The sequence below is a fragment of the Ylistrum balloti genome, unplaced genomic scaffold, assembly GCF_031769215.1.
Source record: "Ylistrum balloti isolate Yb309-2 unplaced genomic scaffold, AGI_CSIRO_Ybal_v1 Utg370034, whole genome shotgun sequence".
In the NCBI taxonomy this organism is placed as follows: domain Eukaryota; kingdom Metazoa; phylum Mollusca; class Bivalvia; order Pectinida; family Pectinidae; genus Ylistrum; species Ylistrum balloti.
The window spans coordinates 1-117,622 of NW_026782095.1; the positions used below are offsets into that span (position 1 = coordinate 1).

General features: G+C 34.9%; 3 protein-coding genes across 3 annotated transcripts; all 3 read right to left on the reverse strand.

Annotated features, from left to right (window-relative positions):
- Window positions 1–6,621: 6,621 nt before the first annotated feature.
- LOC132548913 (poly [ADP-ribose] polymerase tankyrase-like) lies at window positions 6,622–75,993 on the reverse strand. Its single transcript, XM_060212814.1, has 50 exons — window positions 75,913–75,993; window positions 75,200–75,389; window positions 73,521–73,850; window positions 73,112–73,216; window positions 71,151–71,198; window positions 70,596–70,719; window positions 70,154–70,271; window positions 68,212–68,390; window positions 64,423–64,510; window positions 63,843–63,962; window positions 63,226–63,348; window positions 62,652–62,729; window positions 61,990–62,153; window positions 61,565–61,796; window positions 61,247–61,403; window positions 59,607–59,818; window positions 58,750–58,849; window positions 57,804–57,925; window positions 57,491–57,541; window positions 54,203–54,334; window positions 53,246–53,395; window positions 52,735–52,962; window positions 51,358–51,535; window positions 50,602–50,783; window positions 43,945–44,024; window positions 42,562–42,671; window positions 42,024–42,258; window positions 41,668–41,827; window positions 40,580–40,656; window positions 39,939–40,101; window positions 38,512–38,589; window positions 37,269–37,427; window positions 34,729–34,804; window positions 26,591–26,699; window positions 23,266–23,530; window positions 21,154–21,388; window positions 19,797–19,973; window positions 19,071–19,339; window positions 18,115–18,344; window positions 17,581–17,686; window positions 16,914–17,083; window positions 16,187–16,325; window positions 15,526–15,647; window positions 15,243–15,330; window positions 14,728–14,905; window positions 14,380–14,487; window positions 13,848–14,038; window positions 13,466–13,558; window positions 12,333–12,477; window positions 6,622–11,422 (listed from the first exon to the last, which is right to left on the reverse strand). The coding sequence occupies exons 1-50, from the start codon at window positions 75,991–75,993 to the stop codon at window positions 11,268–11,270; spliced, it is 7,410 nt and encodes a 2,469-aa protein (XP_060068797.1). The 3' UTR covers window positions 6,622–11,267.
- Window positions 75,994–80,528: 4,535 nt separating this feature from the next.
- LOC132548910 (zinc finger MYM-type protein 1-like) lies at window positions 80,529–84,188 on the reverse strand. The gene is made up of 2 exons (XM_060212811.1): window positions 83,950–84,188; window positions 80,529–82,575 (listed from the first exon to the last, which is right to left on the reverse strand). The coding sequence occupies exons 1-2, from the start codon at window positions 84,186–84,188 to the stop codon at window positions 80,529–80,531; spliced, it is 2,286 nt and encodes a 761-aa protein (XP_060068794.1).
- Window positions 84,189–93,350: 9,162 nt separating this feature from the next.
- On the reverse strand, window positions 93,351–94,565 carry LOC132548908 (uncharacterized). Its single transcript, XM_060212807.1, has 2 exons — window positions 94,208–94,565; window positions 93,351–94,159 (listed from the first exon to the last, which is right to left on the reverse strand). Exons 1-2 carry the CDS (start codon window positions 94,563–94,565, stop codon window positions 93,351–93,353), a joined length of 1,167 nt encoding a protein of 388 aa, XP_060068790.1.
- Between the last annotated feature and the right edge of the window lie 23,057 nt (window positions 94,566–117,622).

Sequence of the window (117,622 nt, forward strand, 5' to 3'; positions counted from 1 at the left end):
ACCGATCACAAGCATGTATATATACCAATCACAAGCATGTATACCAGTCACAAGCATGTATATACCAGTCACAAGCATGTATATACCAGTCACAAGCATGTATATACCAGTCACACTCTTGTATATACACAAGTCGCAATCATGTATATACACCGATCACAAGCATGTATATACCAGTCACAAGCATGTATATACCCAAGTCACAATCATGTATATACACAAGTCACAATCATGTCAATACCAGTAGCTTGTATATACACCAGTCACAAGCATGTATACACCAGTCACAAGCATTTATATACCAGTCACTAGCATGTATATACCAGTCACAAGCATGTATATACACAGTCACAAGCATATATACACCAGTCACAAGCATGTATATACACGATCACAAACATGTATATATACCAGTCACAAGCATGTATATACACCGATCACAAGCAGGTATATACACCAGTCACAAGCATGTATACACCAGTCACAAGCATGTATATTCACCAGTCATGAGCATGTATATATACAAGTCACAATCATGTATACACCAGTCACAAGCATGTATATACACCAGTCACAAGCATCACAAGCATATATATACCAGTCACAAGCATGTATATATAGTCACCATATATCACAAGCATGTATATACACCAGTCACAAGCATGTATACACCAGTCACAAGCATGTATATACACCAGTCACAAGCATGTATATACACCAGTCACAAGCATGTATACACCAGTCACAAGCATGTATATACACCAGTCACAAGCATGTATATACACCAGTCACAAGCATGTATACACCAGTCACAAGCATGTATATACACCAGTCACAAGCATGTATATACACCAGTCACAAGCATGTATATACACCGGTCATGAGCATGTATATACACCAGTCACAATCTTGTATATATACCAGTCACAAGCATGTATATATACCAGTCACAAATTTATATATACCAGTCACAAGCACGTATATACACAAGTCATAAGCATATATATACACCAGTCACAAGCATGTATATACACCAGTCACAATCTGGTATATACACCAGACACAAGCATGTAGCATGTATATACACCAGTCACAAGCATGTATATACACCAGTCACAAGCATGTATATACACCAGTATATCACAAGCATGTATGTATATACACCAGTCACAAGCATGTATATGTATATACACCATCACAAGCATGTATATACACTGATCACAAGCATGTATACACCAGTCACAAGCATGTATATACACCAGTCACAAGCATGTATATACACCAAGCATGTCACAAGCATGTATATACACCAGTCACAAGCATGTATATACACCAGTCACAAGCATGTATATATACCAGTCACAAGCATGTATATACACCAGTCACAATGTATATACATCACAAGTATATACACCAGTCACAAGCATATATATATACCAGTCACAAGCATGTATATATACCCATCACAAGGATGTATATATACCAGTCACAAGCATGTATATACACCAGTAACAAGCATGTATATACCAGTCACAAGCATGTATTTACACTGATCACAAGCATGTATACACCAGTCACAAGCATATATACACACCGATCAGAAGCATGTATATACACCAGTCACAAGCATGTATATACACCAGTCACAAGCATGTATATACATCAGTCACAATCTTGTATATACACCAGACACAAGCATGTATATACACCAGTCTCAAGCATGCATATACGCCATTCACAATCTTGTATATATACCAGTCACAAGCATGTATACACCAGTCACAAGCATGTATACACCAGTCACAAGCATGTATATATACCAGTCACAATATATATATATACCAGTCACAAGCATGTATATATACCAGTCACAAATTTATATATACAGCAGTCACAAGCATCTATATACACAAGTCATAAGCATATATATACACCAGTCACAAGCATGTATATACACACAGTCACAAGCATGTATATAAAGGAGTCACACGCATGTATATACACCTGTCACTAGCATATATATACCAGTCACAAGCATGTATATACACCAGTCACAAGCATGTATATACACCATCACAAGCATGAATATACACCAGTCACAAGAATGTATATACACCAATCACAAGCATGTATATACCAGTCACAAGAATGTATATACACCAGTCACAAGCATGTATATACACCGATCACAAGCATGTATATACACCAGTCACAAGCATGTATATACCAGTCACAAGCATGTATATACACCAGTCACAATCATCTATATATACCAGTCACAAGCATGTATACACCAGTCACAAGAATGTATACACCAGTCACAAGAATGTATATACACTAGTCACAAGCATATATATACCAGTCACAAGCATGTATATACCAGTCACAAGCATGTATATACCCGTGTCACAAGCCTGTATATACACCAGTCACAAGCATGTATATACACCAGTCACAAGCATGTATATACACCAGCCACAAGCATGTATATACACCAGTCACAGTCATATATATATACCGATCACAAGCATGTATATATACAAGTCACAAGCATGTATATACACCAGTCACAGGCATATATATATACCGATCACAAGCATATATACACACCGATCAGAAGCATGTATATACACCGATCACAAGCATGTATATACACCAGTCACAAGCATGTATATACACCATGTATATATCACAAGCATATATATATACACATGGGTCACAAGCATGTATATACACCAGTCACAAGCATATATATAAGCATGTATATACACCTGTCACAAGCATGTATATACCAGGCACAATCTTGTATATACACCTGTCACAAGCATGTATATATATACACTGATCACAAGCATGTATACACCAGTCACAAGCATGTATATACACCAGTAACAAGCATGTATATACCAGTCACAAGCATGTATATACAGAAGTCACAATCATCTATATATACCAGTCACAAGCATGTATACACCAGTCACAAGCATGTATATATACCAGTCACAAGTTTATATATACCAGTCACAAGCATGTATATACACCAGTCACATGTATATATATATACCAATCACAAGAATGTATACACTGATCACAAGCATGTATACACCAGTCGAAAGCATGTATTTACACTGATCACAAGCATGTATACACCTGTCACAAACATATATATACACCGATCACAAGCATGTATACACCAGTCACAAGCATGTATATACACCAGACACAAGCATGTATATACACCAGTCACAAGCATGTTTATATACCAGTCAGAAGCATGTATATACCCAAGTCACAAGCCTGTATATACACCAGTCACAAGCATATATACACTCCGATCAGAAGCATGTATAAGCATGTATATACACCGATCACAAGTATATACACCAGTCACAAGCATGTATATACACCAGTCATAATCTTGTGTATACACCAGACACAAGCAACACCAGTCCAAGCATGTATTAACAACAGACACAAACATGTATATACCCCAATCACAAGAATGTATATATACAAGTCACAAGCATGTATATACACCAGTCACAGGCATATATATATACCGATCACAAGCATGTATATACACCGATAACAAGCATGTATATACACCAGTCACAAGCATATATATACCAGTCAAAAGCTTGTATATACACCAGTCACATGCATGTATATACACCAGTCACAACCATGTATATACCAATCACAAGCTTGTATATACCAGTCACAAGGATGTATATACCAGTCACAAGCATGTATATACCCAAGTCACAAGCATATATACACACCGATCAGAAGCATGTATATACACCGATCACAAGCATGTATATACACCAGTCACAAGCATGTATATACACCAGTCACAAGCATGTATATACACCAGTCACAATCTTGTAAATACACCAGACACAAGCAACACCAGTCCAAGCATGTATTAACAACAGACACAAGCATGTATATACACCAATCACAAGAATGTATATACACCAGTCACAAGCATGTATATACATCAGTAACAGGCATGTACATATACCAGTCACAAGCATGTATATACACCGGTCATGAGCATGTATATACACCAGTCACAATCTTGTATATATACCAGTTACAAGCATGTATATATACCAGTCACAAATTTATATATACCAGTCACAAGCATGTATATACACCAGTCACAGGCATATATAAATACCGATCACAAGTATGTATACACTGATCACAAGCATGTATGCACCGATCACAAGCATGTATGCACCGATCACAAGCATGTATATACACTGATCACAAGCATGTATACACCTGTCACAAGCATGTATATACACCGATCACAAGCATGTATATACACTGATCACAAGCATGTATACACCTGTCACAAGCATGGATATACACCGATCACAAGCATGTATATACACCAGTCACAAGCATGTATATACCAGTCACAAGCATGTATATACACCAGTCACAAGCATGTATACACCTGTCATAAGCATGTATACACTGATCACAAGCATGTATGCACCGATCACAAGCATTTGTATACACCGATAACAAGTACGAATATACACAAGTGACAAGCATGTATATACACCGATCACAAGCATGTATATACACCAGTCACAATCTTGTATATACACAAGTCGCAATCATGTATATACACCAGTTACAAGCCTGTATATACACCAGTCACAAGCATATATACACACCGATCAGAAGCATGTATATATACCGATCACAAGCATGTATATATACCAATCACAAGCATGTATACACCAGTCACAAGCATGTATATACACCAGTCACAAGCATGTATATACCAGTCACAAGCATGTATATACACCAGTCACAATCATCTATATATACCAGTCACAAGCATGTATACACCAGTCACAAGAAGGTATTTACACTGATCACAAGCATGTATACACCTGTCATAAGCATGTATACACTGATCACAAGCATGTATGCACCGATCACAAGCATTTGTATACACCTGTCACAAGTATGTATATACACCGATCACAAGCATAATAGGAGAAATAAAGGAGTAGTTTTATAATGCATTTTCCATTGAGATGAAGCTAATTGGAACCAATTTGGTCAGAAGCATCCATTGGTGAAGGGGATCCAATTTTTTATTGACTGAGGGTTTGACCCATTGGCGGCAGAGAGGTGGGGCCCAGAAGGGGATATAGAGGTAAAGGTTTAATTCTTTTGTTTTTCTTTTTTGCAAATTTTGTCAGTCTTCATCCTGGAAACATATCAGCCAAATATCATGCCTCTAGAACTTTTAGTTCATGAGAAGAATTTGACAGAAGATGCCGGACAAGGGACAGAAGATTGATGCCGAGCCAAGGCATAAGCTCACTCAGGTGAGCTAATAAAGGGTTGGTCCAACACTCCGGAGGCACAGGTGCAGGGACAAAGAGGAGAAATAGAGGAATATCTTTAAAGTCATTCTTTTTGTTTGGATTAAGGTATATAAAATTTTGATCATATGCATCCTTTTTGGAAGGAATATCTTTCTGAGGAAAGGGAACCAGTGTCGTATAAATGCTGGGTCTGGTTCCACAGGTACTAAGGGGGCATGCCCAAAAGAGGAAATATGAAACTCTTTCTTTGGTAGACAGGATTTTCTCCTAATTTGTTTTGAAGCCTCCTAAGGTGAATGGAACTTTTGTATGAACTAGGCATGACTCCACTAGAAGTAGAGTGGAGAGGCTCAATTGGAAACAAATCTTTATTTTCATTTTCCTTTTCCTTTGGGCCGCTTTTAAATGGAAGCCATTAGCAAAGCCTTTCATATCTGTTTATTCCAACAAGAGGTCCACGGCATTAACAGTCACGTAATATAAACAATCCTGAATATAAAGGTTGAAACTTTTAAGTGTCATACAAAAAAACAGTGATCTTGATAATAGTTAGCCAGTGTCACTAAATGCACACCATCAAAACTGTCATCCTATACTAATAATTCTTACAAAGTTATTTCCAATGGAAAATAAATGTTATGCTCAAAAATGCAAATTTTCCATCAAAAGATAGTAAAGCTAAACTCCTCTCCAGGGTAAAATATCAGACCCTTTTTGGTAAAGCACCTTCAGATGCTTCCATCCTTGAAGAGCATTTGATTTTTCCATATCTGAATGTTCAGAAAATTTTTGAAATCCGAGTCAATTTTATCCAATATGGCATCACCCATCAGCCCCTAAAGGTCAGTGAGGATCAATATGGGCATACCATCAAGCTGTCATTGTTCACTCATAATTCTAACCAAGTTCACAACTAAAGACACTTGCATCCATAAAGAGCATTTGATACTAACATATCTGAGTGTTGAGAAGCTTTTTGAAATTGAGTCAATTTAACTCATTTGACCTCCCAACATTCAGGCCCCTGTGGGGTGGGGATGGTATAATTCTCTTGTTTTGTTCATCTTAGGCCAGGGAAGGTTTATGCAAAATTTCATTGAAATTGGTTCCAGGTTTTTGAGAAGTTGATAAATGTGAAAATTCAGACGAAAATAGTCCAGGCATGCCGTTTGAAAATATGGTACACTCGTATCCTCCCTGGCCACTGATATGTGTTGACGCAGGCCATGTGACCTCAAAAAATGATAACACAACTGTAGTATAGTGACAAGTTTAATTATACCATTATTACAAAATACATATCTGATAGATTCTTACTTACAATGTTCAGTTACAGATCCTACTACTTGTAATGTGTATGTTAAATGTTTCCAGAATAAATACCTGGTAGATATGGTAATTAACTGAATTGGACAGGGAAGGAGATGGACTAGATCTAGAGCAAGTTGTCCTTTGATACATAAAGTTACATCAAGCTAGAAGAATCATTGCATTCTCATTTTTCTATCAGGTATTAAAAATTTCTTTTTAATCATTTGCAAAAAAAAATGCAAAGTTTAACCAATACCTTAAAACATGAAGGGAAGATTAGCATGAACACTGCAGTTTCTATACCAGTTTATGTTGACATTTACCTAAGCAATCATCGTAATATACTGCTGATACACATAAGCTAAAGCTACTACAAAATATTCAAACAAAATCTATGCTCAGGCATCATCTACAGCACAGCATGATGGCATTACAGTGGATGGTATCTACAAGGTCAAGGTCATATATGGGGGGATGGGGGCATGATCGTGATCGATTTGTAACTTCTGTTCCTGAGTACAAACTTTGTTATAAATGCTTCATGCTCCATGTCAATAAAACTGCCCTCTTCTTCACATCAAACATTCACATCTTGTCATTCTCTGATTTTATTAATCATATGTGATGTAAATAGAGATCAAAGTTTCTATGATTAAATGTTGACATAGCACTAACACAGTTGAAATATCATGGGTACACAACCAGTCCTTTAAGTTCTCATTAAAAATGGCTGTTTTATGTATATATGATCCTTATGTTACTGCAAAATGATTTTCGTAGGTTTAATGACTAATGTAGATTTGGCAGTTAGGTTCGTACAGAGTTTCTGTGTAAAAAGTACACATGTATCACCAATTCTAGATGTAGAACCAACATTATGCTTTCTATTTTTACTTTCATTTCTCTGAAATACATGATTTCAATGCAGTACTTTTACCTTAATTTGACTGTAATTGAAGCTATCATACATGAATAAATGACAACAGAAATTACAAAAGAAGTAAAAATTAATGTTCATCATGTTTACTTACAAGTTTTGGAGCCATATTGATATAAGAATTCCATTAAGTATGCATAGTTGAGTGTCTGCATTATATGTATTTTTATTTCAAGTTATTCAAAAGAGAGACACTTTCTTCTGATAATGTTGAAACCATGGCTTAATCTTTTCCTACAATGAAACCAACATGGACAGCTTCCCATCAATCACCCTATTGTGAATTTTCCATTTCTAGAAAGTAACAGTCCCGCATCCCCATACCTTTGGTGTTAACATGTTGCAATTATTCAATATTTAAGGGCCTGTTCCCATGATCATGATTTTCATGTAAGAAATCATCAACTGACAGACTAACTTGTTACAGAGTTTCAAAAGATGCATTTTGATGAAAATTATGAGGAAGTTTTACAATCATCACAGTGATCTCATTGAAAATTTTCTATTTCTTATTGCAAAAAGGATGTATTTGCCTGTTGGTTCCATTCTTGTACATGCTGTTTCCATTTGAGAATGTGTTATTACTTATTTGGATTGACCAAGATTTTACATGGCGGGTGTCATCAAAGCAGAAGACACTCTTCAAGGGCACCTGGTCTTACAATTGTACTTTTTCAGGTGTCTTTTGTTCACATTTTAACCCAATTTTATTCACTTTGAGTTTGGGTTATGACTATGTTGACATTTTGATATTTCATTGTTGTTCTTGCAGAAGAATGTATGTTACAAGTTTCAAATGATACAGTAGCAGTTCAAAACACAGAGTGTAAATATTCATGTCTGTTCAGATTTGAATTTACTGAAAATGAACACAATATGTCAACCTAAACACTGTTCAGTTTCAATGCCTATTGAAAAGACAAAATATGAACTCATTATCCTTCAAAATTGAAAAAAAAATGCTATTACTAGGAAGAACCACATATTGTTGACAGATTTTTAAATGGATGTGAGATTTCCTAGTCTCACCTTAGGCTTGGGACAAGGTGATTCCACTTTTATACCTATTGCATCATGGCAATGATGCAAAGCATTTGGATAACAAAAACAAATACCTAAGGCTAAGAGAAAAATGATCCTTCAGCCCTTGTTGGTGAGATTGGGGATCTTTGGGAAAGCTCCTGTTTGGTAACTTTATCAACAATACCCATCAGGTTTAGGTATCCTTTTCTCACCTATTAATCCATCAGAAACTGTCTATAAAGAATTAAGCATGAGTGGACATATGTGGCCAAATGAGTTGATGTTGTACAAAAAATACAATAGTAGTAAGTTAATAGTCATTTCTGTAAGGTAGCACTGTAAGGAGACTTTGAGAATGCCTAACCAAAGGGAGTTATTGTGTGGAAATAGATTTCATATCAGGAGTCACTGTGACCTTGAACTTTGACTTTCAGGTAAAACTCTTTCCACTAGGATGTACTAAAATTATAATTTGGTGTTACAGCAGCTAAACTAAATATACCAAATTGGTTCCAAAATAATAAAACTGTTCACTACCACCCTCATAACTGAAATTAACCTGTTCAGTGCTATTCAAAGTTACGGTTAAAGTATAAGATGTTAACAGACAACTGTACAACAGTCATTGAAGGATAGAAATAGCTGACACAATTTGTATACAGCTAAACACTACAACTAACATCAGATTTCAAAAAATTCCATTAAACACACATTTGTCTATATCTACTGAATTCTCACAGCACTCTAGGAGCTAAACCAAGAAAGTTTATGCAGCACATATTGTGGAGCTCATAACAAGAGGGCAAAAAAATATCAACAAACTCAAATAAATCTGTATCTTAACTACTGTTAGTGGCAGCTGTTAGTTGGACACCTTCACCCTCATAGAATATCCTGCAATCTCAAAATTTCTGACAGGAAATCATACATCTCTAATTGATCTATTCAGAGTAATACACAAGTTTAATTGGAGCCTTGAACTATTTTAGGTAAGAATGATGTTCAATCAGGTACTTTTTCCTTCAAAAATTTTTTTTTTTAACAAAATGTGGAGATCCTTACATAAAGACTATACACATTTGGTATGAACATCATAGGAATTGCACAGCTTGAAAGATATCTTCAACTAATTGATTGCAACTTTAGAAATAATCATTTAAAGTAAGTTGTAAAAAATAGAATACATTTGCTTAACAACAAGAAAAAATGGTCTAGCCAGTAAACCCATCGTATACAGTACAATATAACTATTGCATTGAACATACTCTAGTCAAAATACAGCAATCTGACATTACAACATTAACACCATGCAAACTCATATGTCAGAAAAGTTTGGCTTTTAAACTTATAACATTAAATCAATATATAGAAATGAAAATTTAGTCAATGTTTTCAAAAAAAATTTCAAATTTTACCATTCCAAAAAAGTGAAGTATTCAAAGAGTAATAGAGTTCATGCAGGTTAACAACATAAATGTGTTAGTTACTGTCTTCAAATCTCACACATATGAAATGTGAGTGTTAGATACGGTCTTCAAACCTATAACTTAGACAATAGAAGTAATGAAACACACATGAAATGTGCATATCAAGAATCTTTGTTAGTATTTCTACTAGTCATGTCTATTTAACACAAGAAGTTGTTAAATTAAAACATATCAAACTTTCTATCTTAAATAATTAAGATTTTTTCTTTGGTGATTAGTGATTAAAAGAATGTTTTCTGTATATTTCTTATCATTATTTTTGAAAATATCTGGGTAAGAAATATTCTTTCTTACAGATCTATTCAACAATAAATATTTCTTATAATTATGTATAAGTATATGTATGTTACAATGAATTTAATTCTTGTTTGCATTCGCCATTAAAACATGCACTGAACCACTGCCAATACAGAGACAAGTATACCATGGCTTTGGACCCTTACAAACACTTTACAACCTACATACAATATTCAAATCATTCCTCGTCAATACCAACAATATGTGGAAGCTGCACATCTGAAAATTCATAAACAATTATCTGCATACATTAAAACATGTTTATTTCATACCAAAATATTTGTCCTCTTCCAAACCTACACTACTTAACTGTATAATCACACTTTCAAAGCAGTGAAAAACAGGTTTTCGTAGTATCATGTAAACATATTTTATTGTACTTGAATCAAACCGTCACTGACCGTTTATAACAGACTATTCCAGATATGAGTATATGATTGGCAGGGAGGCACTTATAATTAGTAATATGTGGGTGGGGGGTCTTAATCATTGTTTATATTTGTACAGTGACCACAGGAAAAATAATGATGGGTAGTAAAAAATGGTCACAAAAGAGTACCCCCCTGCACTCCCACCCTAAATATCTAATTACGGAATAGCCTTACGGTTAATAACAGGTTGTTCTACCTAGTTAATTAATCACTAAATATTCCAACAGCAAACCGTCAGGTTAAGTACATATTTCTTGATGAAGAGGAGACGTACTGGACATAGTCTCATGTGCAACACCACTTCTAATGTTTCTGACACTTTCTCCAAGTCTGTGATGATGATATGAGATATAATTCTTGCCTCACCTCTGTGTGAGAAGCTAATGGAGCTCTATGTGTATGTACAACAGGTGGAGTTTTATGATCTTGGCTTAGCCTTTGTGAACTGTATCAGATAACGCAGGCAGATTTGTGAGGGGTCTTGAATGACATATTCACTGTTGAAACAACAACGCCAACGTCTTGGTGAATCATTAGGGATGTCTTGTTCCATGCCAAGTGGGATTGTAGGTCCTACAACACAAGGTGTACATTTTCTTAAAAATAAATGAGGGAAAAAACCTGTCTGAAGCATTTTTTTTTAAAATACAAATGGAAAAAAGGTCCCATAAATATCCTACATGTGGCACTCCAGCAAAATGTATGTTAAGGATGAGGTGTTTTGTGCAACATACAAAATAATATTTCAAATTAATGTGCCTTAACAAAAAGGTGATAGTTTCAGAAAAATTAGCAGTTTTACTTCTTAGAGTTGGTAACCTTTGACCCACCCAAAGACCTTAAGACTTAGAAAACAAAATCTTTGCATCTTTTTTCTACAACTCTGAAATGCATATGCCCTAAACTTGACCTACACCCTGAAGACTAAATGGTATGTCTAACATCACACCTTTTGCAATTTTGCTAGAATTACCCTTTGTTATTACGACCACATTAAACATATACTTCATTAATATCTTCCTAATAAGGAGATTTTTTAAAACACAATTTTTTTTTTTTGCAGTTTTGGCCCACAAGTTTTTCATGTTTGATGCTACTTCAGGTATTGATTCTAGTGATCACATATGGTTTGAATTGGCCAAGGTTTCCTGACAATTAGCTGAAAATGTTGACAGCAATATGTTACTATAAGCTTTGGCACAGGTGACCTAAAAAATGCATACATTATTTACATTCAAGCCACTATATATTACACAATGGTTTTAGAAATTGTAAAATTGATGGTCATTAAATAAATATATTGGTTCTGATTAGTACCTAAGTAATTCATTGGTATTAAAAGGAGTATAACATGCATCCAGTTTATGTAAGACAAATTTACCTACCAAACAGATATTCCTATTTCCGTATACCTGTCTATTTACTTGTGGATCATTTACAAATTTACTGAATATTTTATCAGAGGAATCATTATAAGACTTACCATATGGCAAAGCAACGTCATAGACAGGGTTGGGACCTTTACTTCCGATGATATACTTGCTATTGAAATCAGTATCTTTCAGATCTTGGATGGATAGAGGTGTGTAACCATTCTCTTGCACACTGGTGACCTTACCTAGGGCAACCTACAAATCAAGAAGTACACATGTTAACAACCAAGCTACCATGTACTGACATCCTGTTATGCCAGACACAAAAAAGACCAGTTCCCTGTAGTTATAAATGTTAACTAGACTGACTTAGTCTCCTAATCTCTTATTATTGTTGATATTGTAGCTATGCCAGTGTTAAGACAATGTTCTGATGATGATGTTTATATGTTAAATTTGAAACAAATTTCCGGTTCCACATGAAATAATCCATAACTAGGTAGAGGATTTCTGTAATTATTTCTATATGAAAACTTGAAATGGGGAAATCAACTTCCAATTTCATAAATCGAAAGTTCAAAATCCAATTCTTTATTTTTTAATTGACTTTTCACCTGGATGTGTGACTGTAATTTTTGAAGGTCAAACATTTATGGCTTATCATACTTTGACTCTAAAATCTCTCTAAATTTTTATGATTTTCATCTTCTAGTGTTTTTTAAACCTCGACATGTTACCTTGAATTACATGAGGGTTATATGATTTTTACTATTTTCATATAAAAGATCATCAATAAATTTCAAACAGACCCTTGACCTTGAACTTTTGGATGGTCAATATCTACATGTTATCTCCGACATTACTACAGAAAGACAGACAAAATAAGAACATTATGAATAACATCAAAAGGGAAGAAATATCAAAATGGTTTCATGCTAAAGTTTCCACCTAGACATCTCCGTCAATAATTTCAATGTTAAACTTGTAAAATGAGCTATCTCGTGTAAGTCTACCTCTGTGTTTCAACTAGGGCACCCTTGTAAATTATTTGCTATCTGAGCAGTAACGTCTACTTAAATCATAATTCAATTCAGCATTGGGCTTTTTTTCTTTTATTTCATAAACAGGCAAACTATATCAAACTTGGACTTGGTGAAACATCGTTTTGATATGAATTATTTTTTCAAATTATCAGCTTTCATAGACCTATGTTCAATCAAAGGTGAAATCAGTAATAACCTACCTCACATACTAAACAAAGTTTCGTGTCTGATTCAGGATTAGTGTTGTAACAATAGTCTTTGCTCTTGTTGAAAGCATCTGCGAAATACACTCCCTGTAATGAAAAAAAAACAATTTCCTATTTCGACAATTGTTAAACTTTGTATATTTCTACCATTGAATACTAATTCATCTGCTTCTTAATTGAATGACAATGAAAATAGACAGAAAGCCTGGAATTTCTAAATCAAATATAACTCTTCCACTACATCAAACTTTTCTGAAGTGACCATTATACAACTGTAATCTTCTGATACTGTAGGTACATTTTTGTGAAATTTTTTCTGGCAAGCATGGATGACAGTGGTAGTTTACTGGGTATTATTCAATAGAAAATGACTTACCTCCCCAAACAGGTTACCAGTGAATGGGACCTCTGGTGGGGACACCTGGAGTCCCCTATGTAGTATGCTGAGGAAGTTTGCTGTTGAGCTGCCATGGAACAACAGTTTGTGGTTGTCTAGGTTTGTACCAGCTAATCGCTCTTCCTCACCAGGTCTACTCAGCTTGTACACTGCCTGTACTTTAGTCTCACCTGTGATATTGTCAATAGCATTGTTTTTTTATATAAACATATTTTATTGCACATAAGTAGCAATAGGATTGGGCACAAGTTTTACAACTTATATAAAGCCCAAACATATTAATACACACACTTTATATTTACAAGCATACAGTATGATAACAAACAACAATAGCATTGTTCAACATTCCAGTGATCAACAAAACACAGAAAAAAAGGAAAAAAATCATTTAATGGTTGTTATTTTTCTGTTTTCAGTAATGCCATCTACTTTAATTCAGTTGAAAGTGATACATACCACTCCTTCAGTGTTAGTGGTTCATCAATATGTATAGAATTCCATATAAACTTACAGGATCCCAACATATATTTGAGTATGTACTGTGCTTCTGGACTGTCTTCTGTCAGAGGTTCTATATTACATCCAACTGCCTGGTGTATGTAATCCAGTGGATTAACTTCTGTAATAATGAACAAGTGAAATATGTTACTACCTAATTGTCAATGAGAGCTAACAAGTTTGACTATAGCAGACATAATGAGATCTCAAAGATGGTATGGAGAACATAGATTCACCCAATGCCGAAAGTGACATGTGATGAATATATGTATTTCAGCAAATATTTTTACCCCACAATCTAACTACAGTACCAATATTCCTATCTTAGGTAGCCCTGATATTAAACTTTCCTGATACTTACGAGACAATTTTGACTGAGCTGCCAACAGCATTTTACTGGCACATTCCAGGTCCAAGAGATCAGACAGTACCTTCATGTGTTGTTTGAGGGATTGATACTTGTCTATTGGTTGAATTTTCTCAAATGTGAAACCATGATGTGGTATGAGATGATAATATTCATTTGTCAGTTTAGAGATCTGAAATATAACCACAAAACATTTGGAGAAGATTAAGTTTTTGTTTGTATATAATTTTAAATTTACAGTTAACAAGATTTATAGAATCAATTATTTGTATTTACTCTCAGTCAAGATATTCTGTAACAAAATCTCATACAAGGCTAGGCCAAGAATTAGATATTACTAAATGTCAGTCAATGTAGATACTTGATTCTTTTTTACATTCACAAATGTGTTATAAGTGAGTAAAGCTATATCAACCATTTTTCTTTTCAAATTTTTGACTTCACTTTGTATCAAACGCGCTGTAAAGGTACAAGACAAGTTGTAGATTTCACTCATTTCATATATATACCTTTTCACAATTGCTTTGGTATGACTGTGTGTCTTCTGCAGTCATCATTCCTGACTTCAGCTGATCCTGTACTGCTTTGATCAAATCCCTGCATTCATAAACTCATCATTAGCATACAATTTATAATTTCCAATTTCTATTTCAAACCGAACTATGAACATTCATCAGTTTTTATGTAATTCGTTTTTGAAACAGTTGGCTCTTCCACTTAATTGTTTATTACTTAAATCTGATCTATAAAACCAACAGGGTATGACAACATAATGCTCAAGAAAAGTCTTACCCAAGTTGTGTTAATAATTTTCTGCCTTCTATGAGAGCTTCTCGTTTTATTTTGCCAAATGGCATGTAATCAGAGTAGATACCAGTCTTGTTCACAGCTGCCAACATCATGTTAACACTGGTCTGTGGAGAAAGCAATGTCTGAATATAATGACAACAATGACATATTAATCAAGACCTAAGTTACTTTGTGTTATTCAGTATAAATTATACAGAAGGAACCTACATATTTCTAAGGAATTAGGACTACATTATTGTTCTTTGAAATGTCTTATTTCCTTTATTTTCATTTATCAAAAGTGTATCACTAAGGTCTTTACTAATTCATAATTGTTACAGACATAGGCTCCCTTGTTAGAACAATCTAATTTTAACTACATAATTTACTTAAATAATGGTTTATTTCATGAGCAATACTTCTCTTCACGCTACTCATACAAGTACATGTTAATGATGTTTAGTTATGTTTTTCAGCAACTTGTTAAATGAAAATAATCGATGATCACATTTGTGTATATCTCACAGTGGGCTATTAAATTGATAAAGAAGATTTATGTCAATAAAATATAAGTTTGTTCAAATTATCAAAGGATTGACACTCAAAATAAGATAACAATCAGAAAAACAGATACTGACTGGGCACGTTCATCCTTATCACTTACCATTTCCTTAAACAGCTGTTGAACTGGTTCAGGTAGCTTGGAGGGAATGTCTGATTTGAGACTGAAGTCAATCTTGCGTTCTTTCTGTCTCTTGTCATCCCGCTGGACAAGTCTGTATTTCTTTGGATGATTTTCAAACCTACATGGTCAAATGATCATCATTCAGGTAGATATCAGAGAAACCATCCAGTATATAATCATAATACAAAGTATACAGCTACCTCCTCTCCATGGAGACTTGAGTCTGTCAAGCTAAATAGCAGTACAAATCAAGCCAGCATCATCATAACTCTATGAAAAACCACTTCGCTATACACAATCTAGTTTATTCAGTAATTCATGGAGATCAACAAAACATCAATTCTAACAGCTAAGTTAAATCACAGAGATTTCCCATTAAACTACAGCATATCATGATCAACATGAAGTTCACAATCCCACAGCATTGATGGGCGTGTCATATTTTAATAACTGATAACACAGTATTGATGGGCATGTCATGTTTTAATAACTGATAACACAGCATTGATTGGCGTGTCATGTTTTAATAACTGATAACACAGCATTGCTGGGTGTGTCATGTTTTAATAACTGATAACACAGCATTGATGGGCGTGTCATGTTTTAATAACTGATAACACAGTAATTGGTAGATGGCTAACATGTATGTGACAGGACTATCATTTTGAAGTTACACAAAAATTGGTAAAACCAGACATATACTTACGAGTTGATATTTGACCAAGAATTTCCAGTTTTGGATCTGAAGATTTTTCCAAACTCTGCTATAGCTTCAGCTTTCTTCTGGAATGGTGTGTGCTGGAACTGACCCTGGGATCCTATCCTTCCCCACCTGGTGAATAGCACATAGACATCCACACCCTTCTGCCAGACAATCTAAAGTTGAAGCAATGTGTATGCCATGAATACAATTATACACATTTACCAACCACTTTTACAAGACTAGTATGTAAATAAATATCAATTTGGATGTTGTCATCTCTCCTCTCCCTATGTTTACTAATTGTTTTCCTATCTTTCTTCAGAATTTCAGTTGTGTAAAAAGAAGGTATCAATATTAAAAACAGTACACAATTCAACTATTCATTGCACATTTAAGATTGGAAATTGCTATCAATGTAATAATCACTGCAAAGATGTTCAATTAAAAGCTTATTATGGGCAACTGGTTACGCAAAGAATTCACTCTAACATACTCTTGTCATAAAGAAAACATACAGAATGATTTACAATATACAAAGGTGTGCTCCCAATTAAAGGATTACTATGCAATCCCCAAACGCATGATCAGCAAATTTCTACGTCCAACATGACTTTTACAAGCATAACTTAACTTTATATTTTAGAATTATTACAAAATATAACTTTCTCACCTGCATCTTGTAAAAGTTGTACATGCCCCAGGTTCCACAGGATACATCCACCTTAGACAACAGAACATCATAGGGGATCCCTTGGGAGTCATCCATGGTTAATTCTCTGCAATTACCATTCCATTACAGTAACATTTTCACAAGTAACTAGTTTTTCTGACTCATTCATACTGATTAGATGTTACTTCTCACAATTCTAAATTCAGTTCATCAAATGACCATTAACAGCAACCAATGGGAAGAGATTTAAGAAATCATGACCATTAACTAAGAGAAGGAGATTGATTATCAACCAATGGGAAGAGATTTAAGAAATCATGACCATTAACTAACTAAGGGGGATTAAAACCAGTAACTATGGGGAGACTTTAACAAAGATTACAGCTGTTAACCAAGGATTATTTTTAATGAAGGAATATGACCACTGACTAAATGCTGCTTGAATGTTATACACTCTGAATCAATTTGAAGAGTGCTTGTGAATATTAAACAAGTCTTCTGAAATGATAGCCACTTTCATACCTCTATACCTACCCAATATCTTTCATCTGACAATTAGGGTCTGGTTTTGCAATAAAATCGTTGTCATCATTCTCAGAGTCATCATCAATGTCATCTCCTTTGACTTTGGACACCTCCATTGACTGAGAAGCCTGGCTGTCCAGAATTTTGAGCATTTCTTCAGCATCTGTCTGATAATTAACTGTCGATCCCCCTGATAATAGACTATCTTTGACTTCTTGTGTCACTAACGTAGGCTTCTCCTGCAATTATTCGTTTCATTTCAATCAGCACTGTTTCACTTTTTGTTACAAACTTTTTTGAGGAGATACTGAGATTGAAAAACCTAATAACAAAAGCTATTTTTGAAATTTATCCAACACTTATCTTCCATTATCACCACTGAAATAGGAAGCACAGCCATCATATTGGACTTATTTGATTTGGAGGTTATATAAGTTATATAATCGTATTTTATTACATATAAGAACTTTTAATCAGCAAGTACAACCTTCAAATTTGACCACTTGTAATCGGCCTATCTGATGTAACTATTTCTCTTTCTATGTGACCATTTTGAAACTTAACTTTTAATCCATCAAGTTTCTAATGCTACCAAACTACTGTTTTCAGACCTTGACCCTACTGTTAAGTAAATACATGTGATGGAAGTTAAGACATCCCAAATAAGGTAAAATGTTGGCCTATTGTTTGCTATCCTCTTGTAACACAGTATCAGATCTTGCCTTAGCATTTGTATTGTAACCACTAATCTTTATAAATCAACAAAACTATTTGACAAAAAAGCATGTTCCATGGTATGAATAGGTATTTGGTGAGGTAAGCGTCTTGCTACCTCATGTAATTTATCTGTAATGAACAAGTGTGATGAACGACTATATATTCATAACAATTACTATTAATGACTCAAGTGTTAGGACAGATTGTCATTTCCTTAACTGGATCGATTTAACCTGTGTCAAACTTACCATCTTGCTTTCCTCCACACCAGCTATCATCTGCAGCCGTTTAGAAAGTTTAGAAGCACTATGTATTAATGAATGTTGGAGAGGGGATAGCCCTGCATTGTCCTTTTTTAACACATCAGCACCAGCCTTCCACAACACATACAGAATCTCCTCCGCATCATAAGTACCATAGTCCAATGGGCACACAAGATGATGGATCACAGTCCATCCCTGACAGTCTGTTGCATTTAGATCTACAGGACTAGTCTTTTCTACTGTGGGGAATTCCTCTGTAAACATATATCTACAGTGATAATACTGTTAAGAAATTTTTAAACAAAATGCCAACAACAGCATATAATCCTTTTTTTTTTGGCATTTTTGCTATTTTATGGTACATTAATTTAACTGTGAAAATGAAGTCCATAATACAATGTGACCTGTGTATTTGATGTTTTTTTACATCCAAAGTATGAAATTTTTATTTGTTAAAATATAATTCAAACATTTTGTAAGAAAATCCCAAAATTTGACCTGCAAAAATTACCAGCTATGAGACAAAATCTATCAAACAGCCAATCCTGGCCAAGGATTGAAAAACTTAACCATAATTTATGTAGATGGTCATGTTGATAACTAGAAAACTGAACCATCAATTCTGTGAAAGAGAGCTCAAACTTTTGAATTTTCATTTAGACTTATCAATATCATTTTTAATTAGACATTTCATAAAAATGAGCAATATACCTTTGTTAACACTGCTGCCTTGACTAAGAAGAGAGACCTTTTTCGATCCCATGCGCGTAAGTGAAGGAAGTTTTTCTGGGGCATCATCCTCGTCTGAATCCACTATATCTGTGTCATGGTCATCATCGTCATCATCTTGATCATTATTATCTTCCTCTTCATGATCCCCTTCATCATCTGTACAAAAAGGATAACTTTATATGAAAGACTTCTTTAAACAAAGAGATTCCAGAGGGATCTTGGCGCCCATCATTTGAGGATCTGTTTTCAGTTCTTGAAGATTTGTTTATTTTTTGTTTGTTTGTTACAGGTGTTGTAAATGTTCATGAACTGGTCTTCATTGAATGTACTCAATGATGGCACAAGATATTTTTATTAAGCACCTATTAGCAAATATCGTTTAAAAAAGATCCCAAAGTATTATTAGATAGCAGTCAGTTACAGATGGATAATGGACAATATGCTTGTGCTGTATTACTGTCGACATCCAAGATGGCTGCCTGTGGGCCACCTTGATTTCAAATCAGTCCAAAAAAGGTACAACGCACAACTAGGGACCAAGGGAAACCAATATCGATGAAATGTCAGAAGGATAGATCCAGTACTTCCTCAGATATAGCAGTAACAAGATTTTACTCTCAAAATCCAAGATGGTTGCCTGTCAGCCATCTTGATTTCGGATCAGTCCAAAAAGGTATAATGCACAACTAGGGACCAAGGGGAAACTGCATATGGAATTTGAGAAACATCCATCCAGTACTTTCCAAGAAATAGCAGTAACAAACTTTTACATTCAAAAACCAAGATGGCCACCTGTCGGCCATCTTGAATTCGAATCAGTCAAAAAAGGTACAATGCACAACTAGGGACCAAGGGGAAACTGCATATGGAATTTGAGAAACATCCATCCAGTACTTTTCCAGAAATAGCGGTAACAAACTTTTATTTCCAAAATCCAAGATGGCCACCTGTCGGCCATCTTGAATGCGAATCAGTTCAAAAAAGGTACAATGCACAACTAGGGACCAAGGGGAACCTGCATATGAAATTTGAGAAAGATCCATCCAGTACTTTTCCAGAAATAGCGGTAACAAGAATTGTTTACAGACGGACGGACCACGGACGGCAGGGCGATTTAAATACCCCACCATCTGATGATGGTGGGCTAAAAAGTGGGCATATCAATAACATGACTGAGAAACTTTCTTTATATTGAAAAATATCCCATAACTAAAATACAGTTCCAAATGGGTTTGAATTGTTTCAAAGTCCTAAATCATCTGTCAACAAATATTTCCAGACCTGACAAAAAGGATGCTCATACAGTATTTGAAGGCTATTGTCCTACTGCTCCTACCTCCATCCTGCTCTTCCTCATTAACCTCATCTTCACCTTCATCTTCTCCATCTTGGTCCTCCTCCTCTTCCTCATCCCCCTGGTCCTCCTCCTCAGCCACACTGGTTAGAGAACTGAAGGGTTTGATTGTGAACACCTGTCTAGAAGCTTTCCTCACCAGAGCAGGTTTTTTGCTAGGAGTGTCACAAGACTCAAAGGAGTAATTGAGTAATAATTTGACCAAGGAAAGATCATTCTGCAAGTAAAAATTTTATAACTTAATAATTTCATGTCAGTTGGAACATATAAGATTTTTTTGTTAAGCCCAAAGACAAAAGCAAGTTACTAAATCATAATTTGGCCATGTAAAGATCCTTTTAAATAATTAAGATTTCATATAATTATGAACAAGTGCAAGTCTTTACAGACCCCTATGATCATGCATACTAAATGACAATAACTGTCACAGAAGCCGGTTTCTTATCAAATCATAATGTCAGGTTTGTTTTGAAAAAGTGCTAATCTGAAGCTTGAGGTACCCCTTTATTTCAATTACATGCCTGTGACATCGACCAACAAATTCCAAATGTTGAAGTATGCTAAACACAGCTCAGCACATAAAGTATAAAGGGGACTAAAATAAGTTCACATCTGAAATGTGTATGTTTTAATATGACAGTATTACTGACACTATTCTGGGGTTTGTCATGAAATATTCAAGCCTGGCACTACAATGTAATTAACAAGAGGCCCATGGGCCTTAACGGTCATCTGACAAAAAGCAAGCCAAACCTAGAAAGTGGGTTGAGGTCATTCATTTGAACAAACTTGGTAGCCTCTCCTCCAAGCATCTTACAGGCCCAATATCAGCACTCATGGACTTTTGCTTGTTGAGAAGAAGTCGTTTGTATATTTTAACATATTTGACCCCTGTGACCTTGAAAGTGGGTTGAGGTCATTCATTTGAATAAACTTGGTAGCCTTTCCTCCCAGCATGCTACAGACCCAATATCGGCACTCATAGACTTTTGCTTATTGAGATGAAGTCCTTTGTATATTTTAACATATTTGACCCCTGTGACCTTGAAAGTGGGCCAAGGTCATTCATTTGAACAAACTTTGTAGGGCTCCATGCCAGCATGCTATGGGCCAAGTATTAGCCCCCTAGGCCTTCTAGTATTTGAGAAGAAGTTATTTAAAGATTTTGACATATTTGACCCCTGCGACCTTGAAAGTTGTTCAAGGTCATTCATTTAAATAAACTTGGTAGCCTTTCCTCCCAGCATGCTACAGACCCAATATCGGCACTCATAGACTTTTGCTTATTGAGATGAAGTCCTTTGTATATTTTAACATATTTGACCCCTGTGACCTTGAAAGTTGTTCAAGGTCATTCATTTAAACAAACTTGATAGCCCTTCATCCCAGCATGCCACAGGCACAATATCAGCAATCTGAGCCTTTTGGTTATTGAGAAGAAGTCGTTTGTATATTTTAACATATTTGACCCCTGTGACCTTTAAAGTGGGTCAAGGTCATTCATTTGAATAAACTTGGTAGTCCTTCATCCCAGCATGCTACAGGCCTTATTTTAGTTGCCTGGGCCTTTTGATTACTGAGAAGAAGTCCTTTGAAGATTTAAAGACATTTGACCCCTGTGACCTTGAATGAAGGTCAAGGTCATTCATTTGAACAAACTTGGTAGGGTTTCATCAAAGCAAGCTACAGGCTAAATATTAGTTGCCTGGGCCCTCCAGTTATTGAGAAGAAGTCGTTTGAAGATTTTAAGACATTTGACCCCTGTGACCTTGAATGAAGGTCAAGGTCATTCTTTTTAACAAACTTCGTAGGGCTTCATCAAAGCAAGCTACAGGCCAAATATTAGTTGCCTGGTCCTTCCAATTATTGAGAAGTCGTTTGAATGAAAAGTTTACGGACGGCGCACGGCGGACGGCGCACGGCGGACGATGACGGACGAAGCATGATGACTATAGGTCATCGGACCCTTCGGGTCAGATGACCTAAAAATGTCAATTACTTCAAAGAAGTTTTTACATTTCAGTATAAGTCTTACTGATCTCCAAAGGTTTCTCAATTCCACATAACAAATAAATGTTCTACTATGTAGCTTACCGACTTTACAGCATGCATAAGAGGAGTTACACCCTGACTATCAGGAAAATTGGGTGATGCACCCTGATCAAGAAGAAATTTGGCTGTCCCAAAATCAGCAAAGTGGATGCAAAAAATGACTGGCGATATTCTTCTCTCGCTGGCAGAGGTAAGATAGTCTGGATTTACATTCTGCACAACATCAAATGTAGGCACATCTGACAAAGGGTAGTCATACAGAAAGTTGAAATTACCACCCTTTGACAAGAACATCTTCAACCATTTTCTGAAAAGAAAACAGCGATACAAAATATCAACATCCACATGATAACAAAAATAACTTTATCTGTTAAGCAATGAATTCATTCCAAAAATGTCATTAATATTGAGTCACAACAAAAAGTACACTAAAAAGATGTAAAATCAAAATCAAAAACAGATTTCCAAAATGTCTAAAAGAGGATATCTCAGATTCCAGATAAATTCTGGAAAAAAATAAGAAAAAGAATTCACAGACGAATTTGGTCTCTTATTTTTTTATGTTTTTTGAATGGAAGGCAATAAGTTTGTCTTAACACTCTATCAATGGCCTGGGCCAAGGTCATTTTGAGGTGGGATCTCCATGTGCTAGCTGGTGGTTACCTCACTGAACAACATGTAGAGGTCTGTCACATGATCCCGAAAAAATGGGTAGATTTACTTGCTCATGAAATTAACTACTACAGCTTAGGATGTTTACTTTCTAAACTTCTTTAGAAACACAAACCCCAATCCTCACCTGAGATAGCAAAGTCTGACATTCTACCAACTACGACATTGTAGCCCCAATTAGGTGTTTTGAGGATGTTTGCCACAGCATTACAAACAAGAGATCCCAGAGGGATCTTGGCGCCCACCATTTGAGGATCTGTTTTCAGTTCTTGAAGACTTGTTTATTTTTTTTTTGTTTGTTACAGGTGTTGTAAATGTTCATGAACTGGTCTTCATTGAATGTACTCAATGATGGCACAAGATATTTTTATTAAGCACCTATTAGCAAATTTCATTTGAAAAAGATCCCAAAGTATTATTAGATAGCAGTCAGTTACAGGTGGATAATGGACAATATGCTTGTGCTGTATTACTGTCGACATCCAAGATGGCTGCCTGTCAGCCATCTTGATTTCGGATCAGTCCAAAAAGGTATAATGCACAACTTGGAACCAAAGGGAACCTGCAGATGAAATTTGAGAAACATCCATCCAGTACTTTCCAAGAAATAGCAGTAACAAACTTTTACATTCAAAATCCAAGATGGCCACCTGTCTGCCATCTTGAATTCGAATCAGTCCAAAAAAGGTACAATGCACAACTAGGGACCAAGGGGAAACTGCATATGAAATTTGAGAAAGATCCATCCAGTACTTTCCAAGAAATAGCAGTAACAAACTTTTACTTCCAAAATCCAAGATGGCTGCCTGTCGGCCATCTTGAATTTGAATCAGTCCAAAAAAGGTACAATGCACAACTAGGGACAGAGAGGAACCTGCATATGAAATTTGAGAAAGATCCATCCAGTACTTTCCAAGAAATAGCAGTAACAAACTTTTACATTCAAAATCCAAGATGGCCACCTGTCGGCCATCTTGAATGCAAATCAGTCCAAAAAAGGTACAATGCACAACTAGGGACCAAAGAGAAACTGCATATGAAATTTGAGAAAGATCCATCCAGTACTTTTCCAGAAATAGCGGTAACAAACTTTTACTTCCAAAATCCAAGATGGCCACCTGTCGGCCATCTTGAATGCGAATCAGTTCAAAAAAGGTACAATGCACAACTAGGGACCAAGGGGAACCTGCATATGAAATTTGAGAAAGATCCATCCAGTACTTTTCCAGAAATAGCGATAACAAGAATTGTTTACGGACGGACGGACGGACCACGGACCACGGACGCAAGGCGATTTGAATAACCCACCATCTATTAGATGGTGGGCTAACAAAAAGACTATGGAGTCTTTGAAATATGTAAACTGGCATCAATTTTTTTTCTAATACAAGGAAACCTGCTTAACATCATGTTCCATTTATCAGGAGGAAATGTGAAAATAAGTGGAATGTGACGTTAACAGCCGACATATTTTTTCTGGAGTCTAAACCCGCAAGTTGATTTTCAGATGTGTCAAACTGACTTGTTAATAAAAGAAATTGTTTGAAGACAATAAATTGTAATTTGATATTTTTCCCATAAGAACAGTGACTTTCCTTCACTTTTGTTTATTCTTTGAAATATCTAAAATGCTATCATAAATTATCCTGGACGATCAACACAATTCATGTCATATTTAGTTTACACATGGTCAGATTCGTATGTGACACTACGTATCATCAGCTGATGTTTTATTGTATAATTCATTCATCATTTACTGTATAGGCTTCATAATGGTGCATCATCGCAAGGATGATATATATCATCAGTGTATATCGCTGCATCTTCAATAAAATGTGTTCTGAAGATCGCAACTCGGGCAAGGCCAACATACATAGCCCACAGAGTGTGCTCTGTTCTCCTTTGAAACGCCATGTTTCATTGGCCGTTAAATTAGTCGTTATTCTTAATTGCTAATCAGATGTTGAGAAACACAGCATAGGGAAAATATAGCGATTTTATTGTCACCTAACCAGTGTTCACAATATTTTAAGGAATAGATGATTTTAAGAAATATTAAAACATTGACATTCTAATATTATGACCAATTGGGTTTCTAATCTTCATTTCATATGATATGTTTTTTACCCTGAATGAATCATCGGAGAAAAATGATTACCAGGTTTTGGTGTCCCAAGGGTCATTGTAAGAAGAAACAAAATACAATTATCATATATAACCATTCATGGTTGATTATTTTCTGAAATATTTTCTGAAATGTCTTTTGCAAAATAACCTTTTTCGTTTTGAAATTGAACTCGGTATGCATACTAAAGACTTATTTTTCAAGAAGTGACGACAGCACATCAGACACCTTAGCGGCATGGCAGCCACTACAACATTGGATGCATGAAGTGTTCAAAGTGACAAGGTAAGTGGGTTAATCTTATTGTTCAGGATTCGCAAGGGTGAAAAGTTAGCCAGTAGGGCAGTGACAATATTTACATATGGCCTCCAGGTGTGAAGAATGACCCTTCAGGGCTCACTTACCTGTGCTTTTTCTGTGATAGTCGGCAAAATGAAATGATATTAAGTGTTGCCCATAAAAAAAGTGTTTCAAGAAAATGTGTTAGTCAGAAAGTGACATTAACAGATGTGACATTAAGTGGGTTCCAATGTATCAATATTTCTAATGGTTATTAAGAACTGTGCTTACGTGCTCTCTTCAGTAGATATAATAATGTCATGCTGATTCCAGAAGAAAGCTGCCAACACTGATCGTCCAAACTTGTCTTTCTTGCTGAGATCTAATGTCTTGTCTTGCTCTGTTAAAGCAGATTTTCATCAAATTTATTATAACTAGGTGTGTCGTAGTAATACAAATGTGCCCACTGGTAACCATTGAGAAGTATGTAAAATTTTTAAACTGATTTTTCTTTCTTAAGAAGTGTACCCAGACCATACAACAATACAAACACATAAATGATCCCTGAAGAATTCTTTAAAGTGCTAATTAGAAATTCTCTCCTTCAAATTCATTAAGCCATCAGTATCAATTTTAACAAAATGGATTTGAGCAAAATCTCGTCCACAAGTTAAATTGCTGTTACTCTTCCTAGTAGATCCTACTGTAAGTCTTTCTTGTAGACAGTAACATTACTGTAAGTCTGTGTTGTAGGCAAGTAACATTACTGTAAGTCTTTCTTGTAGACAGTAACATGACTGTAAGTCTTTCTTGTAGACAGTAACATGACTGTAAGTCTTTCTTGTAGGCGAATAACATTACTGTAAGCCTTTCTTGTAGGCAAGTAACATTACTGTAAGTCTTTCTTGTAGGCAAGTAACATTACTGTAAGACTGTGTTGTAGACAAATAACATTACTGTAAGTCTTTCTTGTAGGCAAGTAACATTACTGTAAGTCTGTCTTGTAGGCAAGTAACATTACTGTAAGTCTGTCTTGTAGGTGAGTAACATTACTGTAAGCCTTTCTTGTAGGCAAGTAACATTACTGTAAGTCTTTCTTGTAGGCAAGTAACATTACTGTAAGTCTGTCTTGTAGGCAAGTAACATTACTGTAAGACTGTCTTGTAGGCAAGTAACATTACTGTAAGTCTTTTAGGCAAGTCATATGTAAGGCTGTCTTGTAGGCAAGTAACATTACTGTAAGCCTTTCTTGTAGGCAAGTAATATTACTGTAAGTCTGTCTTGTAGGCAAGTAACATTACTGTAAGACTGTCTTGTAGGCAAGTAACATTACTGTAAGTCTGTCTTGTAGGCAAGTAACATTACTGTAAGTCTGTCTTGTAGGCAAGTAACATTACTGTAAGTCTGTCTTGTAGGCAAGTAACATTACTGTAAGTCTGTCTTGTAGGCAAGTAACATTACTGTAAGTCTTTCTTGTAGACAGTAACATGACTGTAAGACTGTCTTGTAGGCAAGTAACATTACTGTAAGTCTGTCTTGTAGGCAAGTAACATTACTGTAAGCCTTTCTTGTAGGCAAGTAACATTACTGTAAGCCTTTCTTGTAGGCAAGTAACATTACTGTAAGTCTGTCTTGTAGGCAAGTAACATTACTGTAAGCCTTTCTTGTAGGCAAGTAACATTACTGTAAGTCTTTCTTGTAGGCAAGTAACATTACTGTAAGTCTGTCTTGTAGACAAGTAACATTACTGTAAGTCTGTCTTGTACTGTAAGTCTGTGTTGTAGGCAAGTAACATTACTGTAAGTCTTTCTTGTAGGCAAGTAACATTACTGTAAGTCTGTCTTGTAGGCAAGTAACATTACTGTAAGTCTGTCTTGTAGGCAAGTAACATTACTGTAAGTCTTCTCTTGTAGGCAAGTAACATTACTGTAAGTCTTTCTTGTAGACAGTAACATTACTGTAAGTCTTTCTTGTAGGCAAGTTGTTCTGTCTTGTAGGCAAGTAACATTACTGTAAGTCTTTCTTGTAGGCAAGTAACATTACTGTAAGTCTTTCTTGTAGACAGTAACATTACTGTAAGTCTTTCATGCAGGAGAGTAACATTACTGTAAGTCTGTGTTGTAGGCAAGTAACATGACTGTACATCTGTCTTGTAGGCAAGTAATATTACTGTAAGTCTGTGTTGTAGGCAAATAACATGACTGTAAGTCTTTCTTGCAGGCAAGTAACATTACTGTAAGTCTGTCTTGTAGGCGAGTAACATTACTGTAAGTCTTTCTTGTAGGCAAGTAACATTACTGTAAGTCTGTCTTGTAGGCATTTATGATTTCTGTATTGAGGTCTTGTAGGCAAGTAACATTACTGTAAGTCTGTCTTGTAGGCAAGTAACATTACTGTAAAACTGTCTTGTAGGCAAGTAACATTACTGTAAGTCTTTTCATGTAGGCAAGTAACATTACTGTAAGTCTGCCTTGTAGGCAAGTAACATTACTGTAAGTCTTTCATGCATACAAGTAACATTACTGCAAGTCTGTCCTGTAGGCAAGTAACATGACTGTACATCTGTCTTGTAGGCAAGTAACATTACTGTAAGCCTTTCTTGTAGGTGAATAACATTACTGTAAGCCTTTCTTGTAGGCAAGTAACATTACTGTAAGTCTGTCTTGTAGGCAAGTAACATTACTGTAAGTCTTTCTTGTAGGCAAGTAACATTACTGTAAGACTGTCTTGTAGGTAAGTAACATTATTGTAAGTCTTTCTTGTAGGCAAGTAACATTACTGTAAGTCTTTCTTGTAGGCAAGTAACAATACTGTGAGTCTTCTCTTGTAGGCAAGTAACATTACTGTAAGTCTTTCTGGTAGACAGTAACATTACTGTAAGTCTTTCTTGTAGGCAAGTAACATTACTGTAAATCTTTCTTGCAGGCGAGTAACATTACTGTAAGTCTGTGTTGTAGGCAAGTAACATTACTGTAAGTCTTTCTGTAGGCAAGTCATTACTGTAAGTCTGTCTTGTAGGCAAGTAACATTACTGTAAGTCTGTCTTGTAGGCAAGTAAACAAGTAATTACTGTAAGTCTGTCTTGTAGGCAAGTAACATTACTGTAAGTCTGTCTTGTAGGCAAGTAACATTACTGTAAGTCTGTCTTGTAGGCAAGTAACATTACTGTAAGTCTGTCTTGTAGGCAAGTAACATTACTGTAAGTCTTCTCTTGTAGGCAAGTAATATTACTGTAAGTCTGTCTTGTAGGCAAGTAACATGACTGTACATCTGTCTTGTAGGCAAGTAACATTACTGCAAGTCTGTCATGTAGGCAAGTAACATTACTGTAAGCCTTTCTTGTATGCAAGTAACATTACTGTAAGTCTTTCATGCATATAAGTAACATTACTGCAAGTCTGTCCTGTAGGCAAGTAACATGACTGTACATCTGTCTTGTAGGCAAGTAACATTACTGTAAGTCTTTCTTGTAGGCAAGTAACATTACTGTAAGTCTTTCTTGTAGACAGTAACATTACTGTAAGTCTTTCATGCAGGAACATTACTGTAAGTCTGTCTTGTAGGCAAGTAACATCACTGTAAGTATGTCTTGTAGGCAAGTAACATTACTGTAAGTCTGTCTTGTAACATCACTGTAAGTCTGTCTTGTGGGCAAGTAACATTACTGTAAGTCTTTCTTGTAGGCGAGTAACATTACTGTAAGACTGTCTTGTAGGCAAGTAACATTACTGTAAGTCTTTCTTGTAGGCAAGTAACATTACTGTAAGTCTTTCTTGTAGGCAAGTAACATTACTGTAAGTCTTTCTGGTAGACAGTAACATTACTGCATGTCTTTCATGCAGGAGAGTAACATTTTTGTAAGTCTGTGTTGTAGGCAAGTAACAATACTGTAAGTCTGTCTTGTAGGCAAATAACATTACTGTAAGTCTTTCTTGTAGGCAAGTAACATTACTGTAAGTCTGTCTTGTAGGCAAGTAATATTACTGTCAGACTGTCTTGTAGGCAAGTAACATTACTGTAAGTCTTTCATGCATACAAGTAACATTACTGCAAGTCTGTCATGTAGGCAAGTAACATTACTGTAAGCCTTTCTTGTATGCAAGTAACATTACTGTAAGCCTTTCTTGTAGGCAAGTAACATTACTGTAAATCTGTCTTGTAGGCAAGTAACATTAATGTAAGGCTGTCTTGTAGGCAAGTAACATTACTGTAAGCCTTTCTTGTAGGCAAGTAATATTACTGTAAGTCTGTCTTGTAGGCAAGTAACATTACTGTAAGTCTGTCTTGTAGGCAAGTAACATTACTGTAAGTCTGTCTTGTAGGCAAGTAACATTACTGTAAGTCTGTCTTGTAGGCAAGTAACATTACTGTAAGTCTTTCTTGCAGGCAAGTAACATTACTGTAAGTCTGTGTTGTAGGCAAGTAACAATACTGTAAGTCTGTCTTGTAGGCAAATAACATTACTGTAAGGCTTTCTTGTAGACAGTAACATTACTGTAAGTCTTTCATGCAGGAGAGTAACATTACTGTAAGTCTGTGTTGTAGGCAAGTAACAATACTGTAAGCCTTTCTTGTAGGTGAATAACATTACTGTAAGCCTTTCTTGTAGGCAAGTAACATTACTGTAAATCTGTCTTGTAGGCAAGTAACATTAATGTAAGGCTGTCTTGTAGGCAAGTAACATTACTGTAAGTCTGTCTTGTAGGTGAGTAACATTACTGTAAGCCTTTCTTGCAGGCGAGTAACATTACTGTAAGTCTGTCATGTAGGCAAGTAACATTACTGTAAGTCTTCTCTTGCAGGCAAGTAATATTACTGTAAGTCTGTCTTGTAGGCAAGTAACATTACTGTAAGTCTTTCTTGTAGGCAAGTAACATTACTGTAAGTCTGTCTTGTAGGCAAGTAACATTACTGTAAGTCTGTCTTGTAGGCAAGAAACATTACTGTAAGCCTTTCTTGTACGAAAGTAACATTACTGTAAGTCTGTCTTGTAAATATTTCCTGTAGGCAAGTAACATTACTGTACATCTGTCTTGTAGATAGCAATATTACTGTAAGTCTTTCTTGTAGGCGAATAACATTACTGTAAGCCTTTCTTGTAGGCAAGTAACATTACTGTAAGTCTGTCTTGTAGGCAAGAAACATTACTGTAGGCAAGTACTGTAAGTCTTGTAGGCAAGTCATTACTGTAAGGCAAGTAACATTACTGTAAGTCTTTCTTGTAGGCAAGTAACATTAATGTAAGTCTGTCTTGTAGGCAAGTAACATTACTGTAAGTCTTTCTTGTAGGCAAGTACATTACTGTAAGTCTGTCATTACTGTAAGTCTGTCTTGTAGGCAAGTAACATTACTGTAAGTCTGTCTTGTAGGCAAGTAACATTACTGTAAGTCTGTCTTGTAGGCAAGTAACATTACTGTAAGTCTGTCTTGTAGGCAAGTAACATTACTGTAAATCTGTCTTGCAGGCAAGTAACATTACTGTAAGTCTGTCTTGTAGGCAAGTAATATTACTGTCAGACTGTCTTGTAGGCAAGTAACATTACTGTAAGTCTTTCTTGCAGGCAAGTAACATTACTGTAAGTCTGTCTTGTAGGCAAGTAACATTACTGTAAGTCTTTCTTGTAGGCAAGTAACATTACTGTAAGTCTTTCTTGTAGGCAAGTAACATTACTGTAAGTCTGTCTTGTAGGCAAGTAACATTACTGTAAGTCTGTCTTGTAGGCAAGTAACATTAATGTAAGGCTGTCTTGTAGGCAAGTAACATTACTGTAAGCCTTTCTTGTAGGCAAGTAACATTAAGTCTTTCTTGCAGGCAAGTAACATTACTGTAAGTCTGTCTTGTAGGCAAGTAACATTACTGTAAGACTGTCTTGTAGGCAAGTAACATTACTGTAAGTCTGTCTTGTAGGCAAGTAACATTACTGTAAGTCTTTCTGGTAGACAGTAACATTATTGTAAATCTTTCTTGCAGGCGAGTAACATTACTGTAAGTCTGTGTTGTAGGCAAGTAACATTACTGTAAGTCTGTGTTGTAAGCAAGTAACATTACTGTAAGTCTGTCTTGTAGGTAAGTAACATTATTGTAAGTCTTTCTTGTAGGCAAGTAACATTACTGTAAGTCTTTCTTGTAGGCAAGTAACATTACTGTAAGTCTGTCTTGTAGGCAAGTAACATTACTGTAAGTCTGTCTTGTAGGCAAGTAACATTACTGTAAGTCTGTCTTGTAGGCAAGTAACATTACTGTAAAACTGTCTTGTAGGCAAGTAACATTACTGTAAGTCTTTCATGCAGGCAAGAAACATTACTGTAAGCCTTTCTTGTAGCCAAGTAACATTATTGTAAGTCTTTCTTGTAGGCAAGTAACATTACTGTAAGACTGTCTTGTAGGCAAGTAACATTACTGTAAGTCTGTCTTGTAGGCAAGTAACATTACTGTAAAACTGTCTTGTAGGCAAGTAACATTACTGTAAGTCTGTCTTGTAGGCAAGTAACATTACTGTAAAACTGTCTTGTAGGCAAGTAACATTACTGTAAGTCTTTCTTGTAGGCAAGTAACATTACTGTAAGACTGTGTTGTAGGCAAGTAACATTACTGTAAGACTGTGTTGTAGGCAAGTAACATTAAGTCTGTCTTGTAGGTAAGTAACATTACTGTAAGTCTTTCTTGTAGGCAAGTAACATTACTGTAAGTCTTCTCTTGTAGGCAAGTAATATTACTGTAAGTCTGTCTTGTAGACAGTAACATTATTGTAAATCTTTCTTGCAGGCGAGTAACATTACTGTAAGTCTGTCTTGTAGGCAAGTAACATTACTGTAAGTCTTTCTGGTAGACAGTAACATTACTGTAAGTCTTTCTTGTAGGCAAGTAACATTACTGTAAGTCTGTCTTGTAGGCAAGTAACATTACTGTAAGTCTGTCTTGTAGGCAAGTAACATTACTGTAAGTCTGTCTTGTAGGCAAGTAACATTACTGTAAGTCTTTCTTGTAGGCAAGTAACATTACTGTAAGTCTGTCTTGTAGGCAAGTAACATTACTGTAAGTCTGTCTTGTAGGCAAGTAACATTACTGTAAGTCTTTCTTGTAGGCAAGTAACATTACTGTAAGACTGTGTTGTAGGCAAGTAACATTACTGTAAGACTGTGTTGTAGGCAAGCAACATTACTGTAAGTCTGTGTTGTAGGCAAATAATATTACTGTAAGTCTTTCTTGCAGGCAAGTAACATTACTGTAAGTCTGTCTTGTAGGCAAGTAATATTACTGTCAGACTGTCTTGTAGGCAAGTAACATTACTGTAAATCTGTCTTGCAGGCAAGTAACATTACTGTAAGTCTGTCTTGTAGGCAAGTAACATCACTGTAAGTATGTCTTGTAGGCAAGTAACATTACTGTAAGTCTGTCTTGTAGGCAAGTAACATTACTGTAAGTCTGTCATGTAGGCAAGTAACATGACTGTAAGTCTGTCTTGTAGGCAAGTAACATTACTGTAAGCCTTTCTTGTAGGTGAATAACATTACTGTAAGCCTTTCTTGCAGGCGAGTAACATTACTGTAAGTCTGTCATGTAGGCAAGTAACATTACTGTAAGTCTGTCTTGTAGGCAAGTAACATTACTGTAAGTCTTTCTTGTAGGCAAGTAACATTACTGTAAGTCTTCTCTTGCAGGCAAGTAACATTACTGTAAGACTGTGTTGTAGGCAAATAATATTACTGTAAGTCTGTCTTGTAACATCACTGTAAGTCTGTCTTGTGGGCAAGTAACATTACTGTAAGTCTTTCTGTAGGCAAGTAACATTAAGTAACATGTAACTGTAGTAACATTACTCTTTCTTGTAGGCAAGTAACATTACTGTAAGTCTGTCTTGTAGGCAAGTAACATTACTGTAAGTCTGTCTTGTAGGCAAGTAACATTACTGTAAGCCTGTCTTGTAGGCAAGTAACATTACTGTAAGTCTGTGTTGTAGGCAAATAGCATGACTGTAAGTCTTTCTTGTAGGCAAGTAACATTACTGTAAGACTGTGTTGTAGGCAAGTAACATTACTGTATAGGAGTAACATTACTGTAAATTTCTTGTAGCAAGTAACATTACTGTAAGTCTGTCTTGTAGGTAAGTAACATTATTGTAAGTCTTTCTTGTAGGCAAGTAACATTACTGTAAGTCTTTCTTGCAGGCAAGTAACATTACTGTAAGTCTTTCTTGTAGGCAAGTAACATTACTGTAAGTCTGTCTTGTAGGCAAGTAACATTACTGTAAATCTGTCTTGCAGGCAAGTAACATTACTGTAAGTCTGTCTTGTAGGCAAGTAACATCACTGTAAGTATGTCTTGTAGGCAAGTAACATTACTGTAAGTATGTGAATAGAGATACAAAATTTAAACTTATAACAATTCTATTACTAGTGTTTGATGTAAATAACATTATAATTTCCACTGAAGTGTAATTTTTGCATTGAGAGCATGTATCTTGCAGAGATAGAAACACCTTTCTCTATCAACATTTTGGCAACCTGAAATAAAATCAAAATGTGTTCACAAAATTTACAAAAGGATAAAATTTCGGTCATATAATTTCCAGAGTGTAATTTTTGTTGTGACATGTATTGATTTTGAAATCTTTTTCTAAACAGGACATTTGCACTTTTAAATTGGTAGTATTCTTTTTCTAAACAGGACAGATGCACTTTTAAATTGGTAATATTCTTATCAAGGAATGAAGTGCATTTGCTACCTGGTGATGTGGAACAGAGAAAATAAATTGTGGACTTTTTCATCATTTGGCCTCTTTTGGCCCTATCCCCTGGGTTGGTATTATCCTGTCAAGAATATGCTAACCAAGTCTGATATTTTTTTCCAACAGGAAATAAACTGGAGATTTGTTAAAGTGAACAAAAACATTGTTTCTTTTTTATTATTTTGTAGTAGGTATAGTGCGCAAGAAGTACAATTAAGAAATTTTACAGTTTTCATTTATTTGACATTGTTTTACTGTTGCCAATGTTGGTAAGTGTTGGAGATTTCATCTAGTTATTCTCAATAATTTAGAAGTTATGGCCTGAACAAGAAATTACAAGAAGAACCAGAACAACCAATACTAGTGCATGCAATATTTATGATCACTGTGGGTCAAATCATACAAACTAAAATCTGCTATTTGTCTTCTGGTGTGAGGAATTTAAGTTATGTTTGCAGTGAGCAAGATAGACAGGTAAGATTTGCTTTTCAGACAAAAATGAACAAGCAGCTTCATTAAAGAGTATTTCGAACTCATACACTATTCAGCTTCACTAACAGTATTACACTAAAAAAAGCAATAAAATATTGTAATTTAACAAGAGATCCCAGAGGGATCTTGGCGACCACCATTTGAGGATCTGTTTTCAGTTCTTGAAGATTTTTGTTTGTTTGTTACAGGTGTTGTAAATGTTCATGAACTGGTCTTCATTGAATGTACTCAATGATGGCACAAGATATTTTTATTAAGCACCTATTAGCAAATATCATTTGAAAAAGATCCCAAAGTATTATTAGATAGCAGTCAGTTACAGGTGGATAATGGACAATATGCTTGTGCTGTATTACTGTCGACATCCAAGATGGCTGCCTGTGTGCCACCTTGATTTCAAATCAGTCAAAAAAAGGTACAATGCACAACTAGGGACCAAGGGAAACCAATATCTATGAAATATCAAAAGGATCCATCCAGTACTTCCTCAGATATACCAGTAACAAACTTTTACATCCAAAAACCAAGATGGCCACCTGTCGGCCATCTTGAATTTGAATCAGTCCAAAAAAGGTACAATGCACAACTAGGGACCAAGGGGAACCTGCATATGAAATTTGAGAAAGATCCATCCAGCACTTTCCAAGAAATGGCAGTAACAAACTTTTACTTCCAAAATCCAAGATGGCCATCTGTCAGCCATCTTGATTTCAGATCAGTCCAAAAAGGTATAATTCACAACTAGGGACCAAGGGGAAACTGCATATGGAATTTGAGAAAGATCCATCCAGTACTTTCCAAGAAATAGCAGTAACAAACTTTTACATCCAAAATCCAAGATGGCCACCTGTCGGCCATCTTGAATTCGAATTAGTCCAAAAAAGGTACAATGCACAACTAGGGACCAAGGGGAACCTGCATATGAAATTTGAGAAAGATCCATCAAGCACTTTCCAAGAAATAGCAGTAACAAACTTTTACTTCCAAAATCCAAGATGGCCACCTGTCAGCCATCTTGATTTCAGATCAGTCCAAAAAGGTATAATGCACAACTAGGGACCAAGGGGAAACTGCATATGGAATTTGAGAAAGATCCATCCAGCACTTTCTCAGAAATAGCGGTAACAAACTTTTACTTCCAAAATCCAAGATGGCCACCTGTCGGCCATCTTGAATTCGAATCAGTCCAAAAAAGGTACAATGCACAACTAGGGACCAAGGGGAACCTGCATATGAAATTTGAGAAAGATCCATCAAGTACTTTTCCAGAAATAGCAGTAACAAGAATTGTTTGCGGACAGACAAACGGACCACGGACCACAGACAGCAGGGCGATTTGAATACCCCACCATCTGATGATGGTGGGCTAAAAACTGAAAAATAGATATTCTCTCTCACACATCACTTTCATATAAATCATGGATATCACTGAAACTCTTCCATGGTGTTTTTGCTAAATAAGCAGAAGAAATTGGAGGGATGATGGCTCAATCATTATTTTTGCGATTTATACATTATTTTCCTTCTTCATCTCATGAATAATTTATGAATAATAATGCTTCTCTCCATACAGAACTTACAATGTCTATATAAACTTTCTCTATGACTTTTTCCTTAGCAAGTCCTGTTCATTCTGACACCAGTTTCATAAGTGAATGCCTATTTTTTTAAGAACACTTTTCTTCATGCATTTTCTGGTCAATAAGCTTTCTTGAAAGAAACTGCAAAGGAATGATGAAATACTTTACCCTCAACTGTAGATCTACTTGTGACCTAGGTGCTGTATGCAATGCCAAAACATGTAGCAGATTTTGATGACTAGCATTGGTGATTTGTAGACTGCTCAAGGTGGTTATCCTCTTCAACAACCTCAAAGCTACATGATATCTGTTTACACGCAAAGCAGCCTAAAAAAAACCCAAAACAATTATTTTTGACTGGTACATGAACAGTTGTGCTATTCACATGGTAATCAATGCTTTTGGGCAAACAATTCTCATACACTTCACAGAGTGATCCAGTGGTTGTTGAGGATGGGATAAACACTGGTCTGGGAAAGACATCAACTTACAATAGGACAGTGGGATGATTTTTCATGTAGCGTAATCATGTAGCAAATTGATAACATTATCATTTTTGACACACATTTCTTGGGACATTAATGATGGCGTAAAGAATAGGTTTCACAACAACTTACAGTTTCTTACAGAACCATGTAGGTAGATAAATTCTAAATTTATCTGGAAAACTTGTTAGAATGCATACTATTGTCAGAAATTCTTAGTTCCCAATTTTGGTGTGAAAATGAACAAAGGAACATAGTTCAATATATAAAAGAGTACAACTTCAGCAAGTTGCACAATGGCCATGTACAGAGTACATGATTTTACTAGGACAGACAAAATCTGGCAGTTGCAGACAACTGGTTTTATAAACATCAGACAAAAAAGACACACTTGCTAGATATAGGTCAACACCTGGCCAAATCTTCTGAAACTTAACCTCTGGAAATTTTTGAACTCTGAAATGGGTCAAAAGAATGAATTGGAACAAATATGCTAATTTGTCATTGCTGCCAGGTAAAGGACAAATGTAACCTGTAGGTTCTGGTTATTCAGAAGAACTTGTTACCTTGATATTGGGTCATAATAATTTATTTAACAAACTCGACGTACTTCAATTTCAGCATGCTACTTTGTCACTGTGTGCTTTGGCTAAACATACTGGAGTCTTGTGGCTTTTCAATTTAAGTTCCTTCAGTTTAAATTATTTAGTAGAACAATTTATTAACCCTTCACCTCTATAAGCTACCAACCAAAAATCATGACCTTATAACTTTACATTATTTTCTTCAAACATGACGATGTTTGAGAGAAGATAATACACTACCAGTAATGAACTCAAAAATATCCCTGTTGGTTATCTTCTTAACACTGGAAAAACACTAAGCAGGAACACAGTTTTTTGGAATTCCTCAATCTGTCTACTAACCTCTATGACCATGCTGTCCAATGTAGTATTATCCAGTACCATGTGTGCAACTCCCTGCAGCTCTTTTTTAATTGCCTCCTGTCAACATGAAAGCATATTCTTGAGTCTGAATACCATCAGTGTTTCGCCTTATACTACAGAAGAAAAGAGGCTGTTTTCCCTTACCAAAAATGGCCTCGTCCCAAATGGAACAGAAATAGGAATGTTTCTTAACTTGTGTAATGATACTGCCACATTTTCCAAATTCATACAATCACAAGAAACAGTTAAATTCAAGACAAGAGATCCCAGAGGGATCTTGGCGCCCACCATTTGAGGATCTGTTTTCATTTCTTGAAGATTTGTTTATTTTTTTTTTGTTTGTTACAGGTGTTGTAAATGTTCATGAACTGGTCTTCATTGAATGTACTCAATGATGGCACAAAATATTTTTATTAAGCACCTATTAGCAAATACCATTTGAAAAAGATCCCAAAGTATTATTAGATAGCAGTCAGTTACAGGTGGATAATGGACAATATGCTTGTGCTGTATTACTGTCGACATCCAAGATGGCTGCCTGTGGGCCACCTTGATTTCAAATCAGTCCAGAAAAGGTACAATGCACAACTAGGGACCAAGGGAAACCAATATCTATGAAATATCAGAAGGATCCATCCAGGACTTCCTCAGATATAGCAGTAACAAGATTTTACTCTCAAAATCCAAGATGGCTGCCTGTCAGCCATCTTGATTTCGGATCAGTCCAAAAAGGTATAATTCACAACTTGGAACCAAAGGGAAAGAGAAAGATCCATCCAGTACTTTCCAAGAAATAGCAGTAACAAACTTTTACTTCCAAAATCCAAGATGGCCACCTGTCAGCCATCTTGAATTCGAATCAGTCCAAAAAAGGTACAATGCACAACTAGGGACCAATGGGAAACTGCATATGAAATTTGAGAAAGATCCATCCAGTACTTTTCCAGAAATAGCGGTAACTAACTTTTACTTCCAAAATCCAAGATGGCCACCTGTCGGCCATCTTGAATGCGAGTCAGTTCAAAAAAGGTACAATGCACAACTAGGGACCAAGGGGAAACTGCATATGCAATTTGAGAAAGATCCATCCAGTACTTTTCCAGAAATAGCGGTAACAAGAATTATTTACGGACGGACGGACCACGGACCACGGACGCAGGGCGATTTGAATAACAATAATAAAATAAACTACCACTGGGACTGATGAGAATCCAATATTTTTCACATAATTTAGATAACATTAGTTAAACATTTCAAACTTTTTTTTTTATTAAATACACTTTCATTATGCTATTAAAAAGAACTTTTAAAGGCTAGTAAAATAAACCAAAAACAACACTCAAAAATACTTTCCACCATCACTACACTTTTTTGGAAAACTAATGAGAAATATGTTGTCTACAAACCTGGAATATGGTGTAGGTTTCCACTTCATCTTTCTCTATTACTATTTCAGGTTTCCATTTCCAGGATGGTTTTCTGTCTGTAATTTTCTCTTTTTTCTCTGGTGGTACAATAATAACCTTATCTGCTACGTTGGCACCTTTCTGTATCAACATGATAGCACAGCTGTAAAACAAAAATACTAGTTGTAACACTCAGCAAACCTTAAGTCTGGCTTGGTATTTTATCCTTATAGTAAAGCTTTTCACATTGACCATGAACTAAATCAGTGAGATGTCATGTACAAAAGTTTTTCCATTGCAGAATTGGTCAATAGTGACCACTGACCTGTTACCCTCTATGGAGGATGACCAAAACTGAATTGGCATGCATGTTGTTGAGTGTTGCAAACTTCAACTCAAGTGAATGGACTTTGATTCAAGAATCTGATATGAAAGATTCACCTGTTCAATCATGTGGATTACTTCAGATACTCAACAAGTGCAATTAATGTAAATCATTATAATTTCTTTCATAACAATTCTCAAATAAATTGTGCTTATATATTTCAAATGTAACACTTAGAAAAGTAATGTATTACAAAAAAAGGCTAATTGAAGTAATGTAATGTTGTGGTGATAACTGATTATATGTAACATATTACCTGTCATGGCCTTTGTTAACAGCCAAAGACAGAGGTGTGTTACCCTCTTTGTCTTTACGATTCACTTCAGCTTTCCTCTGGAAATAACCATATATTTTTGTTTTGTTAATTTCATTTCAGTTAGGTAGCTTATTTGGAAAATGAAAAATGTTGTAATGCTCTTGTTTTTTAACTTGGGGATCAACCATTTTATAAGACAGCATAAAAACTGATAACATCAAGTTGAACCGACTTAATATTTATAGATAAAAATATAACCTTAAACAGTCTAAAACTGGGATTCAAATTGATTTTTTCAAATGGCTTTTAAATACAACTGTGTTCTATACTATATTCTATTAACATTCCATTTTCATTTTCTTAGATACAATTTGAATAATGACACATTCCATGATACTTAACATATTCCCCACTGATAAAAACTATAGTCAATAACCACTGTTCATTATAACTAATTTGATATGAGGTTGAATGTTATTGTAGTGTAGCCTTAAATCAAATCTCTTAACTTCCTGATCTTCTGAAATCTATATCCTTACACTAGGAACTGATATCATCAACATTCCACATTAATAATTCTATAAACAAAGCCCATATAAAAACAAGAGGCCCATGGGCCTTAACGATCATCTGACAAAAAGCAAGCCAAACTCTAACAACAGTGAGTCTGCTGTTAAAACAGTGGGCTTTATTCATTTGAATTAACTTGGTAGCCCTTCCTCCCAGCATCCTACAGGCCCAATATCAGCACTCTTGGACTTTTGCTTATTGAGAAGAAGTCGTTTGTATATTTTAACATATTTGACCCCAGTGACCTTGAAAGTGGGTCAAGGTCATTAATTTAAACAAACTTCGTAGGGCTCCATGCCAGCATGCTATGGGCCAAGTATTAGCCCCCTAGGCCTTCTAGTATTTGAGAAGAAGATTTTTGAATGAAAAGTTTACGGACGACGCACGGCAGACGGCGCACCCTTCGGGTCAGATGACCTAAAAATCCAATCCATTTTACTCTTTCTTACTGAAAAGTTTCAATACTACTTGCATTCTTCCATCCTTTAAGAAACAGTATTTGAGAATGACTTGTGTACCTGTAGAAGATGAACACAACAAATTGTTGCTCCTCTGTTAGCTGCTAGGTGTAGTGGTGTCTGACAAGATTTGTCTATCTCATCAATCTGTTGATCCCTCATCGCTTTGGTCAAAACACTGCACAACTCAACAGGATCCAGGGGGGAACTAACACAGGAACTAAACAAACAATACTATTAATGTCACTAGTTTTCTTTAAATAGGATCCAGAGGGGAACTAACACAGGAACTAAACAAACAATACTATTAATGTCACTAACAGTTATTGTCAGTTACTAACACAGATGTAGGTAAGATAACATATGCTTTGTTAATATCATATAAATCAATAAATCATGATACTAAGGTAATTTACCATCCCTGCTTAACAAATGTGTAGTGGATTGGCATTCTACTGTCGATGTCTTTGGCAAATACATTAGCTCCCTGAGATATCAACAGCTCCTCCAAATCTGTGCTGGCATTGGATGTCCCAGAGTTGAAACTGACGGCCATGTGTAAAGGTGTACACTTGTTGATATCAACAGAGTTTACGTCAGCACCACCACTTAGAAGGACCTGAACCATGTCCACGGCATTAGACTCATTATCTACAACAGAACAATCCTTATTATGAAGACGGTATGTGTAAATAACAAAAATGCAGGAATGTGACTTTCTAACATGAGGGATTAATTATGTCAGAAACTAAACCAATATCTGACAAGCCCTGTAGAATATTTTAAAAAGCAGTTTTATTGATAGCTTAAGAATCTACCAAATAACTTAAGTATTAGTATTTTGAAGGGTCTAACATAAGTTGAGCCTTATTTTTTTAAGAATACAGCCTTTAGCCAAGTGAAGTCATATTACTAGAAGAAATAAGATCTTTAATCTGCAACTGTAACACTTACTTCTGTTAGCCACAGCTAAGTGAAGAGGTGACTGTTTATTTTTACTGTTTCGACAGTCCACCTGAGCCTTTGCCTTAACTAGCTGTCTCACTAGGTCAGGATTTCCCAACCTGTTATGAAATTCAAATAAAAATATTACTAAATCTTCATATAATATTTCATGTAAAAATCAAAAAAATTTTCTTATACAGATATATATGTATTACAACACAACATGAGATCCAGCACACTATTTCTAATTAAATATTTACCATCTATCAAACTGGGATCTACCAGAAAGCCGTCCAGGGCGACTAAATGGAAAATCATAAAAATCTTAATAAACATATGGACCAAATAAGTGCCCAGGGTGGTTATGGATGGTTAAGTTTTCTTTGATTTTGCCGACTGGTCATAAGCCTATGGCATATCAACATGTGAAGTATACCATAGGAGCAGATGTTCAATGTAAAACATCAGATGTTTTATATGTGAAATATAGCTATTATACTTTAAGATAGCTAGAAATATGTATATATGAATTTCATATCTATTAATCCTGCTATTTTTAATATATTATAATAGCTATATTTCACATACAGAATGTCCGATTCCCATAAAAATAGTTACTGTTATGCTAGCCCAATATCGTCAGGGTTGATTCTCCCACTACCTGCCATTGAATACTTTATTACTGTTTGTATGCATATATATGTTTGCAACCTTTGTACCTTTCAGCAGAAGTATTAAATAATCATTTCCGATTTTTTTTTTTTATATTAATAGAGTGCACAAATCTAGAGTCAACTGCAGCCATACATCCTGTTAAATGTGACACAAGTTCTAGGTCATGCTGGAGTGCCATTTTGTAATTTGCTTATAATTATGAGGCTCTTCATAGAGAAATCAGGCTCAAAGTTTCCTTTAAATTCAATTAGATAACTGATTGCAGCGAATAAAAAAAAGTCATGTGCATAAAACATAACTATTTTTTTAATCTGTTTCAAGCATCATTTGTATTTCATGCTTTTGTAAAGCATTATGATCTCATAACGATAAATCACCTGTAACAGGCCCTATCTTTATTCTTCATTGTCCCATAATAGCCTAAAGTTACCACCCATGGGCAGCTTATCAACTGGGCAGCTGTCCGGTAGATCCTACTATCAATATTTACTACATATCATTTAACTTCACACTGGGTGTAAAATGTTGAAACATAGGCTCATTTAAGTTGTTTGATACAAAATATTGTTTGATAAAGTTATGGCATCATAGTGAAACAAATCCTGCTTTTCATACTGAAATTTCAACAGACTTTTATCTTCTGATACAAAAGTGTAACCAATCCTGCCAATTTCTAGAAATGAATTATTTCATTGGTTTTTAATTCTGTTGACTTACTTGGCTGCTGTAGTCAAAACTGTTACTGTGGTTTCCTTGTCCAGAGGGAAGGTCGTGTTGGGGTTTGCTCCAGCAGCAAGCTACAATCAAAGCACAAGGAACATCATACTATATTGGGTTATACAAACAGTAGTAATTTTTGTTTACAAGACACATTTTACTACAGAACAGGAGAATATAATAAGAATAGAATGATGTTTTCAATGTTACTTTACTTCATTTAAATCGAACGGATCTTTTTATAAACAATTTTGAATTTAAAGTGCATAAAGAGAAGAAAGAATATACTGGAAATTTTTTAGCCTTAGATATAGAGATGGAATCTTTTAGAATCACTCTCATTAATTTATATGGGCCGAAGAATGACGACCCTGAGTTTTACGATATTCTTACTGAAACGATTGAAGACTTTGCGAATAAATACATGTATATCATCATCTGTGTTGATTTTAACTTGGTCCTCAACCCTAAATCTGATTATGATTAAAGTTATAAGAATCTCAATAATCCTAAAGCCAGAGATAAGGTTTTAGAAATCATTTTTTGATATTTTTAGAGAGCAGCATGAAGATATTAGGAGATACACATGAAGGAAAAGCAACCCACATAAGCAAGCTCGGCTGGACTTCTTTCTTATCTCGGAGAACTTTATATTACAAATCAAATATAGAATCTGGCTATCGGTCTGATCATTCTTTCCCAACAATATCCTTAATACTCAATGAATTTATAGCTGGTAAGGGGGTATGGAAGTTTATAATAGTCTACTACAAGATCTTGAATATGTAAATATGGTGAAACTTGTATTATTGAGACAAAAGCTCAATATTGTCTCCCAGTTTATAATATTAATAATTTAAATAATATTTCAGATGCTGACATTTTGTTTCCAATAGATGATCAACAATTTCTTGAAACATTTCTGATGAATATTAGAGGTAAATCTATATCCTACTCATCACACAGGAAAAAACATCAAAATATCAGAGAGGACATCCTTAAGAAAGCAATTTAGGTTATGGAAGAGCAAGATGAAGAAACATAGTTGAGTTAAAAAAAAGAGAATTACAGTCAATCAGGGAAAAGAAAAAACATGTAGGGAACTTTGTAGTCAGATCTATTAATTTGGGATATAAAAATTGTTGTTTGTCTATTACTCAAAGGCATGGCATTATCTCATGTATTCCAAAGGGAGAAAAACCCAGATATTTTATAAAAAATTGGAGACCCATTTCATTATTAAATGTATATAAAATTGTTTCTGGCACCATAGCACACAAAATAAAAGAATGATTTAAATGAAATAATTGACAAGGATCAAACAGGTTTTTTAGCAGGACGTTACATAGGGGAAAACACAAGATTTGTTTATGATGTTATGCAGTATACCGAAAATAATTATATCCCAGGTATTCTATTCAGTGTCCTGGACATTTATTGAAAGGGTTTTTAATTTTTTTTTTGGTTTTGGGAATGGTCTAATCTCTTGGGTCAAAACATTACATAACAAAGCTAGTGCTACAATTAATCAGGGTGGTAATCTGTCTTCTTTTTTTGAATTAAAAAGGGGCTGTCGACAAGGGGACCAAATCGCCCCCTATATCTTTAATCTGTGTGCCGAGAAACTAAGAAACAATGAGAGAATTAAAGGTATCGATGCCGATGGCTGTCCTATACTTCTGTCACAGTATGCAAATGACACTTCACTGGCACCTGATTGGTCAGAAAGGTCACTGAAGGAATCAATTACAGAACTTAACCTTTATGCAAACATATCAGGATTTAAAATTAATATTTCAAAAACCCAAGTGGTGTGGATTGGCAGCAAAAAATTCAACACATACCAATTCCTTCCTGAACTTAATTTACAATGGGTAGGGATCACGTCACACTTCTTGGTATCTAATTTCATGTTAACTTACATATGATATCAAAACTTAACTTTGACAAAAAACTTATAAAACTTAAATCAATTATTTAAAGATGATTATTAACCCCTATTGGTAAAAGAAACATAATCAAATAACTTTTGGTTCACAATTTAACAATCTATTTATCTCACTGCCATACCCTGATGACAAGTTCTCTCTAAATTAAACTCATTGTTATATGAATTTCTTTGGAACAGTAAAACTGACAAAATTAGAAGAGAAATTGTTACCCAAGATCACATTGATGGTGCTTTCAAAATGGCTAATGTTAGAGCCTTTATAGATTCTCTTAAGCTGTGGTGGATTAGAAGACTTTTCCAGTCTACTTCAAGGTGGCAAGTAATTCTTAAAACATATGTAAACTTAGACCTGATGGACAACTGTGGTACTAAATACATACAATGCTGTCAAAATAAATTTAAAAACAAGTTTTGGTCTGATGTTTTTAAAAATCTACACTATCCTAATGACATAAGAACAGATAAAAGTGAAATATTCCTGAAAAGCACTATATGGTTCAACAATCAAATAACAATTGATAAGAAATCAATTTTTATTAAGGACTGGTAAGGAAAGGGTGTCATTGTTGTGAATGATCTGATAAAAGATATTAATTCTGGAACATTCTATACTTTTCAGGAATTCACTCCAACCTACCATATACAGACTAATTTTCTCCAGTATCATAGTGTTCTCTGTAAAGCATTTTAACCCTGATCCAGATTTCCCTAAAATAAAATTAGAATATCTTTTTATCCCCTTAAACTTGGAACCTTTCTTTAAACAGCCTAAAGGTTTGAAATATTTTTATATAATTTTAATAAAGAGCAAGGTTATTCCATCAGGTCAGAAAAATTGGAATGAAGTATTTGATTCTAGTAATTCTACATGGCACCAAATTTTTAAAGCTACCCTTTCTGATAACGACAAATACAAAGCTCCAATGGTTTCAGTTTAGAATTAATCACCACATTCTTACAACTAATTCTTTTCTTTTTAAAACTTGATTAGCTATATCTCCTCTGTGTATACTAAGCAACTCTGGATTTGAAACTATAGCTCACTTTTTATGTGAATGCAAAGATAATAAAGTTAATAAAGCATCCTACCTATTTGGTTTCTTTACACAAAATTTAAATAGTAATGAAATACTAATTGTTATTAAACATAACATATATAAGATTTGCTGTTTCCATAAATCCCTTAATATAAACGTCTTAGTAAACACAATCATAAAATACTATAATGTACAAAGATTCATTGCAATTAGCAAGGGAGATAACTCTAAGGAAAAGTTTAACAAACTTTTTGCATTATAAATAATTCTTTACTTGTTACCCAGCTTTGATTAATTAGTCGACTTGAGTTAACCCTTTGTTTATCCTCATATATAATATCAGTCATCTAACCCTCCTCACTCTCTATCCTCTAACTACCCCCACCCCTCCTCTATCCCTTCCACCCCCCTGCTATCCCCCAACTCTCTCTCACACATAAGTCACAACACAAATGTATGTAAATGTTTGTAAACTATTTCTATATATGCTATAAGTGATGAGTGATTGTACATTTAGAAGGTATGTATGTCTACTGATTATGGTTTAAGCATGAATGCAAGGTGAAATACCGTAAAAACCCACGTAATGTCCGTATCTGTGTAATGTCCGCACCCCTTTTTTGACACAAAAATTTGGGGAAAAAACCCACCTTCCATGTAATGTCCGCGGGTAAAAAATGCAAATTGAAACTGCCGATTTCATTTCACGTAAGCTAATGTCGTAATGGTCGAGAGCATGTCGCATTGTGTATAACCTACAGGTACCATTCAAGAATTCACTTAATTGTTTATAAAAACAGTTATTCTCCATAATGGTACAGTAAGCATACCGGTATGACAAGTCCTCATTTCGATAATTGGTGTTTTGATAAGGGTTAGCCCAGCAGCGTTATAAACAGCTTGGGTCGTCTCCTCACCTCGAGTGTGAGTGAGTGACAGCGTGTGATTAGCCAATTAAAGATAACTATACAGTAACATGACCCGCCCACGTCCAAGCCAACATTGTACATAAATAATACGGGAAACCTGTACACAATCACAATCTTCTGTGGTGTCCGTAATTTAATTATCCGAGGGTACCCAACAGAAGATTATTTATTTGAATCATGGGGAAACGCTAACGAGAAAATGGAAGGAATTAACCATGGAAACTATAATAAATAATCATAAATAATCATGTTTGGTTGAGGAAACATCATAGGAAAAACCATAGAACGATAATATTAGGTATGCTTGGCTTTTAAGAACACAATTCAAGGAGATATGATATGAATTGTCGGAAGGAAAAAAGTGTCATTTTCTCTATATCTCTGTAATGTCCGCACCCCCTTTTTTGGATTGATTTTCGGTGAAAAAATTGCGGACATTACATGGGTTTTTACAGTACATTTTTTTATATAGCGGTTGTGTAAAGAGTACATATACATTCATAATTCTTCTATTATTTTGTTATGCTGGAAAAATAACTTAATCCTGTTCAGAAGATGTGAAGTCTGATATAAAATACACACATATATTAGTTTTAATCAGTGCTATTGGTGGTTTGTGCTGTATGTTTGATGCATTGCTAATACAAGTACAGTGAAACCTCACCTAACGACCACTTCAAAATTACGACCACCCGCTATTACGGGCACTTTTTTTCAGTCCCGTTTTTTTCACTATATATGTATTGGTTGCTTCAGTATTACGACCACCCCGCTATTCCGTATTACGACCACTTCTTACAATCCAAACAACAACTAACGAACGATAATTGACCTTACTGACCAGTGATTATAGTTTACCTGGTGGGCAGTGAACCGTTAGCATGTGTGTCCTTCAAGACCATTGTTTCGTCACGGGTTACCGACCCCGTCACCAGGTGGCATTACACGAAGTAAACATCATTATCGGATTAACTTGTGTGAAACTGCATGCCAGACACATTTTAGTAGCAATATATTGTTGGTTAATTATATATTGATAGATCGGTAGGTATGCTGTTAAACACCTTAGAAGCCCTGCATACCCAAAAGTGAATTATGTAGTCTTTTCGGTCGATATTCCTTTGCTTGCACGCGTACACGTTGTCGAGGTTTTTTAACTGTTTTTGTACCAATATTACACTCTCGACATCGTTTGTCCAGATCCGTAGCTCTTCTTCCATAGCTGGACTCTCTCTTTCATTTTTTTTTTTTTTTTAGTAAAAGACAAATCTGTTGTACTGAGTGATACACTGACAGAGTTAATGTGTTTGCGAATTTATGTGAAAAATGAAGCGTTGAAAGACTTTATAGTAACTTCATTAATGCTGTTACAAATGTGTTTTACTGTGTAATACATTGACTGAGTTAATGTGTTTGTAAATTTATGTGAAAAATTATCATTAAATTCCTATTGAACTTACAATTAATTGTTTGTTTTTTTTTTATTCAATATTTACAACAGTAAAGATTCATGTATATTATGGTATAAACTAAGGAATATATACATACATATTCTTTTGTCAATTCACCAATTTTATCTTTTTCACATGCATTTCATAAAATTCAACATTTCATATAAAGTTTAGTTATTATTGTTAACTAGACCAATGTCGAGGAAGGGCCCCGCATAATACCTACCCCTTATGATTGAGTTTCTTAATATTAAGAAATATATGGACAGGTGTCAAGTATTGAAAGCAACTTTCATCAAAATCCAATGAAAATGGACAGATGGACAGATATATGGATCGACGGACAGGGAAACGGACAGACAGACAGACGGACAGACGGACAAGGTGATTACTATAGGGCCCCGCATCGCGGCCCTAATAAATATACATGAACATTACATAATGATATATATAGACTTTATTTTAAACAGTTACGATTCTTTGCGGTCAATCTGATCCACCTCACTATTAAGACTACCTCGCTATTAAGACCACTTTTGTCCAGTACCCGATGTGGTCTTAATAGCGAAGTTTCACTATATGTATGTATGATGTATATTTATTACTAGTATGTGTAGTTAGTATGGTATGTGTGGTGTATATCTAATACTAGTATGCATGTAGATTGTTTTGTATGTGTGTGGTGTATACTTAATATTGATGTATGATCTGTTATGTATGTGAAGAACAAGAGGTCTACAAAATTTGCCATCATTTTATGGGCAATGTGTTGGTATGTGTGTGTGATGATAAAACTGAATAAAAAAAATGTTACATAAAGAAAAGATGTTAACACTTAACAACTTAATAACACAATATTTCTGTTATATTCCCATCTATACATATCTTTATACTAACTGGTAGTTACAATAATTATGTCCATATCTCGGTGTGTTGGCGTTACAATGTCACATGTGTATCACACAAACATGTTAATTAAATCCTATAATAATGTGATGCCATTTACTACACACACATTTCATTGTAAATGTGTTGATACTGTGTTTGAAAATGATGCATATGTTTATCATGTTGAAGGAAATAAAGAAAACACTGGTAACGAGCTAAACATTAAAAAAAAACAACTCACTTGATTCCTGAGATGATACAGATGTGTTGAGGAAAGGTTGTTATAAAATCAACAAACCAGAAATTTTAAGTTTGCTTGGTATGTAAATCCTTTTTGGATTGAACAGTTGTTAAAGTCATGTTTAGACTATGTATCCAAGGAAAATATGAGGTATACTCACCAGTATTTCAACTGCCTCCTTGCTCTGTTTCTCTACTGCAACAGCCAGTGCAGTTTTCCCATCCAAGTTTTTCAATTCCAGATCAGGTTTCTTTTCTAGAATCATTCTCAGGCCAGGAAAATCAGAACCATCTGAAAACTTCCTTCCCCTATGTATCATGAAGTGAACAGCAGATTGCTTTCCTGTAAATATAAGGTGAAACTTGCACTTCATTTCATCTTTTGAACTTCTGTTGACTATCTTAAAATAAACAGTACCAGCTAGTGATATTTCTGTTGAAATAGTTACAGGAAAAAATAAGCCTAGAAATACACATGTAAAACATATTTATCTTAACATAAATTACACATGATTATACGTCTCATGTGTCCTAGCTTCCCCATATCATCAGAATTACACAAACTATACTGTATAATCTTACTGCATATTTCACTTATAAAGTGCAATCAAGGTAAAGTGTAGACAGAGTGAAGAATTTGCTAGTGTTAGACTGACCATATAGAAATGTTTATGTACATAGAAAACATGTAAAAGAAGATATGCGACAAGTAATGATGACCTTTTATGCTTCAATCATGAATGATCAAGTAAGCGATTCCAATGAATGATTATCATTTGAATATGGAAACATTTTGTGAATTTCTTCACAGTAAATGATAGATGGTTACAAATAAACAATGAAAATGTAACGGTTTTGGCTATTTGGAAGACTGTTAGAATAGTGATACCTTGGTTCACCAAATTCCTTCCACTTACCACATTCATCGTACTCTTGTTTATCCTCAGAAGACATTTTATTTACATCATTCACCTGATATTTTTTCTGGACAGTTATTGATACATCCAAACCAGTTAATTCTACTAAAGTTTTGATAAAATCACATCCATTCTGATAAACTTTTGGCACTTCAGAATCCTTCATGTCATGTGGTTTCTGTGGAGAAAAGCATCCATTTAGAACAAGCTTGAAAATTTTACACTATCTTTTCAATTTTTGCGAAAAAAAAAAAGTGTACCAGTACAAGATCTAAGAGAGTTTTTGAACGAGTACCTGCCCATCATGTGTTTGTGACTGAAACAGATCGTCTTGAACTGTCATTAGCAATCGTATAATTTGAAGACTGAAATACAAAAATATCATTCCTGTGGATTTAATTTATCACATCTTTTAAAATGAATATCAATAACATCTTCTGAACTTTCCAGGTTACTTGGAAGCCATAGCGGAATTTTAATAGCCTCTTGCATCCTGGGATCGATAGGTCATCAGGTTATAGGTCAAATTCTAGAACAATCGCCATACTTGTTTACGATATGAATGGCCTCATGTAACTTACAAGAAGAAATGACATGAGAATATAAGAATTTGGTCAGTATGCAAGGGCGTTTCTTAATATTTAACAGTACAGACACCGATGGAGAGATTGTTTAGTAAACTGTAAGTAACGTCAGGCCCTATTTCTGTGCATCGACAATCTGTGATGGCACCTAAGCCAAATTTTTTCGTTTTTTGAAATACATCAATAAAATAAAGGATAATCTGTGTATAATTCATTTGCAAACTTTATTAAACATATTTTGATATATTGCCCTCAGTTATCTTTTATATCAACAAACTTTGGTCAACGGAATGGTTACCACTACATAAGAACTGCCTTCCATTATCTGTTACTGGTATATCAAACATCAGCAAAAGTGGTCACCATATCGTAACGAAGGGTGTGGCATACATTCCAGTGCGTCTTCTATGTGGATCAAATCGCAAAAATCGCTGAAAACTGGTCCTGCAGCTTAGATACCAGTGCAGCTTATAACCCAGAAAATACACAAATTAAAAGTAAGTCATGTTTGGGGTGGGTGGTTGGGTGGAGGTGTTGATATTCCCTAACTACTTCATCAGGAATGGTATAATTTAGGGAATTTGAACACGGACCTGTAGCCATCAAAATCTAACCATGTGTAAAACTTAATGTTCCTTTATTATGGAGTGGAATGTACCAATTTTGTTGAGAGGCTTTGGACATATCTTGTAAACTAATCTTTTTGCAACAGCATTAACTTCCCTAAATGAGTCAGCAGTAACCAAAATATACAGACATCTGATTTCAAACACTATTTCAGAGAAAATCTTACCGTGAAGCTGGAGTACGTAGAACAGGCAAGAAGGAATGGTGTGTAGCCAGAATGATCTACTTCTGTCACCATCTGTTTAATTCCCTCTAACCCAGACCTAAATGACATCACTTTCTTCAGCTTTGGCATCTCTGGTTCTTTGACCATTTTCACAGAATCTCCATTTTCATTAGAGTCTACTTCCATTTTTTCATCAAGTCCATTTTCTTTAATGTTATTTAATGGGTTCTGCAAAATGAAAATGTATATTTTGATGACAACTTGCTTGTCTTCTAATGTTGAAACATCATTGACTGACCATCTGATTATATTAATGACAACTTGTGTCTTCTGATATTGAAATGTCTTTGACTAAACATTCTATTACAATTATGAGTATAAGAAGATTAACTGAAGTATGTTTGCATCACTGCCAATTCAAGAAGACATGAATTTTAGCCATATGATATTTTTAATAAGTGTATTAAGTAAAAAATTTATACATATTAAATATAAGACAAACATTAATTACCTCTTGTGCCAGGATTTTCAATAGCGGTGACAGATCATTTCCCATGCATTGTTGAGCAAGATGATGCAAAGCGTTGGCGCCATTCTCATCTTTCTCAGCAGATATAACACCACCTTTCTCTACTAAAAGATGCACCAACTTCGTGTTTACCTGCAAGTCAATTATACAGCTGTCTTTAGTGGTCATCAATATCACCAATCTACATGTAACACTATCAGTTGTACAGAAGACCCATTCATTAAACTGAACCAATACAACTTTAACAAGTATCAATAAACAGACTTCCTACAGAATCGATGACATTTTGTACATTCTCTCCTCCTGATAATCTGACACCAAACATACAAGTATGGTGGTGCCACAAACTGTTTTTGCTGTACATGATTGGTGCTAGGGAAGTTCAAAACACACTATTAATGCCTATAATAGCCAAATCATTTATGCATAATGACCTCAATAATTTCTCAAAGTTTTTCCACGCATCAAGTTATTGTAACTTCAGAGAAACTTCTAATAATTATCAAAGACTCTTAACACTAAGTTTATACTAAAAATGTATTATACTGTTAGACGAGTAGATTTCACTGCAGTTTTAATCAACGTTAATGTTAGAAAAGTAGATTTCACTGAAGTTTTAATCAACATTAATGTTAGAAAAGTAGATTTCACTGCAGTTTTAATCAACATCAATCATCAGCAAATCAGACATTGTGATATTGAGGCTTTATGTGCCCGTCCTTTAGCAAACTGTTCAATTTAAGATAGTGTCAAGGTTTGCATATCACACTTTAAACATAAGCAAATTTATATTGACAAATGAACCATTGATATTACTGATGAGTGAAGCATTCGAACTTTCTGTAGCAACTACATTTAATTTCTATTTCTCCTGTATTAAGTTTTAATGTCTTCATTTCTTGTCTTGTTTTCTGATCCATCAACAGAAGTAAATCACACCTTTTCTATTGCCAATGTGACAGCTGTTTGCTTCTTTGTAGTTTTCACAGCTGGATTACAACCTGCCTTCATCAGTAGTTCTGCAATCTTCACGGTTAAATCCATGTTTTCATCATACTTCTTCTGATAGTTCTAAAAAGATAAATCCATACATACCACGCAACACAATTTGAACATCAGGATACAGAATCTCAGTAATCCTCTGCTTCAGAGAATTAATTTCAATTATAAATCATAATTTCCTTTCTGTACCAATTGGCTTTTCTTCTCCAAACAACTTTAACTCAATATATTGTCCTTAATTTAATTTTTTTTCATTTTTCATTGGAATATTTTGGTCTTAACTGCATATTTCAAAATATACTTTGAGGATTGAGATGACAAATATCTAACATATCTAATATCACCATAAATTTATCACAGATATCTGAATGTGTTTTCCTACCATTACTATAAATTTACCACAGATATCTGAATGTGTTTTCCTACCATTACTATAAATTTACCACAGATATCTGAATGTGTTTTCCTACCATTACTATAAATTTACCACAGATATCTGAATGTGTTTTCCTACCATTACTATAAATTTACCACAGATATCTGAATGTGTTTTCCTACCATTACTATAAATTTACCACAGATATCTGAATGTGTTTTCCTACCATTACTATAAATTTACCACAGATATCTGAATGTGTTTTCCTACCATTACTATAAATTTACCACAGATATCTGAATGTGTTTTCCTACCATTACTATAAATTTACCACAGATATCTGAATGTGTTTTTCTACCATTACTATAAATTTACCACAGATATCTGAATGTGTTTTCCTACCATTACTATAAATTTACCACAGATATCTGAATGTGTTTTGATTACATTACTATAAATTTACCAGATATCTGAATGTGTTTTCCTACCATTACTATAAATTTACCACAGATATCTGAATGTGTTTTCCTACCATTACTATAAATTTACCAGATATCTGAATGTGTTTTCCTACCATTATTATAAATTTACCACAGATATCTGAATGTGTTTTCCAACCATTACTATAAATTTACCACAGATATCTGAATTTGTTTTCCTATTATTTCATAAAATAGATAAATGACAATTACAGCTTGATTTAAAATGTTAATTTAACAACATATTGTACCAGAATGCCCATTACAGATTGCAGATGAGGGTATTAACAATATATTGATTATATTCTATTCCAGTAAATGATAACAATATTGTAGATAATACAGGAATGCTATGTTGGTGATTTACATCAAGTTAAACATAAGGTAATAACTAGGTCTTAACTAGGGAAAATACAACTGGAGTCAGAACACATTTTCAAATGCACAAGGAATCTTGGGAGGTACAAACAACTTGCCAAGGAATACCAACAATAACAAGAGGCCCATGGGCCTTAACGGTCATCTGACAAAAAGCAAGCCAAACCTAGAAAGTGGGTTGAGGTCATTCATTTGAACAAACTTGGTAGCCTCTCCTCCAAGCATCTTACAGGCCCAATATCAGCACTCATGGACTTTTGCTTGTTGAGAAGAAGTCGTTTGTATATTTTAACATATTTGACCCCTGTGACCTTGAAAGTGGGCCAAGGTCATTCATTTGAACAAACTTTGTAGGGCTCCATGCCAGCATGCTATGGGCCAAGTATTAGCCCCCTAGGCCTTCTAGTATTTGAGAAGAAGTTATTTAAAGATTTTGACATATTTGACCCCTGCGACCTTGAAAGTTGTTCAAGGTCATTCATTTAAACAAACTTGATAGCCCTTCATCCCAGCATGCCACAGGCACAATATCAGCAATCTGAGCCTTTTGGTTATTGAGAAGAAGTTGTTTAAAGATTTTGACATATTTGACCCCTGTGACCTTGAAAGTTGTTCAAGGTCATTCATTTAAACAAACTTGATAGCCCTTCATCCCAGCATGCCACAGGCACAATATCAGCAATCTGAGCCTTTTGGTTATTGAGAAGAAGTTGTTTAAAGATTTTAACATATTTGACCCCTGTGACCTTTAAAGTGGTTCAAGGTCATTCATTTGAACAAACTTGGTAGTCCTTCATCCCAGCATGTCACAGGCCCAATATCTACACTCTGAGCCTTTTGGTTAATGAGAAGAAGTTGTTTAAAGATTTTAACATATTTGACCCCTGGACCTTGAAAGTGGGTTGAGGTTATTCATTTGAATAAACTTGGTAGCCTTTCCTCCCAGCATGCTACAGACCCAATATCGGCACTCATAGACTTTTGCTTATTGAGATGAAGTCCTTTGTATATTTTAACATATTTGACCCCTGTGACCTTGAAAGTGGGCCAAGGTCATTCATTTGAACAAACTTTGTAGGGCTCCATGCCAGCATGCTATGGGCCAAGTATTAGCCCCCTAGGCCTTCTAGTATTTGAGAAGAAGTTATTTAAAGATTTTGACATATTTGACCCCTGTGACCTTGAAAGTTGTTCAAGGTCATTCATTTAAACAAACTTGATAGCCCTTCATCCCAGCATGCCACAGGCACAATATCAGCAATCTGAGCCTTTTGGTTATTGAGAAGAAGTTGTTTAAAGATTTTAACATATTTGACCCCTGTGACCTTTAAAGTGGTTCAAGGTCATTCATTTGAACAAACTTGGTAGTCCTTCATCCCAGCATGTCACAGGCCCAATATCTACACTCTGAGCCTTTTGGTTAATGAGAAGAAGTTGTTTAAAGATTTTAACATATTTGACCCCTGTGACCTTTAAAGTGGGTCAAGGTCATTCATTTGAACAACTTGGTAGAGCTCCATGCCAGTATCCTCTGTGCCAAGTATTAGCCCCCTAGACCTTCTAGTATTTGAGAAGAAGTCGTTTGAATGAAAAGTTTACGGACGGCGCACGGCGGACGACGACGGACGAAGCATGATGACTATAGGTCATCGGACCCTTCGGGTCCAGATGACCTCATAAAAAGACTCTATATGTCAGTTGGTAAGTCTAAACATCAAATTTAAGTCGTTGACAGATAGTAGGTAGTTATAGTGTGTACGTATTGTCTAATCTAACAAAGAAACAATGTTACACGAGATGTTACCTGCCAGCATATGAAAAACATCTGAAGTGCACAAACATTGATATGCTTACCTGTTACAACAGGATTAATTTCATGTATCCTTACTAACCCCACTCTCTTAACACAAACTTCTGAATTCAGACTTAATTTTGGAGGGTATAAAATGATTGTGAAATAACTTTTTATAATAATATAAGAAAAATACTTACTGGACCACTGACATGTCCTGGTTTCACGGTGTTTCCAGCTAAATGATGAAGCTGGAAATGAAAATACAAATTTTATTCATGTTTAAAATTCTTCCACTATTCCGGGTATTAATGGTATCAGTCCCCACCAGATCTCCAATCCAGTTTTGATAGCATAAACAAAGAATTAATGGAACATTAACATGTGATCAAATGTTACTGAGGTTGCAATTATAAAATCTGTGTTGCTGAACTCAACATTATCATATTGTTAGTTTTAAATTTTTATTTTGGACACACTGGGACACGAATATGAAACTCTTTGTATACTCACAGCATTCAGGCCGTCAATGTCTGTAATACTAGGGTCAGATCCCTTGTCCATCAGGTACACAATCTGGTCGTACAAACTACTGTTCAGCTCACTACTACAGGCAACACTGATCAATGTCTTTCCTAATAGAGAAAGCAATATAAGGAAAACAAGTTAAACCCCAACACTAATAACACAAAAAAAAAAAAAAAAAAAAGATGTATATATACATACAATTGATAATCATTCCATCCTGCATTTGTGTACCATTACACATGAAGAGCTAATCAAGTAAAAACGTAAGCACAAAATGTAATCGTTTTTGTCAAGTTACCACCATATATATGTCTGAAGTTTAGAAGTTTTAGAAATGAAAGCGCTTATGCTGAAATCTTTTGTTCTCATTTCATTTAAATTTCATAACTTCAATTTTTATTATATTTGTATCTACTTTAATAATACTTTAAATGTACTTAATCTGGCACAATTAAACTTCCATGCAATGTCAATTTTTGTCAAATTAGCAGACTAATGAATTTGCACATTCACTATAATTGCTATACTGACAATTAACACGATAATATCTTAGCACAATGCTTTCAGTGCAAAAGATTATAGCTACGTATTATTGTTAACAATATCAATCTATAAACATGTAAAATTCCTAAGTCCAGTGGGTTTCGCTTTTAAGTTCAGATGGACCAAGTTGTATTACACAGGTTGGATTTATATATTTAACTAAAAGTATTTGATTTAGAGCCAACAACCACTGCTCAGTCAAAGTTGGATCCAAAGGTCCTACACCTGGGTACCCAAAGGAATGCAAGGGATAGATGAGATGCATCAATCCAACAGACAGAGAACCCAGAGAACCTGCCCTAGTCTGTTGGATTGATTCATCTCAACTTTTTATACTGAACTGTTTCAACATACACCACACCAAATACCTCAATATTTTCAATCTCACCTGAATCATTTTTAAAGTTGATATCAACTCCAGGCATTTTCAAAAGAAAGTCGACCAAACCCATGTGGGCTTTCATGAAGGCTATTCCAACAGGTGTCAACTGAAAGAAGTTTGAATTTGAATATTGATATAAACCCATAAGGATATTCACAACATGGCTTTTATAAATGGAGAGAACAGGACCAGGGAATATTTGATCAAATTTGTGGTGGGGCCTTACATGACAAAAACAAAGGAAATACTGGATTTACATAGATATCTCCTTAATTCCAAGTGGTTAAAGTTGGTCTTTCAACTTTTCATACTAACTATTAATACAGCTGCTAAAAGCAAACCAGTTGTAAAACATATTGCCATATCACGGTGGATTATGAAATCATTAATTTTTGAAGGGCTCAATTTTCTTGGTTTTTCAAAAGATTTCTTTTTTGTTTAATTTTATGGAGAAAGCTCTATAATCCTAATTTTAATCATTTTTTAACAGTTTATGAATCTTTATATCAGTTAAATGAGGGTAACCATGAAATTAAGGAAAATAAATTCCTCATGAAAATCTATGATTTTACAAGTAAGGTAAATCCCTTCAAAGTTAGGTTATAGAGTATACAACACTACATAAACAACTATGGAGTTTGATAAGGTGAACATGATATTATTTTGAACCAATTTGCCATCCCATGATGTCTTCACATCTCAAATATGGCAGTTGTAGGTGAAATAGTATAAGACATGTCATCTTGACTAACATACAAATTGACACGTTTAAACTTGAAGTCACTTTTGTAGATGTGAATTTCATTATTAATTGAAACACATTTCATGACCCCATATTAAAACACAAAAGTAGACAGGCTTACCTTCCAGTCGTTTGCTTTTTTTGGGTCAGCACCACCCTCATTCACAAGCATCTTGAGGACAAAGTACCAGCCATAAGCTGCAGCATAGTGCACCAGTGAGTTGTTGGAGCTATCCACACGATTGGGGTCTGCACCCAGAAACAGTAGGTATGATGTCACTGTCACACTGCCATTCATGACCGCATGAGTCAGTGCTGTTCTCTTGAATTTATCTGCAAAATATCAAGATTATATCAAAATCGTACAAAAGGAAAAATCTTTCTTATCAATGTCTTGTCTTCTCTACTTTGACTCTCTAAATGGCTTGTTTTTCCATCAAACTTTCACTAATATAGAAGAACAAATTGTAGGCAAATTGAATTCCTTTCCCAAGTTCTTTAAAATTATCAAAATCCACTAAGATTTCAAGTTTATCAACCAAAACTGGACCAAAGCAATCAAAATCTCATTTTCTGTTCTGACTGAACTTTATTCTAAATTTGATAACAAAGTTGTTCTATAAGTGACAAACCAATATAACACTGCCATGAGTGGTTACTTATTTATATTCCAGGTCACTGTTGAGTTTCAAGATTGCACTGTTGGTTACAATATGTGACCAATCTAAATCTAAAAGCTTTGTCAGGATCGGATTGTCAAGATAATTTAACAAATATGTATTAATAAATAATGGGCGATCCAACACTCCTAATGTAAGAATTTGCCGTAGTGTCTTCGATTGGATCCTTAGGATTCAATAGAGTTCCTTACTAATAAAACATAATATAACAAAAAGGAATCTCAACAACACAAAGACTTTTTGTAAAGCTGTCTACATGTTTCGGCCACTATGCGACTGTCATCAGGACAAATTTTATTTTGGAAAAAAGCGTATCTGTATCAATAGGTTCTAGTTCAATATTCTTCTGTGGGATTGTGTTAGCTGGAATTACTCTAAATTTAACATTATCAAAGTTTTTGCGGCCGGTAAATTAAAATGGTGGGGTCCATGTGACAGGGATCGATCCTACTGATACAGATACGCTAGCAGAAGAGCTATATCTCTCCGACTCGGTAGACGAACACTTCAATACCTATAGTGACCACATGTATGTACATGAGAATCCAACATCATCCTTGAATGACAGTATTAACAGCGTGACCACTGATGTACAGGATGAAGATCCTATTTTTTTTACAAAACCGTAAAATTAGTGTAAACAGTATTTACGGAATTTTCTAATCGATTAATATGTAACTTTTAACTATATAGTTGTTGCAACGTCAGCTGAACTATGATGTCATAATGTCCATTGAGCCGCATTTTCATACCTTAGATGCTTTTTTCCAAAATAAAATTTGTACTGATGACGGTGGCATAGCGGCCGAAACATGTAGACAGCTCTACAAAAAGTCTTTGTGTTGTTGAGATTCCTTTTTGTTTTATTATATTAAATATGTATTAAAGGTAAAGTTCAGAATGTAGAATGTCTATTAAGCTGTGATAAGATAGATATTAAAAGATCAATTCAGTCTTTGGACCAAGTGATCTAGTAACAGAAAAATATGCTGATAACCAAATGTGACATTTACCACCAAAGCAAAACAGAAGAATACACTGTGTAATGTAAAACACTAAAGATAAGACCAATTGTACAAACCAAGCTGTTCCACGACGGCACCTGCTTGTATAAGCAGTCTGGCTATGTCCAAATTCCCCTTTCCTGCTGCAATCATCAATGGCGAGACTTTTTCTTTGCCAGCTGATAAAGGTTTGTTTACATCAACACCATGTTTTAAAAGAGACCGGACAACTTCCTGTTAAAAGCAAGACATTTTCTGATATAACCACTGAAAAACAATTAATTAATGGGACTGATGGGGCTGACTTTCGCTTTGCAAGCTGATAAAGGTTTGTTTACATCATTACCATAACTCAGAACTGACAAGACACAAGAACTATATTTTCCATTACTTACTGCATTGCCACTTTGCACAGCAATATGGATAGGACAGACTGTCTCCCAGTTTGGACGATTGATACCTCCAATGCCCCATTTGGCTATCATCGGATCGCCTCCATCGCCCTCAGCAACATTCTTAGCTGTAGCTGTTTTCAACAATAGGTCTATGTTCTTTGGTCGCTCTGCATAGCAGGCATAGTGTAAAGGGGTGAACCTTCTCTTGGTCACTTCATTTGGATTTGCTCCTCTACAGAATAATTGATAGCTAGCAATTAATTAAACGCAATAATCAATTTTGATTGAAAGTCAGAAACCTTGTAACCTATTAGTTTCATTTTTGGTTCTTGTAAATTAAACAATAAGCCCAATTTCCCAGATATAATATTTTAATGTCTGGAACATTTTTGAGGATGTTCAAAGTAAATATTTTCTATACTTACTTCTTGATTAGGAGTTCCAGAGGTGCGATAGACTCACATGCAGCAGCATAGTGTATGGGCCTCCTGCCACTTTTGTCCTCTAGGCTGATATCTGGCTCCACTGACAAAAGCTTCTCCAAGTACTTGGTATTGGGATTGATACATGCACAATGCAGTGGTGTCATCTGAACATAAAACAAAATAGAATTTCATGAAGCTGTTCCTCACCCATCATATAATATTAATACATGATTTGATAAAATCTCAACTAAGCAGGGCTACAAAATAACCTTGGTGGCTTTTTCAAATATTTCAGAAATCAGTCACAACAGCAATGCATGTTGCCCTTTAACTGAAAGAGATGTCGTGAAAACAACATTTTTTTTATTGATATCAAGTTTTCATAGGCATTTTATCATTGACCTAATGCTGGATATGGATATATGGATGAAGATAGTGTAATAGCTTTTCTGTATTTAATATGCTGTCAACTTAATAATCACACCTCAGCAGAAAACCTAAGGAAACAAAAAACTTTCTACTTTACTTATAAACACCAACTAACTTGCAGCAGTTCTACTTTACTTATAAACACCAACTAACTTGCAGCAGTTCTACTTTACTTATAAACACCAACTAACTTACAGCAGTTCTACTTTACTTATAAACACCAACTAACTTACAGCAGCATTGTTTAAAGGTTTTTTCCTCACAGATGCACTTTGGAATGGTTTCAAGTCTTCATTATTGAAAACCAGTACCTTGAATACACAAAAGTCAAAGATTATATTACACAGTTTTAACAAAAATGAAATGATGTTTTTAACCTTGATAATCATGACTGTAAAGACATAAATATAGCAATCTGATATTTTTGTAAGAATCAAATATGATCTAAATTTAAAATAGTGAAAAGGAGAGGGAAAAAATATATCAGGGCACCTGTGTAGCTGTTCATGAATATTCATGAACATTATACTTTCGTGTTTCATTTCACTTAATTATGAGAAAAGGAAAATTCTATTGTGGAATTATATATAAGTATATCTTGGATTTTTTTTATTTCTATTAACTCATTTCATATTGAGCAAAAAGAAATGCTGTTTTACTGGTTAAGCATACAGACCATTGATATGGGATTTTGAAACAAGTCAAATTTTAAAGAGACTGCCAGTGTTCTCAACCAGTATTATCTATATTGTTTTGACACAAGTATTTCAATATATATGCATTTCCTTAACAAGCCTACACACTTACATCTTTATGTAAGAAGTTGAAACCAAACCCTCCACGATTCAAAGCATCTTCCATTAACTTTCCAGCGAGACCTCTGTGACCACGAAGTACAGCAAAAACAATGTTGTTCATCTTCTCTTCATTCTGTAGAGAAAACAAAAGTAAATCATACAACATCCAAAGGACAGGAATAATAACTCTCCCACACAAGGGCTGTCTAAGACAGGGTATGCTCCCCAAATGGGACAAAACTTAAATATGAAAAATAGCAAAGGGCAATAAGAGAGTGATGATTCTTGTGTGCTTCCCTCCCTTGTTGAGATCTATTTACCTATGAAGTTTCATGTTGATATCTCTTACAGTATGGGTGTAATGCCACAGATAAAATATAAGCAAGATAAATAACAAAGGGTGATACAAACATCTTGACACCACTTAAAACTATCTTTTTCATGAGGACTTTTGATTAAAGGAATATAAAATTAATCCATTTTGATCACCCATGTTAATAATACATGTTTAACTTTCACATCTCCACACCAAATCTGAAAAACCACTAAGAAGCCAACATATAAATAGTGGCTATATTTATAAATAATTGGATAGTTCTAACAATGCCAGCTGTAAAGAACACTCACAAATTGATACATGTAATTTTCACCACAATTTGCAACCAATGCATCCAAAGTTTCTTTGTTGACACCCATCTGAAGTGCTTTGGTGATTATGTCATTGAACAAGTCGCATTCTTCTCTCTCCTAAAATAAAAAATCAGGAGAAAATTCTTATTTGATCACTAAACAAGGATTATATCTGAAACCCTTCTTCAAGTTATGTCTGAATTATTTATTCAACTTCTGCTTCATTCACCTTGGTGAACATATGCTTAAATGTTGCCAAACTGACTTTTTCTTGCTAGTATCTTATTATCCTTTCACATTAATTAAAATTAATGACTTTTCAAGTTTATGTACATGTAGGTGTAGTCATTCATGATCATATGTCAGATAATGGCCACATGCCGTATGATTTAATATCAGAATTTCAGAGTTCCACTACAAAGATGGTCTAAATTTGCTTTGTTTTTAACTTGAAATACCTGAGCTAAATATAACAACCTGATGTTAATGAGGATCCTATCTTCCAGAACAATCACAAACACACCAACTTTGCTAGTCATTTTAGGCAAAATCAAAATATTCTTCTCAATATGCTTACCTTTGTAAAGGCTTGATTTCCTTCCTTGCCTCCTCGGCTGACAGTTAGTGCCCGAACAGCTCGTACACCCAGATACATCGGATTGTACCTGTAAAAAACAAAGTTCTGATATTTTAAAAAACTTCCAAAAGAAAAAAATATTGTTATTTAAGGCTGTATTTCTCACTAATCCTATTATTCAGACCAAAAACCCACCAAAAATCTGCAGAGAACAAAGACAGGATGGGGTTTTCAATAAATAGTTGTCAACATTCCTACACAATAAACCATCATTAATGATTACTCTTACGTCAAATAATAATGATTTAATGTTAACATTTATAGAGATTACATCAATGAAGTTTACAAATTTGAGTAAATGTAACTTTTACTCAAAATCAGTGATCTAAAAAGCAAACACGATTAAGCACACAATCACAAGAGGCCCAAGGGGCCTTAACTGTCACTGAGGAATATATGTCAATAATCTGGGGATTTTAAAATATACCTCCTTTTTCCCCCTCCTGTGGCCCCTATTGGGGCCACGCCCTTTTTCTCCGCAAACTTGAAGCGGCTTCCCATGGGGATGCTTTGTGCCAAGTTTGGTCAAAATCCATCTGCTGGTTCTTGAGAAGAAGTCATTTAAAGAAGGTTTTTACATATGGCCCCTTTTACACCCCTTATGGGCCCCAAAGGGGACATCACTTTTTTCAACATAATTTCATATGTCCTTCACTAAGGAATGCTGTCTACCAAATTTGGTTGAAATCTGTCAAAGTTGAGCGCCCTCTAGTGGGGCCGTTTTTGACCTGATTTTTTTTTCATTTGCAAACTTCGTAGACCTTGCCATAAGGACCCTAAATATCAAATATGAATTTAATCTGACTGTTGGTTCATGAGAAGAAGATTTTTAAAGATTTACCTAATTTTACCCCCTTTTTCCCCCTCCTGGGGACCCTATTGGGGCCATGCCCTTTTTCTTTGCAAACAAAGCAGCTTCCCATGGGGATGCTTTGTGCCAAGTTTGGTCAAAATCCATTCAGTAGTTCTTGAGAAGAAGTCGATTATGTGACAACGACGCACGAGTCACGACAACAGACGAATCATGATGGCAATAGGTCACCATGAGCCCTAACAAAAAGAGAGCTGTATGGGTAAGTTGATAGATCTCTCAAGTGTTTCATAAGAAAGTTTTATAATCTTTGCTGCCTATTTTTTCAGAGATTAATTCCAGAATTTCAAAAAGTTGATCTTGAGAAATAACAATAATAATCTTTAACTGTCAATGTCTTTCTGTTGATTACTGTTTTCCCCTGATCAGTCAAGAAATTTAAACATATACAAGTAAGGATCAAAGTAAATAACCTTTTTTCTCAAGAGTACCGCACGGCAGAACAAAATACATCCAGCTCGTGCCAAAGAAATATTCAGGATTTATTTGAAATATTGTTGAATCAAAATCTTCATTAGAACACAATCTCAGATTGTGGTTCTAAAGCCCATAAAATTTAAAAGAAATTGGGTAAAAACTGAGAGGAGGAAACAAAATTGTTGAAAAAAACGAAGGGCAATAACTCATTCGTTAATTGTATAATCCAAATGCCATGAAGGAAAACACAATGTTATGCCATGGTTAAAGTCTACTAAGTTTCACAGAAATTGCTGAAAAACTAAAAAGGAGATTCCCAAACAAAATTAAAATGTTAAAAAAAACAAGAGGCCCAGAGGGGCTGTATCGCTCACCAGGATCTTTATGACCAACATTACTATATCTGTGCATATGTTCCACGTTTAACAGATTTGACCCCTGTGACCTTGACTATGGGTCAAGGTCATTTCTTTTACTTTCTTGGATTTCATAAAAGGAAATTCTGGCCAAATATAATAATTCTAGGATTTTGATATTTCATAAGAAATTGTTTAAACATTTCAACACATTTGACTTCTGTGACCTTGAAGATTGGTCAAGGTCATTTCTTTTAAACAAACTTTTTAGGACACCATAAGAGGAACATAGCAGCCTAATTTAATGATTCTTGGCCTTCTCGTATTTTGGAAGAAGTCATTTAAAAGGTTTTAACACATTTGACCTCTGTGACCTTGAATATGGGTCAAGGTTATTTTTTTCGCAAACTTTGTTGGGCTTCATCAAAGGAACCTTCAAACCAAATATAATGATTCTAGGCTTTCCGGTATTTTGGAAGAAGTCATTTAAAATGTTTGAAGACATTTGACCTCTGTGACCTTGAATATGGGTCAAGGTCATTTCTTTTTGCAAACTTAGTGGGGCTTCATCAAAGAAATCTTCCAGCCATATATAATGATTCTAGGCAGTATTTTGGAAGAAATGTTTTAACATATTTGACCTCTGATACCTTGAATATGGGTCAAGGTTATTTTTTTTCGCAAACATTGTTTGGCTTCATCAAAAGAACATTCCAGCCAAATATAATGATTCTAGGCCTTCTGGTATTCTGGAAGAAATCGTTTAAAGTGTTTTATTTTGGAAGAAGTCGTTTAAAGGTTTTAACACATTTGACCTCTGTGACCTTGAATTTTGGTCAAGGTCATTTCTTTATGCAAACTTTGTTGGGCTTCATCAAAGGAACCTTTCAGCCAAATATAATGATTCTATGCCTTCTGGTATTTTGGAAGAGGTCGTTTAAACGTTTTAACACATTTGACCTCTGTGACCTTGAATATGGGTCAAGGTCATTTCTTTCGCAAAAGTTTGTTGAACTTCATCAAAGAAATCTTCCAGCCATATATGATGATTCTTGGCCTTCTGGTATTTTGGAAGAAGTCATTTAAAAGGTTTTAACACATTTGACCGCTGTGACCTTGAATATGGGTTAAGGTTATTTTTTTGCAAACTTTGTTGGGCTTCATTGAAGGAACCTTCCAGCCAAATAAAATGATTCTAGGCCTTCTGGTATTTTGGAAGAAGTCGTTTAAAGTGTTTTATTTTGGAAGAAGTCGTTTAAAGGTTTTAACACATTTGACCTCTGTGACCTTGAATTTGGGTCGAGGTCATTTCTTTTTGCAAACTTTGTTGGGCTTCATCAAAGTAACCTTCCAGCCAAATATGATATCTCTACGAATTTCGGTATTTCAGAAGAAGTTGTATAAATGAAAAGTTGCCAGAAGCTGGACGGACGAAGGACGGACAGACAATGGACGCCGCACTATGACACAAGCAAAACCAAAAGGCAAATACTCCATCAGATATTGTTGATTTGAACTGCTGTGTGATAAAACTCAACTTCATGTCATGGTGATTAATCCTATGTTGCAAGATAACAATTGAGAACTTAAAGTAGAGATCACTGGATGAGATAAACATTATGTAAAAATCAAGGGCAAGAACTCTTCTAAATAGCCAAATCAAAATGTTGTGCAGTAAAACACAATTTAATGTTATTATGATTAAGCTTGATTGATTGGAAATTGGGGAAGGTAATCTCTAGACAAAGAAAAATTATGACAGATGGGCAGACAGTCCAGTCATAATGTTTTGTCAACATTGCACCAAACTTTCTGAAATAGTTTCATTTCCAAATTCTTCTATTAAATCAAATTACATTAAATATGATGTCACGATAATTTAACCCTGTGCAGCTAGATTTCAATGTCTCACTTAAATAAATCTATACAAAACCTCCTATCTAAGTTATTTATGGAATTATAAAAGGCAATTGTCTGATATATTTCACCTGCATACATTAATACTATGATGATCTTTACATCATTAATATTAACCTAATCATGATAAAGATCTATTCACCAGACATCTCTAATGCGAGTACATACGTTCCAGTACTGATGGTAGATATCAGCTGTTGAGGCTTTGGCAGCTTTCTGCGTACATTTTTCTCATCAGACTCTGCTAAAATATCCTTGGCTAGCAAATTCACAGCTTCCATGTTATTACTTTTCAGGGCATAGTGAAGCGCTGTCCAACTATCGGCCAAGGACTTTGCAGCACCTACCTAAAACAAACATTAACAACACATTACACAAGAGGCTCATGGGCCTTAACGGTCATCTGACTACTTTCTTCTTTGAATGAAATCTTGCTAATAAACTGTTTTCCATGATGTAGATGGCAGTTTTGTTGAGGCATAGGTAACTGTAACAAGTATTTTAGAAAGTAATTTTGGAGCTAAACCCAACTGGTGAAACTTGAGAAGAAGTTCAAAATAGGTGTTGAACAGGAAAATCATGATTGCACAATCATGGCTGCCATATTGAAGTTTTGACACAGTCGGATAAAAACATAATATTTTTGTAAGCTACCTTTCCTTAACATTTCCAAAATTTTTTAGCTCAATGGCACCAGTGAAACTGGAGAAGAAGTTTAAAATATGTTTTTCAAGATGGCAGTCATCTTGGATTTCAAACATACCCAAATAATAACAACACTTTAATACAAGTTTGGGCTCAGTCCCATGATGAAACTTCAGAAGATATTTGAAATATCAAAAGTTTACAGTTACTGCAGAATCTCTTTAAAGTGTACCCTGAGAGGTCAGCTATGTTGACCTTAAAAAATAGTTCTGCACATAAAATACACATTACCGAAAATGCAAATGCCATGGAATGTTCCGTTACTGAGAAATTGCAACTTTTCTGAAAAGCACACCTTTGGCTGAGAGGCGTTGACCTCATTTTCGGGCACCCAAACCTGTGACATCACAAGTTCAACGCTTTTGCTGATGCAGCCATATTGTCTTTACTGTGTTACATGTGATTGTGTTCTATTTTGGGATTTTCCGGAGTAATTTCTTTGTTTATTTATGTGAAAGTACTTCACATCTTCGCAATATTTAAGGTAGTGAACGAGGGGTCGGTGAATTAGCACTTAAATCCGCTAAAATGGCTTCCTATCGAGGAAGGAAGTGGTGTGCAGCGTACGGTTGTCCTAACACTAACACGGATGGGGTGTCGATGCATGCCTTCCCATTAAATAGACCAGATTTATGCAAACAACGGATTCAGTTTGTCAAGAAGAAGAGAAACATGTGGAAAGGTCCAACGCAATATTCATATTTATGTTCAAAACACTTCAACGGAACTTCATTTCCAATTCGGTATAGTGTAATGAAAGCAATGGATCGGACTGCGCTGAAAAGAGTTCCACTAAATGATGATGACGATCGTCACTTTCCAAAGGGTTATTTTTCTCCTCAATGGATACATTGTCTTGTAATTCCGATTCAAATTAGTAGGGCTGGATTCCGTCTTCAGAAATATCATCCACACCATAATCAGACTCCTCAAAACTCATGTTCAAATTGCTATCAGGTGCGGTGTAGTCACTGTCAGTCATGTTGGCGCCATTTCTATTGAACTTATGACGTCACAAGTAGAAGCGCCTTGATTACACTGATTAGGCCTGAGCAGACAGGTGAAAATCAACAAATTTGAGCTTTAATAACTCGACACTGGGGCAACGGATTTTGACAGGATTTTCATTATTATTATTTTTACGGCATTCTTAACATTATATCTAAATATAAATTACACTCAGGGTACACTGAAAGAAGTGTTTATACAGTTACTGCAGAATCTCTCAAGTAAGTGTTTATACAGTTACTGCAGAATCTCTCAAATTTGGGTTTATACAGTTACTGCAGAATCTCTCAAGTAAGTGTTTATACAGTTACTGCAGATAATAAATTTACTTTTACACATATAATCAAGTCAACGTCACATTCATATAGAACAAAACATATTAAAAAAACCTCCTTACTGAGTAGACATGCTGGTCATCTTCTAACAGTTGTTTCAAGAGAGCAATATCATTCTGGAAGATTGCACGGAATACTAACTTGCCATGGGCATTTTTGGAGATGAATGGAACATGATCTCTGATAAAGAAAAAACAGCAGTAATAAGGATAAGAAACACCATTTTTTGAAGTGATAATAATATTCACCAATGCAAAGTTTTCTGTGATATTTCTGATTTTCTTTGAGTGACTTACTGTCATCATGTTGTTAACAAACAAAGGAATCTAGCCCATAGTATCCTTAAATTACGTTTGATCACAAGTCAGAGAGGGTGTTTAAAATCATTGATATTACCGGATCAACAAACTTCTCTGAAACTACAGGAAATTTCTTTCATATGTTGTAGTTATCACAGAAACCTTTTAAATACATCTTCTTATTTCATTGATCAAACAAACTTACTTTGTATGGAATAGAGGATCTTTTTCAACGATTCTGACTTTGGGATTTGGTTTAAGCTTTCTGTCTGGGCCCCGTTTCTTTTCCTTCTCTGGTTTCTTTTCCTTCTTCTGTCTTTTTCCTTTTTCTAACAACAAGAATAAATTCTTTCATAACAAACTTAACTAAGACAATACAACATTCAGCAGTGTAGGATTCCATTAATCCCACATCCATATACAGTTGAATTTTTGCCAGTGAACTGAGTATGTTTCACTTTTGAAAATGAAGATCATGACTGTAGGACATTTTGAAATCAAATTGTGACCAGTACATATGAATTGAAGTAACCTTACATGACCTATTACAAAATATGTAGTTTTATGAACAATGGTTATTTGTGTATGAATGGCTGTTCTGATCAGAAGAAACACTCCTTCTATTCTAAAGAAAATCATAAATAAGCTATGAAAATTTAACAACTGATGGACTGAAGTTATGTTTTAAATATGTCTGTGATCTATATTCTATAACTGTTTATTCATTTTGGCTTAGATAACAAATACTGTTAAAACTTACCTTTTTCAGGTTTCTTTCCCTTTGGTTTGCCGTTTGATTTCTTGGAACCTGAGTCCGAAAATAATCAGTCATATGAAAATATGTTAATTTATGTTTGGATAAGGGATCATGCTAGACAAAAACCCTTACCTGGGATTTAAGAAAATGTTTCATGCTTTTGAGAACTTAGCTGTGTTGATACCAGACACACAAATTTCCTTAATATGCACCTCTGGGTGATACATAGGAATAAAAATTTAACAATACTAGAATTAAATGTAGTAATTTAATGTTAGAAATAACCATTGAACAATTCCAAATATAAAACATTCTATTCTTTCAACTTCATCTGATTTTCAGTGTTGCAATTTAACCAGCAATAAAAGCACACTCACAAACTATACCTAAGACCCATTAAAGCATTGATGTATGAAGTTGTGAGGAGACTCATACAGTGGAACCTCACCTACGGCCACCTCAAAATTACAACCACCCTGCTATTACGAGCACTTTTTTTAGTCCCTATTTTTTTCACTATATATCTTTGTATTGGTTGCTTCAGTATTACGACCACCCCGCTATTCCGTATTACGACCACTTCTTACAGTCCCAAAGACCACTAATTAATGGTAATTGACCTCACAATTACGACCAAGTTCTGATCAGTGATTAAAGTTTACCTGGTGGGCAGTGAACCACGAGCATGTGTGTCGTTCTTAACCATTGTTTTCGTCACGGGTTACCGACCTTATGAACAGGTGGCGTCACACGAAGTAAACATCATTATCGGATTAACTTGGCCTACCTGTGTGAAACTGGGTGCCAGACACGTTTTAATAGCAATCTATTGTTTGTTAATTATATATTGATAGATCAGTAGGTATGTTGTTAAACATTTTAAAAGTCCTGCATACCCAAAGATGAATTATGTAGTCTTTTCCTTTGCTCGCACCCGCACACGTTGTCAAGGGTTTTTAACTGTTTTTGTGGTGATATTACACTCTCAACATCATTTGAACAATCAAAACAACATGTACATGCTCCAAATTTTTTATGACATATTTTCACTGTCACAAAACTTTATCAAGCAATGACAACACCATGTAAACGAAACAAGCTATCACTAAAAAAAAAGGACTTATGGAAGAGGAGGCTGTCCAGATCTGCAGCTCTTCACAACAGTGTACACTGGACTCTTTTATAAGTAAAAAGACAAATCTGTTGTACTGAGTGATGCACTGGCAGAGTTAATGTGTTTGTAAATTTAGGTGAAAAAAGTTGGAAAATTAACTTTAAATTCCTATTGAACTTAATATTGATTGTTTGATCTCTTTTATTCAATATTTACAATAGTAAATATACATGTATAGTAAGATGTAATCTAAGGAATATATACATATATATATTCATTTGTCAATTCACCAATTTTATCTTTTTTACATGCATTTCATAAAATTCAACATTTATATAAAGTTAAGTTATTATTGTTAATAAATATACATGTACATTACTTAATGATATATAATATATATAAATTAAGTCTTTATTTTAAACAGAGTTATGGTTCTTTGCAGTCAATCTGATCCCTCTCACTATCAAGACCACCTCCCTATTAAGACCACTTTTGCCCAGTCCCCAAAGTGGTCTTAATAGTGAGGTTTCACTGTATAAGTAAAACATTGATGCTCCACCTTCCATGCAAATATTATCATTCTTTAACAACTGAAAATGACACACCTCTCACCTTATAAGGATACCGACTCTCGTCAGTGAGATGAAACCTATGACAACAGTCAGATGAAACTTAGAAATGGAACTGTATAGGCAGAAAACACCAAATTCACCTATCATTTTATTCATTAAATAATTTACAAACATATACTTGACCTTTGTATGTATAAAGCTAGATCAAAGCATCAACTAAAATTAAGTTGCTTGGAGTGATGACATTAATTCAAATGGGTGCGAATGCCATATCTGACCTTTAAGAGCAACTGTAATGCTTTTCCTAGATTTTGGAGATGCCTTTGTCTTCTCTTTTTTGGAGTATTTAGCTTTCTTTGCAGATGGTTCCTCATCTTCCCAGTCTGTAAAACAAAATATATCTACACATATACAATGGAATAAACTTTTGAACAACTCTCATCTCTCTAGGAATTGCTGTTGAAAGATGTTTCCAGACTTTCAATAATTTGTGGATTTTTTTTCTCTTGGGTTTTCTTAAAACAGTTTAGAGCAGATGTTTGTCCTGACTAGGCTCAAGCTCATTATCGCCAACACAAGATTACTTTGACAGAAAAGGGCATATAAAAAGTGTTTCCTTTGCAAACTTCAACACAGAACAAATCTGATGATCTGATCTATACTTAAAAACAATCAAATGAGACATACCTTCTTCATCACTGTCATCCTCAGCAAAATCCTCCTCACCACCTGATTCTTCAACTAGCATTTCATCTTCTTCAACAAGTTCTCCCTTTTCCTTCTTAAGGGCTTTAACAAGAATGTTTTCAATACGTGTCTGCTCTGAATGTGGCAGTCTGTAGGTTTCCCTTGCAATTCTCTCCATTTTGACATTGGTCAAAACACATTCAATTTCAGTTGCATCCAAGAAGTCAAACTTATATATATTTGGAGGTTCATGTAAATCCAGCCATTGAATCTTAAAATGCTTCGTAGTCTTATACACATTTTGTTGTGTACGGCACATATAAAAACTTCCTGAAATATTGTAAAGAAATTATTCAAAAAAGAATTTTATCAAATACATTTTGTATAATATTCACTTATTAGATATTCTTATCACCAAACCTTAAACTGTTTTTTACATTCAATGGAAGTTGCAATAAAGTTACTAATAACTTTTTTCTTTCTCAGCACCATTCCCATGGGAAGAATATTTTAGTGAAATTTCAGCTGAGATCAGATGAAAATCTGTAACTGTCAAAGTCCAAAATTACTACTTGTATGTAATTATGTAATTTTTTTCTGCCAGCAAGAAAAAGAAAAAAACAAAACCCCTCCGTTAATTTAAAACTTAAAATTTAAAATTAGTGATAACAAACCTTAACAAAATATATTGTGGCTCCTTTCAAACAAACAAAAAAAACAAAACACACAATTAGGGATCAGAATATAATATACATACAATTTGAGGAAGGTCATGTTTTTATGATCAAGAGTTCCTATGAGGTGTTCTTGGAACATTGAACCTTAGCCTTACAACCTTTATGTACTTTTATCTTCTCTACCATAATCATATTATCAGAATAAGTAAATCTTGTTTTAAAATATTCTAATAAAGACTTTATAACTTTATTTGTTAGCAATGTACATGTAGCGACAAGGCTTCAATAGGAACAACAATTTTTTGTGTATTAAGCAGTATCAAATTTGACCAGTTCATTGAGATAGCAATTTGTAAAACCACTAGTTCAGCTAGAAATTCCATTCATCTCAGACTATTCTGACCTTTATTGCCAAACTGTTGCTGATATTGCTGATACCCGAACTGGGTACAAAATGAACTAGTGATAGAGTTTCTAAATAAAAATATATTGCAATGCTTTAGAAAATATCATGATACATATTGTGATATGTTGCAAATCCTCCAACATGATTTTAACTCTATAATTCATATTTCCTTGAATTAACATAGTAAAATAGAACTAACATATAATCTGGATCTAGCTTAGTGGTATCCACTCCAGTATTTGCTATACACACAGAAATACAAAACGACATCAGGTAAAAACACTACAAATATTCATTTCACAGGTTTTTTTAAGTAAACAATGATAGTGCCTTTGTGACTGGATTTAGCTACTTTACGCTTTTTTAATACTGAAAAGTGTCTATTGTTTAAATATCTTATAAAACTAGAGTTCAAAAATTTATCATGATATGTATTTGTCTAATCTTATAACCTGATATACCAGTAATATTGTGTACCACTAGCATTAACATCTGAAACCCTAATAATCAATTAAAATATTTCTCAAAATACTGGGTCTCAGTTTTTGTATCTTTCAACAAAAACAACATAGATGTAGTAAAAGGTTGATCCCTACCTTCATCCCCTCTGACGGCTAGAAAGACACCTTTCTTGTATTGCAGTACAACTGCTTCTTCCTTACTTCCTTTGGGTGTTTTTGAGGAAGATGCAGGTAATTCCTCAGTGGCAGGAGACTGGAATCTGTTAACAGGCACTCTCTGTCTCTTGAGCGGTGTGCGTGGTTCCATATTATAGACTTTCTTTTTCTATAAAAGATTTGTACAAAACATAAAGTTCCATGTTTCTGTAAACATGTGATTTCTACCATTATCTCTGTATATCTTTAATAATAATCAACCAGTCCTTAGACCTTGTAAAGATATGGAAGACCTGGGCCTCATTAGACTTACTGATGCATAATAAATGTGTGGTCATCATCCCCAGATGTGCCATCAGTAATCCTAGCCTAGTGTGTTTGATCTAGTCATAAATGAAAAACTCTACTTTGAGGAGAACTTTGTGTGGTCTTTTTGATTAAGGAGGAATCAACCTGAGTGACCTGACATACCAAAAGTTTTAGTGATGTATTCTTCTATGACAAGTTTTGATGGGCAATTTGCTTTATAATTATATCAAAAGATAAAATGAATAGTGACCATTTTATAGATTACCTTTTCTGTGTTTTTAATGTATACACAATATATATACATATTGATAAAAAAACAGTCATAATGCCTGGTCACATTTTCACTCCACACCACCAAATGAACTCATTTACTTGAAAAATACCTTTGAAGCTGACATGCTTCCAGATGTGCCTGGGTTTGGAGCATCAACCATATCCTGGGGATTTCCTTCTTCTTTATCCATCTAATCAGATCTGATATTGTATCAACAAAGTTAGCATACAATATAGCAGAAAGATCAATAAGATTGCTCACATTTGGAGAAAACAATACAATGTCACAATCTGATGTCATACACATCACTGTAACACAAAATCCTTAATATTTTCATTCCTATTGGAAATTGTGGCAAAGCTGATTTACTCACAATTGTAAGACTAAACATATCAACATTGAGATCTTCTGATTCTAAGTCAATGTAACAAATTATTATACATATGTATTTTAAACTCCTAGTTGATTCTAGCATCACCTGTATTAGTCCGACACATTTGTAAGTCAATTCTAGCTTCACCTACACAAGTATGACAACACTCACAAGCATCATGTGCAACTAATCGGTATTTCTATCATTAAATGACTGCTTATTAAACTCGTCATGGGTTGCATACAAAATATACAACTCATTTCGGTCTAAATACTAGAGTGTGTGTACCATGGGAGATAACTCTAAATTTATGTCTTATTTTTTTTCCCGAATATTCAAGGGTCTTGATGCAATAAGTGATATTAGCTCAATATTGATGGATGGCATTAGTGTCCCTCATGTAAATTCAATGGAGAAAACAACATACTTAGGCATTTTTCAATGTCTACTCAATAAAAACGCCGATGTTTCGTTTGGCTGGACGATTGTGTTCGTAAGTCAGTGTTGGTATAAATGTATAGGTTTATATCTATATTTATAAAATACACATTTAACACTGTGTCATATAACCATACGCTCATGTCATTAAAATATGAGCAACGCGGATGAAGCGGTACACTATCATCAATCGACATGCTTACTTGCTCTGTGTAAACATTCTGCAAGTACAGCGAAATACAAGGAAACGGGGGGGGGGGGGGGGGGGGCAATGTTGACAATCTTGGTCATAATCGCCAGAAAGTTAATCTTAGTTTGCGCAAACTCAGTATGTACTGATAATCATTATCACCACTAATATTAAGTCAAGATGTTTTGAAGTAGTCTGATAGATGGATTTACTGTAGTTTCAAGCTAAAACATGTCGTTATGGCACTTTATCATGACTGGGTGATTACCCACGCGACTTCTAAGAGAGAAGAACGTATGTCGAATACAAAAGTATTATAGCTTATACATATACAGTTACCTTTTGCTTATAAACTGTAGAGAGTTAACACTTGGTGCAATATGCTCAATGTTAAATAAGGACCAAACAAATAGTGATTTTTAGCCTACGAAGAGGTACCGGCTTCTGACACACATGGTCGCCATCTTCCTAGCTGATCTGTTAACCTCCCTCGCATTTTAATAGTAATTAACACGATGTTAATTTTTAAACAGCAAAACGGTACTTATTATGCATTTCTCCGAAATGTTTTTTTACTTATACGGGAAATTTTCAAATCAAATAAACAAAGGGCATGGGGAGTTCATCCTTGATCGTACTCAGACTTGTTTTCTTAAACGTATTGACAGAAGAGTAAATACAACAGCCAAAACACTTAGTCACGTGATACACACTGTGGCCCCCTAAGGGAAAAGAAGGGGGTCCGATGAGGCAAAATTTATCTATGATTGTGTATCAGGTGTTTTTCTCTGAGCTATAAACAACTAGCAAATATCAAATGGAAGATGTCTACAATTTTCCGTTTATATTTTACCCCAACGATCACTTAAATACTGCAAATAAGCACTCGGAGAAAGTAACAAATTGTAATTGCTTCATATAATTTATGCATAACCTTAAACTAAAGAAAAGACAATGGACATGTTTAAATAGAAAGCTTTTAGGGTGTATTAATTTAACGCCCTGTCACTCTGTTTCTTTTCATTTGCAACAGAAATATGTCAGATCAAGAATATGGCTCTCATTTTTAATCTACACGCTACACACTACACAGGGACTGATATTGTTTTCGAAAAAAATATGTTAAAAATAACGAACGATCATGTGCTGAATCGGAAAGAATATTGGGTCTCCATACATTAAAAACGTACACCATATTTATTATCAATAGATATCATTTCTTTATCCTTTAATTGTTCATTACTTATGTATTGCATCATACTTTCGTCATTGTACAACACAATGACCTCAAGGTTATACAAAACGCTGTTTATTTACCAAAGGCCACTCTAATAAAGTTCAAAGAAATGTTATGCATTCCATTGCCAGAGTTATCCGACCTTGAGGAGTAACGGATTCTTCGTCGGTACATACGTAGGAAAATGTGTGTGAAAGTCCTATTTTATATATCCCATTTTATAGATGCATTGCTATAACAAACATTTCATTTCATTCAAATTAATAAATATCAACAGTGATAATATAACATGACGTTTTATTGATTCGTTTGTTAATTTGGGACAAGAGGAGTGATTAATGTAAGTTGGGGTATTTAGTTTCGCAATTGTTGTAAAATAAGGTTTGATTTTTTAAGTCCAAAATTACCTGATTTTTTTAGGATATCGTTAGTCGATCAAAATAACTCGACAAATGATCAATTATTCACATGCTGACATCAATACATCATTATAAGTACTGTTTATTACTTATAAGAATTTTTTACGGGTCTTCAATCCTACCGACCTACAAAAATAATGATAACACCTGCATGATTTATTGAGTTCGAAACAGTGTTAGAACCCCAAATCCTATATAACATGTTCACATATAATTACTGATATTCATTACGTCTTATATAAAAGCTCATATAAGAATCACCCAAATCAGCCAAAAGGATAGGCCGACCTGCCAATGGGGATCTTTTTAGATCGGTGCTTTGGTAAGTCGTCTTTGGCGTTCTAACTTAAAGTTACTGATTCAAACTGATACGTAACTCAACAGAACAATATACAACGGTCCCAGTCAGCCCCAGTCGTGCTGAACGCCATCTCAGCTGTTTGATACTGTTGAATAGATGGGCATCGAAATGAGGAACAAATAAAGGCCGAAGGATGTGATCACGGTATTTCTGTCCATTTGAAATTTCACCAAGAACATGCAAGCGAGACTTACAGCTTGGAGAAACCGTTCCCAATCTGTAACTCTGCCACCACCATCATTCTTTAAGTCTGTTGGCAGTTGTAAATGGGATTTTCCTGCCTACATAGAAATCTATCTTCTCCATCTGTAGTCTAAATGTCTGCCAGGCCTGGGTCGCTCGTCAACATACCCGATTAGGTCCTAACACTACGTATGACATCTACTGAGAAGTAGTTTGTTAAGCCTGTGAATTCCGTATGAGACCTATTGAGAAGAAGATTGCTATGCCTGTGAATTCCGTATGACACCTATTGAGAAGTGGGTTGCTATGCCTGTAAATGTCGTTTGACACGTATTCAGAAGTAGGTTGTTATGCCTGTGCATCCTATATGACAATTATTGAGAATCTGATTGTTATGCCTGTGAATTCTATATGACATATATTTGAAAGTAAATTGTTATGTCTGTGAATTCCGTTTGACACATGTTGAGAAGTAGATTAATATGTCTGTGAATTCTATATGACATCAATAGAGAAACAGATTGCTATTCCTGTGAATTCCATATGACATCTATTGAGAAGTAGTTTGATATGCCTGTGCATTCCGTATGGCAATTAATGGTTATGTCTGTGAATTCCGTACGTCACATATTGAGAAGTAGATGCTTGCACCAATGAATTCTGATTGACACCTGTTAAGAAATCAATGGTTATGCATGTGGATTCTATAAGACATCTATTGAGAAGTGGGTTATTATACCTGTGAATTTCGTATGACACGTATTGATGATATTGCAATATTCCTACTTCTAAAAACTACAGAGAACGTTCTACATTTCCGTTGTAATATTGTAATATTCCTACTGCTACAAACTACAGATAACTTTCTATATCTCCGAAGCAATATTGCAATATTACCACTTCTACAAACAACAGAGAACTTTTCAACATCTCCATTGTAATATTGTAATATTCCCACTTCTACAAACTATGAGAACATTCTACATCTCCTTTACAAACTGATTTGCTTGTTTCATGAGCATGACTTTTTCCACAGCTTTGTGACATATACCACTTTCAACATGGAATTCCGAGATATTTATAGTCACCATCGTTATGCTATTGCTATTCCAAGTTGATGTCCATTACCGAATTAAATATGAAGGAAGGTATTACGTATGTCAGCTAGCCGCCATATTGGAATTTTTGATGGCCAGCCAGTGGCGTAGCGAGGCCTTCATTCAATTGCATGCTTGGGGGTGCAGGGGCGGCAGCTGAAGGTATTTTGATTACAGCATTGTAATCATTCGAAATTATTAAAAAGACCAGCATATATAAAGATTATAAAGATTTTAATCTCACTTTTCACATTTGTCAAAAACAACTTTACGATACAAAAGATGAGATAAAGAAATATACAACACAATACCAATCTAAAACGTAGATTTAAGGGAAGATTGTACCATGAAACATCAAAAAGTTACGAAAAATTTTAAAGTGGTTATCTACCACAAAAAGACATCATTCTGATCCTCCGGTATTGGTTTAAACGAATTGCAACTTTCGAGACTTTGCTGCCGCGAAGTCATCAATGACAGTATCTATGTCAACCTGAGTGTCCCGATGGGTATGGAGGACAGCAAGAGCAGACAGCCGTTCTGTCGTCATTGTTGTCCGGAGGTAGGTCTTAATTCGTCTCATCGAGCTGAAAGATCGTTCGGCTGATGCAGTCGATGTCGGCATTGAGAGAAGTACACTAAAGATATTTCTAATGTTTGGGTATAGATCTCGACTTGTCCGATCCAGGATTTCGCAGAGACCTCTTGGTCGGTCCTTTAGTGGAATGGCTACCCATCTGGTTCTCCATCGCCGAACTTCCGTCAGGTAAGACGCCTTGTCGGACAGGTCTACTTCAAAGGCATCAAACACTGCGTTGACAATATCGTCAGTGAGTTGCTGAAGATTACGTGGGAAGAGCGTCTCTGCTTTGAATCTACCCTCGCTATCCAATAGCCGTGTCTCCAGCTCTGTGATCAAATGGTCAAGAAAAACCAAGAACAGGCTAACTTTCCAATATTGCCTTGGGTCGGGTATCTGGTAGTTTGCACGTTGCTGCTGTCGTCCAGTTTGTCTCGGGACGCAAGGTTGAATACCGTATTCTGCGGCTACGCCGACAGCCTGGTCAAACAGCTCATTCCAAACATCATCATCCGCTCGTTCATTTCTGAGCATACTTATTACAGTCCTGCATTCAGTGGCGGCTTCCATAAGGTCGCAGTCTACTGACTGTAGATGGTTGGAAAGCGCAACAGTGCCGCTGAGGATGTGTTCAGTAACGACCAGCCCAATGATAAACTCGAACCTCAAAATTGCTGCCAATCTTCCACCCGCTTTGTCATCTCCGTCGTTCTTCAACGCCTCCAAACTACTAACGATGACACTGAATGAAGCCTTGAACGTGTGTAAGGCATCAGCACGACTAGACCATCTCGTTTCGCACAGTGTTCTCAGTTTGGTCCTAGACTCCATTTGATCTTTGGCGTTTTGGTCACCGAGGAGCTCATTTTTGAAGTACTGCAAGCGCTTTGCTGAATAATCGAAAGCAAAAGCGATATCCTGCACCGTTCCCATGATGGTCCGTACACAGGCTTGGGAAGAGGAATGAACAAGGGCAAGATTTAACTGGTGCGACTTGCAATGCACATAGGTGGCATGCGGAGCTGTTTGTCTTATAATTGCCTGTACACCGCGAAATTTTCCAGACATGTTCGATGCCCCATCATACCCCTGAGCCCTTAATTTTGCAATGTCCAGGCCAAAGTTCCGAAGAGCTTGTATGATTTCAGGAGCCAAGTCCTCCCCCTTAATGCTCTTAACATGTATGAAACACAAAAAGTCTTCTTTAACACATATTTCACCGTTTTCTGTCGTATCAAGGTAACGCACACAGACAGACAATTGCTCTTTGGTAGATTTGTCTGTACATTCGTCTGCAAGAACGGCGATGTACGGTGACTCCTTAATTCGAAGTGTAATTGCTTTGGTGACATGAGACGCCAGTATTTCAATTAATTCGTTCTGGATATCTGGAGATGTGTACTTTAACTGCGCGTTAGGGTTGGAGATGTGATCTTGGACCACAAGATCATCTGCACACAGAACATTCAAAATTGCCCAAAAATTGCTCTTTTCTTCAGTGTGCCCCCTGATTGCAATGTTTTGCCGACCACACAGCAGCAACACCTCGATTATCTTTTTCAATATGTGTCTGTTTTTGTTGACATCTGCTTTGTGAGAAGAGTCGAGTTTTGATACAATTGAGTCATCCTTTCCAGTCATAATATCAATAAAATGATCCGCCGAAATCTGACAGCCATGGTGAGGTGAGTTCTCTGCTTCATGACGCTTGACGTAAGTGGAAAGGTTGATCCAGTCATCTACTGGAGATCTGAATGGCCTCTCCTTTCCAGACTTATCTCCAAATATGAAGCAGTGCACGCAATAAACTGAATCCTTGGAGACGGAATAGCGCATCCATGGATGTTCTTTCAACCAGGTGTAGTTGAATCTTCTCTCGCGGCCATGTACTTTTCTGAAATAGAAAGACACTGGTATGTAAGTACATGTAAACACAAAAGTACCGAGCATAAGTCAAAAGGGACATTCCGAATACGACATCATCAATATGAAATCACATTCACTAAGAATTAGCTTATATTCTCATTAATACCTAGTATGTGATAAATAGAATCTTACACTAGTGACTATGTAGCATGCAATATGAAACTTATCAAACTAGTTGATTAACTCGATATGCTCACAAATCTTTATGCAAGTGGCATGTAGAATTATTGAGCGATTTTCATGTACAAATACATGATGTAACAACGTAAAATCATCTATTTGAAAAACGCTTTTAAAATTGCATATATAGTACGGAAGTAGCATGTATTATATCATGAACCATATATGTTTCATCAGACGGGTTCTATATACGTTAACTCACTTTTCTGCTGAATTTTAGTTTCAACTCGTACGTAAAGCCCTTTTCAAAATCCTTAAAGCCCTTTTCAAAATCCTTACAGCCCTTTTCAAAATCCATATAGTTTAGATATGTTTTTCCTGAATTTAAAATCTAAATTCACCCTTTCTATTTATCTATTGAAATCATATTTTTAAAAAGCTACACAAAAAGAGCATTGATTTTTTTATCGATAAGCGTCCATAAGTATGAGGAAACTGTATTGTTACAATACATGTAGTTTAGACACATATTTTGTTGTACTTTATGATCCTTAATGAATGCAAAAGCTCATAAAATCATCGTTACCTTTTATTATGCATAGGGTAGTGGAAAAAGAGCTAACAATACCCTTGAATAACAGAAACAATATGTCTTAGGGTAATGGTAACGAAACTGTCAATGAACTGGGATTGCCGGTGACCAGACGGCTTAATCGCTTAAACTGACGGTCTAGTGTTCAGAAGATCCTGAGTTCAATGCTGCATATTTTTGTTCTCTTAATTCCAAGAAGTATTCTTATATGACCCAAATTGTTCATAAGACGAAAAAGAAACAAGTTGGCATATTTAACAAATGGCGAATGCTGTTAAATTGATTATTTGAAACAAAATGTAGAAAACAGCCGTATATTACATTTCAACCACAAACATACCGATATGAGGCACAGAACACTAATACAAACACGCATAAGATTATGTGTTTTTAGTGTAACGTGTGTATGCGCATTTTGCCTCCTATCTGTAATATCTCTAATATAGATGTTATAGTATAGACACTTGTAACACAATTCTATTAGTTGACGATTTATTTCTTTGTGATGATATTAGATATATCTAGGCCATTATTTACAGTAATTGTGAAATACTATAGGAATGGGGAAAGACCGGGCTCGAACCCGGAACCTTCTGAACTCTAAAACTCTCATTTGCGAATAACCAATACCTTTGTGGAAAGGGAAAACCGAGCCACTGATCCCAGGACTCTAACAAAACTTTCTTCTTTATTTGATCTGTTAACTGTTCGCAAGCTAGGTCAACACAACATGGTCCTTCTTTTAGTTCTTGCTGAAGTTTGACTGGGTCTGATTTGTCATCGGGAAGCGATTCGGCTATATTTGACGAAGACTCTTCAACATCAGACTTTGGAACCTTTTTGAAAAAATCTTCTATCTTTTTCGACATGATCTCGAAAATGTAAGCGCTTGTTAACTTGGTTACGGAAGTGTGTCTGGTATTATAAAAGTAAACTTGAAACCTGGAAAGTTTCCGGAATATATCGTCGCAACGGTATATAAAACAAATCGCGAGAAAAGAATCATGCACATTATGGAAATAGATTAATAAACAAGAAAAAGAAAACATGTTTTCTCGAATTTTATTCTTGCATGCTTGAGCATGCAAGCATGCACGGACGCTACGCCACTGCCAGCACTTTGTTTTGAAAAAGTGACTTACAGAGACTATTCATACAAAATTTCATGCTTGTATCACCAACTGAACGATTATGCCAAAAAACCATCTTTAGCTACTCCACTAGTTGAAGATTTGAACGTCACACTGCCATCGACCTTAGCGTACACAGGATTATAGCACAGCCGGAAAAGTTGGTCGATTCCTCACCATCTCGTACACTATGTACGTCAATGCTAGTACGCTTTACACAGATAATTTGTCTGATGAAGGTGACCGTGAAGTCAACGAAAAGTCACACTCTAATCTTCTACTGGGTGTGTTATAAGAACTTTTATTCTCTTGATATTATCAGGCTGCAGAAAATGTTCCGAAATAGGATGTTATCGATGATGCAAAAGAAACGTATCGTGATCACTTGGTCTTTTTTCTTCACACTTTCTCAAGTGCCTCCACGTCAACATTTCACCTTTTGCCATCAATGACAGATATTGAGCAAGTGGTCTGTTTTCTTTGATGTTGTGAGAGTGGGGCCTCAATATATGAGTCGGTTAGGGCGTTGATCTTCTTAGCAGAAGGTGAACCCAACTCGTGGCAGTTTTTTCAGGAAGCTGCGAAACGGACAGATCTACTGACAGGGTCGTGTCTTTGTACAATAAGCTTAATCCTAATTGCTATGAATAGTTTGAGGCGGGCATCCCGTATGTTGATCAGTTTTCTCCACTATAAGGAGAATCCGCTTCGGTATTTTCTATAATCACAAACCATGTTTATATTACTGTTATTTGCATTTTACCAGTGATTTACAGATGTATAGGAGTTTGTAAATTTGATAAAATCATCACTGCAGTAATGAGGGTCGAGGATGCACGTCAAGATGTGTTATTCCGAGGAATGTTCGTGATTAAAAACTTCATCTCTTGTATTGACGTTCCGAAGGATCATTCGAGTGGAAAACAATTATCTTAGATAAATTTTAATGCAAAACACAGGGTTTCAAAAAATGCAAGTTGATGAAAAGTATGGGGAAGTTCTGTGGTCGCTACAGTGATCTCATTGAGAAATATTCTATTTCTTTGTATGAAGCTGGACGTGTTTGATGCATGTAAGTTTGCCTGTTGGTTCCATTAACATGACATTATGTACTTGGACTAATGTCGATTTCAAATGGAAACAATTTTAGCTCAAAAAAACAAAAAACAACAACAAAAGCCACGACTGCTCAAACATGCTAGAAATACCTTATCAATCCCAAGGTAATGGTGATGGTGTGTTGGTGTCTATGGGGAAGGGAGGTGAGGGTGGGATACATTTTTATTTTAATAATTGTCAAAAATTGTTCTCGATAGCTGTGAACTGTATAGAATGTAATTGTTGTTTTTGTCTCTCTTTTCTTCCTCAACGCCCCGTTTCTGTGGTCATTATGTCGTGTGAGGCAATTAAAGGAGATTAGTCATATATACGATTTACTATTATACGAGGCAAAAAGTATATATATTTGTGTATTCGAATTTTGTACCATGATACATATAAACTTGTGAGAGGTGCATGCAATAGTGTGCAGTTATTTAAATACATATCCTTTTGTATTGGAGTAGTGCGAATTATGATATTCTTCCGGCACACCTCGTGCATTCTCCTTGTACTTTTTCGGGAGTCTCTGTGTAAATCGTTGTTCTGTTTATATTTAGCTCTAGTTTCTTTAATATGAGTTTGGATTGTGATTATGTATTAATAGCTTGTTTGTTTGTTTGTCAATACATGATGTAGGATTAATGAACTGTCAGCGGAAGGGTCAAAGTAAAAAAATTCTATAAAATTTGTCTCGAGGAATCTAGATCTTAAGATTCTATAGAATTTCGATAAACGAAAATGGATTTTTTATCATGTAAAACACCAAACACAGAGTACAAAAATCCAAGATAGATGTTCTCTTTTTTGTGTCTGTTAATGGTTTCTTTTAATATTTTGTACTGACAACTGCACTGTTCCCGTCGTGTTCTATCGATCGTTGTGTTGTTGATGTATCGATCATATTTAATATTGTATATAGTCTGACAAAGTGATGATACCGACAGCTGTTGACACCCACTTCCTTTAAATAAAGACCTATACAGGTTTTCAAGGAACACATGCTGTTAGTTTTATTAAGTTCATCTATCTTATTTATTCTATTGTGAACATTTCATTACATACACAGCAAACTTTATTTTTAAGCTTATATCGGCATGTTGCTGTACATGATACAACAAAACAAATGTGTGAAAACAAGTGAGAGAAGTATAAGATTTATGAACTAACAATGGCTATGCATGAAAATAAGCAGAAAAAATGTCAAAATGGACTGACCGAACAATACAACATATGCTTGTTTCCCGCCACAAAAAGGAAGGTTTATACAATTGATTAATCAACCAGATGGTATATGTTATCAAAAGGAAAACTAAAACAAGTGGTTAATCAACCAGATGGTATATGACTAGGCTCTCCTCCAAATGTAGCTAAAATTATTTTATCATTGCACTTTGTTTCTTCCTTACCTGGACGATAGTGCAGTAGCAGATCTAGTAAGAATATTTCATGTCTTCTCGTTCGATTTAAATTTTGTTATTATCGATGTGTATATTATACAATATTGTTTATGTTAGTTTTATATTAGTCAATGGAATGATGATATCCAGGTAATTAACCCTGTATTATTGATTGTCAAATAGGTATGGTATTAAAAAGACCACGTTGGCTATAATGTATATTAATATCTAGGATACAGTATCGCGATGTGCCTGTTTTTCAATAATGGGTTTATTGACTTTTCTGTAGCACAAATATAAACGTTTTTTATATATATAAAACTACGAAACAAGTAAGAAGTCGAAAATAATTACCATGGCACTGATCCTGGTGAATTATCATCAAAACAGACTAAAGTTGCAACCATGCGATTTCATAAATACATGTATAGACATGATTGTGAGTTTCCATCACCATGTTGTACCATGTTGTCACATATCTAATGTATCCGATGTTAATTTATAAGCGGCGATACCATGATGCTTGGCGGATACATATAGTCGTTTTTTTCCCGGTCTTTTAAGCATATGATGCGCCAGGTAATACGCAATTCTGCAATATTTATAAACCTGGAATATCACGGGTTGATTAGTGCAGGGAAGAGTTGAAGAAGTCGTTTGTTAAGTGTATCACTTCCATTTGATTGAATAATGCACTTTTTTTCTGCACACTATCATACATTATACCAAGCGTATGAAACCAACGTTTGTCTTTTGGGCGGGGTAACCACGTGTAGTATGTACATGATTATGTACTTAATTACATTCAATATCACGATGTGAAACTAACTCTACCATTACTAATACAATTGATATGATTACACATTACTTTTCATGTTAACAAGTTGATGTTTTATAAATGCCAGAAAGACAGCACACTTCACTGCAGACACAACGTGAGTTTACATCAACAATAAAATAACACATTAAAATACATGAAGTACTGACTTAATGTCACCGATCTAATGCGATAGCGTATAAATGTGTCATTTTCTCTACAGTATATGTGCTGGCTTTAATATATTAAAGAAATGTATGTCCCAATGTTACACATACATCAACATTATATACAAAGTTTAGAATAAGATTTGCTCTTAATCATGAGCAAAAGTTCCAAATGTGACTGCTCGTGATCACAGATGCATTCTGTCAACAAATACCAGACACCACTATGTAGGTAATTTGTAGGAAACTTGCAGTTAGCATCACTTGGTAATGGTTATCTCTTACTTCGGGAGGGGGGAGCAATTACAACATGTATCCCCTTTGACATTTGATAATATGCTACCCTTGCTGTACAGTTTCATGATCAGGAGTCGTGAACAATAGATTATTGATATGATTTCTAACTTAATTACCTGGTCAGGTAGTCTAATACATTATTGATATGATTTCTAGCTTAATTACCTGGTCAGGTAGTCTAATACATTATTGATATGATTTCTAGCTTAATTACCTGGTCAGGTAGTCTAATACATTATTTATATGATTTCTAGCTTAATTACCTGGTCAGGTAGTCTAATACATTATTGATATGATTTCTAGCTTAATTACCTGGTCAGGTAGTCTAATACATTATTGATATGATTTCTAGCTTAATTACCTGGTCAGGTAGTCTAATACATTATTGATATGATTTCTAGCTTAATTACCTGGTCAGGTAGTCTAATAGATTTTCGTTTGCACAGTGATGAGTACATTCTTTTCATTAATTCGATTCACTGGTTCATGGGAAATTTGACCTGCGTACTTAAGCTTGTACATTTTCAATAGTTAGCTTGTTTCTTTTGTTCATATTTTATACTAGTTCAATCGACTGTCAGTTTCTATTGTCATGTCGGTATTTGCTTTTTTTTTTTTTTTTTTTTTACATCTTAATTTTTAAGAATATGATTTACCAATAGACACATGTATGTTTGTAAACTCGATACATCCGCTAATCTGTGTGCAGTAAGCTGAATGAAAAATGTTTATGTTAAAATTAATGTGTTTCTATTCAAACATGTGTCATAGGAAAGAAATGCTTTTGTACGAATGAGTTGACCGGAATGACAGCACTCATGCATGAGGAAACATTTATCGATGCTTATCTTTTCATGTTTTCGAGGCAATGTTTAAAAAAAAGTAATATGGTTTACACAAGAAGGAAATATGATTGCATTTGAAATATATCTGTTACTACAACGAAACCAACCAGGACATCTTTCCACCATATAATAAGCTATATGATAAGCCTAATGATCTCAGTTTCCCAATTGTAATTTTTCAATTGCAATCTCATAACACAGGATTTCAAGAAATGCAGGTTGATGAACATTATGGGGAAGTTATACAGTCGTCATAGGAATCTCACTGAAAAATGCGATATGGATCTGGACGTGTTTGATCCTTTGTGTGCCTGGTGGTTCCGTTGTTGTACTTATTCTCACTTTGATTTGCATAACAGAAGACTTTTCCGGAAAGTCTGGTCTTATTCTCAGGATGCTCCTGTTCTTTTGTTTTTATTGTGCCCTGAATTCATTTAACTTGAATTTAGATTGATTTTGTTCACATGTTGATATTTTCTTGTTTTCGTTTTTTTTTTTTTTTTTTTTTTATTATTTTTTGTTTTTTTACATCTGTATGAAATGTCCTTTCACTTCGGAGAATTGATTTTTTTCATAGTTTTATATGACAGAATGAAGACTTGCACAACGAAATTGATTTTAGACAACTTTAGAAGAATATGTATGTCTGCATAAACTAAATCTTGAAATCCACCCTAACAGATAGAGTTTCTGTGTTGGTGTAATGAAATGTAAGTATGCATTATAGGTATTTTGTAATTGACAACATTATCACTATTTGAAATTGAAATAACCTTTATTTATACATTACAGTCAATTATTTGGACAAAAATATTGTGCATTGCAATCAATAATCGTTATATGTTTATTACTCCTTGAATCATGCGTATAGCAAAAGTTCAATGTCATACTTCATCTTCTACGGACATGTTGTAATAACCAAGTCCTGAACAACAACGTCAGGTGTATATATTTCAAAAGGAATGTATTGTATAGATGGTTTTTGCCAAGGGAATCTATTTGTCACTATTGTTGAGGATAGGTCAAACATTGCTATGGCCAAAATCGTTATTTCTATCATTATAAACGAATGTTTATATCAATGTTAAAATCGGACAGTCGATATTGCTTCGCTTTAATTTGTTGCTTTCTTAAGTCAATTATGTTCGATTTTACTTCAATGTATTCATCGTTGATAGCTATTTACAGCTGTGTTTGGGTCGTTGCACGTGTGATCGAGTAAACCTTTGTTCGGATCACCATATGGCGGTCGTTGATTTGTGAATGTAGAAAGGCATGCTTGGTTGTTAAACTGCCATGTCGTAAACAGTCAAGGCCTACACTGTCATATTTGGTGATCAAATATGCTTATATCATAAACTTTATTAGAAGAAAATCTCGATAACAATTTTCTCATTGGAAAGTTTTTTAGACGTTAATAAAGAGAAAGAATATTGAGATTTCATTCATTAAAGATGAAAAAATCCTTTCTTTACATATTTTTGCCGGAGTATTTGGATATAGAAAGATTCTTTTCCCTCAACAAATCTAATTATAATCAAGGATTATTAATTATTATTAGTATTATTAATTTATTCCAATAACCACGTTTTCCCATAAGTATGAAAAACGTAGAAACATAGAGTTTTAAATTTGAACGTGACTGAACAGAAATATCTAAACTATCAACATATTCAGAACAAAGACGCCAGTATCGATATATAAGTCGTCAGTTACATGGTAGTTTTCCCCATTATCAATTTTAAATCAATATATAGTAACAATATCCCTACGTGTTTGTATTTTGCATAAACTTGCTATGTAGACTTTCGAGAATTCGTGTCCGGAAAAATATTCTTTCAAATGGCACCCTGCAAATCCCGCGATCAAGTTACTATTTTGATAACAGTATCATTGAATCAATTTTTAAATGTTATCAGCGAGCTGAAAGCAGGTTAGCGATAAACTGGAAGTATTTTATTTGCAATGAGTTACTTTGTTTTGTATGATAATATAGGCATTATAATAAGAAATCTTTTTACGACATCAGATATTATATGCCTCACATTTTGATACCCTGTTTTTTTTTAGAGAAATACAATTTATCATATGCTTCCACGATAATCTTACATATTATCAAGTATCCAATTTATATGTATATATATATCTATATTTATGTATATATATATCTATAATTATGTATGTATATCTATAGATGTCGGTGATATCTTCAGACACGTCTATTTAGTCCTTTCCTGCCAGTCTTTGGCCATCGGGAAAACAGTGACATTTCTCCTGTGTAGGACAATGGGATTTCTATGGCACCACAGAGAACGAGAACCTAGGATAAAAAGCAAAAACATAACTATAATATCATAATATTTGTGTTCTGTTAACAACTCGATTGAAAGTGTATCGGGCTGAGATACATTTTATGTGAGATAAATCCGTTATGTTCAAGCAAAACGCATTTTTGTAGCAATATCTGTCACTCTCTCATCTATGTGTAAAACATTTTTTGTTGAGTGGTTATTTACCTCCTGTTTGACTAAAATATATAAATGTTTTCGCCTGCTTCGATCTAACATGAAACCTCACCTAACGACCACCTATAAATTACGACCACCCCGCTATTACGGGCACTTTTTTAGTACCGTTTTTTTCACTATATATCTTTGTATTGGTCGCTTCAGTTTTACGACCACCCCGCTTTCCATATTAAGACCACTTCTAACAGTCCCAAAGACCACTAATTAACGGTAATTGACCTCACAATTACAACCAAGTTCTGACCAGTGATTAAAGTTTACCTGGTGGGCAGTGAACCACGAGCATGTGTGTCGTTCTTAACCATTGTTTTCGTCATGGGTTACCGACTCTGTTGTTTGTTAATTATATATTGATAGATCGGTAGGTATATTGTTAAACACCTTAGAAACCCTGCTTACCCAAAGGTGAATTATGTAATCTTTTCGGCCGATATTCCTTTGCTCGCACGCGCACACGTTGTCGAGGGTGTTAAACATGTTTTCACTGTCACAAAACTCAGATGAGCAATGACAACACCACATAAACGAAACAAGCTATCGCTAAAAAAGGACTTATGGAAGAGGAAGCTGTCCAGATCTGCAGCTCTTCGCAACAGTGTACACTGGACTATTTTATAAGTAAAACGACAAATTTGTTGTACTGAGTGATACGCTGACAGAGTTAATGTGTATGCGAATATATGTGAAAAATGAAGCGTTGAAAGACTTTATAGTGACTTCATTAATGTTGTTACAAATGTGTTTTACTGTGTAATACATTGACTGAGTTAATGTGTTTGTAAATTTATGTGAAAAATTATCGTTAAATTCCTATTGAACTTACAATTGATTGTTTGTTTCCTTTTATTCAGTATTTACAACAGTAAAGATTCATGTATATTATGATGTAATCTAAGGAATATGTACATATATATATTCTTTCGTCAATTCACCAATTTTATCTTTTTTACATGCATTTCATAAAATTCAACATTTTATATACAGTTTAGTTATTATTGTTGAATAATATACATGTACATTACTTAATGATATATATAGACTTTATTTTAAACAGAATTACCGGTCTTTGCGGTCAATCTGATCTACTTCACTATTAAGACCACCTCGCTATTACCTAGGTTACGAGTAGTAGCACATTTGTTACCTAGGTTACGAGTAGTAGAACAATTGTTACCTAGGTTACGAGTAGTAAAACATTTGTTACCTAGGTTACGAGTAGTAGAACAATTGTTACCTAGGTTAAGAGTAGTAGAACATTTGTTACCTAGGTTACGAGTGGTAGAACAATGGTTACCTAGGTTACGAGTAGTAGAACATTTGTTACCGAAGGAACGAGTGGAGGAATATTTACATTTGAAATATGTAACATTATAATTGTTACATGTGTTTCTAAAGATTGAAGATATTATTAGTAGCAGAACACGCACTCTCTGAATGACCAGAAGGAAACATTTTCTGTCAGAGTGAAATGGTAATGAAACACTTGATTTATTCATTCTACCATCAAAATTAAATTCACATTCAATTACATGTTCATAATAATTATCTGAAAAACAATGTGTTTGTGTATTTCGTATGTGATATGTTTAAAAAAAAAGATACATTCAACTACTGTGTTATTACAATGAGATTATGAAATTTTGTTTTGAAAAATACATGATTAGGGTGTATTGCATGGAAATTTGTAGGTGAAGATGTCGAAAGAGAAAGAAAGAAAAAAAGAGAAAAGTGCGAAGATTGAATACCTGTTTATGAAGTATTAGCGGTATCAGTTGATTGGTGTTCTTGCACTGGTGGCGCTTTAAGAGGAGATGGTTTCGGCTGAGAAGTATTGACTTTTTTGTTGATCGACGAGTCAGCAGCAGATAAATATCCAAAACCGTAGTGTTGCTTGCCGTACCAGTCATATTTGTGGTTACCATTGACGTGCTTTCGCGTATTACCAAAAGGCCGATGTTGTACATTCCACGGTGCTCTGGGGTTGCCACTAGGGATATGCCATTGGGGGAGGTGTGAAGTTCCTGGGAATAAATTGGGACTTTGCGAGTTATTTAACTTTGGAAAGTCTGGTGTAGGTAAAAGATACCGATGTCCTCTTTGGATATTTGAGCATTGTGAGTTGAATTTATTTGGATTTGAGTCAAACATTACTGTCTCCTCTTGCATATGTTGATCCCTGAAGATTTGATCGACTGATTTCAGAAATGAATCATCACTTCGTAGATCTCTGTTCCGTGTAGGATGGGAAATATGACTGCTTTCCGCCAAAGGACGCGATAGATGATCCAGGTTTTCTTGTGGGTCACCGTCTGACCGAATTTCAGACAATCGGCGGATTTTTTTCAAAAATTCTCGCTCAAGTTGCTGTCGAGTTACTTTTTCCAGTTGCTTTAGGATGTCAATGGTTCGTGGCACTGCTGACTGGTATGTTTGATCCATATCCGCAAGCCGAAAGTCCTCGTCATCTTCTTCATTCGACCTTCTCTTTGGATACGGAGGTGGAGACCGCCGTCTTGCATAATCGCGACATCTGTCACCCCTTCGTCTGTCCCGGTCCCCTCTCCGATCGTCATAGTGACAGTCCCCTCTCCGATCGTCATAGTGACAGTCCCCTCTCCGATCGTCATAGTGAGAGTCTCCTCTCCGAAAGTCATATTCCCGGTTCCCTCTCCGACTGTCATAGTTTCGGTCGTTTTTATGTTTCTCAGAAAGGTTGTTATCAATACCGTTTGTGGAAAGTTCAACTTTGATGTTGGAACCAAACACGTGTTTTCCATTCATTTCTACAGAAGCATTCATTGCATGTTCAGGCTCATAGAAGTCAATGAAAGCAAACCCTTTTGAACCAGGATTCCGAGCGACCCAGACTTTCTTAATTTTTCCAAATTTTTCAAATGTTCTGTGAAGTCGATCATTTCCGACGTCGTCCACAAGACCACCAACATATAATTTGGTTTTCGACATTCCTAGATGTGCTTGGCGATGGCTGAAGGTCGAAAGAAGAAGGTTATTCATGAAACATGCGTGATATAGTGGTAACCAAGGAGTTCTTTATGATTCCATTCAATTTTGTTCGAAAGGTTCTGACTATCTATCAACGATTTTATTTTCTGTCTGTCGTTGTCGGCGGCCGAGAGAGAGAATTCCTCTTGGCATTAAAACGTAAAAAAAATAGCGACCCTTGCATATGTTAGCCTGTGTGAAATCTCACTCATGACCGCGACAAAGATTAAGAAATGATAAAAAATAAATAAATAAAATCGCGCATAGATAGTAAAAATCTTTCTGACTACCATTAAGTGTATTTATGTGTAGACAGAATAGAACTGTTTAAATGGTTTTAAATGGATGGAAATTATGTGTCAACATTCATTGTTAATACATTTATCTAAAACCACTAATTTACCAAAATGCAAACACAGATGTCTATAAAACTACTAGATGACCAATATAAACTGATGTCTATAAAATTACTAGATAACCAATATCAACTCTGATGTCTATATAACTACTAGATGACTAATATAATCTTTGATCTCTATAAAACTACTAGATAACCAATATAAACTGATGTCTATATAACTACTAGATAACCAATATCAACTCTGATGTCTATAAAACTACTATATAACCAATATAAACTGATGTCTGTAAAACTACCAGATAACCAATATCAACTCTGATGTCTATATAACTACTAGATGACTAATATAATCTTTGATCTCTATAAAACTACTAGATAACCAATATAAACTGATGTCTATAAAACTACTATATAACCAATACAAACTGATGTCTATAAAACTACTAGATAACCAATATAAACTGATGTCTATATAACTACTAGATAACCAATATCAACTCTGATGTCTATAAAACTACTATATAACCAATACAAACTGATGTCTATAAAACTACTAGATAACCAATATAAACTGATGTCTATATAACTACTAGATAACCAATATCAACTCTGATGTCTATAAAACTACTATATAACCAATACAAACTGATGTCTATAAAACTACTAGATAACCAATATAAACTGATGTCTATATAACTACTAGATAACCAATATCAACTCTGATGTCTATAAAACTACTAGATAACCAATATAAACTGATGTCTATAAAACTACTAGATAACCAATATCAACTCTGATGTCTATATAACTACTAGATAACCAATATAAACTGATGTCTATAAAACTACTAGATAACCAATATAAACTGATGTCTATAAAACTACCAGATAACCAATATCAACTCTGATGTCTATATAACTACTAGATGACTAATATAATCTTTGATCTCTATAAAACTACTAGATAACCAATATAAACTGATGTCTATAAAACTACTATATAACCAATACAAACTGATGTCTATAAAACTACTAGATAACCAATATAAACTGATGTCTATATAACTACTAGATAACCAATATCAACTCTGATGTCTATAAAACTACTATATAACCAATACAAACTGATGTCTATAAAACTACTAGATAACCAATATAAACTGATGTCTATATAACTACTAGATAACCAATATCAACTCTGATGTCTATAAAACTACTATATAACCAATATCAACTCTGATGTCTATATAACTACTAGATAACCAATATAAACTGATGTCTATATAACTACTAGATAACCAATATCAACTCTGATGTCTATATAACTACTAGATAACCAATATAAACTGATGTCTATAAAACTACTAGATAACCAATATAAACTGATGTCTATAAAACTACTAGATAACCAATATCAACTCTGATGTCTATATAACTACTAGATAACCAATATAAACTGATGTCTATAAAACTACTAGATAACCAATATCAACTCTGATGTCTATATAACTACTAGATAACCAATATAAACTGATGTCTATAAAACTACTATATAACCAATATAAACTGATGTCTATAAAACTACTATATAACCAATATAAACTGATGTCTATAAAACTACTATATAACCAATATAAACTGATGTCTATAAAACTACTAGATAACCAATATCAACTCTGATGTCTATATAACTACTAGATAACCAATATAAACTGATGTCTATAAAACTACTATATAACCAATATAAACTGATGTCTATAAAACTACTAGATAACCAATATCAACTCTGATGTCTATATAACTACTAGATAACCAATATAAACTGATGTCTATAAAACTACTATATAACCAATATAAACTGATGTCTATAAAACTACTAGATAACCAATATAAACTGATGTCTATAAAACTACTAGATAACCAATATCAACTCTGATGTCTATATAACTACTAGATAACCAATATCAACTCTGATGTCTATAAAACTACTATATAACCAATATCAACTCTGATGTCTATATAACTACTAGATAACCAATATAAACTGATGTCTATAAAACTACTAGATAACCAATATCAACTCTGATGTCTATATAACTACTAGATAACCAATATAAACTGATGTCTATAAAACTACTATATAACCAATATAAACTGATGTCTATAAAACTACTAGATAACCAATATAAACTGATGTCTATATAACTACTAGATAACCAATATAAACTGATGTCTATAAAACTACTATATAACCAATATAAACTGATGTCTATAAAACTACTATATAACCAATATAAACTGATGTCTATAAAACTAATAGATAACCAATATAAACTGATGTCTATAAAACTACTATATAACCAATATAAACTGATGTCTATAAAACTAATAGATAACCAATATAAACTGATGTCTGTAAAACTACCAGATAACCAACATAAACTGATGTCTGTAAAACTACTAGATAACCAACATAAACTGATGTCTGTAAAACTACCAGATAACCAATATAAACTGATGTCTATAAAATTACTAGATAACCAATATCAACTCTGATGTCTATATAACTACTAAATAACCAATATAAACTGATGTCTATAAAACTACTATATAACCAATATAAACTGATGTCTATAAAACTACTAGATAACCAATATAAACTGATGTCTGTAAAACTACCAGATAACCAACATAAACTGATGTCTGTAAAACTACTAGATAACCAATATAAACTGATGTCTGTAAAACTACTAGATAACCAATATAAACTGATGTCTGTAAAACTACTAGATAACCAACATAAACTGATGTCTGTAAAACTACTAGATAACCAACATAAACTGATGTCTGTAAAACTACCAGATAACCAACATAAACTGATGTCTGTAAAACTACCAGATAACCAACATAAACTGATGTCTGTAAAACTACTAGATAACCAATATAAACTGATGTCTGTAAAACTACTAGATAACCAATATAAACTGATGTCTATAAAACTACTAGATAACCAATATCAACTCTGATGTCTATATAACTACTAGATAACCAATATAAACTGATGTCTATAAAACTACTATATAACCAATATAAACTGATGTCTATAAAACTACTAGATAACCAATATAAACTGATGTCTATATAACTACTAGATAACCAATATAAACTGATGTCTATAAAACTACTATATAACCAATATAAACTGATGTCTATATAACTACTAGATAACCAATATCAACTCTGATGTCTATAAAACTACTATATAACCAATATCAACTCTGATGTCTATATAACTACTAGATAACCAATATAAACTGATGTCTATAAAACTACTAGATAACCAATATCAACTCTGATGTCTATATAACTACTAGATAACCAATATAAACTGATGTCTATAAAACTACTATATAACCAATATAAACTGATGTCTATAAAACTACTAGATAACCAATATAAACTGATGTCTATAAAACTAATAGATAACCAATATAAACTGATGTCTGTAAAACTACCAGATAACCAACATAAACTGATGTCTGTAAAACTACTAGATAACCAACATAAACTGATGTCTGTAAAACTACCAGATAACCAATATAAACTGATGTCTATAAAATTACAAGATAACCAAAATAAACTCACTGATGTCTATATAACTACTATATAACCAATATAAACTGATGTCTATAAAACTACTAGATAACCAATATAAACTGATGTCTGTAAAACTACCAGATAACCAACATAAACTGATGTCTGTAAAACTACTAGATAACCAATATAAACTGATGTCTGTAAAACTACTAGATAACCAATATAAACTGATGTCTGTAAAACTACTAGATAACCAACATAAACTGATGTCTGTAAAACTACTAGATAACCAACATAAACTGATGTCTGTAAAACTACCAGATAACCAACATAAACTGATGTCTGTAAAACTACTAGATAACCAACATAAACTGATGTCTGTAAAACTACCAGATAACCAACATAAACTGATGTCTGTAAAACTACCAGATAACCAACATAAACTGATGTCTGTAAAACTACTAGATAACCAATATAAACTGATGTCTGTAAAACTACTAGATAACCAATATAAACTGATGTCTATAAAACTACTAGATAACCAATATAAACTGATGTCTATAAAACTACTAGATAACCAACATAAATTGATGTCTATAAAACTACTAGGAACTAATCAAGTGAAAACTCCATAAATTTAATCTATACGTTGTTCGTTCGGATTGTTCAGATTAAGTTCGGATGATATCCCCCCCCCCCCCAAAAAAAAAAAAAAAATACAAATTACACATTAGAAGCGTAACAAGAAATATGATAAGATGATCGAAAAACAAGCTAGAAGCTTACATTGATCATAAGATGGACCATGGCTTTTAATACATTTTCTTATTTTAATAATTTTTTTGAAAATAGCGAAAAATAGACCTCTTTGAAAATATAACCTGTATGAAGTAGAAGGAACCTAAATATTACATAACATTATTTATGGAGGAGAAGGTGTTGATAATGTTGTTGTAACATACTGTCTATGCTCTTGTCACTGATTTTGACAAACAAGAATGTTTAAACCAAATAACAGGAAAATGAACAGATATTTTACTTATCTCTCTTTTAAAATCGATCTTTCTATACGTCTAGCATGCGTGATGAGTCCTAGAAGTAGGAAATAGCTGTATCATTTCATTACCTAGCTATGCTGTAACTAATTCTAAATTAATATTGAAGGTTGCTATCCAGGTGCTATTCATTACAATACCGTATTATCGTATCTTGTATACAGTCTGCTACCAGTTCAATATAATATTCCATATGCTTTTCAGAGCAAAAACTAAAAGTAAGATGGAAATATTAAGAACACATGGAGTTACCAAAGTCTTTTCTAATGGACATGGCTATGGATGAATCTCCCAAAGTCCTGCTGCGCACATTTTAGCAGAGAAGAATATATGAAGCATCGTTTGTGGTTTCGAGGAATGAAACAGTAAGGCAGTTGAGAAAGGTTTCTAAATGTGTGTTATTGTGTACATTTATGACAACTGAGATACTGTTACAGAAGATCATTGTCCTGTGTTATTTCTGAATGATTACTAGCAATACGTATATCATAATTACACTGTTGATGAACACCCAAAACAAACTTACCTGTGACTTGTACGGAAACCACTTCTTAGATAGAATGATTTTGACTTTTTTATTTAATACTGACTGTCTGGTATTCAGTAACAGCTGGTCAGAGTATTATTTGTGAAATCGATCGGATACGATTGGCTATTTGTTGTTGAATTGCTTAAACACGCCCGGATTTGTATCAAGCTGGTTAGCGGCTCCGTCTCTATTGTGATGCTGATTTCACAGCGCGGTAAAACGTACACGTGTTGAACACACCAGCATGGTGAATTAAGTACTATCTTAGCTAAATATAGATGTCGTGTTATATCACGGAGGAAGGTTATGTATCAAAACTTCAATATAGTGACCTCGTGGGTTGATTATTAAAATGTTTGCCTTTCTCCGGGATACATTATTATACTTTGTGTATCTAACAGTTATCGTAAATGCCATATGTAGAGTATGTGAGAATGCCCCTACTTGGTTTCTGATTGGGCTGATATGAAACCACCATTCAAAATCGAAAGAAAACGACATAGAGGCCATGACCTGTGTTTACCCGTTAATGTTTTCAGTGGGTAGGGCAGCTGGTGTTAACTGGTGTCGTATCATAGTCTTATAAACAAATTATAGTAATTTCCATTGACATACAGGTGTCATTAACGCTAAACGGTTCAAGGGGCCGTTTTGGAACATACAGGTGTCATTAACGCTAAACGGTTCAAAGGGCCGGTTTCCAAAACGGCCCCTTCTCTGATTCATATTTCCTGTTGGTGGTGCATTGCCCATGCCGTTGTGGTCACAAATCTATAAAGTATAAAGATTTAGGTCACTTGGTTTGTTTTTTATGGCTCCTCATAGTTGTACCTTTCAGAAGCTGTCTAAGTGTTGATAAAATGTGCATGTTATGTAAAATATTAATGAAAATCTAATCAAATGATAGTCACCGTAAAGAATACATTCATGGCATGATTGTGACAAAAAATCATGTTTCCATTGCGCCATTTGGCTGTTTTATGGAAGAAACAATATCAAAAATGCCATTTTCGATGATAACATTTTAGACACAAAAACTGTGTTTTTTAGAGAATACACCCTTTTATGGGCGTTGGATGCAACCCAATTTTTATCCTATTAAATAGTACGTAATATGCTATTGATGAGAGGAAAAATCATCAAAATGTAAGTGGTGGAACATTTTCAAATGTTGGGTTGAATTAGCCTATGGTTGAATTGCCGATTTTCGATTTTCTTTAGATAATTAACAAAAAAAACAAGAGTATTTGCTCGGTATGTTGAGAATATGTACACAGATATGAAAAAAAGTGAGAGAAACACTTTTTCATAAAAAAATCCAAGATGGCTTCTTCACAAAACCCCGTGGTTGAAGACATTGGCTGACAAATAGACAGAACAACAAACAAAACGTGTTCCTTATGATTTTGGTTGGTTTTCGCATTTACGGGAGTGTTCATAGCTACGGGCGATTGTATAATACCTATATTTATAAGTTTGGTTAGTCACATGGTAACGGGGATCTTTTATATCGAGCCCCAAACAAACTTTCGACATATGCACTCCGTTGCCGCATGGAAAACTATTTCAAGTTTTGTCGGAATTTCTTTACCTGTGGTTGTAATGGTCGAGGGTTTTCCAGCGTCCTGTAATACCCAAGGTAGTACAAGATACTGGAGATGTGCGCACACATTCCCATCGTTCTCTCTCCAACTGGGCACTGGCAGTAGTAGTCCTTTATTGGGGCCTCAACATCGGGTGAAACGGTGAACCGTATCCAAACGTTATATTTCGTTTGGCTTTTGTGTCGAGAATGTATTTGACATCGGAGAAGGTCTGGGGAGTGCTGGTAAAGCCACACCTCATAGTCTCCGTCATCACTTAAATGTTCGGTGATGTAACTAGGAGCCAGAGATATCTGATACGTTCCACACGTAATGGTTCTCAAGTAATCAAGATCGAGACGGGGAAACAGTACGGAAGATGCATCCATCTTGACAAACTCGAACCTTGCCCGTCTAGATAGATCCGGATCTATCTTGACTCTCTGAGCTAAACCATTCGGTGTTATCAAACGGTCCTTCATACGTTCAGCCATTAGCCTATCTTTGGCATCTCTCTCTGGAGATCTCTGGTAGATCGGTCCTCTAATACCATTCAGACAGGCTGTGACGGTTCGAAGCAAAGCCTCAATGACATTGATAAAGCTGTTAGACACCAATTGCGTTCGGAAGAACGTCCAGTGTTTCAGAAGACCATGATAGGATTCCACAATCCACCTCGATTTGAGTGATAGTTCTGTCAAGATTTGCTTGGACGTCAGAATGTTGACTTTGACCGGGTTTCAGGTATGACGGCATGCTAGCATTGAGGCCAGAGGCTTCGAGAACTGGTAGGACATCTCTAAAACCTCGGTCAACGACAACGTTGTCGTCTGGTTGTAGCCAAGTAACTAGCTTGTCCATGACTTTTTTTTGTAATTGTAGCATCATTTTCGCTGCCAGTGAATGGTCCTACGATGTCCAGAATGTAGCCATCTGGTAAGGCGATGCTCATGAATTTGACATAGTTTCTCTTCTTCTGGCCACAGTAGGACATTCTCTGGAGCTTGTGGTCGGAGCTTTTCTGGATATAAATATAGGTGCCATCTAATATGGCAGTGGCTTTATCTCCAAACAATGCTTCTGAAAAGACAGTATTGTGCCCGAGCAATTGTCAAGTGATCCGGACCTAGAAATTGTGGGACTATCGATGTGTCTAATGCCTGTACTATGGAGTGGAAAGTTTTGGACACACTTGACTTGGAAATTCCAAAAAGAGAAGAACACTGACTCCAGGAAATGTCGGTTTTCAGATTTACCCAGAACAGTAATAGAGCATCGTGTGTAGTCTTGGTATATATACCAGATGAAAGATATGGGGAACAGTGCGAGTGGATTTCGAGGAACTGATCTTTGGACCAACCTGTCCAGGCCATGCATGCCGAGTCATCAAGAGAAGAAAAGCTTATTGTAAACGCAGACTGTTTCTGTGAAAGGACGTGCGACACCTCTAGGAGGTCATTAATGATTTCGGACGATTTTGATGGTAACTGAGATTCCAAGGAACCTCTACCATCAAGGACAACCTCTGTAGACGGATATAAGTCGTTACCAATAAGGTGAATGGAGCAGACGCGGGATGAGGTGGGACACCACAGTTTGTGTGAATAGATCAGGTGATGTCTTGCACGTTTTGGTAAGACTGATGATTTTGTTCCATTTTTTGGAAAGGTAACAAGACAGAGACAGCATTTTTTGTGTGAAGATGATCCATTCAAAAGATCATGAAGGGTCAGCAACGGCAGGATATGGGACGGGGAGTCGTCTTCTTCCTCTATTTCCTGGTTCTGCTCGGGTTCAGGTTCAGGCTGATTTTTGTTCCGAAGACACTTCATGTAGCACTTCTGGTAAATAAATGCTTGTTCCTTTGCTGACATCAATCCTTGTTGCACCAGCGTATCTAGGAGCCATTTATATTACGGACTATTTACATTGCGTGCACTTCTGTTCTTATTGCCACTACGTTTCTTGAAGTATACTTGACACTCTTCTCCAACACATTTACCCTCCATCTTGAAACAATAACGATTGGTTTATGAAGCGTCGATAAAGTAACAAAATAGCAAGCCACCGATGATTGCTGTAAACAGCTAACACTTAGTAGTTTGGTACAATTATGCGAAAATGTGTGATAAATAACGAACAACTAATTACACAAAATAACAAGACAATATAATAAATCACATTCAATACCTCCAAGAAGCGCAGAATTGATTGATTACTTAGAACAAAATAAAGTATTTCATATGGATAATCTATCTATTCGATGTGGCGTGGTCGGCAGGCACAAAGAAAGTGAGACAAGTCAGGGTCCCAACCCTGACAGAGCCACAACGCTTTGGAGATGGGACAATAAAACAAGGAAATTGAGACAAGAATAGCTAGCGTCGAGTGATTGATTTCGTAAACGTATAGACAAAGACAAGAAGATACGGATAAATGTACAAGGCCACACGATCAGAAAATTCAGAAGAGGACAGCTTGAGATAGAATAGTATTCATGTATCAGGGTGTCCCCAGTGTAAATCTTTACATCGATACTATTTATTTAGTCGTTACACATCATAAAACTGTCATGAAAATATCCGCTCTGATATTCAATACTATATAATAGGGTTTCAGACAAGGTTGTTACTCATTTCCCCTTTTTTTCAATTTACAACCACATTCAGGCGGCGATATGAGAACGTTCCACCACATGGAATTAGCTGATTTTTGGTACACATATGAAACAAGTAAAGCTCTAACCGATTTTCTGATGGAAATTTGCATCCAAAACTATAAAACGGGAGAAAATTGCAAATTTATGGCATTTTCCCTCATAATTGTGTCTCTGCAAGTGCATTTTCATCCGAGAATATTTTTTTTATGTTTTATGAATAAACACGATGTTTTGGAAATATTTATCAAAAGAAATTTATACTATGTTGCGAATTACAATTTCGAGATAACCTTCTTTTATTTACGAACTTATGTCTTTGATGCTGAAATTGACAACTTTATAAAAATACATTTTCACTGAAGTTATGAAATCTGGGTGTCGGAAAGGTGTAAAATTATTTTTCGGAAAAGAAAAAAACAGTAGTTGAGCTAGATAAGAAATTATACGGGGGCAGGCTCCTATGGAGAATTAACATTACTGGAAACAGGCCCTTTATTCTGAAATTTTCACTGTATACACTTCTCGATTTTACCTGAACTTTTCACAATTGTTCCCGACATAAAGGGCCAAATAATACATAAAGATTTTTGGTGCACTCAAACCTGAAGTACAGGCTTCAGTTCTTTGAAAAAAAATGTCTTAGTTGAAAAAACGCAAAAAAAAAAAAAACGAAAAAAAAAAAACATACTTTATAAATTTTGCAAAAATATATTCCCAAACGGATTCTTTTAAATCAAACAGTTTATCACTCGGAAATGTACGCTGTGGTTTTAATACTTTTTTCAGATGAAAAATTGAACTCTGTCATATTCCTATAGTTACGGCACTAAATGGGTCGTAGCACAGGTCCTATTGACCTTTTGAATTGTTTAATCCTATTTCATGGGTAGTCGCTCAAATTGCTTCAAAGACACCGTCTTTTATTTAATTTGGTGGGCAAACTTGTTTTGTTCCTGCTTGCGTCTTTTGTACAATCCTCGTGGAGTTCGCAGACAAGATCTTTCAATTCAATCTAAAAGTTGGCACGCCAATAGGAAGAAATCACGCCCTTCAATTTGCATGGCTGTTTTTACACTCATACGACACTAGCTTTACAACAAAATCGTGAAAAATCAAGATGTGTCTCCATAGATAACAATAAAGTTTACTTGAAAACCTCTTTATGGTACAACAATAAAATAACTCTATAGACAGAAAATCAGTATTCATCAAAGACTGGTATGACAGAGGAGTTATGATAACAGATGATCTGATAAAAGATCATCATTCTGGTGGATTTTATACTTTCCATGAATTCACTCAAGTATATCAGGTACCAGTGGCGTACCGCCCTATACGCAAAAACGCAAGTGCGTACACATAAATTGGTCACAAAAATTATTTTAAAATAAAAAAAACCACGAGAAGATATTTTATATCTGTCTCAAAATGCAGGAAAAGCCGTTTTGAAGCATATAGATTTCAAAATTTTACGGGGGAGCATGCCCCGGAACATCCTAGCGTGGTTGCGCCTTCGGTGCTCCAAGTTTGCGTACACATATCACGTTACGCCGCTGGGTACAGACTAATTTTCTTCAATATCATAGTGTTCTTTCAGCATTCAAGAAACATAACTCTAATCCTGTTTTTCCATGTTCAAAAATTTTACTTCCAACTATTCCTTTACACTTAGAATTATTTTTAAGAATGTCTAAAGGTTCTAAACACTTTTATAAGATTCTTATAAAACAACAATGTAGAACCTTCAGGCCAGAAAAAATGGAATAACACTTTTAATATAAGTAATTCCACTTGGCAGCATCAGATATTCAAACTTTCTTTTCTGATCACTAAAAATACTAAACTTCAATGGTTTCAGTGTAGAATTAATCATCATATTCTGACTATAAATTCCTTCCTGTTCAAAGCACTGAAACAATTATTCACACTTTATGGGAATTTCAGGAGGTCCAAAATCTCTTCTGTTTTGAAAGGTTGTTAGATATTCTTACTATTCCTTTTAATTTCAACAAAGAATCTTATTTCTTTGGATTTCTTACGCAAAATTTGAATAACAGTAAGATTGATAATGGAATACTTCTTATTATTAAACATTATATTTACAAAATTCGATGTCCTCATAAATCTTTGAATGTAAATGCATTAGTGAACACAATTAAGGATAACTATAATGCTCAGAAGTATACAGCGGTAAGTAAAGGTGATGCTGTTAAAGAACGATTCAATAAGGAATGGAAAAAATGGGAAAAACTTGTTAGTCTATAATTTGTATATGTTCTATGATTATGAATAAATATAAATAGCGCTAGACATTCATTTTTATCTGATCTATTTTTCTCTCAATCTCCCTGGCCTTGAGAAATGTTGCCCCCCGCCCCTATTTTTTTTCTCTCTTTCTCTCTCTCTCTCTCTCTCTCTCTCTCTCTCTCTCTCTCTCTCTCTCTCTCTCTCTCTCTCTCTCTCTCTCTCTCTCCACTTTAAGATATCATTTGATATAGATTGCATTTTTATATTTTGTTCGAAACTGAATACATACCGACTTTCTTCCACTGTTCGAAAGATCTATTTGTATTAGCTGAAAACACAGTACCTGTAATGATCACCTATTTCTCGAGGTTATATCAAACATGTCTATATAGAACAATCTGAGTTATATAACCTTGACATTCATACTAAGGGGCCCCAGAACATGCATCATATCGACAGGATGCAATTTACAAAAAATGACAAAAAGTTCAATAAACGAATTAAAAACAGAACCTTTTGTAATCAAGCATTTTCATATATATAAACTTTTGCACAGACAATAACGGAAATTTATTCCTAAATACCATAAAATAAAGACACGGTTAACGTGTGCTCACAAGAAACCCTAACAGTGTTCAAAACCTCAGTATACCGTTGTGCACATGGCACGACCGCATTTATAGAAGCGATTAGGAATGGACACAAGCGGAGCACTCTTTCAGGGAGCTTTGTTCATTTGACAACCCATGCTTGACAGGAAAATCACACTTGGCTTCTTTTTGAAGACGTGTTTAACACGCTCTTGTATTGTGTATAAATACACCAGGACAAATCTTAATGGCGGTGTTTCAAATCTATTCGTTTCAAACACACTCATTTCAGAATTCCAATGAAATAAGATATTGAACTAATGTCGTGCGTTGCATTTTGTAAATTTTGGTAATGAATTTCGGTCTTCACCTCCGTTTAACTGATTTTATTTTATTATTTTTACATGCTACCATTAGGTATCACGGGATAGGTAACGTATATAGAACGTATGTAAAAGAGACCCGCAACACCAGAGCATAATAGCTTCAAAATCTCACCATATTTCATTTTATTTCGTGAAAATATTGATACGTAGTTGGTTATTTTAAACATGAATACCTACTAACAGGTTGATTTTATTCGTTGCATTGAATTTTAAGTGAAACAGCACCATGTATGCAAATGATTCTAAAAGCACATAGTCGACGTCATGACACCAATATAAGAAATACACCAAAGGGAGTATGGTGGGCGTGTCTTTGCTTTAAAAAAGGTGGCCTTTAAACGTCACTATGTCCAAATTTGACAACATATCTAAATGAGTTATTTAAATATGCAAATTGGATTTTCCTGATCTTTTCGATTTGCGCTTGATCAAGATCTTCTTATGTAAGTAATCAACAAGGACTAGATGAATTCGATTTTAATTTGCTGGTGATTGGAATATCAAGAAAAGCGGACATAACTATTGCCTTTTCATTTTTTACAATGTTTGATCATCGCAACGCAGTAAAATGTTACAATAAACTTGTTTATTTTTCATTGACTGATATATGACTAAACAGTAATCATTGTTTGATTCCAAGATGAGCTTTTGTAACGATTATACATTATTCATAAAAAATGTTAAACGAATTCTGCAGGCGTCATATTACAGTGTAAAACACGTTATCTGTCTTACGACATTTAACGTACACTTACAGAAAAAAATCGCGAATAGATCATTTGTTTCCTCAATAAAACATCAGACTCTCCTTCTCTCAATACATTTAAATCAATTATCAGTAAGACAGTTATAATACATGACAAATGTAGATGCAGCAACCCATGTGAAGACTTTTATTACTATTTTTATGTTTGTCCCCCTATACATTTATAATCGAAATCTATCAATAAGACAGTTACAACCTCTGTTCGAGAATTTAATTAGATTTACTCGTATACGGCGATCAGAAAATAAAGAAAGATGATGGTATCTCTTAATTGCATAAAAAGTGAAATAGGGATTTGATTGAATGTGACTCTCTCTCTGATGATGTGAGAACTTAAGATGATTCATTAATAAATACTACTATGATGATAAAGTCTCATAACTTATAATGTATGCAGGATGAGGATGATGATGATATGTGACAATGATGTTATTGTATACATGATGGTGGTGAGGATGGTGATTTGGATAGTATACATTACAATGATGTTTTGATGATGTACATGGCATGCATGATAATGATGTGCATGGCATGCATGATAATGGTGATAATGATGATGTATGGCATGCATGGTGATGTATATGGCATGGATGATGACGATGAAATTGATGATGATAATGATGTACATGACATGCATGATGATAATGATGAAGAGGATGATGATGTACATGGCACGCATGATGAGGAGGAGCGTGATGATGACGATGGTGATGATGGTGATGTACATGGCATTGATGATGATGATGATGATGATGATGGTGGTGGTGGTGGTGGTGGTGGTGGTGGTGGTGGTGATGATGATGATGTATCAGCTACTGATAATATATATGAATGTGTGTGAAAGTTTTTTGTGGTGATGTATTGTTATATGTTTCTGTAATTTTAAAAAATCTGGAAAAATAAAAAAAAACAAAACATAACAAAACAAAAAAAACAAAAAAAAAATGTGTCTCCAGAACACAAGAAACGTATTGAACAAGTTAGCCAAACACATTAATCGTCTCTAAGAATTTGTAATCTAAGACGATACATGCTATCCCGCATCAGCCGCAGCTTTCTATGATGATTTGTGAATTTTTCTAATGTACATTTTCCATTTCTAGAAGCAACCTTCCTGCTTCCAAAATCAATGTTAAACGACACGTTACCTACATAATACATAAAGATGGCAATAAAACTTGTCTGATCGACGAAATTTAATGGGTATCATGATCTGGACAATTCTGGTTATACGATGTTTATTGTGTTCAATGGTCGCTAGAATGTAAAGTGGTTTCGCGGTTGATAATTTGACTGTCTTTTAGAGAAGAAATTTCTTGGATTGAAATAATTGTCCGCGACAGGTGCCGTCGGTTCAACATACATTACTGGAAAATTAAATTATCTTTATGTAAATATTCTCTGTTCGGCTCATTCCCCGAACATCAACTCTGTCAACTTGAAAGAAAGGTGTTTATATAGGGAATCCTTTGAAGCTTAAGTTATAGTCTGTTTCAATTAAGAATGTCTACTTATTTTGTAAATAGTATATTTACATATCAATAATGAAATAGATAAAGTTTCTATTTGTCTTAATTAATTGTAACACAAATTTTAGTATATAAAGTATTATAAAATAGTTATTAGATATTAATATTTGATATCATTATTCATCATTTAATGATTATCATTCAAGATTATGTTTAATTAGTAAATAAAATTCAGTAAGTCACATTGATATACTGGTGTCTGCAATCAAATTGAACTGGAAACTATCCAAGATGGAGAAGCTCGGTTGTTGAATCAGCATAGGTCACCAGGTCTATAGTCCCAGTCTGATAACGGTTCTTCAAGGTGGTCAGGCGTCTGTCAATGTTGGCGTATTTCTTCTTCCGGGATTGAATGGTTGCCTTCTGCATCTCTCTGAATCCGACTGATGTCATTCATGTTCTGTATTGTCCTTAAGCGTCTGGATGATGGTGTAGATGATGGGGTGGGTATGCAGTACATTCCTCCCGTGCCAAGCCTCAAGATGGTTGGTAGTCCGGGGTCCCTCTGCTGAGAAGTGCTTCCAGTTTCTTCGATCTCCCTCTATCCATTGTGAATGATAAAACAGGATGTAAGATGTTAGCATCATCAGCTTCCTCATGGTTTTGTAATCAGACATCCTCAATGCGGTTTAAGGGGATGAGTGCCAGAACAGCAGCTCGGCGTACAAGTATTTTGACGTCATCGTTGTCATGGTACAGTGTCTGGAGTCCGGATGACTGGGCCTTTCGCCAAATGCACTGGGTGTAGTGAAAAAACATCCTTTAATGGTGATACCTTTAAATACACTTCGGATGGCAGTGTGTGGCTACCTCAAAATCGACGAAGGCTGTAATGGGTCGGAATGGAATCTGAAAGTGTGTCATGTGATCCTGTAGTAGCGTGACGAAACGGTTGTAGATAACCTGGCTCTTTCCAGGAAATAGTGCATATACAACTGGGGTCACGGTGCCTTCAATCTGTACATGGATGCTGTCAATCTGGTGAAACATAGTTGGACAGGTACAGAATGTGCCACCACAGAAGAATGTGTCAGATGCTGCAAGTTCAGCCAGGTTCTCTGATGTAGCGAATGCGATCATCCTGTTGTTCTGTTCACCGTCGTCAAAGACAGATGCTGTGTGTAATGAAATAAAATCCTCGCAGAGTACACACAGGAAATGCTGTCCACTGATCCTGAAGGTTTATGTCCTGCTGAGTTGCTGGTAATTTGGGTAACACTTTAACACGGCAACAAAGATGATTTCACACTTTCAAATGTAGGGAAGCTCTCAATAACACTAATTACATAATCATCACACTCTCTGTCACGTAAACTACTTTTTTCACATCGGCAAAAATGCTGCAGCAGTTATTTCAACAATATCCGACGGATGTGTATGGTCCCGCCCGAATGACTCTGGCACAATATCAATGGTCGTACTCCTGGAACCACACTGACGATCAACACACCTCCAATAACACCTCTGGCAACGATGAATGTGTATGGTCCCGCCCGAATTAATCTGGCACATTATCAATGGTCGTACTCCTGGAACCACACTGACGATCAACACACTTCCAATAACACCTCTGGCCACGATGGATGTGCATGGTCCCGCCCGAATGAATCTGGCACATTATCAATGGTCGTACTCCTGGAACCACACTGACAATCAACACACCTCTGGCCACGACGGATGTGTATGGTCCCGCCCGAATGAATCTGGCACATTATCAATGGTCGTACTCTTGGAACCACACTGACGATCAACACACCTCCAATAACACCTCTGGCCACGATGGATGTGCATGGTCCCGCCCGAATGAATCTGGCACATTATCAATAGTCGTGCTCCTGGAACCACACTGACGATCAACACACCTCCAATAACACCTCTGGCCACGTGGAGATTTCACAGATATTGTTACCCCGCATGAACAAGAAAAAGTTCACCCCGGTTATCTACCAGAAAAAACCAACCTGTAGCTGAGCATTAGCCATGTTGAAACTGCTTAAGGATTTTAGAAATCAGCTGTCTTATATACTCTATCTACATGGCTTAGATTAAACAATTTCTCTAATCAGCTTTGATTAATAATAAAATTATCTAGTAAGCTTTGATTAATATTTATGTTTTCACACTTCAGGACTTTGATAAATATTCACTAACATTTTAATTATTTTATCATTAATAATAAGGCATAAAACTGTTCATGAAAACAAAGACAATTCTTTAATATACATAAGCATGGGTGCAATGTTGGGGGTTACATCTAGGTATGGTTAATTAATTGAAACAAACACAGGTAAAGAGGTGTGATAACTCCTGTACCTGTGATATTTTCAAATGTGGGCTAGGTGGGAATAAACCTACAAGTTACCTGTACAACAATTCTGCACCAGACTATAACTCACTATCATCACAACTGACCTATGTAAACATGTCCCAGGCAGAGTTGGTGTTCAGGGAAAACCCCCTCTGTTTACTTCTGAACTCGTGTTATAGACATTATTGTTGGACTAACGCCTTTGTTTACACTCAGTATCATTTTGTTAATTTTCTTAAAAATCATACGAATTGTCCTTTTTTGATATCTTACCCGCTGTTTAAGTATCTAAGATAATTACAAACTATATGGAATTCTCTTCAGCAGTCATTTATATAATTTGTCCAATATATCAGAATGTTAGACAATTATACATTGATAAAAGAATAGTGTCGATTGCAACAGGCGTTTTCTAGTTGTATGATCGGTAATGGTCTTTACAAAATATTTCCTCGTGCAAATCCCGTGTTCCATATATATGAGGTACAATTGAGAATAGATATCGACATAAGTTAGATATATCTATGTCGATATCTAGATCCTTATTAGTCCATTACAGCACTGAACTTTAAGTCTTTGCCTGTTGCTGATTGAAACTAGTTGTAGTTAATGCCCTGTTCATTTATGAACTCACAGCTGCGCAATAGGAGACAATCTATCCCATCAAAAGTCCACGCCTTCTGGTAACAGTGAACAAAGGTTTTGAAATTTGTGTTTCTATTACACTGTTCCATGTGTTACCATTGGCTTTTTCAGCTATTCGTCAGTGTTTATTTTTAGAAGATAACTACATAAAGATGACATTATAACAAGGTATAGAAATCAAGTATATCATCTAACAATTGACCGAATGTTGAACGTCAACATAAAGACATTTATTTCTAGAAGGATTTGCAATAAAGCATCCTTACAGCTGTTGAGTGAGAAAACAATATGTATCTTGGTACCTTTATGTCTCGGATTATCGCGATAAAAACGACACGTCTGTCGACAGTTTCCCAATGACCGCTCTTTTTAAAGACTTTATGTTAGTTATTGGACAATGTGAAAATGCACCCAGGGCGACGGACGGAACAGAAGATGTTGTGCTTCTTTTTATTAATATACTATTCCTATCCCTAATATAAAACTACTAAGTTTTCATGTTAATATGGTCACTTACCTTGCATTTGTCGAAACTGTGATTTCATATAAAAATGGAGTCTTCTTTTCTAATTGATATAGATACGTGTAACGTTTAACGACAAAGTTGTAAAAGCCAGAACTCCCACACACAATAGGATAGTAGTGAATGTTTGAAGATTCATTACAATCAAATGAGAAAATTGAATTCTATAAAACGGTGATCATGACATGTTCAGCACGTCTGTTGCTATGTTCTGGCAACATTGACAGGTATTTAAATAGTATGTTTTAATATTTCTTGATTTGAAAAACACTGAACTTTGCATTACATCACACAGTTCAAACACGGGGGATAACTTAGTGTACAAGTATACAACAGCGGGTAGTGGCACCAAACTCGAATGGTGTCACTTACGTGTTTCTCTTTTATTTCGAAACATTTTCTTCGGGTTGGTAATGACTAAGAAGAGATGCTCTAACACAACCAGTAGAAGTAACGATGACTACACGGTCACGCCATACCTTTTAGTTAAAAGGCGTTGTCTACACGGTCACGCCATACCTTATAGTTAAAAGGCGTTGTCTACACGGTCACGACATACCTTACAGTTAAAACGCCTTGTCTACACGGTCACGCCATACCTCACAGTTAAAACGCCTTGTCTACACGGTCACGCCATACCTCACAGTTAAAACGCCTTGTCTACACGGTCACTCCATACCTCACAGTTCAAACGCCTTGTCTACACGGTCACGACATACCTCACAGTTAAAACGCCTTGTCTACACGGTCACGCCATACCTTACAGTTAAAACGCCTTGTCTACACGGTCACGCCATACCTTACAGTTAAAACGCCTTGTCTACACGGTCACGCCATACCTTATAGTTGTCACAGTTTCACGAATCTTCATTAACTTATGGAAACCTTAACTACGAGAGAAAATCATTATAAAAGTTCTGGAAAAATATAAAATTAAGAAAGTTTTCTTAAATATGTCATGCTTTCCTATGGGCAATTTCAAGTAAAGAGAAGTCAGATGTTAAGAAAGATTAATGAAACTGTTAAGAAAAATATTTGGAAAACTCCTTTATGGTATAATAAAGATTTGTTGATAGGGAAGACAAGTATATTCTACAAGACATGGTATGATAAGGGAGTGATGATAGTTAATGATTTATTCAAAGATTTTTCTACTGGCACTTTCTACACTTTTCAAGATTTTAAGCAAATTTATAATGTAAATTCAAATTTCCTTGAATACCATGGTGTAGTCTCTGTGGTTAAGTCATATTTAGCTAGATCTGACTTTGTAAGAACATGTACCTCTCAAGTTTTTCCAACCATTCCAAGTAGTATTGAGTGTTTTGTAAAAAAAGGAAATGGGTCAAAAGATATATATAATCTTTTAGTAAAAAACGATATAATTTCTACTGGGAGGAAAAGATGGGAATAAATATTAGAATTTGATGTTCTAAATTGGAGGGATATTTATAAAAATTGTTTTCGTGCAACAAAAAATACAAAACTTCAATGGTTTCAGTACAGAGTGGTTCAACACATCTTAACAACAAATTTATACATGTTTAAAATTCGACTACTGAATAACCTACACTGTACATTCTGTAACTTAGAAAAGGAGACAATTATTCATATTATGTGGGAATGTCCAGAAGTTCAAAAATTTTTAGAAAGTGTAGAAGTTTTGCTGGAGGCTCTTTTTATTCCATTTTCATTCAATAAAATAAGTTTTCTGTTTGGTTTCATTGCTAATAAAAATCAGTTAATCAGTGGCAAACTTGACAATGAAATCTTAATTATCATTAAATATTACAGATATAAGGCAAGATGTCAACACAAAGCCTTAAGTGTATAGTCTTATTTATTCAGTCAGGGAATTTTATACCTTTCAGAAATATATTGCCAATAGTAAAGGTGAACAGGCACAGTTAAGTTTTAATGAGGAATGGAGAAAATGGAGAAAATTATTGGAATTGGCCAATTCTTAACTTTAAATACATTTACTGTCATGTAGTATGTTTTACCGTATTTTAGTATTCTCTGCCTTTACAGTATAGCAGGCCCCTTGCTTACCCTTATAGTATTTATTTATTTATTTATTTACCAGGTATTTTTCTTTATACTCGAGTCCCTATTGTTTCGCTGATTATTGCAATTTTTACTAACCCAGATCACCTCTCTCTCTCCCCCTCTCTCTCTCTCTCTCTCTCTCTCTCTCTCTCTCTCTCTCTCCTCTTTATCTTTATGTGTAGTATTGATGTATGTATAGGAGTGGGTGTGTAAGGGTAGTGTTGTGATGTTAGTAAGGGTGTTGATGAAAATGCCAGGCGATGATGTATGGATGGATTTCAAGTTATAATGACAAATTGTGTTGATAGTTAGGTTGATGATGAGGTGCATATGTGATAATGAATGCTGAGGATGAATCTATTGACATGAAGGTGGTGACAAAGGCATATTGAATATGACAATGATGAAGAATGTATTGACATGATTACTTGATTGAGATCATGATGACTGATGATTATAATGAGGAGGTAATGTTTATAATGAGGAGGATAATGATGATGAGGTAATGTTTATAATGAAGAAGATAATGATGATGGTAATGTTTATGATGATGATGATGATGATGATGTTTCTTTTTCTTCTTCTGATGATGATGATTACGATGATGGTGTTTGTGATGATGATGATGATGATTACGATGATGGTGTTTGTGATGATGATGATGATGATTACGATGATGGTGTTTGTGATGATGATGATGATGATTACGATGATGGTGTTTGTGATGATGATGATGATGATTACGATGATGGTGTTTGTGATGATGATGATGATGATGATGATGATGGTGGTGATGATGATGATGATGATGATGATGATGATGATGATGATGGTGGTGATGATGATGATGATGATGATGATGATGATGATGATACAACTTAATCAAGATTATGGTGATGTGTGAGTGAGCATATTGTATGTTGTATGTTTGATGATGTTTTGTTGATGTAATTGTTATGTACATTAAAAACTCTTGAAAAATAAAAAAATAAAAAAAAAAAAAAGAAAAAAAAGATTAATGAAACTTGGAACAGTTAGCTATTTTTTTCCAAACTAAATGAAAAAGATAAGATGACTGAATTACAGTAAAGACCCCTATCCTACTGCAGAGAACATGTCAACTGAATCATAATCCAAACTCAAATTCAATAAAAGTTGGGCAAAACAGAACAAATGAAAGATTTACACAGAGACCCCTGAAAAAAACATATGGAAAATAAGACCTGGTTTTCCAGAAAAGTAAGTGTCTTCTACTTTAACTGAGGACTGTAAAAAATGAAATGTTACTGTGTAGTCAGCTGAGAACCACAACTGCAGTCAGCTAAGACCTCTTGTTTTGAATTAGGAGAGAATTAGGTTTCTAGCTTTTGTGTAATGTAAAGTGTATATCAGACTGTTGAATTCTTGGTCATTGTACTCAAGTATAATTTTGCACCTGTTCAAAGTTCCGAAATAGATAAACATTTCTCGTGCCGCTCGGAAAATGTGTAAAATTTAAGTTGATTTAACGCTGGATTTCCTACACAAAGTCTGAACTTGAAAACACAATACAGAAAAGAAATCATGTCATTACAAAGTGGTTCAACACAGATGTGGTATTGTAGCCTTCAACCTAAAATTCCAACACGTGATAAAGTCCTACTTCCAAGTACAGAAGTGATAACAGCAGTGATAATAAACAAGAATATTGGATTGCCTCTGTACTTGCAGGATAATCCCATCAGACAGGGAATGAAATTATTCTTTAGATAAAAGGTTTCATGATACAGGAAACAAGAGTTTGAATATTGTTTGGTAGACAAGTGTAGTAGTGTTGGTTTTTATGGTCTCCTTTACAGGATTGTACAGGACGTACGTTGGATAGGAAAGAGAAAAACAGCTGAATATGTGAATGTATGGTAAATAAGGTACCTTTTACAAATATGAAAATTAGGCTGACTGCAGCAGTGAATTGATCACTATACTCCATTTGTGTATTTACAATCATAAAAATGTACTGAATAAAGGCAGCAAATGATGTGTATAATAAATGTAAGTCGGTCAGCTATTCTCTAAGTTTATCATTTGCCTTTTTTAAGATCCATGCATCCATCTTTCTTTTTTTTAACGTCCAATTAATGCCATAAAATGTATCCATGTATTGACACTCTGCTATTCAAACCTCAATTGGTTTAGTATAGTGGTTAGATATT

Excerpts from the sequence above, each read along its gene's own strand:
- LOC132548913 (XM_060212814.1), bottom strand. The coding sequence starts at position 75,993 with ATGGATAAAGAAGAAGGAAATCCCCAGGATATGGTTGATGCTCCAAAC. Across the intron at positions 70,720-71,150 it reads GGGAAAGAAACCTGAAAAAG|AAAAAGGAAAAAGACAGAAG; the intron begins GTAAGTTTTAAC and ends TCTTGTTGTTAG. Across the intron at positions 15,648-16,186 it reads AACAGCTGTTTAAGGAAATG|ACCAGTGTTAACATGATGTT; the intron begins GTAAGTGATAAG and ends CTTTCTCCACAG.
- LOC132548910 (XM_060212811.1), bottom strand. The coding sequence starts at position 84,188 with ATGTCGAAAAAGATAGAAGATTTTTTCAAAAAGGTTCCAAAGTCTGAT. Across the intron at positions 82,576-83,949 it reads GGTTTTCCCTTTCCACAAAG|AAAAGTACATGGCCGCGAGA; the intron begins GTATTGGTTATT and ends TTTCTATTTCAG.
- LOC132548908 (XM_060212807.1), bottom strand. The coding sequence starts at position 94,565 with ATGTCGAAAACCAAATTATATGTTGGTGGTCTTGTGGACGACGTCGGA. Across the intron at positions 94,160-94,207 it reads TGACGATCGGAGAGGGGACT|GGGACCGGGACAGACGAAGG; the intron begins GTCACTATGACG and ends ACGATCGGAGAG.